Source organism: Drosophila nasuta, chromosome X (assembly GCF_023558535.2).
Source record: "Drosophila nasuta strain 15112-1781.00 chromosome X, ASM2355853v1, whole genome shotgun sequence".
Taxonomy (NCBI): Eukaryota; Metazoa; Arthropoda; class Insecta; order Diptera; family Drosophilidae; genus Drosophila; species Drosophila nasuta.
In genome coordinates, this window is record NC_083459.1 from 18,391,065 (window position 1) to 18,532,121 (window position 141,057).

Sequence of the window (141,057 nt, forward strand, 5' to 3'; positions counted from 1 at the left end):
GTTCCCAGGAGTCATGGTTGCTATACTCTTCCCTTCCCCCTTCCCCTACCCCTACCCATCTTCCCAACACATTGCCAGCATCATTTGCGTTACCTCCCTCGCTTGGGCAGGTTACGTATTTATTTGGCGCTTCGCTGCTTTTATTTTTTATTGAAATTTATGATTTCTGACACAAAATTTATGTTGTTTTGCATTCAACGTCTTGGTGTGTGTGTGTGTGTGTGTGCGTGGTTAAAAGCATAAAATAAACCTCAAATGCTCGTAAAATGCCATACGTACAAAACCCCAAAACGACCCCGGCACGGAACTCAAAAACTCCGTAATGCCATCGCCTTCATTCAGCCACGCTTCTTGAGCCCTTCCGGTAGTCTAGCCACGACACACACACACACAGAGCTTTCCCTTCCTTTCCCTTCTTCCTCTCTTGGGTTGTGTGTGTGTGTGGTTTTAAGCTGCCCGAATACGGGCGATATTTGCGGGCCTCCTCGACCAACGAGCGCGTGAATTATTTAATTCGAATAAATATTGAAAACTCAATTTTTTATGATGTTTTCTTGTTGGTTTATTGCGCTTTTGTGGTGTTTTAATATCGAATAACCTTCGCCGTCGACTGTCTCCATTTGTAGCTGTGTGCGCGTGTGTTTGTATTGGACAACCACACCGACACACACACACACACACACACACACACACACACACACACACATACACAGACAAGCATATAGAAGCAGGCGTGTGCGAGCGCATATATAGTATAAAGGCAAGCGTGTGCTCTTTATATTTATGTGTGCACACGAAAAACACCAACAAATTTGCCAGCATATATCTGCTTAAGATACCCTGTAAAATACTTGCAACCTGCAGCAGCCAACGTGCGGCCCTTAAAGCATCGATAAGCAGTTAAGCCCCAACAACTGAAGACAATGTGCAATTTGACAGACTTTAATATGGAATTGAACAGCTTGAACAACTAAATAAATCCTCGAGGCAAAGGCTAAGAGCAAATTAAGGACTATTAACAACCTTAGGAACTTTGAAATTTGACTCTAAAACCAAACAAAACATACAGATATAACCCAGTGTATCTGTATCGCAGCATGCTGTGTTTTAGGCCAACAACTGTAGCATTTTGCTTGGCATCTTGTCGGCAAATAACAGACAACAACAACAACAACAACAACAAGTACAACCCATAAGTTGACTGCATACACATTTGCCATGCGAAATAATCCCCAATAGAAGAAAATTGTGTAAAATTTGTGTTGTGTTGGTTTCACTGATTAAGGATGGCTTACTGGCCTGTTTGCCAGCAGAGGCAGCGGCAGCGAAGCTCAAGCCCAGGCGGAGGGCCCAAAGCACAGCCAACGGCAGAAGCAGAAGCAGGAGCAGGAGCAACAGCAGCGGCAGCGGCAGCAAATAGAGCACACACCCAACACCCTTTGGGGGATATCCTTTGAAAAGCGAAAGATGTATAGACCAGTCCGGCAGTCTAATATGTGCGAAATTTATCAACAACGATACTGTGTCTGGCACACAAAGGCGCACAAGGCAGGCAGGATGAAGCCAACCGACATGGAAAATCGCAATAATAATTTTCCAGTTCAGGCTTGAGAGTCCTCCTCCTCCTCAGATGACGACGACAACGACAGCGGGGGGTTAGAAGCAGCGGTGGATCTACATACTACATACGTTGAGAGGATGTGGAGTAATACGTTTGGACTTTGTCGGACCAGCAGCATATGCTGAAGCATGCCAAGTGGACAATTGCATATTGCATGCTTACTACAAAGAGACAGACTACAGAGTACGGAGCACAACAGCAAAGCTCGACTGGACTCGGACTGCAATTATTTGAGATTTCTGGCAACCGCAGGCGCTACAATCTGTGAATGGTTTGAGATAGAAATTGAGATGGGAGCTGGCTACAACTGAATAATAATAATAATACTCTCCGCACATATTTGCATATGCTCAACTAAGTATAACTTATATTTGTTGCATTTGTGTTTAGTAACAGAGTTTTGATTAAATTGTACATTTGCATTTACAGACACATCTCAGATCCACTCTCAGCGTTTAACTCGTTGCTCCAATTGCTATGTTATGTTATGTTATGTATATGTTTATATTTATATAAATGTATATATATATATAGTATGTTAAGTAAGTTGTACGATAATGTGGGCCCATGGTCCGAATTTGTTGTTTTTTTTTTTTTTTTGGGTTTTCCTTTTCTTTTTGTTGTTGCGGTTTCTTAGGTACTTATGCGCTTCAGTTTATCAGGTCCGTTGTTAGCAGCCTGGGTCAATTTCTAGCATTCGATGGGATGCAAAATGCCGTGCACATGACTGCCAACCACATGTCTGTGAATCAAATTGAGAGAGAGAGAGAAAGAGAGATTTTAGAGATAGATTGCAGGCAACATAATTGATGCTTCTATCACGTACCTCAGGTTAAATCCTTTCGTGCTGATTTTCGAGTAAAGTGCCAGCAGCATAAGCGCCTGTCCCATCATCAGCAGCCAATGCTTGCTGCAGACCTTGCTGACCCAACTGTTGGACTTGGTTGTTGCAAGCACATTGCTATTGCGATTATCACGCACAAAGTGCTGTGAGAAATCCCGCTCTCTCTGTTGTTCCTTCGTCTCCCTTGGAAGTTCTCTTCTCGTCTCATCGCGCTGCTCGCGTTCCTGTCTGCTGGTAAGATCAACGATCTCTTCTCGAGCCAATCGCCTATCCATGAGCTCGACACGCTCATGTCCTTCGCTTTGTTCTTGTCGTCGAACTTCCCTCTCCTCTCGGCGAGAAAGTTCCCTCTCCTCTCGATCCTCTCGTCGCTCACGATCTTCGCGAACCTGTCTGTCAGTGTGGTCACGGTGCCCGCGCCTCATTTCATTGCGAACCTCGCGATCCTGTCGTCGAGATACTTCACGCTCCTCCCGTCGAAGATCGCTTAATTCTTCTCGTCGCTCACGATTCTCTCGTTCGTGTCTGCGCGCATCATCACGTTCATCCCGTCGCAAGTCGTCACGCACTTCACGTTCTTGTCGTCGATCCTCACGCTCCTGTCTGTGTGTTAAGTCCCTTTCTTCTCGCCGGCTTTCGCGATCTTCTCGTCGAGATACTTCGCGTTCCTCTCGTGCAAGTTCGCTACGGTCCTCTCGCCGTTGATTATCTTCTCGCTCTTGCCTGCGCGTTAGATCGTTTTCTTCTCTTCGCATACCTTCCACATTCATGCGGCTGTCTGTTCGCTCAGCACGATCTTCTCGACGAGATGCTTCACGCTCTTCCCGACGCATATCGCTAACCCTTCGCGATGTTTCTCGATCTTCTCGTTCCTCTCGTCGCTCATGATTCTCTCGCTCTTCCCTGCGATCTTCCCGTCGCATATCTTCAATTCTTCGTGTTATTTCTCGATCTTCGCGTCGGAGGTCACTGCGTTCCTCTCGTCGGTCACGATGCTCTCGCTCTTCCCTGCGATTGAGGTCACGATCTTCTCGTCGCATATCTTCGCGTTCTTCTCCTCGAAGATTGCTACGTTCCTCTCGCGAACGTTCGTTATCTTCACGTCGCATATCTGCGCGCACTTCACGTTCCTGTCGTCGAGAAACCTCACGCTCATTTTGTTCTCGTCGCATGCCTTCTGTATTCATTCGCCTGTCAATTAACTCAACACGCTCCTCACGATCTTCTCGCCGAATTACTTCACGCTCTTCCCGTCGCATGTCTTCGACTCTTCGTGAGGTGTCTCGCTCCATTCGTTGGAAATCACTGCGCTCCTCACGTCGTTCACGAGCATCGTCGCGCTCTTCTCGAAGGGGATTGCTTCGTTCTGATCGTTCCTCACGTTCATGTCGCCGAGATACATCACGTTCTTCGCGTTCCTCTCGGCGTGCAAGATCATTTTCAACCCGACGCTCGTCTTCTGAAGTTTCCCGATCCACTCGACGTGAAACATCACGCTCCTCTCGTTCTTGCCTGTGTGAGCGTTCATTATCTTCTCGTCGCATATCGGCACGAACTTCACGTTCATCTCTTCGGGATAAGTCGCGCTCTTCTCGTTCCTGTCTGCGTGATTGATTCATTTCTTCATGTATACGTTCCTCTCTTCGGAGTTCATCGCGTTCTTCTCGTCGCTCACTATTTTCTCGTTGCTGCCTGCGAGAGTCATCCATTTCTTCCCGTCGCATGACTTCACGACTTTCAACTTCTTCTCGGCGCAGATTATTGTGTTCCTCACGTACTTCACGCTCCTGTCGTCGAGATGTGTCACGCTCTGCTCGTTCCTGTTGTCGTGAGCGGTCAGCGTCAACTCGTCGCATATCTTCACGTTCTTGGCGATCACTGCGCTCTTCTCGTCGCACTGCATCCTCACGTTCTTGTCTGCGTGTTAGCTCAGAGTCTTCTCGTCGCATATCCTCGCGGCTTTCACGCTCCTGACGACGAGTCACATCACGTTCCTCTCGTTGCTGGTTGTTAAAACGCTCTTCACGTCGCATATCAATGCGTTCTTCGCGTTCCTGTCGCCGAGAAATATCACGTTCTTCACGTTCCTGTCGACGTGAGAGGTCACGACGCATATCTTCATCTCGTTCCTGACGGGCCATCAGACGCTCATCTTGTCGACGATCAGTGTGCTCTACTCGTCGCTGCTCACGCTCTACACGTTCCTCTCGTCGCTCCCGATTCTCTTCGTCTTGCCGGCGAGTGAGGTCATTGTCTTCCCTTCGCATCTCTACCCGTTCACCACTTCGCTCATTGCGTTCTCCTGATTCGCGTTCCTGCCTGCGAGACACATCAACACGTTCCTCACGTCGCATTGCATCTGCTTGGCGAATGAGTTCACGATTTTCCTGGATGTCATTTCGTTCCGCACGCACACGAGTCTCTCGCTCTTGACCATGCCGTTGGTCACGTGCCTCATTTGGCATAGTCGTTGTTTGTCTATATACCAGATGCTCGTCGTAGTCATCCAATTGCCCGCGTCGATTCTCCATCATGCGATGCATGGACTCCGATGTGCATTGCAATCCAAGAGTGCCGCAATGCTGGTCATCGGAGCTACGCTGACTAAGGTCAGAGTGTGTCAGCTGTGGCCTGGCCAACTGCAGCAGTATGATGAGTACGTTGAGCCTCAACCATCGTGGATTTGCGGCCATCCTTGAGTGTCCTTTGCAAGTCAAAGTCAAAGTCGAAGTGGTTGTTGTTGATGGTTTGGATTGGTTTACTGCTCGCAGCAAGCCTTGGAACTTGAATGACTTTCGCAGCGACAACGCTGCATATTTATACGAAAAGTTGTGGCAAGTGTTCCTTGTGGCAACGACAACGACAACGCCCACGCATTGAGCAGCAATTTCCTGTTGATTGATTCAATTTCGCTTATCGCACATGTGCACCAATGCGCATTGTCTTGTGTTGCGTGTTGCGACGCAGAAGATTGTTCCTAAATCACAATTTTATGAATGAAATTGGAACTGGTTCCATTTGCGCCGTGACGTCATTGATGCCCATACTCTTCAATCCTGCAGCCTATTGTTAACCAGCTGCCATTGTGCTCAACCAGGAATATATGTGCCACATCATAAACATAAGAAACATAGTACAATACAAGTACCGACTAAGTATAGCACATAGACCCAAGTAAAGGACGACGCTTACGAAGAACGCGTAAGCAAGAAACTCGGATTGGTGGGTGCACAATTGCGATAAGCGTGTTTCAATCAAAATCGAATTAAAGTGCAATGAACAATATGTCGGACAACTGGTAAATAAATGAATCACAATTGATGCGCATCTAGGCGTAAAATTGTGTACAAGCCAGGCGCAAATGTGACCCCAGCCACCATGTAGTACTATAAAAGGCAATCCCTGCCAGCCACGTTATTGGCAGTATCATTTCAACCAGGACGTGTGCAACGTCCACTCCCGTGTCGTGTCGTGCCACACACGGCATGCCGCCACACGACCCGGTGGCAGGTTGGAAAGGACGAAAAGAGTATGGAGCGGAGTGACAACTCGATTGGCGGATCAGATCAAGACTACCCTACTAGCAAGGAAGATGTGAATCGAACGAACGCCTGACGGACAACTCATCAGCAGATGGGTTCACTTAATTAAGAAGATGCGTTGGGGAAATTTGGTACATTTACAGTTGTAAGACACACACAAAACTTATTTGGTAACCCGTTTAACTGCTCTAAAAAAAATGGGTGTATTATTCTTACTCTTATCACATACATACTAACTAACTATATACTACGAAATTATTTGAGTGTTATGTAATCAGTTTTGAATATCCTTATCGGTTCTATGCCGTAGTTAAATGTTGCTGTTGTTTGGGATCGTATTGTCAACAGAATGACGATGTCTTCTTATCCACAATTCGTAATTATATATCTACATACATATATACACAATATATACATATATATATATTTAGAAATGTACTTAACCATATTACACTTACAAGTTGTTATATGTATGCCATGCTATAAGACGATAATCAGAAGCACATATGATAATCTAATGCAAAATAACTAAAATCGGTGTCACTCTCTTTTCGGCACTTATGTATCTTATTATTGTAATAATATAATCACACTGCTAATCTCAGACAAGATCTATGTATACTCGTAAATCGCAAAATAAACTTACCTTATCCATGTGTTGAGCAAACGAACAAAACGAATTATTATTTTATTGTAGTTTTAATCAAAGGAAATATGTTATTATTGTGTGTGTTTCTCTGCAAAATGAAAAATAAACAATGTGACTGCATTCAATTTATGAAATCTGAAAAAAGTAACACAAATATTTATTGGTTTAAGATTTATTTCGTATGTAGATAATTACCATATATGGTTTTATGTATTTCTTGTTTTTGTTTTGGTTTCAGCTATTTATATTTTTTGTTTTGTTTGTTGTACAATTTTGCAATTTGACATTCGACTTGAAGTTTAATCGGCTAGGATTTTATTTTTGTTTCCTTTGTTTGAAAGTGTTCTTGTAGTACACTAATACACGCATAACTATGCATTTGTTTAAAACTAATAAGAACACTATAGTCGATTCTATTACGACTGCTTGGACATCCTTTGCTCAGTTCAGAGATGCTTTAAATCTTCGATATATCTTTTGATCTATATCAGTTTTATACATTTATGTTTTGTTGACTGTTTTAGAAGAGTTGTGTAGTTGTAAGTTAAAACAAGTTTCATCAGATTGGTACACATTAAACATTCAAGACAGTTTTGCATTAAGTAATTCAATTATAATTATAACTTTTTTTTTTAATTTAAAGTTGGGCCTCTTTTTTACTATTTATGCACTTTAAGCACATTCCCTATCTCTCTCTCAATATTTATTTTAGATAGCGTAGGCGGCTGGTCATTAAAAGAGGGAGAATACAATGTTATGCCATATTAGATACGTTAACTTTGAAATATTTGTTTTGCTTTTGGTTTTAATTTTTTCACACATCTTATGCCCCTTTTCCGAGTTATAATCGAACGCTGCTGCTTACACACATAATACTTTTTGGATGGACAAATGACTGAATGCTGCCTCTGCAAACATTCTGTAGAGAATCGCTTTGCAATTCGCAGCATTTCTGACGGAACAACTTTATTGGCAGAATTTCTGGAGACGCGATTGTTTTCTTTCCATATTGCTATCTCATCTCATCTTATCTCATTTCATTTCATTTTTATCAGAGGCAATTAATAGATGCTAGCTATGAGCAACTATAGTTGTCTCGCTCTATCGTAGTTTTTGGCATGTTTTGTTGTCTCTTTCGATATCGTGTATGCTTTGAACAATTCTACAATCAATTACAACGCTAGTCAATTGCTAGTTTTAAACACTTTTTGGTTTTTGTTATTAAAATATACATACATATCTAACTCATTTTAAAAACTATCATAACCTTCATTATTAGCATTACCATTACAAATATTATTATTATTATAGTTAAATATCATTATTATAATTTAGTATTATTTAAAAGTTGACCTTTTGCTGCAAACGAGGCAGTGAGCGGAGGGCTTTCACTTTCCAAAAATTGCCGTACAATATCTTAATTTGTACTTAACATATATTTCTATATTTTCATTTTGTTATTAATATTGTAATTGCATGCCCATTAAAAAAAAAAACACAACTACACACCCTACACAACGCTAGATCAATAAATATTTACAAATAATTATTGTGAGTGAGGAAAGTTCAACTCAACTTCTAATCGAAATTGACTGATGAACTACACGTATATCTAGTAATAAATACGACAAGTATCGATCTAGTTATTGGGCATGGCTCTAACAACTTTTCGCACATAATCTTAACTAAATAAATATCTTAAAACAAAAAGAAATAAATAAATCATAATACAATTTGGCTGCTCAACAACGAGTATTCTCGAATACGTTATACAAAAATATGAATTGCTTAGAACACAAGTGTTAATTAAAATATTCTTTCTTTCTTTTCTGGTAGCAATGTGAATAGCAAACGAATTGTGTGTGGTACTCGGTGAATTTTGATTTGCTTTGATTGGAATGCAACAATTCCAAATTCACATTGAATACTTCTCACATTTGTTGTTGTCACTTCTACTACTTGTTGTTGTTCTCCTGCAGCATATCCTCCAGTGCCCCATTCAGTCTGCCCTTGCTCAGCGCCTCGACAAGCATATGCAGGCGTTCCTCTCGCTCCGAATGACGTCGCTCCAGCAACGAAACCTGCAACAATTACACACAATTACATCAATCAAAATATTACGCATTTATATAATGGTCCCATACCTTGGCTTTGAGGGCGTAATAATCGACGGGCACCTTACGACGCTTCTGTGTGGCAAATGCCTCTTCGCGCTCGTTGAGACGCTGTTGCAGTATGCGCACCGCCTCGTTGCACGATGCCAGCTCACGCTCATGGGCACTCTGCAGTGTCTTCAACTAGAGTTGGGTTAAAAAAAAGACAGCAATTTAATTGTGATCACACATAGAGCATTATCATTAAAACACTTACGTCCTGCAGTCGCTTGTCGTGCAACGTTTTGTAATCAGCCTCCAGCAAATGGTATTTGTTTTGTGCCTCCTTCAAGGCCTGGGATTCCGTGGTAGGCGGCACATGGTCCTGGTAATGCCCCTGATCGTGACCACGACGTTGCACAGCTGCAAATGCGAAGCAGAAATACAATTGTTGAACTCATGAACAATCCAATAAAGTAATTGTATTACACATTAATAAAAAGACTTGGCGAATAACAAGTTGTTATTGTAAAGCTAGAGATTAAATAGAGTAAAGTTAAAGTGACTGAAATGCGAAAATAATTCAGAGTACTAAAAAGAAGAGTAGAGAAATTAAATAAAAAAAAAAAGACAGACAACTGGCAGACATAAAACTACGAACTACCCATAATAGCTCTGTTATAAGCATGATTTTAAATTATCTTTTGAAACAAAACTATTATAATTATTATTCAAAATTTCGAGTCGAAGTCTGCAGTAGTAACTATATGATTTAATATAATAAAATACAATAAATCAATCATTCCAAATTACTTATTTCTACAATTCGACCCACAGTAGCCGAATTTAATGGTTTAAAACCGAATTGTATAACTTTGTAATGAAATTACGACAAAATCAAGATCTCCATAAACAGCTACATAAACTTTTTAAAGGTCTCTCTGGTTCTCAAGTGCTACATAAACCTCTATAATGATTGTGGGATGTCACGTGCCAGTCGATCGCTTGATCGCTTTAGCTCAGGTTCAATGTACGCTGGCCCTAAATTTCGAATTGAAATTTTCACAAATAACAACAGCAAACAACGAACAATAACAAAAAATACAAAATATAAGAGCGAACAAAAAGTAAATATACAATAATTAAATAAGAGTCAAGACTGATTGCATAACTGGCGGCAAATGTATCTAAAAATTTGCATTTTTACACGCGCTTAAAATTAAAATAGTTATTTATGTTCAGTGTTGTTGCCGTTGCCGTTGTCGTTGCCGATGTCGTTGTTGTGCCGTTTGCCGTTGATGCTATTATTAACACGATATCTACATGTGTGTATATATGTTATAAGTTTGCCGCTTAAGGCATTTGTTTTTTTCTTTCTCGATGAAAATGATGAACAAAACAAATGTAACAACAGCAGCCAGCAACAACAACTCGATGAGCCGACTAACAAGACATGAAATTATAAAACTTGCGCGCATGCGCAAATGACAACCAAGCAGCAACAACAACAGCAACACCAGCAGCAGCAAACGACGCGACTCAACACGACTCGTTATGTTTTGTCCCCGCCATTCAGCCTGCCCTCTCTCTCTCTTTCACTCTCCCTTCGGTCTCTAGAAGCTGCTTTTTGACGTCCATTGGGGCCGGTCCGGCAGCGACGTCGCCGTCGCCGTCGCAGTCGCCGTCGTCTTTGACTTTGACTTTCGCTTTCGAATTTTCTTTTCTTTTTCTTCACTTTTTCGCTGTGTCTCTCGTAAGAAAACAAAATAAAAAACAACTAAAACTAAGCGCAAATTCAAATCGATCGAATGTAAATAAACGAGTCGCACACTCAGGTGACATAACCAAGTGCCCGAGATGCCATTTGCCCGAAGCAAACTTCACTAGGCGCTGCGCTGTGTGCGGGGGCGAATGGGCATTTAATCAAAAGGGAGAGGAGACGAGGCGAAAGAAGACAGCCATTAGGCATGCAAACGTGTTTTTTTTTTCTTTTCTGAGCATTTAAATACTCGGTATGTGGCTCTAACTCAAAACTGTTGCCCGTCGTTTGAAATGAGTGCAAAAAGTGTTCGGTCAAAAGGCCGCCCGAAGCTGGTCATACCGGCCTGAGGAAGCTATCTCTAGGCGGGGCGAGCCGGGGCGGAGGCTACAAGAGAGGGGAGAAGCACCAACAACAACAACAACATCGGTCGACAGCCATGTGCAATGATTTATTCCAGCAATTTATTTGCGTGTTGTTGCCTCGTCTTTGACTTTGTGTCTTGTACGTGCTGACGAGCAGAGAAAGTCCATAAATTACTCTACAACGACCACTGGCGACCGAGTGACACACACACACACTCACACACATGCAGAGTGACCATTATTTGTGTAGAGCTATTATTAAAGCTTGGTGCCTGCTCGCGATATCATTTCTTCCCACAATCGATACATTTGCGCAGTAATACTATCGAGATAAGCTACTTATAGGCAAGTACATCGTGATCACATTAGCATTACCTAGCAAAAATGTAGTAATGAAATGAAAAAAAAATTAATTAAAAATAAATATGTATATATAAAAATAAGTTCTTTAGTACTTAATTTCGATCACTGATTAATATAATTTAAGGCAATAATGAAGCAAAAGAATTAAAACAATCAAAAATAATATAAATATTAAGACCCTTAAATCTGGATAACTGATTTATGTTGCTTAATTATTTATTTTTATGATAAAATATATATAAACAAAAATAAATTCAATAATTTCAATAATTCAATTCGAAAAATTTTTCTTATAGAATTTTATTTTGATATATAAAACAAAATAAAATAATAAAACAAAAAAAATAAACACATAAAAATTAAAATAAATAAATACTAGGATAAAAAATTAAAAAAAAAAACAATTATTAAAAGATTTATATAAAAATCTACTATTTAAAACTATTCCAATAGAATTTTATTACGATCACTAATGTAAGGAGAATGGTGAAGCAAATAAAATTAATAAATAAAACAAAACGTATTAATAAATTAAAAAAAAAACTTGTAGACTTTGGTTCCACTTACTTTTCTACATACTTATTGAGTTTTTCACTTGATTAAAACGAAATTCTTAAAAATTTGATAACAAAATATAAAACTTTTGATGGCTTACACCAATGATCATTGTATGTATAATAATAACAATTTTAAAATAAGAAATAGCCTCTCTATATAGTATAGAAAAAAACAAAATTAATTAATTAGAGATGTGTGACATAAAAAAAAAAAACAAGTAACACATCGACAACTAGTAACTTGTGCTCCTTAAAATAAATCTAAAACAAATAAAATAAAACATACTATCGATAGACAAGTGCATACTATCGATAACTTTTAAATGCAACTACAATAAGCTATCGAGTTACAAATATTCATCAAATTAGTGGTGCACTTTACAGCTATTATTGTTTTATTCTTATTTTAATCGCAATTAGTAAGCAATCACTTCTTGATAGCAAAACAAAATTTACCTGCACTGGAGGCAACTGCTCCGCTGTCACGCTGCAGCTTGCGTATGGTCTTCTTGCACTCGTCCAGCTCACGGGTGAGACGCTGCATTGCCTTGTTTTTGATGGCCAAATCGACGCGCATGCAACGCACCGAGCTCAACAGCTGCGAATCCTCCTTGGCCGTGCTGTGTCCCTGACCCTGGCCATGGCTAAGCAGCGACAGCGTCGAATCGGACTGCGAGATGGGCAACTTGGAGCCAATGGCAATGCGACGCTGAGTGCCGCTTTGCTTTGAGTTCGGTCGCGATGTGTTTGGCGTGGAATTGGCTGTGCTGCTCGTGCTGCTGCTGCCAGCCGAGTGCAACTGTTGCTGCTGCTGTTGCAGATGTTGCTGACAAATTACACTAGGCGATGGGCAACCAATGGTGTTGGTGCTGTGATCACGCATCGCGCCATTCGATGGCGTTTGTGTTGCTGTGCTGGTTGCCGTCGCCTTTGCTTCAACTGTGGCCAACTGGCCAAGTGGCCAATTGACTGTCTCCTGCTCCTCGGTCTGAGTGCAATTGTTGTAATAGCGATCGGCACGCTTCTGCATGTAGCGATCGAGAGTGCGCACCTGTGACTCGATCTGTTCGTTCAGTTTCGTGTTGATCTCTTGCAGGCTATAAAAGACAAATTAATGTTGTGGATTAACAGATAATCACTTCCGTTTAGCTGCTACACTCACCTGAGCACTTGGGTCTCCAGGTCGGCAATGTGCGTCTCGTATTTGGCCTGCACCGAATTGAAACGCGCCTGCACATTGGCCAGTATCTGCTGAGCCTTGCGATCCTGCTCCTTGGCATCCGATTCCAGTTGCGCGATGCGCTGTTCCAGCAGCTTGCGACTGCTCATGTTCTCCTGATCGTTCATCGAGCAAATGCCCGGATTTTTGGATGCCACTGAAAAGTGTTTAACTTTTAATTAGTTATCTGCGAATTGTTATACTTTGCTTGCAACTTACCGATCAAAGCCGACACAGAGTCGGGATATTTGCGCATAAGGATGCGTTCCATTTCGCGACACTGTCGCTGCAAGTCCTGTATAATGCGCGCATCCTTATCCTTCACATCCGCCGCCTGTCGCCGCTCCTGTTGCGCCTCCTCCAGCTCCGTGCGCAACGAACGCTCCAGCTGTATGGCCTCATCGCGATCACGGCGCGCCGACAATAGCTCCGAACGCAAGACACCCGCACATTCGTGCAGATGCTGCACGTCCAACTTCAGCATCTCGGACTCATCCTGCAGCCGTCCGTTCTGTTCGCGCATTGCTCGCTGTGACTGCGACAGCGATTCGCTTTGCAGGCGCACCGAAGCGAGTCGCTCCTCGGTGTCCTTGAGCTTCTCCTGCAGCTGCTCGATCTCGTGCATTAGCGCATGCTCCCGACTCACGCTGCAGCCAATCTGTTCGATGGGCGAGCTCAGTGTGCTCACCAGATGCTTGGGCGAACTGCCCACCGCCTTCTCACAGTAGCTGGCCATGGGTGCGATGGGTTTGTAGCTACGTTTGCCTGACAACGACGAGTTGGCGGTGGTGACCGCCGCCTGGCCAGAGCTGCGACGCGACTGCCCGCCAAGGACGACACAATCCTCGGCTTCGGTAATCTCCTCCATCTGGGCGAAGAAAATTGGAAAATGCAAAAGAGCAAAACGGATTAGTTGGCATACGTGAAAGTGCGCCTGGCAAGTGCCGGCGCCTTTTTGGGTGTGTCAAGTGCTGTGTTGCCAGTGCTGTGTGCTGTGCCGGCAAAATAGCAACAGCAACAGCAACAACCACAACAATAACAACCAGCAACAGTCGCAATCGCCAGCAACACCGGCAAAAACAATGAGCATCAACGGCGTCGCTCCCACACGAACCTAAAGGCGAAGGCGAAGTCAAAGTCGAAGACCGAACCCGAAACTGAAACTGAACCGTAGCCAAAAAACCTCAACCCCCCAAGGCTCTGGAACCCCCTCATCTACCTTTCCCCTTCCTTTCTCCCTTTCTCACCATACACGCTTCCTTTTCAGTAGGCACAAACAACAAAACCAGTCGAAGCGAAATAACAACGGCAACAACTACGCAACCCGCTGCACAGTGGTCACAGAGCACACACAAATTGATAGATTAATAATTTAGAGCGCAAGGACTGCAAACTGCGATTATATTTACCATATTTAAAGTTGAATCGAAGTAATAAAGTTAAGATGACAACTTTTCGCCTATTGTCAAATCAAATTTGAGCCAGCTCAATTTCTAATAAATGTTTGTAGGCAATTGACATATAAAAAGAAAGCGTTGATTTTAGAGATGTGCTAGTATAAAAAAATAAAAGCTTATTTTTTGTTATTTTATATCGAAATACCAAAAAGAAAGCCGAATAGTATTGCCTAATCCAAAATAAAAGCATGACATTAACAACACTTAACAAATTAATAATACTTCACCAACACAAAATGATTGTTAAAACAAATGATAATAAAAAAAACCAACGGTAAAACAAAACATATAAAAAAAAATATAAATAATAGAAAAAACAAAAAACAAAACAAATAATTTTATTCTAAAATCAAAATGTGTATCAATTCTAAAAAATAAAAAACAATTATAATGTTTATTGTATAATAAATGTATTAGAACCAACTTTAAACATTGAACAAAATTTAAAAACAACTGAAATTATTATAAATTTCTTAAAGAAAATTAAGTTATACAATCTGGAATATAGAAAACTTTATCTGCAATAAGACACACATCAACCAAAAAAACTAATGATCGGTTAGAAAATAAAAGAAAAGTCGAAAAATTATTAATATAACACATAATTAACTATTAATTTAAAAATATATGAATGTACATACATTGTAGAATCTATTCATAATATAAAATCACACAAGTATCATCATCAAAATTATTTCAAATAACTATTTGCAATAATTTGCGTTTGCATGCATTGGAATCAGTGTGCGACCCTCTTCGTGCCCTCGCATACACACCCAACACATAGCATGCTTCACATATGCGGACATGTGTGTTTGCCAGTGTGTGTGCTTGTGTTTGTATGCGTGTAAGTAAGTATTTAACAAGGGTAAGCGATGACGATGAAGAGCGCGACAAAGATAATTACGATGATGTGGGTGTGCAGCAACAGCAAAAGCAATAACAATAATAGCAATAGCAATAGCAACAACTACAGCAACAACAACAACAACAATGCACTCATTGAAAGAGCGGAAACATTGAAGAAGAAAGTTCGTGGCTCTGTCCCCAACTTTGTTTCCACCCACGCCAACAACATCTCTCTTCACCATCTCCGGCATCGCCTTTTGTCCAAGCTCTATCCATGTGTGTGTGTATGTGTGTGCATTACTTTTCAAGTCTCATTACAAAAGCCGTTGTGTTTTTTTACGTTGTATTTCATCTTTTTGTGTGTAGTTCACTCGAAACACTCTCGCACAGCACTCTCGCTTTCATCGCTCAGCTCAATAATAGATTCTACCTGGAAGGCATCTGTCAAGCCCCTCGAATTGGGAACTCCCCCCCCACACACACACACACTACTTAACTACTAGCCCAGTTTTTATTTTTTTTGTTTCTGTTTCGGTTTCGGTTTTTATTGTCTACTCCCAACTGGTATTTATTTTGGCATTTACTGGTATTTACACGTATGTTAATGATCTTTATGTACGTGCTTAGTTTCTGTTTTGCCGCCAACACTAATCCCCACTTTCCATTTCATTTACCACTCGAAGAAACAAGAAAGCAACTAGCAACTAGCAATAGCTGGAGCAATGGAAAAAAAAACAAAACAAAACAACTAGAAAGATGTGTGTTGTTATTACCATAGTATGAAGAGCAATGCATAAATATTTAAAGTTATTCCCTTGCGATATTTCGTATTTTTGGGCCAAGAAGCAAACAGCAGCAAACACGCTCTGCTGCTGTAATCGATCATCCATGTCTTGTCTTTAAACTAGCATATTTAAAAGCTAAAGCCTGTCAGTCAACTGACTCGACATTAAATCTAAATGGTTACCACGAGATCGTTACAATGTTTTTTATCGTCTTTCTTTCTTTTTTATCGTAATTACTTAATTTGTGATCACTTCACTGCTCTGGCTCTGCGTTATTTGCATAGTCACTGGACAAGTTCTCGCCAGAGCGATGCCAGCGAATTCACAATGATTCGCTGAATTATGCGTAATTTGGAATGCACTTATGAGAAAGTTGATGGGACTACAAAATCACACACACAGAAAACTATATCGAAAAGAAAACATAATATGATGCTATGAAATTATATTTAAACAATTGAGAAAAATGTATTTTAAAAATAAATATGAAATATGAAAATATATGAATATAAGATATACAAATATAAATATATAAATATAAAATAAATAGATATAAAAACACTTCCCAAGTATTAATAATTATATAAACACATCCTCTATCTTTCAGTAATAGGAAATGTATTTTATAGATAATATCTATATCCCAATGGTTTTTTCGAAAATTCTCATTTATAAAGATTCCAAATTTCATCATAAAATCATCAAAGCACATACAAGATAATATATAGATTATATATCTGTTGTTCTTGATGATCTTTTCGAGCATTTATCGCTTTCTATTTGAAGGACAACTTTTGCATATTGAGAGTTGAAAAACAAAAGCAAATCTCTCGAGTATAAGAAATCTTTGAATCACATGGATTGTGTGCTCCATTTGCAATTACATACTTGATAATCGAGGTGCGATGGCTCTTAAATGGCTACTCATGGCTTATGAATAAATGTGAGTGTTGATGAATGAGTGTGTATGTAGTGCGATGAGTACTCGCGTATTAAGGACAATTTCACTACTTGACGGCTTTGCTGCTCCACTTTGGATCACTTGAGATATTCAGAGTAATGTTTAAGTCGATTGGCGCTTTGCAATTACTTGAACTCTCGCTTCTTCCTCAATTGTCATTTGATAAACACAGAAGTATGCGTGTGTATGAGTCTGTGTGTGTATGTGTGTGTGTGTGAATATATGTAAAGTGAAAGGAGCGGCAATTGATTAGAGAGCGAGAGCAGATCAGAGTGTGGGTAATGGCAGCTACAACAACAACAACAACAACAACAACAGCAGCAACAACAACCACAGCTCAGTTGCTTTTGCTCTCACTGTGTGTATTTCTTCAGTAATCATGTCAATGCGTACAAATTGGAAACTTTTCACAGTTGCCAAGCGTGGCGAGGGGGATCGCAGAGGTGAATGCGGGGGCCGCATTGATCATGGATCATCACACGTCAAGAACTCTGAAATGTGTCACTCGTGTGCCTTTTGGGTGCGTCCTCAGTGAGTGCAGCAGCAGCCGCAGCCGCAGCAGCAAGAGTCAAACAATAGCAAACAACAATGTGCCACATTTAACAGTTAAGCGTAAACAGTCAACAGTTAAATCTTGTTAGCATTTACAACAACTGGCACGCGGCAATTAACACTTTTCGATTCGACATCGATTCCATTTATCGATAACAAGATTCAACTAATTGATGCTGTGCACCAAAACGATCGCGATCGCGATCACAGGAGCTACAAATTGGGGGCAGGCTTTTGTGTTGCACATACATATGTGGTAGATAGAAAGTCGAGCAATATTATTAACTGCCTGTCATTTAATATTCATGTCAGATGGCAAATATTTACGTTATGCACAGCTCATTCATGCAAAGTTCTGACGTAAAATGCCGAGAAAGTTATTCGCAATTATGCATAATTATTTAACCAGCACTCAATTTCAACTTCTGTCTTTAATAATAAGTTGCTATAGTTGTTCATAATATGTGTTATATTAATCAACTTATTCAAAAAGAATAAATCAATATCAAGTATACGAATATTATTATTACTCATACGATCACCAAAAATATTTCCACAATTTTAAACGAAATTTTTTGTTATAATCAATTATATGAGGAATAAAAAGTAATCTATTTTTATATTTATTATTTATTTTCAATTATATGAGCAATAAGAATTAGTGGCCAAAATGAACCTTTGCAGCTATAGCAATAAATAATAATATAAACATTTTAATAAATCCATACTTCATAACAATATTGTTATTCTGAAACTTTTTAAACGTCTTTGGCGTTAGGTTTTTTTGGAATCTTACACTGAATACTAAATTTCTTTGATACAAATTTGAAGTCGTTAACGAATCTATTTTTAGTAAATCGTTGTTGAAATGGAAAACGTTTTTGGGCATAGAAATTCTTGGCATAATCAAAACAAAAAAAGAGGGGGGATTACGTATTGTGTTATCATTTAGAGACGCGGCGGCATAAAAAGTTATTGTAATACAATCCCTGAAAGAAAGCGAGAGCGGGCGGCGTTGGAGTTGCTGTTGTTTCGAGTAGTTGTTGTTGCTGTTGTTGTTGTTGCGATCAGATTTGAAAATTAACATAAAAGATTCGACAACAACAGCAGCTGCGGCAACAATGACAACAATTACAACAAAAACAACAACAACAAAAGCAATAGCAACAACGTCCGTCGCATTTATGAAGATTCATGCAACCGATAAGCTGGCAACGCTGTCCGCTCACAAGGAAGAGAGCGTCGCAGTCGCCGTCGGCGTCGCTGTCAACGTCACTGCCACAATCGTTGTCGCTGCCGTCGTCGCAACAACAGCAACAGCAGCAGCAGCAGCGATCGCAGTCAGCGACAGCGATGGACTTGTCGCTGTTTGTGTGACCATAAGAAATAAGCAACGGCATCGTCGCATTTACATACATAACACGATCGCCGCACACACACACACACACACACATCGAGAGACACACCCATACAATCACACACACACACACACACACACATACGAGTGTAAAAAGCTTTAGCTAGCCACTGGGGACAGCAACGTCGACAGCGCTGTCAACGGCAGCCACAGAGAAAAATATCGAAAATGAAATGGCAATACTTTCCCAGCGTTGGTATAAAAGCGCCACTCCACCAATGGGACATGTCTCATTACGGTTTAGTGTTAGATCTCGCCAAGATGTACGACGCGAGATCAAGAGCAAGGCAAACAGCCAACAACAGCAACAGCAGCAACAAATCATCATCAACAATCACAACAGCAACAACAACAGCAACAGGGATGCCACTGCTACTGTTGCTGCTCTTCATCAGCCAGACAGCGTCCATGTCGCTGGATCGCTTGGCGCTCGAACGCAACGAATTACCCGCAGCGGAACCGACAGCTGCCTCGCCCTCAGCTGTGGTTGTGGATGACATGAAGATAGCCGCAGTGCCGGCTAATGGCAACACGGATATGTATATGCTGGTGCCCGAGTCGGTGGCCAGTCAACTGGACGATACGGAGCATGTGCATCGCAATACCATCGATACCAACGACAGCGACAACGATGCCGATGAGAACGCCGATATGCTGATGCTGGAGAGCGATGATACGCCCGCCATGCAATTGGTGGAGCTGCCCAGTGACATTACCTTAGCCGAACTGGCACCCGAAGCGCAAACCGAATCGGAATTGATGTCGGAACCGGAGCCAGAGTCAGAGGCTGCGGTTGCCTCGCCGGAACTCATCGAGGAGCATGTGGTCGAGCATCCAGTCGAGGGTGTAGAACAACAGTCGGCGGAACAAATCCAGAATCAGGTTAGCAGCCAGGAGGCGCAGTTAGAGAATGCCGAGAATGTGGTGGAAACAGTCACCGAAGAGGCACCAATTGCACCCAACGTGGAGTCGGAGTCACAGCAGGAGTTGCAAGCCGATGAGGCTGAGGAACAACAGCAGGACTTTGCCGCGGCCACAGAAGAGGCTCTGAAGTTGGAAACCGAACAGGAGGAACAAAAGGAAACCGAGCAGGAGACAGCACCAGTCCAAGCGGCTGTTGAAGAAGAACCCAAGGTGGAAAATGAGCCGATTGCCGACAACGAAGTGGACACCACTGAAGCATCTGTGCTGGAGTCCATGGCCCATGGCATCGAGGAAGGTTTGAGCGCTGTCATAAGTGATCTGCCGCCCGAGGAGGAGTTGGGGGCGAGTGCCAATCAACAGCAAGAGGATGACGCTGCCGCTGAGCCTGAACAGCAGCCAAGTGAGTTTGTGCCACAGACAGCGCTGCCCGAGATCGATGTTGAGTCCGCCACCGAGCAGCAGCTGCTGCAGCAAGAGGACAACAACAATGAAGAAACCGTTCAGCCAGTGCAGCACGACGCTGCGGAAGAAACCGAACCAGAAGTTGCCCAAGCTGAGCCAATTGAAAGCGAAGCGGACAACCAAGTTGAACCTCAAGCCGAAGCGGAACCTGCAATCGAGAACAATGTCGAGGTGCAACCTGAAACTATTCCTGAAGTGCAACAAGATGCTGAGATTGCTCCCGAAGCTGAAGCACAACCCGAAGCTGTAGCTCAACCCGCAGCTGAAACCCAATCCGAAGCTGAAGTACCACAAGAAACCGATGCTCAACCTGAAGCTGTAGCTCAACCTGAAGCCGAGATTCAGCCCGAAGCTGAAATTCAACCAGAAGCTGTGATTCAACCAGAAGCTGAGATTCAACCAGAAGCTGAGGTGCAACCTGAAACTGAAATTCAACAAGATGCCGAGATTCAACCCGAAGCTGAGGTTCACCCAGAAGTTGTAGCTCAGCCTGAAACTGTAGCTCAACCTGAAGCTGACGTTCAACCCGAAATTCAACAGGACGCTGAGGTTCAAACTGAAGCCGAAGCTCAACCACAAATTGTAGCTCAACCCGAAGTTATCGCCCAGCCTGAAGCTGAATCCGAGCCTGAAATTGAGACTAAACCGGAAGCTGTAGCTCAACCTGAGCCAGCAGCTGAGATTCAACAAGATGCTCAGCCTGAAACTGAGGTCCAACCCGCAGCTGAGGTTCAACCTGAAGCTGAAGCACAACCAGAAGCCGAACCTCAACCTGAAGCCGAACCAGAAACACAACCTGAAGCTGAACCAGAAGCTCAACCCCAAGCTGAAGCTGAGCCTGCACCACAAACTCAACCCGAAACAGAGTCTGAGGCGCAACAAGAGCCTGAAGCTCAAGCAGAGATTGAAGCTCAACCAGCAACCGTCGAGAAGGAAACACAGAGCGATGCCGAGGAAGCTATTATTCCTGCCGCAATCAGTAACGAAGTGCCCAAAGAAACCGAAGTGTTTGAAAAGCAGCCCATTGCAGAGCTGCAATCCGAAGCGGAAAAGCAGCCTGAGATCCAAGCCGACGAAACACCTGAAGTGGCCGCCATTCAGCCCGAGGCACAATCCCAGCCAGAACCCGAGGCTGTGAAGCCAGCAGAACAATCCATATTGACGACAATTATTCCCGCGGTTGTGCCACACAAACCGGAGCCAATCCAGGTGCTCGACAGTGTGCTTAACTATGTGAATGCCTCGTTTATGCACAACCAGGAACAGGAGCTGCAAAAGATCGATGCTGAGGAATCTGCAGTGAACTCAAATCTGCGTCGTTATGATGGCGCTCAAGTGTGGCGTATTGTGGTGCAAACCGACAAGGATAAGAAGCTGGCCGATGAGTTGCAATCGAAATACGATGGTCAACTGTGGAAGGAAGTCAAACAGGAGGTGGACTATCTGCTGAAACCTCAGATGTTGGCTGCCGCAGAGCGTCACATTCGTGCCGCAAACTTGTCGCGCATTGTGCTGATCGATAACTTGCAGCAGGTGATCGAAGTGGAGAATCCGCCAGCGGAGAAAATCGCCGAGTTGCAGAACCGCAAGGGTGAGTAGTTGCAAGGGGAATAGATTTGGGACAGCAGCCGAAGAACAGGAACAATGAGAGGGTTATGAACAGCACAAGGGTTGGAAGCAATAAAAAAAATAAAAAGGGGCAAGAACAGGAGCGGCAACTTGTCGCAAAGGGTGTTGCCATAAACGAGCTTTTAATGCAGCTAATGGCGAGGGCGTGTGAAAAGTCATAAAGCAAAGTGACAGGACACACGACTGCAGATAATGAGAAAGAAAGGGCCACATAAGAAAAGAGACATCGAGACGGCAATTGAGTGACAGTTTTGACATTCTCTTGCCACCAGGCCAGGTTGCATGCTCGCTGCACAGCGCTGCACTCAACAAGCACACAAGCGCGGCACATGAACTTGAATGGCCACGCACCCAGACAAGACTGGAAAGTAAGGAAAAAGTGTGGCAGGGGCCGCGACTTGCAAGACACTTGTTTAATCAATAACAGACAGACAGCAAGACAGACACGCAATTTCCTTTGCCCGGAAGGGCAATTGAGCCGTTGCAGCGGCAACTTTGCAACGTGGCGCCGCGTGCAACATTTCTTCACCTACCACTTGACACGAGAATCGCTTTTATTCCTCCTGCTACTTTGGGGTTGAATGAACCGCTTGCATTCTTTTGGATTTGGGGTTGCCATAGTGTGTGTGTGTTTTTTTTGTTTTGCTAACGAAATGCTCGCTCCGCCTTCTCTGCCATCGACAGGTCATCGTCTCACATGGCAGGCCTATCATCGTCTCGAGGACATTTACGGCTTCATCGATTACCTGGCCAAAACCTATCCGGACATTTGCTCTACCGAAATCATTGGCTACTCCGTGGAGAAGCGACCCCTGAAGATACTCAAGTAAGTGCTGACAACTCTCGACTGTAAATTTTCTTTCATTGTCTCTCTCTTCCTTCTCCCCCAATAGAATATCGAATGGCAAACCAAACAACCCAAGCATCTGGATCGATGGTGGCATGCATGCACGTGAATGGATCAGTCCGGCAACTGTCAGTTACATTGCCAATCAGATAGCCGAAGGCAACGATGAGTTGCCACCGTACTTGCAGAATGTCAATTACTATTTCCACATTGTCGCCAATCCCGATGGCTATGAATACTCCCACACCACGGATCGTTTGTGGCGCAAGAATATGCGTGCCCACGGTCGTCAGTGTCCCGGTGTCGATCTGAATCGCAACTTTGGCTACAAGTGGGGCGGCAAGGGCACCTCGGCCAGTCCCTGCTCTCAGACGTACCGCGGCAGCAAAGCCTTCTCCGAGCCCGAGACATTCTACATTTCGAAATTCATCAGCGGATTCCCACGTAACACTTTCCAGGCGTACCTCTCGTTCCACAGCTATGGCCAATACATTCTCTACCCATGGGGCTATGACTATCATCTAACCAAGGATCGCGCCGATCTGGATCGTGTTGCACGCCAAGCTGGCTCGGTAAGCAATGTCAACTCTTTAACTAGTTATTTATCTTTACTCACTTCTTCATTTTTTCATTTACAGATCATCACCAAGTCGTCGGGCGTCAAGTATACGGTTGGCTCATCGGCCACAACACTTTATCCCGCCGCCGGTGGCTCCGATGATTGGGCCAAGGGCATTGCGGGCATCAAGTATGCCTACACCATTGAGATGGGAGACACGGGACGCTACGGCTTCGTGCTGCCCGCCCAGTTCATTGATTACAATGGCAAGGATGGCTTCACGTTCGTCGATACCGTTGCCCGTGCTATCCACCAGGAATTCCGCAATGGAACCGACACAAGCAGGAGCTTTGGCAGCCGCCGTCGCTTCCATTAGTTGTTGCGTTCCCCACACGCACACACAACTAGACTTTAGTTCAATACTTTTTTTTTTTATTACGCGTCCAAACTCACTCATTTTTTTTTAATGTTATTTATACGAAACTATTTATTTATTTATTTATTTGTAACTAGACAAATTGAACATTCAAAGAATAGACTGAGACATGTTTATTGACAAAAATCAAATACAAATGTGTTTTTTTTCTTTCTTTTAGTTGAGAAGGTAAACGGACAATTACATAAAAATGTAGAACAATTCTTCAATTAGGAGTTCAAATACTGTACTGATTGCCACTCTTAATTTATACATTTGGAATCCAGAAATGAAAAATTCTTAGCAGAGCCTATGAATATTATATCGAAATTCCATCACATATCAGTGGATAAAATCTTAAGAAAATAATAATGCATCTATTTCAGATCTTAATTATGGATTTGCCAAAATCTTGATATTTTGATATTCATTACCCATTTAAAAGCCTAACTTACAAAGTCAACCACCGCACTGAAGCATGGAGAAAGGGCAAAACAGCGAAAGAGATTCCACTTTGCAGGCCGTATAACAGAATCGTTTATGCCAATGCGATGCGTATAACAGTCGCGGCAAAGTAAAAGTTTTGCCAAAAAACAAACGCAAGAGCAGACAACACAAATATACAACAGAAAAAAAAAACAAAAGCAACAGCAACATGAGTGATATATTTAAGCTATGCTAATTTTGGCCCATTGTATGGCCCAGAAAAATTGGAGAATTGAGAACACGATGGTCAAGAAGAAATTTGGCCGTTATTTGCCGGTCTCTCAGCGCATCGCCAGCCAAACTGAATCCAACGGCCACACGAGCAACAGGTACTCGAAGACATCTCGACGAATCTCGAGTGTGGGGCCCATCAACTCGAGAGGATAAACAAACAGAGCAAACACAAGTGGAAGCAGCAGCAGCATGCATTACGCATACGTCACGTGGGCTGCAATATGCATTTGTTTGGCAATACTAGCAAATGCTACGCAGCCACGCACTCGCGATAATTTAGTGCGTTTGCCGTTCTTTGGCGGCGGTGTGACGCAGCTTTTGCGCTACCTGCGACCGATGGATCGACAGGCGGGCAAAGGTCGGCGATCGGCAGTGCGATCGGCGCTGGACGAGAACTACGTTAGCTATCGGGGCGATCAGTTGTGGAAGCTCAATTTCAATGGGACACGCAGGCGTGCCGACAGCTCACCGGATGCACAGTTCAATCAGTTTGTCGAAGAGTTCGGTAAGTCCCTGCGGCGATGTTCTTAATAGCCATTATAAAGCAATCAACAGCACGTAGAAAAGTTGTCAATCGGGTGTGATAAGCTATGAAATACCGGGTAGGCAATATACAAAACTAAAGTTTGCTCTATTTGCCTTGATGTTAGAAATTTAAGATGGTCAAAAGTGGGCGTGTCATAAACTAAATTCGTATGCAACAAAAAGCAAAGCTTTCTATCTAAAATAGTTTCTTTGTGTTTTAAACTATTTAAAAAGTGTGCAACCAAATTTATATTTCACATAATTACATTAAATATTAATTCAATGATTTATAATAATGATAATCAGAATTATTTAGTGTAACATTGAGAATAGCTACAATTAATGCCTAACACACCCAAACAATAGCAGATTTATTTGATATATTTTAAAGAATAAGCACCGCCAAAACTGACCTTTTAGAACTTTGGCTAATTTACATGTATGTTGAAAGCAATTCTCTTAACACTTAAAGTATAAAGCAATAATTATAATATCTACAATCGATTTGCAATTAAGTAAACACCTTTCTAGCTGTTCCGCTATCGCGTATAGGAAAGCAACAACTTTGCTCGGCGTTCTAACGACATTTGTATGCAAAAATGCCGGTCAGCAGTCGGTGAAGTGCGTGCTTTGGGCTGTTGACCTCTTGGCCGAGTGACTTGTTGGCCAGTGATTAGGCCAATAGGGAACAACAAGCTAAGTAGCACCACAAAATAGTGGAATATGTCAAGCATATTTAACGCCCAGCCACTGGCAGCGAGCCAACTCACACAGCGCACAGCGCCAGCCAGCCAGCCAGTCAGTCAGCTAGGCAACTTGAGAACCAGGTCTTTACGCATAAATTTGGCATTAATCAATAGAGCAACAACAACAACGTGTAGAACAACAGCAAGAACAGCGAGAGGCAACATCAACTTGGACAGCAGGCAAAAGAAATATTCAGTCAAAAATTATGTTGAGCTGCGTTTGACCTTCTGTCGAGAGCAACGAGTCAGTTCTGTTTGCGTAGCACGATCAGCATGATGTTCAGAATATGCTTAACTCTGCTATTAGGTCAACTACTCGGTGGCTCAGTGGAGTCACGTTTGTTGCTCTTGCGCAGCGTCCAAGTGCCAGGATGGGGTAATCTACCCGAAATCTGGATGCTCAACAGCACCGAACTGTATGAGGCAACATTTGAGCAGTTGCAGTGGCTTGTGCCCACGGACTTGCGGCGTTTCGATTTCATATCGCCGGGCTCAACGTATCAGATCAATCGACGTTATCGCAACGATGCCTCGGTGCGTCGCTACTACGGCTATCAGCTGTGGAAGCTGCACGAGACGCGTCTCGGTTCGCCTAAGTTACGCGCCTTCATACGACACTTTGGTAGCGAGTTCTTCATTATTATTCAAACTTGCCTCTCTCATAATCTTCTTTTAACATGCTTTGCAGGCAGCGAAGTGTGGAATGTCAATCAGGATGGCATCGATATACTGGTCGAACACAAGAATGTCGAGGCTGCCCAACAGTACATGGAGAAGACCGGCTTCAGCTACAACATCATGATCGATGACATCGAAACGGCCATCGATGATACCTACACCGATGTCGTTGATAGCGAAACGGATAATCCAAGCACAAGTGCCAACTATTCGCTGCCTTGGCTCACTCGCGAGGGATCACTGTTGACTTGGCGTCGTTATCACGATCAGGGCGATATTCAGCAGTTCATGCAGAACATTCTTGAAACGCACTCCGATCTCACTGAGATCATTCAAATCGGTCTGACGCGCAACAAGCGGCCATTGGAAGTGATAAGGTGCGTATGATTGATTTATTGATTGATAATTGAATAAATGATTGAGTGATTGATTGATTGATTAAGTGATTGATTGATTGATTAGTTAATGTATTAGTGTTGGAAGTGACAAGGTGCGTATGATTGATTGATTGATTGATAATTGAATAAATGATTAATTGAGTGATTGATTGATTAAGTGATTGATTAATTTATTGGTTAATCTGTTAGTGTTGGAAGTGATAAGGTGCGTATGATTGATTGATTGATTGATAATGGAATATACGATTGATTGATTGATTAAGTAATTGATTGAATGATTGATTGGTTAATGTGCTCGCAGTGCTCAGTGTGCATCGCAAATGAATCAAGTAAATCAAGTAAATTTGATTGATTTATTAGGTGATTGATGAAATGATTGATAATTAAGTGATTGATTGATTGATTAATTTTCGTAAACGTTTTAAGTACTATCCCTGTTAATACTTGTATGGCACTTATAATTTTTACTCCTATATCGAAAGCATTAAAATTATTAACAAAATTTCTGCTCTAAACACTCTAGTACCCAAAACCGCCTTTAAAAAGCCTTTTATAATATCTGATTTATTCGTTTCGCCTTTGTACATTAATCTTCTCATGTGTGAAACTAACGAAATTTTATTTATTGTGTTAGCAGCTTATTGGAATGTAAATAAAAGTTCAAGAAGGAACTTAGCATAAAATACCGTTCTTGAAAAATTGAAAAATATTTATATTAATCTAACTCCTGACCTAATAAAATAAATTCTTGGAGTGTTACTCGTGCTGTACATAATACATATGCACAAACATTTTATCGATATAAACATGAAATTATAATAGGCCGTTTAAAGACGATCTTGAACACTTTACAGTTAATTTTGCAATAATAACATAAAAGCGAGCAATCTAAATTATGTTGAAATCTAAATGGTATGTGAATGTCTACAAGTTAATTATATATTTCTGTAACCTAATACCATAATTTGTAATTTAATAACTCTTATTTCAAATGTTGTTATCTTTCACACTATATTACTGCTAATTTCATAGCCACATCAATAATTACAAAACTCTACGCTAATACTATTAACTAAACAGCGCAACAAATGAATAACATTTTTGTGCAACAACAGTTTAACAGTTAAGGAATGTCTTCAAATTTTGGAATTTATAATTTCATTACTTCATTATTATTTCGTCTGTAACTATTTGTTATCTATCTTACTATCCGATATTAACTCTCTTTGTTTCTATTAAAACTTTAACATTTCTAAACTCAATGCTTATACTGTTAACTGAACAGCGCATAAAATAATAACATTTTTATGCAACGGCAGTTCACAAATATTTTAAAATACTATTAATTGTAATCTCATTTTTTTTAATCCAACTATTCGTACTGTTAAATCTTTCTTCTTCTCACATCTATTCTAAACATTCTAAACTCAATGATAATACGAGTACTGTTAACTTAACAGCGCAGCAAATAATAACATTTTCATGTAATGCTGAAGTATTACAATACTTAAATCAATCATTATTATGCCAATTTTTACTGGCACTAATCATTTTCTCACTACTACAACAATTCTTTACCTTTTATGACTACTAATCACAATTTGCTTATACTTCCCAATGCTTCTACCCCGCAGAGTCTCCAATGGCAATCCCAAGAACTGGGCCGTCTTTGTCGACGCTGGCATGCAGGCTCGCGACTGGTTGAGTCCTGCGGCACTCACCTACGCCATCTCGAAGCTAACTTGGTTGTGGAGCCAGGGCAGAGCGGAGAAGACGATGCGTCACATCGATTGGTACTTTCTGCCGCTGGCCAATCCCGATGGCTATCAGTACTCACGGCTTACCGATCGACTGTGGACGAAGAATCGCAACTATGACAGCGACAGCGGTTGCTATGGCGTCAATTTGGATCGCAACTTTGAGTATGCTTGGGGTCAGGCAGGAGCCACCACAAATCCCTGCAAGAATCTGTATCAGGGCGTCAAAAGTTTCTCGGAAGCCGAGACGCGAGCAATGCGCAATTTCCTACTGGGCATGCGTGACTATCTCGGGGCATACGTTTCGTTTGGTGGATATGGCCAGACGATCACATATCCGTGGGGCGATGCAGACTATGTAACGCCCAATCAGCGGGGAATTGCGATATACCGCACGTCAGGCGATGCTCAATTTCCGTCGACTGAACCATGCCGAATACAGTTTGGGCAGCAGTTATCGCCAGAAGCTCGCCAGGCCGGGCAACTCGGCGGATTGGGTGCAGGATCGCATTGAGCCACATTTCGTGTACAATGTGTTCCTCAAGGATCAGGGTCGTTATGGCTATCTGATGCCACCGCAGTACATACTCGAATCGGGTGAGGAAGCATTCGAATTTCTACGCACAATAGCTCAACAGCTGCAGTAGCTAATTTAATTCATAACTCATTAATAATTAATTATTATTTATTTTGCCTTTTTTTTGCGTAACATAATAAAACGAGATGAGAGTGAAGTACTTGTTTCATATTCCACATTTTATATAATAAATTGTTTTCATTACATTTTAAAAAGCAAATTGTTTTGATTATTTTTTTAAATAGCTCAGCTTAAGCAACACACACTCGAGTGTGTTAAGCTTTACAATCACTGAATGAGTATAAAGCAAATTGCATTTGTGCGGTGCAGAATATTTGCAAATTTGCAATTTGATTGGCATTTCATTTGTCAGTTCATTAATTGAATTCATTTATGCAAATTTTGCAAATTAATGATGGCCATAAAAAGCGACATAAAACTGGAAATTTGTGAGACTTTTGTTGTCGTAACTGGGAAAGCAATATAGATAATGTATTGATATTATGCAAGCGTTTAACTTTCAGTCTATCGAACGTGTGCTAAATGTGTGACATAATAATAGGGCGAAAAAACCCTTTAGTCATTGCATTGAAGATAATGGTCATCGTCATCATCGTAATGAAGAAGTGCGCCTGCTTTGGTAATTCAGCAATTTGCACTGCTTGATGTATACAACAAAAAAGTGTTGCATGCTTTTAGGCGCCACATGCATAGTGGAAAGCTCAGCTTAGCAGACAGCAAACACTTTGTAGTTAGTAAGTAAAGTGCAGGAGTGAGCTATGCAATTTTCTCAATCAAAAATTTCGATTTCAATGTATCGATTTTGGCTAATAGTCGTAATGCGAAACTGTCAATCGAGTTATGTAAACCAGACCACAAATAGAAAGCAGTACACCACAAGGCAGACTTCAAGAGAATATCATCAATGTGAGAGCATGCGAGAGTGGGAGTTGTGAGTGTGAGTGCGAGCGAGATGGAGAGCAAGCAGTGAGCAGTGAGCAGCAAGCAGCTGGCAGCTAGTGAAACTTTCACTTTCAATCGCGTTTTGAAAACCAGTAAAAGACAAATGCCGCGACGGGCGAATAACAACAGTGTATGTTATATGTATGTATGTATAAATCGTATATGTATATTCATTTAGTTTTACATGCATATAGAAATTATGCGGGGCAGGCGAAAGGCGAAAGGCGTCGCAACTTGCTTGCAGCAAAAAGCTCAAAGCCCGCAAAGAAAGTGATTTAGACGCCGAACGCGTTACCCCAAAAACAGGTGAGAACTAGCCGCCCGCCAATCAACTAACCAATCGATGCTCGACTAACGCATACCCTACAATACACAAAACAAAACTATGCTTAACTTTTGTATATATTTTTGTAAAGAATAAAAATCGCATTGAAGTTTTCAAGATGCTGACCGATTGTTGTTAAATTGTTATTATATATTGTTTAGGCCGACAATGAACTGCGGCTGCAGCAGTTCGCAGTTTGCGGTTTCAAAAGGGTAACGCACAAAAGTGAAAATCTTTTAAATGAGCTCAACAACAAACAACAATACGCAAAATACAACAACAAGAAGCAGTAGAAGAGCAGAGAAGAAGCATAAGCAGAAGCCAAAGTCGAAGTCGAAGAGAAGAGATGAACAAAAAAAAATACAACAAAAAAATAAACCAAATTGAAGAGGGGCATGTTTATCATCATTAAAGGCAAAAGAAAGTAAAAATATGACAAGTGGGTCAAAAATTGCGCCGTCATATGACCGTACACAAATACATCGATACAAAAGCATATATTTACATATAATCTCATAATTGTATACCATGATCAACAGATTAACTGTTAACACTTAATAATAACATCCTGAGAGAACACAATGTTATTCATAAGTGAATTGAAGTGAAACGAATCAGAAGATTCGATGCGACAGGAGAAATGCTAAAACTTTCACGAGAGGACAAGTCGCAACGTGTCGCGACGTGTTGCGACGCGCAGTTCTCGCAGTGCTCAATGTGCATCGCAAATGAATCAAGTCAATTAAACAATTGTAAACAAAGCTCGTCTCTCTCTCTATCTCTATCTCGACTGAGCACGTTGTGTGTCTCATGTCTAAAGTTATCTGTTGGGTCAATTCCCAATCACCGGTTAGCAGATCATCTGGTAATTCCCACACCAACGGATTATGTTGAATTTTGCAATGAATAATACACATTTCATATGAACAATTGATTAAATTACTTCACTCTATAAGGAAAGAGTGTTTAAGAGATAATAATAATTTAAATACTACATGATACTAAATTCAAAGCAGGGTATTTTTAATTTCAATACTTATTATACTAAATACTAAAATAGGGTATTTTTAAGTCGACTCCAACAAGTGGACCAGCTTGATAGTTTTTTGTTTTATTTTTCTTTTTTATTCGAATTAAAAAAACATATAATAGAGTGCTATTGTTAATCACTCTAAATAGATTTCATATACTCACGTATTTTGAATAATACATGGAGGTTATTAGTCGCGTAATTAGAAGCGTTATCAGAACGAAACAATAAAAAAACAAAAACAAAAAAAAATAATATGTAAGAAGAGTAAAGGTCGCATTGAAACAAAGTGCAATTTTAGATTTAACCCGTATTACTATAAAAAAAAAGGCAAAACAATCACATTAAATTGATTGCATGGCAAAATGCAATTTCGTTGGAAACTTTTCATAAATCAATGGTGACAATGAAATTTCCATAATAGCTAGATTCATGCAGATGTGATAATCAATCTAGCAAATAATGATTGTGTTGACGCCAAAAATAAATGTGTTAATTTTATGTTAGGAAATTTTAAAGCGTGTTTGCTGTCATTGTGACTGCCAAACTGTGTGTGAATCCGAGATATGGGGAGTGCAAGGTGCAAAGTGCATGCAGCTGTGCTGCTCACGCTTCCAAGAAGCACAATGCAAAAGACGATAACAGAGAGTCAATGTCATTGTAGGCGAAGAAGCATCGCAGCTAGCATCCCACCCACCTCTCACTCACTCGCGCTCTCGCTCCGCTCTCTCACACACACAAACGGGGAGAGAGAGAGAGTAAGGCATGCATATGCACATGCACATGTGAACGTGGGACATGTGCAAGACAGAGCAACAGCAACAAATAATGTTAAAAAGTTTATTGTTGTCTATTTTTTTTTTGTGTAAGCTTTAATCTTACCAAGCGTGACTCTCTCGCAGTGCGACGTCGCAGCGCTGCTGCTGGCGACGCCGCTGCTACTGCCGCTGCGACTGCGACTACAGCGACGCAGCTGCGGTGCGCTTGTCATTTCATTCAGTACGCGCCGATCGCTCCAAGATCGGTCGTCAGCCAGTAGCGCAATTTTTTTATTCCAAAATTTGTTTTTTTTTTCACTTTCTGTTGTAATTCTGTATAACGCTTGATTCGGTCTCTATTTTTGTCTTTTTCTCTGATTTGTGAGCGTGTGTGATTTTTTTTTATTTATTTCCATTTTTTTTTTCTTGGTTTTGTTTGGTTTGGTATTTTGGTTTTTTTGTATTTTTTTTATCGGGAAACGGCCCTCGCATTGCTGCCTGGCTGGCTTTGGCTTCATATAAAAATTGAAGCGCACACAAAGGCAGCATTTAGTCTGGCACAGTCACTGGCCTGTCCAGTGTCACAGTCACAGTCACATCAACACCAACACAAACACAAACACACACACGCACGCAGAGAACAAGAGGTGTGTCAGCAACAACAGCAAGTGACCGGCAATTGCAGCAGCAGAACGCGCATCAACATCCACAACAACAATAAGAACAACAACAACAAGGAGGCAAAATGTAAGCGAACATAAAAGAAAACAAATGAAATGAAATGAATGGAAATGAAATGTGTGTTGGTGTGTGAGAAAGTTAATGCGGATGCGTCTGCGTCTGCATCTGTCTGCATTTAAAGTGAACTTGGTTTACCTTTCGACATCTCAGTCTCTGATTTCGCATTTACATTTCACTGTGGAACGAAACACGCACAAAATTCTCACTCATTCACTCTCAAAAAAAAACTGCAACAACGGGTTGCAACAAGTTTTCGAGTTTTACAACTCACCTCAAGGCAAACTATGCATTCGCTCCAGTTTCCAAAAAACGTAAAACCAAAAAAACGTAAATCAAAAATACATTAATATAGCGAGAGTTGCTGCTGGCAACAACGGGGACGACACGTGATTGGCACGAAGGTCGGGGGCAATTACGATACGATATCTACATCAATCTATCAATCACACGCATCGCACCGCATCGCATCATGCTGTATGTTTGTTTAGTCTTAGAACCAGTTCTCACTCCACTATTTCTTTGCACTCTGCACGAAAAAGTGAACCAAATAAACGACGACACAACAAAACTAACAAATCTAAACGGGTCGTTGGGGAAAATTAGCACAATTGCGTGCTAACCAAAAGCGACAACAGTTTCGAAATTGAACGTTTTCTATTTTCATAGCCACAACCAACCAACCAACCGACCAACTGACTGTCATGTTAGTCAGACAATAATAAAAATCCAGCTTAAAAAAAATGCGAGATTTAGACCACTCGTAATTCGGATTCTGTTGACGAAATAATTTCCAAAATAATAAAAATAAAAAATAATAATAAAAAAAAAGCCAAGGCATTATCATTTGCATCGGTATTACGCGATTGCCTGATGCATACAAATGTTGCAAATGAATTTATTATACACACGAGGGGAAGTAAAATATGTATATATGTACATAGTATAAAAAGCGGCTCAAGTCAACATTTTTTTGTATATCAGATGTTTTGCCTAAAAAAATAAAATTAAAGAAACGAAATCAATCGGCGCCAGACAACCAAACAAAGCACTCAAAGCACGCAAATGCTGCACTCGAGGCAATGGCAATTCACTCGCGAGATTTGCGACTTGATATTGTAACATTGAACTTGGCCGTTTTGCTGCCAGCTCTTGGCCAAGGCCAACAAATACTCGACTCACTCGACACACACACACACACAACTCGTGCAACACATGCGAGACTCTTAAATTGGCCAAATAGTAAATTTTGCATTCAATTGAAAAATCGAGAAAGTTCAATTACAACGCTGACATCATAAAAATGCATATGCGACGATCAAAACTAAATAACTAATTAAGACCTAATAGAAACAGCCAACTTGCAACCAAACCTAAAAAAAAAAAATAAAAGGCAACTTTTTCGAGCGAAGCTCTTAACTTAATTAACCGACACTCACACAATACATAACTGATAAGAAATTATTCCATAGCACAAAACATTGCTGCGATGTCAATGCGAATGGAACTTGGTCTGCTGATGGCGGCAACGTTGCTGTGTGCCACGGTCAGCGGCACAATGACAGCGCTGAATGGCAGCTCCTCGCTCCCCCTTGCTGGTATTGAGTATGGCAATGGCATACCGGAGCGTTTCGATGAGACGCAGCTGTGGCGCATCTACAACATTACGGAGGCCATGCAACAGAGCATTCCCGTTGGCCAGGTGATGGAGCAAAAGTTTGGCGGCAACATCTGGAAGGAGAATTCCAAATTTCTCGACATCTCCATTGGCAAGGAGCACGTGAAGGCGGCGCGCAGTTTTCTCGATGCCCATCGCCTTGAGTCCGAAGTGCTGTCGGGCAATGTGCAGGAGCTGATCGATGCCGAGCAGCTGGATGGCATCAATAGCACCCTTTCGATACCGGGCAGTCGCATAAGTAAGTTGCAAAGATGTTGCAAACAAAGCGAAAAGTAATTTTCTAATTCTCTATATATCATCATTCTTCTTTATAGAGAAGGCATCGCGCAGTGGCAGCAGCGGCATGCACTGGAAGGATTATCATGATCTGGAGACGATCTATGCTTTTATGCGCGAGGTGCGTGCCAAGTTTCCGGACATTGCCCGACTCTACACCATCGGACAGACGGCCGAAGGACGTGACATCAAAGTCTTGCGGTAGGTGTAAATGTATTGACTAATCCAGACTAAAACTATGCTACACTTTTTTTGCAATTCAAGCAAAGAGTTGACCTCTAAACTGCAGCTCGAAAGTATGCAGCAGTTATTTTAAACATATTTTGCTGTCGATCGCCTCCTAAAAGTATGCTACATTTGTCTTCAACAGCATCTCTGAGAACCCGCGCGAGTACAAAAAAGATTTGGATCGATGGTGGCATCCACGCTCGCGAATGGATCAGTCCCGCTACCGTCACCTACATCCTGTACCACCTGATGAGCAAATGGGAGACGCAACCAAAGTATTTGCGTGAAAAGACCTGGTACTTTTTGTGCGTCATGAATCCCGACGGTTATGTCTACAGTCGGACGGTGAATCGTCTGTGGCGCAAGAATCGTTCGCCATCGCGACGTGCCAACTGCTTTGGCGTCGATTTGAATCGCAACTTTGATATCGGCTGGAATGGATATGGCTCCTCGACGAATCCCTGCAGTGACACGTATCGCGGCACTTCACCCGCCTCCGAACAGGAGACGAAAGTGGTTGCCGAATTTCTGGCGAAACGCAAACACAATTTGGATGCATATCTGACATATCATAGCTACGGACAAATGGTTGTCTATCCCTGGGCCTACAAGGCGGTCAAGGTTAAGGATGCGAACGTGTTGCAACGTGTGGCCAACACAGCTGTCGATCGGATTGCCCAAAAGACCGGCACCTCGTATCGTGCCTCGGTGACGCACGAGGTGCTTGGCATTGCTGGCGGCGGCTCCGACGATTGGAGTCGTGCCGCTTTGGGTGTCCAGTATGTGTATACGATTGAGTTGCGTGATCGCGGCACTTATGGCTTTGTTCTGCCACCGAAGTACATCAAGGATACGGCGCTGGAGGGTTGGATTGTGGCCGATGCGGTGGCCCAGGCCATTGCCTAGGACATGAGATACATTCTATGATGTCCCTTATTATATACGTGTGTGTATGTCTGTCTCGGAGTGAATGTCTATTTATGTATGCGTGTACATTGTACATATGTAAAGTAAATAAATTATATAAATTAATTGTTTAATTTGAAAGTCTTTTTATTGCAAGTGAAATTACTAAACCAAAAGCTGCCCGATTATTTGTTTTTCGCTTAAAATAAAACTTGAAAGTAATTTTCGCTATGAACATCAAGTTGTGAATTGTTCAATAATAGAGAATTGTTACTTTTATTAAATTATTAGCACATGAGTTTTATTTTGAGCGCAAAAAAAAAATTAAAATATAAATACAATTAATTAAATTACTTAATAATTATCGTTGAAGGAACGTTTTAAAACAATTCGAACTGCAGTTTATTCGAAAATTTGAGACTAGGTTATTTAGAAATATCGAGACTACGTTATTTAGAAGTTTCAACCATAAATTGATATTTCAAACACCATATAATTCTAATGAGCTCATCGAAATGCCAATCAGAACTCTGTACAACATATAAAGATCTCTGTACTCTCTCTGCATAGCATAGAAAACGAGAATTTGATACGCATTACATCACTATATAATAGAATTTGCTGCACAATTTCTAATCCAAGGGCACAGCTTAGTGGGATCCATGAAAATTCTAACAAGAATCCTATTCAATCAAATTCCAAAAGGTAGAAATACAATAGGCCATTGGTGTAGGTCAGGTGTACAGTCGAAGCTAGCAAACAAAAGCTAACAGCTACAACACTAGTTTTGCTGCTTTTTCGAGGCTTGCCAACCAAATTTTAATCATTGATTTAATTTAGTTCAGAGGAATATAGAAAGAAAACCAAGAAAATTCCGCAAACTGAGCTTAGAGTGATAGAATTTTAAATGTATTGAATACAATGAATACGGTGTATAAAAGCATCTGCAGTCAAGGATGCAAAACTAACTGAATTGGAAATGAAACTTAAAAAAAAATCCACTCACCGTATCCTCGTCGTCGTCCGTATTGTCGAGCTGTTCCAACTGCAGCTGCTGGGCGAGTAGCTCGTTGCCATTGCCATTGTGTGTGTGATGCAGCATATCCTTGGGCGTCGACTCCTCGGAGATGACCGATTCCGAGGGCAGATTATCAACGAATGCCACAAAAGTGCCATCCGTTTGTGGTGTCTGTGCCCGGGCAACTCCAACTGCTGCAGCTGTTGCTGATGTTGGCGACTCCTCTTGCTCCACTTTGGCCTGCTTTGGAGAAGCGAATGTTGGCTTGGTCGTCACATGCTCAATGGAGCGTGTGTAGCGTGTGTTTAGCCTAATGCTATTTTGTGGCGATGACAACGATTGCGGCGATGAGGATGATGGTGAACATGGCTTTAGCTGCACAGCAGCAGCAGGTGCCACAGCTGTAGCTGGAGATGCAACCACAGTTGCATCGCCATCGCCGGCTCCGCCTAAACGCAGTTGCTGTTGGATGAGACGTTCGGCCTCCAGCAGCAGCTCGTCCACGGAGCGCATGTCTGTGTTGTCGGAGAGGCGACTGACCTCCTGGAAAATGCTATCCGGGTCGGCTGGTTCAATGTTGCAGTCCTGTTCCTTGGCGAGAAACTCAATGATCGAACTGCCGCTGGTGTAGTCAAGAGCGTCCAAATCCATGCTGGCCACTACCTCCATGCTGGTCACACTGACTGCACTGGTCACACTTGCTGCGCTGTTGTGCCGCGGTGGGCATGAACGTTGTGGGCGTTGACGCGACACAGTCTCCTGCTTGTGTGGGCTAAGCACCTTGGACATGGCGCCTTCGCTATTCGCCTCTTACCCTCACACACACACACACTTCCTCTATGTATTATTTACAATTGGATGTTATTGCTATGCTATTCACTCACAGTCTACGCTTTACACTCGCGTCTCGCTCGCAGCGTCTGTGTTTTTGTTTATGCTTTATTTGTTGTTGTCCCCTGCTTTTTATTTTATTCTTTCATACGTGCTTTTCGGTTTGCCGCTTTTTTTTATTAGTTTTCTTAAACTTATTTAGCTTGACAGAAATTTTGACACCCGACTGTCGTCACACTCGATTTAGTTTGTGCACAACAAAAAAAAACAAACAAAATAAACTTTTGTACTTTTATTCTCGCATTAGATAGCTAGTGGTGGAGCAACATCGATGACGTTCACTATCGATGACTCGATAATTTGAAACTTTAAAATCGATGTTTTTATAGCAAACATTGGTGTTATTGGCAGCCAAACAATATAATTAACATGCATTATTTATCATCGTACAAATTATTCTTTTAAACGAATTATGAGCATTCGATTGTCAACTTTGAAGCTGCAACTTTGTCCACCTGTGTTAAAGTGTGACCACAAGCTAAATTTCTTAAAGTATACCAAAATATAGAAAATAAATATTCACCTTTTATGCCACTTTTGGTATATTGGCAAAATATTTTGAAAAAGGCGCGTCATTTGAAAAAGCTTAAATTTATCTCAATTTCAGTCGCATTATTCCAATTGTCTTTTTTGCTATAGTAAGTTGAGAAAACGTTCTGAAATTATAATATTAAAGGCAAACAGCGATTTTTGTTGAATTTTTTGATTCACCGCAATTTAAATGTATACTTTATGAATTACTTAAAGCAAATGAATTCATTTCAGATCATTGTTGAAGTCATTATTAACTTTTTGTTACAAAGAGTATCCATTCCCAAACCGAAGTAAAAAGGCCTTTGAACCAATTCGAAATAGTCGTAATCGAAATTCATTTCACTTGAATTTTATTTAATATTTTCTGTTTTTTTTTTTCTGCAAGAACAATATTTATAATTATAGTGTGTAATAGTATCCTTATAATATTTTTTCACATTATCGACAATTTTAAAACAAAAAATAAATACATATATATTTTTGTTCCCGAAATTGTTTTTTTCTCTGTGTTTATATCTCAGTTGTAAGCCTAAATATGACATTTCTTTGTTAAACATACACAATACATACATATACATACATATTTGTTTATGGATAGATTTCTGTTTCGCTTAAAATGTAGTATTTGCAATAAAATAACTATATATTTTCCTTATTTTCTGCACTTCATTCATTGTTCACCCTCATATCTTTTTACATGTGTTGTGTGTGTGTGCTTATAAAGAGCATTCTATAATTATTAAAAAAAAAATATGGTTCAAGTGTAAATATACATATACATTCACATATATATATACTTTATATTATAATATAATAATTAGTTAATAATAAAGAAATAGAAACATTAAATAAAACCTAAGTTGCGCTTCATAAAATCGTTGAATAAACAATATGTACAATTGATTATTTTGTATATGTGTGTGTTTTGTTTGTTTGTTGTGTGTAAATAGAATAATAGTTGCTAATATTGCTTATGACTATATAACGTACACATATCAGTAGTAATTTGGATCATTGAGTGGTTGGTTGTTTTCTTTATAGTGTTGGCGGTATTTAGTATCAAACGCTGACCATGCTCATGAAATTTGCTATCACTTTTCTTGTTGTTGTTGTTGTTCTTCATTAGAATACAAAAACGCTAAGCTATATGTATAAACCAAAGCCAAACAGAGCAGAGCACTATATAATATTAATAACTATATCCAGTGTTTGTGTGTGTATGTGTGTGTGAGTGACTATATAGATTACGCATCGATATACAAAACACATTCATACATACATAGGAAAATTAACAAATATTACACATTATGCAATTGTCTCTCCTACATATTTGCAATTACAATTTTTACATAGTTTCATTTTGGTGGCAGGCTTTCTGTTTGTGAGTTTATTTTATTTGGCGACGGCAGCGCACGAGGAGCGTGAGTGACGTGGTGGCAGACAATCCTTACTACAGCATTGATTAACTGTGCTGCTGCTGTTGTTGCTGCTGCTCATGCAATTATCTGTGACTGCTGTATGTCTTAAAGACACGTGGCATACTGCTACCACTGCTGCTGCTGCTAGTGTTGTTGCCACTGCTGCGCATTCCCTCCGATTGCCCAGCATCGTTCTGATGGTGATGATGATGCGTTGTCGTCTCCAGATTCAAAGGCATGGGCATCGCATGGTCATCGGCATGCTCATAGATATAGTCGCGCTTCTTAAAGTTGTCAATGATCTTCTTTGTCGACTTCATGTGCGCCACAAACGCTGCCTCCAACTGTCGAAGAAGGAGTTGAGTTAGTTAAAATACTTTATTGCATTTGCAATTGAATATCGTGATACTCACGCTGGACGTTAGGTTCATGAAAGTGTGATATTTCTCCAGCACACCAACGATCTCCTTAAAGCTATTGCCGCGCAGCTGCCGTCGCACGATTGTCTCGAACTGCTCGTTATCGGTGATCAGGTTGCCAATCAATATGGCCGCATAGCTGCCCTTTAGCGTGTGCTCCATGTGGTGGCCAGCGCGTTGCACAACTGCAAAATAAACACATCACACAAATTAATCGTGAAATCGATGTATCGAGTTGCAAATATTTGCTTTTAATTTGTTTGTAAACAAGCTAGCTTAGCTTCTTGTTAGCATTCATTACTTAAATGGTAGAATGTTTATAAAGCAACTAGCTTAGCTTTTCGGTGCGTTTTCTTATTTAACTTACGATTATTGACAGTCTCCTCGACCTCCTCCTGCTTCTTTTTGCCCTTCTCGTTGTTCTCGAGGAACGCATCCGTATTCTTTTCCACAAGTCTGCAAAACAAGCATAGAAATTGGTTAAAGATGTGTCTCATTCTGGGGAGATGAGCTCAGTATGGGCTTACTTGGCTAGCTCCTCGCATTTGTAGAAGTACTCGAGCAGAGCCTGGACTGCAGTGACTGCCTGATCGCCGGCTGGTGGATTGTCGGCTACATATTCGCCCGGCGCATGCGCCTGCATCAGCGTGGCTCGATTCGGAGGCGTGTGCATGCACAGATTGATCAGCAGCGTCAGCACCTGAAAAGGAGAATTATAGAATGCAATTAATGTAAGTGGAATACAGAGAAAAGTACATTACAAAATACAATTAAAGCAGCATACATACATCAATGTAAAACCAATAAATTAAAACTTAAAAGAGTAAAAAGTATGTTAAATTAAATTTAAAATTTAAGTCAGTATAAATTGGTCAATCTAAAAAGTTGGCTCAAATAAAATTCGTTTCTAAAGTAGATTTCCAAATTAAACTAGAAAATACCAAGTGATCAAAGTGATTATGAACAGATTACTAGCAAGTACTTTTAAAATCTACTAAAGGATCTACGATCTTTCAAAAGAAATCAAAAAGAATAGAAGCTTATAATCCATCTGCTACTCACCAGTATGCTCAGCTCAAAGACGCAGCGATCGGGAATGTAGTTGGAGGCGAGCAGCAGCAGATGGAAGCTCGTCTCGATGACATCGCTGCGCTTGCCGAGCAGCTCGGCGCCAAGCGATGGCTGCGCCTCGTTGAACGTGTGCGTCAGATTGATGAGCACCTTCATCACAGGGATGAGCAGTTCACGCATCGCGACACCCGGATGCTCTTTGCTGTTGCTCGCCTCCGTTGTCGTCGGATGCAGCACCAACTGCCGATCACACAGGCGATACAGTAGACACAGCGTGTCCACCGCCCGACCCTTGGCAAAGGTGAGCATATAACGCTGATTCGCCTCGTTGTGTTGCGTCACATTCTCGAGCACGCGCAAGCAACGCGCCACTGTTTGCATGTTGTCCAACAACGCGGGCTGCCAATTAATCAGCTCCATGTCCCTCGCTGAGGACGACGTTGAGATGATGGGCTGGCAAAAGTCCGATATTGTCTTGATGATGTGCTCCAAGCCGCCGAGCTTACGCAGATCCTCCTTGAACCATTCGCCCGCACGCTTCGATGTCAGCGAGAGCAGCGTTTCCATCGCCAGTGTGCCGACCGTTATCGATTCCACATTCAGATGCGTGCCCTTGCCCTGGGCTTTGATCTCCTCGCACAGTTCACGCACTTTCACCTTGTTGCGTTCGTAGTTGGCGCGATCTGAGGGCGCTGCCACGCCTACGCCAACACCTTCAGCCTCCAGCAGATTGATCATCAGTTCGAGCGAATCGCGATCCAGATCCATGTTGAGACCCTCCTGCGACAGTATATACATAATGGCTGAGGTGCACAGACCCAAGCTCAGGTCCTTGTTGGCATCGGAGAGTGCCTAAAGAGAGAGAGCGTACAGATTATGAAAAGTTATATTGTACTAATTATATTTATTAAATCTTAGGCGATTATTACTCATTTTGAGCCAAAGAAACTAGAGCAGAAATTTTAAACCAGAGATGTTGTTTTATTACCTTTTTACGATGCCATGAAATAATATTGACGGGTGCATTGATTCATAAACTATACTTTTGTTTTCAAACGAATACAAAAGCAATGATTAAATTCCTTTAAAATAATAACAAACGTTCTTGAAAACGCAAAAAAACCGAAAGTTTATCAAATCAGTCACGGTTTGAATGCTAATAATGTCGATAACTGCTTCATTTCACTTAATTGCATTGCATATAAATGTTATTTACGGAGTCATTCAATTTTTTTTAAATTAAAACTTACACAACAACTGTCAAGGTGCAACATTTATCAGTTACTTAATTATATATCAAAAGATCACAAAATTAGGCATGATTTGAATGTTAATAATGTCGATGACTGCCTTCATTTAAGTTAACTGCATTGCACATAATTGTTATTTAGAGATTAATGCATCGTTTTAGAGACATTCCATTTTATAGAATAAAAAGTTAAACGGACATTTCTTTGGCAATGTAAATTAAATGAACCCAAAATGTTGTGTACTTTAATTGCATATTGCAGATAATTGCAGAAGTCTTTCAACACTTTACTCACCTTAAAGAATTTGGTGACCACTCCGTGAGCACGCACATGCATCCGGAATGCGGGTGTCATGCACTTAGTGGCCAGCTGCAGGGCGGAGAGACAACGTGTGGGCGGCGGATTGTGGGGCTGCAGTGCATCCAGTATGTACTCGACATCGTCGTACATCTCCTGGTACTCGCCAATCTCCTGAATCTGATGCGCCGTCTTCACATTGCGCACCACCGTATAGTACTCCTTTGTCTTGCGATCCACACGTAATCCAGTCGCGTTGCCACCAACTCCAGTGACACCGCCAGCTCCTCCTGCTCCACTTCCACCTCCAGTACCGCCACCGCCTCCTCCACTGCTGACCCCGCCTCCTCCGCCTTCATCCGCACTGGGCTCGAGGTCGAGATCAAAGGCATCCGCTGAGGCGGCGCCACCAAGCGAGGATTGAGCACTGTGCTGCGGCTTCGTTTGGCGCGCCATCAGTTTGCCCATCGCTGGACTTTCGCCACGCAATGCGGCACTGCTGCAGGTATTGTTATGATTGGAATTGCTATCACCGAAATCACTGTAGATGGCATCGATGGCATTGCCGCTCTTGCCGGCGGCCAAGCCATCGGCCTTGTTGACTCCACCGCCGCCGCTGCCCGCCGTCGTCGATGCGGACGCATTGCTGGCATCGCTGCCCGTCCCGCCGCCATTCGCCTCGAGCGCCGCATCCCAGCTGTGCTTGTACAGATGCCGCTTGGCCACCGTCGCCTGCTCGGCCTGATCGGATGGCACCAGCGCACGGCTCTTGAAGATGCTGCCCTTCTTCTTCGAGATCACCAGCTTGACGGCGCCACGTTGCGTGTCTTCATTGGCCGCAGATGTTGCTCCCGCTGCAGCTGTTGTTGCCGCTGCTGTCGCTGCACTTGCTGCTGCTGCGGCGGCTGCAGCGGCGGCGGCAGCTGCTCCACCCGCTGCCACTTGGGTGTCCAGCGTCAGCGTGCGCTTAAACTTATCCTTGAACTTGTAGTCACGCGGAGGCGGCGACGATGATGAGCCATCGTGTTGCATCGACGAACCGTTCGATGTGTTCGACAGCTCGTCCATCGCGTGATCCAAGACGTCCGACTCGAGCTCCGTGTGCGGCACTTTGGCGGGCGGCGGTTGCACCTCGTCGGCATCCAGCTGCGCATCCTCATCGTGCTGCTCCAGCTGACCGAGCAGCTTCAGCTTCAGCTGCTCATCCTCCGCATCCGGTTCTTTTGTCTGTTGCAACACTTGCGTCACTTGCTGATTCTTGCGCTTGCGGCCGTAGCTGCGTGTGGCAGCGCCGCCTGCCCCATTGTCTGCGGCACGACTCGCTTCCGCTTTGGCCGAGAGATTTGCGGCGATTTTGTTGATATTGTTATTGTTGCTGCTGTTGTTGTTGTTATTGCTGCTCGCCACATTGTTGTTGTTGGCCCGTGCTGCAGCGCGTCCGCGACGTGGCAACGTTTCGCTGGCCTCTGTTGTTGCTGTTGCAACTACTGCTGCAGCTGCAACAGTTGTTGTCGTTGTCGTTGTTGACTCTACGGCTGACTTCTCGGGTGATTCATCCACTTCCATGTCTTCGACGCCCGTTCGCTTGGCGCCGCGTCCACGTGTTGCACGCTTTGTTGTCCCGGTTGTTGCGGTTGTTGCTGCTGCCGTTGTCGTTGTTGTGGGCGATGTCTCTACTGCTGCTGGTTTGCCCCTTGTTCTTGTTGCACGTTGCTCCACAGGCGGCGCAGCAGCTTCGACATTATTATTGTTGTTGTTGTTATTGTTCGCTTTGCGTCCTCGGCCGCGTGTTGCACGCTTCGTCTGCTGCTTGGCGGCCGTCGTCTCCTCCGGCTCTTCTTCCGCCGCCGCCTCCTCAGTGGCTGTCACAGCTGTGGTGGCGCCATTGAGACGCGGCTCCACATCGCCGCGCAGCACCGCCAAGATGTCCTCCCGCAACGGTTCCTCCACCGCCGCCGCCAGCGACGATGTGGCCACCGTTGCACTGTTGCCATCCATGGTCATCAGCATCGATTCCAGACGGGATTCAATGTCGGAGGGCGGCGCCACAAGTGACGAGTGTTGACTGGTCTCCAGATCGCTGGTGATCACACTTGAGCCGCGACTGCGTATCACACAGCTGTCCTCCTGCACCGCCTGGGCGAGCAGCTGCGGTGTGCTGTTGCCCTTGGATGAGATGCTGCCCAGCACCGAGGACTGCGAGTCAAAGTCGTGATCCGAACGTGTTGTGGGCGAGATGACTGAGCCGCGTTGCAGTTGTGGCGGATGCTGTTGCTGTGGTTCACTTAGCGCCAAGTGCGGTGATGGCGTCTTGAACTCGGAGCCAGTTACGGCTCCCTCGGGTTGCACTGTTGTGGTGGTTGCAGCAGCTGCTACTGCTGCTGTTGCAGGTGTTGCTCCAGCTGTTGTTGCAGTTGCCGCTTGTTGTTGTTGCTCGACTAGTGAATGCTTTGTGTGCTTGTGCTTTTTGCTTTTGGATTTCTTTTCCGCTTTGGCGATGGCGTTGCGTATTACGTCCGTTTTAATGATCAGCTTCAGTCGCTCCTTTGGCGGTTTATCCGGTGAGATTTTCACCGTACAATAATTGATTTCCGGTGGTTCGTCCTCCTCCTCCTCTTCCTCCTCGCCTTCTTCCTCCTCCTGATCCTCCTCGTCGTTACTTAACGCACTGTTATTTTTGTTGTTGCTGTTGCTCTGTGACGTCACCTCGTTGCTTGCAGCTGCTGCTGTCGTCGTTATTGCTGCGGCTGCCTCAGCTTGTGGCAGGCTCGTTTCTGGTGGTCGCAGCGGTTTTACGGTTATTTTCGGCGTACTTGGCACCACTGTGGCATCCGCATCCTCGTCATCATCGTCTTCTGCTGCTGCTGTTGCTCCGCTTGTTGCTGTTGTCGCCTCTTGATACTGCTGTTGATGTTGCAGCTGGGCAGGCGAACTATTTGGCGGCTCCTCGCTGTCCGTGCTGACCAAGCGTGAGGTGCCCTGTGGAAATGGAATGGAAATGCACAGATAATGCCATTGTAGAATTTGTGTGATGTGGCGTGTGTGGAAAATGATCAGCCTATTTTCTCAGCCGTAATTAACACTTGGACAACAACTAAACAAACTCGCTGAGCTGTGCGACAAAACTGTCGTGGAACAGTAACAAACAGCAACTGTGCCGCACACAGCAAAGTGAAAATGAAGAAAAAAAAAATATCAGTATGAAAGAAAAAAACAGTCAACAACAACAACAACGCACTGAAGAAGCAGAACGAACGAAAGAAGAGAAGAAAAAAAAACTCCGTTTAATGTAAAAGCGCGCGTAATTTAACACTGCCATGTTGTTGTTATTGTTGTTGTCGCTTTCTCTTTCCCACACGCGAGACACGCAAAGAGCGCTACCAAAACAGACAGAGATAGCGCGCCAGCCACTGGAGAGAGCGTGCACCAGAGAGAGCGAGAGAGAGAGAGAGGCGCAAAGGGGTGATCGACACACTCTCTCAGTGAGCACGCGTTTCTAACTTCTGTCGCTGCCTACTACTGTTGAGCTGTGCGCTCAGTTCACCCAACGCACAGTGGGCAGAAGCAGTGAAACGGGAAGAACAAAATTTAACAATTGTTTTTGACTAATTATTTGCTTGATATTATGAAATTAATTGTTTTGAAGGTTATTTTGAAATCAGTAAATTTGCCAAAAGCTTGGCTGACTGGAAATGTTCAATGTTCATCCTAAATTTATTAAGACAGCGATAATAGTTTCCAAAGTTTAAACTATAACGTTTATAAAGTGCAAAATATGCAAATAATTAGGTTGATACTAATAATTTAATATTAAAATTAAGTTTCAATAACTTTAAAAATGATGTAACACAAAAAAATTCAAGTTGAATACAAATTTGAATTAAACAAAAATAATAATTTAAAAACAATTTTTTAAGTAATTTGACTACATAGCAAAACACTAATAAATTCGAAACATAAATCTTAATTGAAATAATAACTATAATTTTATATCACATTTAACAAATTTCATTAGAAATTTAATACAAATTTTGATCAGCAAAACAATCGCTTAAATCCGACTTGTGCCTTTATAAGGTAAAGAATATCACGATTAATTCTTGATTAAAAAGTTCAAAAGTCCAAATTTGTTTCATTAAAAAAAATCGACGATAATTTTAAGAACTCGAAGCTTTCCTTCATTTAGAAACTAACTCTTACAATGTGTTCAGTTCAACTTGAATTTAATATTGTATATTTTACATCTAACACTATCTGCTGACGATCTCAACTTTTAACGCACAATTCAAAAGATAAGAGCTAGAAATCTGTTCTCAAAAACGCACAAAATTTAGAAGGTAAAACAAATCCCAACACTTTGGCGAAAACACTCACTTTGGAAATACGAAGAACAATTGGCGGGTGCTCAGGTGTGCGCGAAGCACTCGACGAGGCGGACGCAGATGGCGGCACATTGCCACCGGCTGCTGCACCAATTGCCGCTGCCGTTGATGACGCCAATCCGGCTGCCGCAGTTGCAGATGCGGCGGCGGCACTTGGAGCCGTTGTTGGTGGTGGAAGCGCTGGACTGTTGGCATCGGTTGCTGCGGCTGCTGGAGAGGAGGGATCTGTGGCATCGGCGACACGCGCCGTCTTGGGAATGATCAGATCTTTGCTGGACGAGCGATAGCTCTCATCCTCGTCCACCTCGCAATAGTTGACCGCTTTGCGGGCACGTCCCAATATTCGTGATGGCGGCGCCTCCGGTTTCAGTTTCTTCTCCTCCTTTGCCTTCTTGGACTTTTTGCCCTTTGGCTCAGCGATGGGCGGCGACGCAGCATCACCTTCCAAATGTTGCTGATCTGCATCCAGACCGAGGAAACTATCCGCTGAACGATCCGCGGCGCCACTAAACGCACCTGGCGTTGTCGCTGCCGTTGCCGCTGCTGCTGCCGCCGATGCTGCTTTCTTCTTGGGCGATTTGCGTTTCCGCTCTGCGGAGTTGCTGCCCTTCGCCAGTTTGAGCTTGATAGGCTCCTGACGCGTCGGCGTCATCGGTGGCGCCTGCTCGCCACGCATTGGCGACGTGCCACCACCGCAATGGGGCAGCTGTTGGATGATCTGGGCAATCACTTCGGGTGGCGCCGCATTGCGTGATTTGAAGAATTTTTTGGGCTTTGGTGGCTCCGGCACCGACACCGACATATCATTAGGGTCATGATCGTGCGTTGACGCTGGACTCTGGGCGGGACTTGCGGCTGCTGCGGCGGCTGTGGCAGCCGCTATGGCGGCAGCAGACAATGTGTAGGTGCGCGTTGAGGTGAAACCCATTTTGCCCCATTTGCCCACGGTGCCAACGGAACGGGCGACAGTGGGGCGATTTGTGTTCTCCTTCTCCTTGCAGAGCGAGTCCAACGGGACAACGATGTTTTTGCCCCAGCGTGACATCTTGATTGATCTTCTTGTTGTTGTTCTCTTTTAGCGCGTCTTGTTTATTTTGCAATAATTACACTGCAAGGGAGAGAGACAGAGAATTAGAACACATGTTAATTACAGTTAGCAATTAAGAGTATTGTGCTTTACTCCTTTGACCAGCAAAGAAAAACAACTCAAAGAGGAGTCTCAGCAGCAGCACCAGCACTGAAATGTCAAAAACGCAACAACAACAAAGCACAACAAACGAACTCCCATAACGGCAGCGTGCGTGCGAGCGAGCACACAATATAGTCGCATTGCGTTCCACGCATAGAGCGCGAGCAATTTATTATTTCTGTTTTCGTTTGCTTCTATTTTTTGTGTGTGTAGTTTGAATTATTATTTCACTATCAATGCAACATCCATATTCATTTGTTGCATATTTGCCATTTATTTTAGTTTATTTAATATACACTGCTCACCTGTATCAAAACATTTGAGTTGAAGAGGACGATGTTGATTCTGGTTTGTTGTTGTTGTGCTCCGTTTATTGCGTGAATGCATGTGGATATATGTGTATGTGTGCACACATGCATACATATGTTTGTTTGTGTGTGTGTGTATGGTCAAATCTCTGTTGCTGCTCTGTATGTATGCGTGCGAGTAGGAATGCAATAAAACAGAAGACAGCAACGTCGTCGTCCGTTTGCTTATTGGCGCAATTTTGTGTTACACGCGCGAATTCTTTGCCTTTACCTTTTGGGCTATATGTTTTGTTGTTGTTGGTGTTTGGCGAACGAACGAACGAACACACACAGCACTGTAAATATTATAATTAACTAACGCACTATTGCCACTGGCGGTTGATGTTGCTTTTCTTGTTGCTGTTGTTGTTTTTGTTGTTGTTGCTGTTTCTGCTCGCTGTATGTGCATAGTATAGGTAGTAGCAACTGCATGTTTTTTTGTTGCACACATTTTCCACCACTTTTAACGAAGCAGAAGCAGAAAATCGCAAACGAGAATCAGGTACCAACAACAGCTACTAAATTATATACATACAAATAAATGATTGCGTGTGGGAAACGTGAAATTCATGTGCATAGCGAACACAAGTTCATAAATACGCTCATAATGCACATTTGCCGTATGCAAATCCAATTGAATCGGTTAAAAACACACACAAAAATATTAAATTTTTCTTCGCAACTACGATTTTAGAGTGACCGAATTTTGTTTGCGTTGTTCAGCCTGCCACTCAGTGTGACCGCCTATTTCAGATACAAGAATTTATTATTTATCACTGTTTCGTAAGAAAACATGAAAATATACTAGTTTTACGTAGCGCAATATTTTGAATTTCCTATTAAGTTTAATTTTTATTCTTTAAAGTAAAAGTGAACACATTTTTTGACATGTAATGTGTCGCCTTGAATTGCTCTTTTTTGGCAATGATGAATTACAAGTGCACAATAGTTAATTTTACTCTACTCCAAATTTCGGTATTTGTGTACCCAATATACTAAAAATAGTAACTTTGCAGCCGACCAGTGTTGCTTTTTCTTTTATAATTCTATTATTTCTGCGTTGCGCATCTTGCGTTACGTAGCTCTTTCTGCGGTACGTCACGCAAACGGAAAGCATACGTAACGTAGCGATAATTGAGAATACATTCAAATTGTATGTTGGCGCCTCAAAGTAAATTAAGCAAATGTATTGATTATTGAATTAATTATCTTCAAGTTTATTGATTACTTTAAAGGTATCTTGGGTTTGCTGCTGTTCGTTCACAATATAAGCTAGCGGATCATCTTTACTCGACTCCATCAGATGCTCGCAAGATGTTTGATTTATGGGAAACATGAATGATAAATCAATATCGTACCGCGGCAATTTCTCTCTATAAATATTTACGATTATTAGCGTACAACGAAAATCAGCCAAGCAATTGCAATAAATTACTTCAAAAAGGTTACCACATTGACGCCCAGCGTCGCTTCCCGTGAGAGCAACAATGCGGATAAATAACGCGGATGCTTCTTCTTCTCGGCACAGTGCATAATAAGACCCCAATTGTGATAATCCGTATCCAGCACATAGGTGTTGTAAATGCCCTCATCTGCAAATTAAACACAGTGCTATTAAAATGTCTTCTGTGCATTTGACAATTAAAATACATACATATATCTTCAGTATGCATCCAATGACCCGGTGTGCCAAAGTCCGGTATTAACCACGTAATATTGCCTTGCAGCTTTTCGCGTAGTGGATCCTCTGCGAAAATGTAACTAAAATTCATCGTAATCTGCAATCGATAGGCATGATAAATAGCTATTACTCTTCGATAGGTTTAGTAATGGAGGAGCACGGTACATGCAATGCTGCCAATTTATCGCGCTAAAAAATACGGGATAATGGCAGCACAAAAAAAAAAACGTATCCGTGTTTTAAATAGTTATTAAATATTACATGCTGATCTTCGCTCGAGAAGGCAAAATTGCTGCGCATGCAAGCGTATTCAGGCAGCTCCTCGGTAGATGCATAATATTCCACTACGTGCCAGTTGCCCATCATTAGCTCCACATCAAAGTTCCTTATGGCGCGCACCTATTTTTTGTTGTTTTTTTTTGTGTTTTTGGTGTAATGAGAATAATGCAATTGTATTAGAAAGTTGACATGAGCATACATATGTAAATAATAAGAGAGACACAAACAGACATAGACACGGATGCGTGCTAAACGAAATTAAAACACACACACATACACACTTGATGTAAAGCCTAGTTGCGTGTGTCAACTTTGTGCATTTGTTCAATTTGTTTTGTGGCTTTTGGCTGTGCGTTTTACAGTTTTACTTGACCGCTGTCAACGATGCGTCAACGGCGACGGCGACTGCGCGACGCTGGCAGCGACGTCAGCATTCTATGCGAGCAGACACTTAGAAAGTGTGATTGATTTTGGCATCAGTTCAGTGTGCGCACTGCGCACATTTCTTTGGCCCCAGACGTTCTGAATGTGCGCCTAAGTGTCTTGCATATTAATGAGATCACACACACACTCAAAAACATTTCCAAATCTGAAGCAAAGATGCGAAAAGGTTTTTTTTTTTGGTGAATTCCAGTTACAATTGAAACCGAAAATTTGAAATGGAATTGGTTCACGATCTATGTGAGAAGCTCTCGTTGAGCACGTGACGATCAAACAAAATAAAAGTGGATGAAAGCAAGGTGAGTTTGATGATCAAGGTTGCACTATTATTCACATTTGGACCCAATTTAAATCTTGGTACACGTGTTTGTACATGAACGTAGATCGAAATGGTACTTTTTGCAAGACGTACCATAATTTTAATTCTATACAATGTGTACAACTTAAAAGCTTACTTGGAAAGCAGTTCATTTTTGTCGTGTATTATAATGCAGCAAGTTAAATTTGTACCTACTTCATTTTTTAGTAGCAGTAAAGCTTGTACACTTTTATTAGAAGATGGTACATTTTTCTGCAAGGCGTACTATAAATTTATCTTGTCTTGCTAAAGCGGTACACTTTTGCTCGGTACTTTTTAAAGTGTGCCATAAGCATTAAATCATTGTACACAAAACAATCATTAGTCATATTTATAGCGAATTAAATCTTTTGGGCGAAAGGGAGATATCGGAAATGTACGATTTATAGAAATATAATCTTAAGTGCATTCTATGATATAAAATAATAGTTAAATTTGGGCAATTTGAAAGATGTTTCTGGAAGAAGAATCATCCAATTTGAAATGTTATTTATTTTATCTGTAATATCCGCTTTGGTGATGCATTCCATCGGTTATCAATGTGTGTCGCAACCCAATAAATTGTGTATTTCAAAAAGAATGTTCCCCTAGCAATACACTCTGCTTCTGTGGGTGGAATGTGAACTTACATTTGGACACTTCCGTCGAAGATCCGTGCGCTTTTTGCTCGTTGCCGTGTAGCTGTTGTACTTCATCCAGGCATTCGACAGTTGAAGCAACAGGATAAAGAGCAACATTGCCGCCCAATTCCACAGCGAATTCATCGTTACAGATAAAGCGGATACGGATATAGATGCGGATACGGATACGGATAAGGATAAGGAATGCTCTGTTTAGCCGTGAATCGAACGCGCACACTCGTCTCGTTGCTTGGCCTCTTACTGAGGCTGCCACATTCAGTTGCTCGAACGGATGCCGCAAGCAGCAGTTTGACTTTTAGCGGATAAGGCGCCTTATACTAAATACATTAATACGCACACACATACAGATATTGAAATACAAGTATGTATATTTATTACACAGAATATGCATAGATGTTGTGTATTTCATTAAAACGTTGTGCGTTGTTGTCGCTCTTTTCTGCTGCTGTCGCCGCTTATTCATTATCGTAGCTGAAAATAAAAACGCACACACAATCGCACACAGTATTGCAAGGCTAGTGTTGAGTAGTTGGCTGTTTTATAGTTAGATTAAATTATAGAGTTTCCTCAGCTTTCTATTCAGCCTTTTGCTGTTGTAGTTTCGCATTTTATTTAATTTATGATTAGAATAATTCAAATTGAAACGCACAAATTCTAAAAGCTTTATGGCTGCTTTCAAGCTAGATTTACATTCTAAAATTACTCTTACTTTCTGTTGATCTAGTAGAATCCCAGCCGATTTTTATTATAATTTTAAAAATATTTTTCCTCAAGCAATATTTTAATTCAAAACATTCAAATCCGAATTAGATATTTAAAAAAAAAGCAAAAAAAAAACAGATACATTTTAAAGTTGAGCTAGATTACAAAGTATCTCGGTTATACAATTTTGCGTTGAAATAATAATAATTAAAAATAATAATTGGAGATTTAATTTTTTATATATTTTAAGACAAAATGAAATGATTAAATATGAAATGCATAAATTCTACTAAAACACATTTTAGCTAATTTTAAGCTATATTTGCCTTAAAGAATATCTTAATTTTTGCGAATCAGTTGCGCACAGTGACCACTGTGCGTTGTTGTCTCTTTCAACATATGCGTCATATTGATACTGAAATGTGAGCGGACTGTCAATGAAAATAAGTGCAGAGTGCATAAAGTAATCAGTCTTATCAACCACCCACATAAACATGCCAACACATATGTGCGTGTGTGTGACATTTAGTGCAATGCTTGAACCACTGTGCGACAATACGTTGGATGCCGCGTAGAGACGGCGACAAGTTGTATTTTTGGATTCATTTGGAGTTGAGAGTTTTAGCAAGTTGCGTTTTTATTTTATTTTTATTTTGCAGCACTTTTCAATTTAGTCAGTTTTCACTTGACGCTGTCGCACAATGATCTCAGTCCGGTTCCATGCGTTTGCAAAGCGATCCCTTTATGGGTTCCCATGCCCCCAACCCCAAAAGTGGAACTCGGCAAGTGGATTCCAAGCCCTGCCTGTCTGCCTGCCTGCCTGCCAGGCAACCAGCAGCAGCAGCCTGAAAAGCAATAACAAAAGCGTAAGCGTAAGCGAGCGAACGTATATAACTTTCTCGCGGCATTTGCTGGGCCTTGATGTGTTGATAAAGATGAAATTTTTATCCAGACTTGTGCGAGAGTGAAAGAGCGAGAGAGATGGAGATGGAGAGGGAGAGGGAGAGAGAAGCAACATGAAAAAGAAAAGAAAAGAAAAAAGGTATGCAGCAAACAGGAAACACAAATTTATTCTTTACGATCGCGAGAACAGCCTGGCTTTGGACACTTTCTCTTTATTGCGAAACTTGTTGGGCGGCATTTTCACGCAGCCATCGCCGTTGCCATTCGGCATCCACATTCACAACGACAAACGACATCCACAGCGACAAGCATTGACATCCACAACGTAACGTAAGCGACAAGTCGATAACGCTAGCGCTAACGTTAACGTAAATGTCAATGCTAACGTAACGCGCAATGTGCTGTCTTCACTTTCCTTCTTCCGCCTTGCGTTGTGTGTTGCTGTTGTGTCTCCATCTCCGTCTCCGTCTGCGTCTGCGTTTGGCCAGCCAGTTAGCCAGTTAGTCAGTCAGTCAGTTGGCCAGCCCAAAAACGGCGCAAACTTTCGTCGTCGCTGTCGCTGCCGCTGCCACTGCGACAACATCACTACTTGGCCATGGCCATGGCTAGTTCCGGCTTTAGCGGTCATCTCCACCATAAAACTTTGCAGCCAGCAGAACCAGCAACAGCATCAGCAACAGCCAGCAGAGGCAGCGAGACCGAGACCGAGATGGACATCTCTCTCATCCAGGCGCGACGCACTTACGAGTAAACGAAAAGCCGCTTTTTATGTGCGCCTAAAAAAAAAAAAAATAAAACAGACAAGAAAAAAAAAGAAAGAAAGAAAAGAAATGAACGGCCAGTGCAAAAAAGGCGAGAAAACGACCAACGAGAAATGTCTCCTGATCTTGCACACTTACACACACACATACGCACACGTATACATGTGTGTGGGTTTATGACTTTGCCCAGCACACCAGCAAGCTGCGTTCAATAGACGATAGTTTGATTTCAAATATAATATCGATAATTGCACACACACGATGCAAAGTTATTTCATATCTTTAGATAATAAATGTAAAAAATAAACATTCGCTTTCAATATATAAAAACTTTGCAAATGATTCATCAAGCTTTCGTGTGTAAGCCACCGTAAAACGATTAATTTTCGTTTTCTTGGTTTGCTGGGTAGCTCTTTGTGTGTATTTGTGTATACTTAGTTGTCGGAGATGAATGAAAATGACGGGCAATTGAAGCATGCGCCAAGGGCGTAGACCAACCCAGCCGAGTCGCTTACTAACCCATATTCCACATTCAAGTCGCTCGTTGCAGATGGGCGCGTCTCGTGACACGAACACGAGCACGAGTCTACTTCAGACTTGAGCTTATTCCTCTTCGGAAAGACTATTTAACAACGACCTAACATAATACAAAAATGTCAGCTATTAACGACTGCTTGACTATGATTTGTGTGAGTGGGTTTTAGTGTTTATGTAGAGTGTTAGAAAATGGATGAATAATGTTATATGATCCATATTATAATAATAAAAATAATAGTAAGAACTGCAATGCTAGCTGATAATAAGAGTAGCTGATAATAGTTTTAGTTGAAGTGCAGAGATATTGACTTAAGTTAAAAGTAGGTGTACTTTACATTAAAATTGTTGAGGATTCAAAGACATGAGCTTATATATAATAGTAAGATCGGGAAAGGAAGCGAATTTGTTTTTATACAACAAATTCGAAATCAAACTAAACTTGTATTTTTAAATTTTAACAAACAATAAGACAATAATAAGATTAATCATTAAAGTAGAATAGTTTAAATAGCTAACAGTACAAAACACCAAAAAGAAAATTCAATATTTTATAGTTTTTAAGATTTCAGTTTTAATTTGAAGTCAATAAAATTATATAAGTAGAAATTTATTTTGCTATTTTATAAATCATCAATAAAAAAAAATAAGTATTGTTTATATAAAAATTAAATCAAAATCTTGCAAAGAAAATTTGAAATTAAAAAAAAAAGTTAAATCAAAATCTTGTGAAATATCAAACAAATTTGTCTGAATTGAATTAGTTGATTGCAATTAAAAAGAAGCACGGCATTAATTACGGAGCACAACAGCTGCAATTAAGTGCAGCTGATGACCACTGTGCATAGTGCAGTTAACAGTTGCATTGAGTAGATGATAACCACTGTGCAGAGTTGTGTGCACCGATTTCTCAATGAACATCATGGAGCCAAAAGAGTTTGTCATTAAAGTTTTGGACATGCCAAGACTGCAATGACAACAGCAATCACTTCGACAACAACAACAACAACAGCAGCAGCAACAACAACAACAAAGACAAGAGCTTGCAGACATAAAAGAGAAAAAGTCGTGCGTATTCGTAGAATAAGTAAATGATCATGATGCTGTAGATGTTGTGATGATCATTGGTGATTTTGAGATGCTACACTTGAATGCTTGAAATGCGCCACGCCCAGCAGCAACAACAACAACTACAACTACAACAACAACAGCAACAGGTGGCAGCGGCTCGCCCGGAATGTCAAACGTTTATTTGTCGGTAATTAAATTTGAAAATGATTTAAATTTCACCAAGAAATTTTTGGAATTGGACTTAACACTTTCTTCTCTCGATCCACAGCAGATCCCCAGATGTTGTCTCCCTCGCTCTCTCACTTTCTTCAACTTTTTCACTCTCGCTCTGACATTTTGCAGGTGGGGCCCACCCGCAAGCGCAATGTTGCATGCCCCACCAACAGCCGCTGGCCATTGAGCATAAGCATACCCAATAACCAATACTGAAGAGTGAATACCGAAAAAGTGAATACTGAATAGTGAATATTGAATACCCAATAGCCATACCCGGACTCGGACTCAGACTCAGACTCGAACTCGGGGGCCCCCAAGAGCAATCCGAAAGATCAATTCGTCTGATTGGAGATTTGTTTTCTATTTGCAATTGATTGATGTTTGGCTGGCAGGCGGCAAATGTAAAGCCAAAAGTCTCAGTCGCAGTCAAAGTCGCGGCTGGACATCGCTCACTGTGCAGCAACAGCAACAGCAGCACATTGATCATCATCATCGTCATCATCTTTGACCGCCATCGGCATTTGTACAAGTATTTGTTAACTGCCAACGTCTCTGTGTCTGTGTGTGTGAATAGACTCATGAGTTTGCCTGCAACTCTATTCAAATTGTTTCTTCAATAATCATAATTGTGCCTCTCATTCATTTCTTTTCAATTTCCATGTCTCGATGCTGCCAAATATTCCAAAAATTTTTTTTTGCACACTGTCTTCACAGACTGCCATTTGAAGGCCTTTCTAGCCAATTTTTGCTGTTGTTGTTTTTGTTGTTGTTGGGAAATTTTGACTTTAAATTGATGCCTCAATTGAAGGAGAGTCATAGCTATACAAATGAATAAATATCATTGAATTTATTATACTTTATTGTTGACATCGATCAAAAATATGTTCAATCCTGCAACAAATAAATATTCAGATTCGTGTAAAAAAAAATATTCATATTTATTATGAATTAAATATTCGGCCTATACTTATTCAGAGTCTTCTGTATTGTTTGTTTTTAGTATTTTTTAAACTTATAAAATATTTTCGTGTCTATAGCAAATATTTGTATCTATTGTATGGTACATCGATATACAGATTCTTTTAATAAGATTTATGTTCTTAAAAGTATACGATTCTTTCTTCTTATTTTTTGGAACTTGTTTCTTATATCAAATGTTTTTGAAGATGTATTTTCTAACATTGGAATTGTCATGTTCTTGACGCACTTTTGAGATCAAAATTTTCAGTACTTAAATCGGAAATATTGATTTTTTTATCTGGCTAGCATACATATCATAGCTATTAACTGAGTTCAACGATTTAAGTATTGAGGTTATATATTTAACTTAACTCTTCTGATTTTATAGATATTATTTTGGAATTTACATTTTTTATACTTACTTAAACATTCAATCATTCATTTTCAAAATTATACTCAAGCTTTTTCTTATTTTTATTTGTTTTAAAATGGGACTATATTTCTTATTTCTGATAATTTTTACTACATTATTATTATTATTTATTTTGTTATAGATTTGTTCTTCAATATAAAGTATCTGATAGATACGAAGTTTTCAATCTTTAGAGAGAGTGTTGATCCTATGTCTGAAGAGACAGCGGGTAATAGAAACTGCGTATATATCATCTTTGTGTGTCAGTTAGGTAAATATGATTGATTGACTGTTGAGTGTTTGTGCATATATAACATATGTTAGGTTAAGTTGTCTCTTGTATGTGTGTGTGTGTGTTGAATCTGTGTTTTCATGCAGTTGCACACGTTTTGTTAGTGCAGTGTTATTGTTTTGTTTTGTTGCCGAGTTGCCGAGTTGCAACTAAATTATGCGCAGACACACATTCATTGGTCTCGTGTGCGTGCCCTACCTGTTGCACCATTCATCTTTGTTGCTTGCCACAACAACATCGTGCAGCACGAGTCGATTTCATTTGTTTGCGCATGCGTGGCACATTTCAGCTTGAATATTTCACATTTATTGACGTCTCGTCTGACACTCTGTCTAAGCCAAAGTCGAAGACGGAGTCTGCGATTGGATATTGGATATTGGGCTCCGACTCCGACTGCGACTGCGACTGACATTGAGATTTGGGGTTGGGCCTGGAGTCTGGAACGCTTGCAGCGTTTCAAATATTTCACTTCGTGATGTTATTTGCTGATCTACGAGTTTTGTTTTCATTTCGAAAGTGCGTATTATTATTATTCTTGCCTTTTTTTTTTGGTTTTGTTTTGCAAACAATATATTATTTTTGTGTTCAAACTGAAGGAGAAATTTTTTGAAGCTAGGAAAGTTTTGCAAAGACGCTCTAGTCCAAGGTCTGGTTAAACGTAGAGAACGGATTTCATTTTCAATATAGTTCTTAAAAAAGGAAGGTAATTATCAATATCATAAGTTAATAATGTTATATAATTATCATTCTGAGAAACACTTGAAACACATCCAAATTATGATCAAATGTAGATCGATCATTAAGAAAAGATAATTTCCTAACGCGTTCCTCAACTGGTTAAATCAAAAACTCACTTTCGATCGCAGATGATCACAACATTCGCCTCGGGATCCGATTCCGGAACACCATCTAATGATGTTTGGAAGTGAAGTGGGAACTGCGATGCGTGTATGCAAAGTGGGTCAAAAGGGTAAGGAAACTTGCGTTGCAAGCATTGAACGCAACTCAAGTGGCGTTTATTTGTGGGATCAATGCAAAAGTGGCACTTGAGTGGTACAAATAAGAGAGAACGTGAGCTTGCATGTGCGGCACTTTAAGTGTGAGAATAAGTGTGAATATACCCATAGGTATAGTAGAAGTAGGAGTATAAGTATGTGTATAAGTGTGTATATTATTAAGAGTTTATGCGGGAGTAGAAGTGGGAGAAGAAGTGAGAGTAGAAATATGATTGAATGCCAAAGTGTAATTATAAGTATAAATGCGAGTGGAGTATAAGTGTTTGTGTAAGTTATGGATGTGAAAATAAGTTTGGGTGTATAAGTAAGAGCATAAGTGGGAGTATAAGTGGTATAGAAGCGTTGAAATCAGTTTATCCCTAGAAGTCAGGGATACGGTATAAGATATATATATCGATAAAGGGGGATATAAGCGAAAGTATAAGTGTATGTATGTATAAGTATGTGTATAATTGAGAGTCTATGCAGGGGTAGAAGTGAGAGTAAGTAGAAGAGTGTGATTGGATGTAAGAGTGTAAATATACATATGTATGTACATGTGTAAAACTTCGAAGATAGTATTTGTTTAAGTATAAGTAGGGGTTATGTGTGAAAATCAGCTTGGGTATATAAGTAACAGAGTAAGTAAGAGTATAAGTATAAGTATAAGTATAAGTATAAGTGAGAATAGTAGTCAGAATAGAAGTGTGGGAATCAGTTTGTGCTAGTGACAGGGGCAGAGAGAAAATATAAGATATGTTTAATTGTAGGCTGAGTATAAAAGTGAGTATAAGTGTCTGTATAAGTAGAGGTATAATTATAAATATCAGGTCAATTATCATTCAACATTCGCAAGCATTCATTTTCAGAATAATTTAAATATGAAAGAATTGCTTTAAAAACTTGGTAAATTTATTAAACAATATTTAACTTTTAAGAGTCTTAAAGTTGGGTTCTAGGAATATCAATTCGTCCAGCAATTTAAGAAAAACTAAATTCGGAAATAAAACTAAATTGAATGTTTCTTATTTTTACCTATGTAAGTGAGTGTATAAGTACGAGTATAAGTTCGTGTATAAGTGTGAAAACATACATGACAGTGTTTTTAATGAGTATGTGTGAATATAAGTCTAATTATGAGTGTGCGTAATTGGTGTGTGGATAAGTGTAACTATAAGTGCGAGCATCAGTGTATACAGAAAAATTAGGAAGTACATAAATTAAATTAGGAAATTAGACTATATTTACTGTTTTTTATTTTTACCTATATAAATGAGAATACAAGTGTGTTTATAAAACTGAGTATAAGCGTGTATAAGTGTGAGTATGAGAGTAGAAGTGTGAAAACATACATGACAGTGTTTGATGAGTATGTGCGAGTATAAGCGTTATTATAAGTATGTGTAATTGGTATGTGAGAGTTAAAGTGTAAATATAAGTGCGAGTATAAGTGTATGTGTGTATAGATAAATTAGGAGCTTAACAATAGCCATAATTGATGCCCCTCTAGCACGCTCTTTCCGAAGAATCTTTTGGACAGCTGCTAATTGACTTTCAGTGTTTGGGTTGTTGCTGCTGTTGCTGCTGAGAAAGTGAAATTGATCGCACGGCAAGTGGCATTTGGCTCATGCGCCGAGACAAGCATTTATTTTGTTTCGCTTTTGGTGATTTATGAGGCTGTGTGAGAGCCAGAGATTTGCACATTCCGCATACCAATCCACAGGGATTCTAAGGAGTTGCTGTCACTGCCGCAAAAGCTGTTGCAACAGCAACAGCAGCGGCAGCGGCAGCCGTGGCAGCAGCAACAACTAAAGTTGGGGTCGCTGCTGCCGCTTTCTAAGCCGCATCTTAGCGAGTGATGCGATGATGCTGGGATGAGTTGCATGAGTTTGCAGCTTCAGCTTTTACCACGCATGCCCCGGCGACAGTTAAAAGCGAAACGAAACGAAACGAAACGAAAAGAAACGAGCAAATATCAGCAGCAACAATAACAATGGTGGCATCTCTCTTGGCGGTTGTTGGCAACAGCAACAGCAACAGCTTTAACCCAATTCTTTGGCTGCATTTCCGCCGCATTGCCACTGAACTTCTCCAAAGGGCCCAAAAGAGCGACTCCCAAGCGACACAAGCGTCCAAAAACCTCTCGCTGTGGTACAAAACAAAAAAATACAAAAAAATGAAGAAAATAAGAAAAAAGTGTCTTCTCATTGCTTAATGGCAGACGTTGCTACTGTTTCATTGTTGTCTCTCTTGTTGTTGCTGTTGTTAGTTTGTTTCTTGTTTGTGGCGTTTTCACTTTGGTTGCACTTGGAGTTGGAGTTGAAGTTGGAGTTGCCAATGCCATTGCCACCTTGTAACCCAAACAATAATGGACACATGCGACCGATTGCAGCCAGCGCAAAGGTTATTGCAACAGCAACACCAACACCAACACCAACATCAACAACAACAACAGCAGCAACAACATTCACAGCAACAGCAAGAGCAACTGCAACTGCAACTTGGGCAACGTCAACGCTGAATGCGGCAGATGACAAACGACAAGCCACTCGATGATGGAGTGTCAATGCAATGAAAACTAAACTAATAAATTGTGAGAGCGACCCAAATAGCTGGCTAGAAACTGGCGTGCAAAGAGGATTTACTGGGCGATGGATGGATGGATGGATAGATGGATGATGACGACGACGATCGCGCTCTGTTCCGACTTCAACTACAACTACAACTCTTAACTCTTAACTCTACGTGTTTGTTTGTTTGTTGGGGGCGTGGTCGAGGGCGTTGCAAACTGTGGGAGCCGACAAAACAACATTGACATCTACTAACGCCGCATCTCAATCGGTCTTCCAAATTCTTCGACTTCAACGCGCTATGCAAATGAAGTCATCAAAACTGACCGAACGCATCAAAATGAAATGTTCAACTCCAACTGAAATGGGTTCGTCTTGTGAATCACAAATGAAGAGATGCCCTACACTCATATTTATTACTATTTATTTATTTATATTTGATTTGTTGTTGTTGTTGCTCTTTTGTGCTTTGCTACAGTCAGCACACGATCTAAACAACTTACTTTATTCAATTAATTAGTTTTTTGTAAAAGACGAAAAATTTACTATTCTTATTTATTTAGTTACTTACTTTGAGCTGGAGTGGATTATGAGTGAATGAAATTATTTGAGAACTTACTTTATTTAAATATTTACTCACTTTGAAATTAACTAGATTATGAGTGAATGAAATTATTGTAGAACTTACTTTATTTATAGCTTTGTGTAGGGAATGAATTTAACAGGCAGAAGGAGTCATCTTGGTCAGCGTCAACAGCAGAGACTATCTAGCCATGTCCGTCTGTCTGTCCGTCCGTCTGTACGAATACCTAGATCTCAAAGACTACACGGAATAGAGATATAATTTTTCTTTGACAGCATTTGTTATTTTTGTATGTAGATTAAGTGTATTTCAAATATTTGCCACGCCCACTTTCGCCTCTGTAAATCGTAAAAAATCGAATGATATGCGTAATTTTGAAGCTATAGTTGCGAATTTTGATACAGACAATAGCTATAGAATTTATGGTTCCTGAGAATTAGGTTCTAATCGGATAGAGAATTGTAGAAGTTATTGAAGAAGAACATTTGTATGGAAAAATACCCCAACTGCAATCGGATCTTAGTTGGCTTGACTGACAATCTGTGGTATATGGTACTCTATGGTATATTTTGAATGTAGCACTATATCGGTATATCAAATAAAGTTTTCTGTATATTTTAGTATTTATGCGATATATTATTTTGATATATTTTGAGAGTGTTTTGGTCTTTTTTTAAATGGGTAGCGGGTATCTTGCAGTCGAGCTCATTCGACTGGAATTTTCTCACATGCTCTACTTGCTTATCCAACATGAGAATCTTTGTCTCCAAAAATATTTGTGAATATCGAAATTTGTGTAATTCAAATGAAATGAATATTAATATTATTTGCAGCGAGCATACAATGTATATCATATACTTCCTGCTTGACGTGCCACAAAGAAACTGAGAAAAAATACTCATGTATAATTAACCCGACTTCTTTCAGCTCGCCGGCAGATGAAAGATGATGGAGTTGACGACAATCGGGAGAGACCTTCGCTTTGGGGCAGCGCAGCGCAGCACCAAATTTGGTGCGACTCAACTGACCAACCTCCCCATAGTCTCTCCTCTCCTCTCCCCTCTCTCTCTCTCTATGTGGCTGCTGTCTCTTTCTGGCCTGGGCAGCAGCCATGTGTGTGAAATTGAAGCGCAATTCGAGTCTGCGGCCGGTGAAAGTAACAAGATACTTTTAATAAGACATCTGAGCAGAGAGTCGCGTAAGGTGGAGCGCAGAGAGGGGTGGGGAGAGAAAAGGGGAAGGAGGGGAGGCAGCGTTTACTTAAGATGCGCGCGGCGTGCGCCCAGCTATTAAGCGGGGCAGCAACAACTTGGGAACTTGCCTCAGCAGCCCTTCTTTTGATATGCGAGATTGGGAAATGAAGTTGCGGCGGCGCTTAGGAAAAACTGTGACTAGCCAAGTCATTGGATCAATGAGCATGCAAAGCAGATCAGCAAATAATTGATCAACCAGACTGTGGCAGACTTTGTGGCGCGTCGCACATCGCGTCCGCGTGTTACTTAATGTGTGTTTGCAACGATAGACAAGCTGCAGCAACAACAGCAACCACAACAACAGCAATCACAGCAACAGCAACAACGTTGGCCAACTTCAGGCGGAACCAAGTCGATTGCCACAACCAGCTTTGCGATGCGATGCGATGCGATGAAATTACTCCAATTTCGAGACAAGTCATTTTGGTCATATTTAGCAAACAGGAATCTCAGGCACTGCTCCTAAATCTGCCAACTGGACTTGAAATGGCGATGAAATCGCTGCTCACCCAATGCACAGTGGTCAGTGGTCACTTTATTGCAATCATCTGCAAATTGGTAAGTAATTCCTCTTTTTTTTATATATTATATTAATGGTTAATGAATATGATGCTGAACTCTGCTAATAGATAATAGACAAAGCATAGTTGCTGCGTATACGTAATATTTGTATTCATTGCTCTTATAATCTATTGAATATGATATCAATTTGGATCGCGTGTCAATAATATAAATAATAAGAGTTTATAAATAACAAAAGAATATCAAATGACTAAAAGTAAAACCTAATAATGGCTGACATAAATAAATTAGTGAAGTAATTTACAAAAATAAAATCAAAATTATTTAAAGTATCATAATAATGCATATAAAATTGAACATACAAAGAAATTTGCAAATATAGAAATTATAGTATTAAATGGAAAACTGTGTATGCTGGAAAATAAACGTTGAAAACAATGAATTGAACAAATTAAATTTCAAATACATGTATTAAAGGAAAATAACAAATAGAACATTACATTTTAAATGCATTTAATAAAGAAGAATAGCATACGTTTTACATACATTCATTAAAGGAAAATAGCAAATAATAAATTATATTTTAAATATATTTATTAAAGGAAAATGAAATGAATTTTATAACTAAACAAATTTAGTTAATTACAAAATGTTTGTATTAAAAAGTGAACATAAATTATAAAAAAACTCGCATAATTATACATAATTAACAAAAGATGCGGAAAAAACTTGAGCGGGTTAAAAATCAAATAAATTACATGTAAAATAAAATACAAAAAACAATGGTTAATTATTTTTTAACAGTATCTTTCGTAATGAGATAATAAAAATATGACAAATTACACCAAATGACATAAAATATAAATGAATGAAATTCAAATAAAAATAATTAACATTCAGTTAGCCCTCAAATTTCTTGACTAAACCTTTGTAATAACAAGTTTAAAGTTAAATGGTGAATAATAAAAAAAATTAAATTTAATCCAATACAATTCAACGGAACACTTTTTGAGAAGCTGAAAGAAATGATAAAGAGCAAGCAAATAAATAAAATAAAAATAAAACAAGTCGTATTATCTTTAAGACTAAAAATGATTTTATAATCAATATCAAATGGAATTCAATTTAATACAGCTAAATGCGAAAGACATGATAAAGAGAATAAACACAATGGTCAACAATGATTAATATTAAAAATGGTTTTAGAATCAATATGATTAATTCAATTTAATACAGTTAAACGGAAAAGTCTTTCTTTCTTTGTGAGAAGATAAAAGAATCGATAAGAAAAAAAGAAAATAAAGCAAATATATGAAATGGTAAATATAAATAAAATAGATCGTATTAATTTCGAATGAATTTCGCAAATGTTTCGCAATACTATTTTGAAAAGAATATTGTCCGAGATGTGAGCACAGTTTGGTTTCCAGTGTGCAGTCAGCTAACGCAACCAGAGCAAGTGCAGCTCGAAGTCATCGAGGGAAATGAAGTGGCAATGGCAGTTGCATGTGGAAAGGCGAAAGGGGAGGGGCAGAGAGGAAGAGAGGGGGCAGCAACTACAGCGTCATCGCGCCATTGTCGCTGGCTGGCCAAAGCAAAACCAAATGCGACGCGGCACTTGGCGAAAAATATTTTATGGAAAAGTGGAACAATCGATTAAGCATTACGACGATGCCGTAAAAAAAAAAACAGAGCAATCGGAGCAGCAGCAGCAAAAGAAGAAGAATTGCAATTGGAATTGGAATTGGAATTGTGGCGGACATTAGGGCGCTGCATGTGGCAGCAGCAGCAGCAGCAGCAACAATTGGAGGCGGTTGCAAGGTATCAGTGGCGAACGCCAACGCAAAGATATTAACGCGGTCTGAACTTGATTGATCGCGAGTTAATAAAAAGTGTGTGCAACTGTGAGTGTGAGTGTGAGTGTGGCAAGTGGCAAGTGGCAAGAGGGTCAGTGTTGCATAGAAAGTGCAAACAGTTTGAGGACTTGTCGCGTCGTCTGCCTTGTTGACCATTGCAACTGAAAGTTTTGTGCCGTCTGTTGCCACAGTGTAAACAAACCGCTAGTCGAAGTGAAGATGGGGGCCAAACGCAGAAGAGGAAGAAGAAGAGAAGCAGAAGAAGAAGCCACCGATAGCGATACCATTGCGATACCGATACCGATAGCGATAGCGATAGCCAAGTTACCGATACCCGAACTTGGCAGTTTGCCGCCGTATTTGTATTCACTCACTTTTTACTGTTGTTGTTTTCTGCTTCTGCTTCTTCTTCTTCAGCTGCTGTTGCTGTTGTTGCTGCTGTGTTTTTGCTGCCTATCAATGAAAAGAAGAAATTTCGCCGTCGACGCGACAACAGCGACTGCGACGGCGACGTCGACGTCGACTGCGCTGCGCGCCTCGTGGTTGTCGGCGCCGTTGCGCATGCGAAGTGTTTCGCTACGAGAAAGCAGGTGGATGCAGCATTCGGCGCTTACCCACGGCGCGGACCAGACGCGTTTTCAACCACTTCGCTTGCCACTTGCCACTTGCTAGTTGCCAACTGCCAACTTCAGTTGCGCCTTCAACGTGTGCTGCAAATCGCCTTTTCGCCATAATAGAAACAAAAAAACAAAATACAAAAAAACAACAAAGAATTACCAAAAATAATACAAATCACAACAACAATTGAAGCAACAAAATAAGCCACATTTTCTCTGTATTTGTGTGTGTGTCTGTGTGTGTTGGCCAAGTGCAATTTTTGTTGCATGTGCGTGTGTGCGTGAGTGCCACAAACAACAAGTGTCCTTTTTGTCGCGACTGTGTTTTGTGTACTTGTTTTTTTTTTTGTTTTTTGATTGTTCGACATTTGTCTCTTTTTTTTTTGGTAACTTTTTTTTATTGTTGTGTGCCGCAAACTCGTTAATTGGCACCGCGTGTTGCATTGTCAACAAATCAACTATCAACGAACAACCAAACAACAAACGACAACAGCAACAACATCAACAACAACAACTGAAGTGAACAACTTTAACAGCAAGTGCTTTCGAAAGTCAAACACACTCACAAACACATCCTGTTTGTCAGCATTGCATCAAAATTGCGCTCGAATTGCGGAGCTTGCGGAATTGGTCCGAGGCGAAGGTAAGTGCCGCTACAAGAAAGAAGAAGCAGCAGCAGCTGAGTCAAAGCCAAGGCAAACAATTTGGGGCGAATGGGGATGACGAACGGACAGTCGAAAGGGAATGCAAAGCATCCTCATTGAGAGATCGACACAGAAGGAGAGAAAGGGATGAAGAGACACAGAGAGAGAGAGAGAGAAACTATAGAATTCTTTGCAAAGGATTATTATCCTAAACAGAAATTACTTTAATTCAAGTTTTTTTTGGACCCTATTCTTTACCCTACTTCAGCATTCTAACATCAACTCCGAAAGACACCTTTTAATACAATTGTTGTTGATTTCTTTCTAAATTATTCGAAATTAACCCCCATGGATCTAACTTATACACTATAATAACATGTTTAGACTACGACTTGCATTTAAGAATTAGGATTAAAATGATGGAAATTCAAAAAATTCTCTAAATTCTCGAGTCGCAAATATATTACTTCATAGCCTTAGACTTTTCGGCATACTTTCTATATATATATTTTTTTTTTCGTTTAACCAACTGTTCTTTTGTTTTAGAAAACTTTATAAAAACAGAAGCAACAAATATTTTTATAATATATTTTGAAAATATTCAGATTTTCAATTCCACTTAAGAGTTGAGTTTAAAAAGATTAAATGGAAAATACTTTGAAAAACTTTTATCTAGGAACCAAGAATACTTTTTTTAATCAAATAAAATTAATTTCTAACTATCCAAGCAACAAATAGCAATAACTATAAGATTTTTCAATTAGGTTCATTGTGAGTTAATTATTTTCTTGCTTAAAATTGCAAGTAAAATTCTATTTACAAAACAAAAAAAAAACATTAAATTTTCTTATCAAACATTTTTCTATGATTGTCACAGATAAAACTTAAGCAATTTATCGAAATAATTTAAACTAAAGCATTTAAAAATACATTATGTAAGAGAAAAAATGTTTTCTGATTAGATTTATTATTATTTATTATCAAATTTAAGCAATTTGTCGCAATATTTTTAATAATTCAACTTGCCTTTACTTCTTTTTGTTAATGTATTAAAAATATATAGAAAATACTCATCTTTTGAATTCCATATGAACTTAAATTTGATAATATTTTTTAATTAAAAAATGTATTATTTATATATTTTTATTAATTAAAAATATCAGTAACGAATTTTTACATTTTGTAGAACACTTAATTTGATATTATTTTCTTTGGAATTTTCTTGTATATTTTATATGATACAGCAAATTAGCAGAATTTTTTGTTTATTTTCTATGAAAGCTATATATTTTTATTTTTTAATAGTTTTAAAAGTTTTTATTTATCAATGAATTGAAAGTTTCCTTTGCTAAGCAAAATTGATTTAATCTTTTTTTTTTGTGAAGCTTATTTAAATTTTATTGAAAACTTTGTTTTATTTTGTTTTCTATTAAAATGCTCTGCTTTTTATAGTTTCATTTAATTTCTTGGAGCATAATTTAAAGCACCTCTTTGGCTTATCTTTTCCCTTGCTCAACAAGTGTTTTCTTCGATCTCTCTCTATCTCTCTTTCTCTTCAGATGTCTCTTTCTTTTCTCGCTGCTCTGTGTCATTTTTCTCGTGTCACTTTTTCTTGTCCTATTGCAAGTGATCAGTGTAGAGAAGAGCTGCAGAGTGTTGTCTTCTAATTGCTCGACTCGCTATTTGTCTTGGGCATGTTGACGTTGACCCACATTTGGCTTATGGAACCTATTAACACATTTCACCTGCCGGCAAAACAGGTGAATAAGTTGTCTGCTTCTCCTTCTTCTCCTTCTCCTTCTTCTGCTTCTGCTTTTGCTTCATCTGCAGACATTTCTTTTGTGGCCACTGTCACTTTTTTGCTGTCGTTGTCGTGAGGCGTGGCTGATGCGGGTGGATTGCTTGGAATGTGTGGGTGGGCGTGGCAAATCAATCAGTTGAATGGGTCAATCAGTCCATCAGACAGTCAGGCAGTCAGTCAAGCAGCAATTTAACTGCAGAAATGAGCAATAAATTATAATTAACTGACAGATACATAGAAACCGGACACACCTGAAAGCGAAAACGACAACGACAACAATAAATAATAATGCTAACAGCAACAGCAACAACAACAACAACAACAACATTAATAATAATCACATGTTGAGTGCATGTAAAAGCCACAAAGCAAACACTTTCTAGTGTTCCAACTTCTTCTCCGAACTCCATCTCCAGTTGTTGTTTGGCTGCTGCAGAGTCTAGCTTCTACTCTTGCCACAATTCATTTGCTTTTCCAATAACAATAACAATAACAACAACAACAACAACAATTCATTTGCAGGTTACAACAAAAGCGCGCACATGACAACAACAACAAAAGCAATAAATTAATTGCAATTTCTACATACTCGAGCAACAACAATAACAACAACAACAACAGCAGCAACATGCATCGGCAACAGCAACACAAACATCAACAGCCAAATATCAAAGAGCAGCAACAACAACCGTCACAACAACAACAACAAAGTTATCGCCATCGTCGTCATCGTCTTGGGATCAAACAGATTTGGCTGCCGCTTATCGTTGCCTTCCTTTCACTGCAGGTGAGCAACAAACAACAACACAACAAACAACACAACACACAACACAACACACAACACAACAAGCGAAACAATTTAACAACTTAACAACTTAGCAGCTTAAAGCTTTTCATCTTCACACAATCACAATCACACTTACACACTCACACTCCCCATGTAATTAAAATTCATTTAAGCTTCATTTCGAACGCATCTCTTCGATAATTATCGATATCGACGGCAAGTGAAAGAGCTTTCAAGACGAATTAACACGCATCCGCTAACAGATTATAAGTCGATTATTTTCGTTTTCGATTATCCATTGCATTATTATTATTATTGTTATTGCTATTGTTATGATCATTACGATATTAGCAGCTCAATTCACAAATACCGACAATTGAGTGCTAAATATTGCAATTTGGTTGCTCAGCCAGCAACTGTTATACGAAGCTGTATAACTGCAATTTCTTTTGCTGTCTTTATGCCAGTGTATATTGAGCCAAAAACTGTTATACGCAGCTGTATAACACGTATAACTGCAGTTTCTTTTACAGTCTTTTATATCTTGAACTTTTACGAACTTTCAAACAAAAGCGAATAAGTTTTCTTTATAGTATTTAGACAAAGAAATTATGTTTAGAGTTGAAATAATGAAAACTTAAATAATACTGTAGAAAAATTTTGGCTAGGAAAAAAAATAAACTTAAGTGCTTAACATTTTGAACTTTTGCGAACTTTGAAATCAAATAAGATTTTGTGGTATAACATATCAAGGCAAAGAATAGAGGGGAATAATGGGAATAAAAAAAATACTTCAAAAATGATCTTAAGTATTTATTTATATTTAATATTTTCAACATTTTCGAACTTAGAAGTCGAGTAAGATTTTTTTAGTATAGCATTTATAGCATGAGAAAGATATTAGATTAAAAATTCTCAGACATGTTGATTAGAAAAAGAGAATCTCTTCAATGAAAAAAAGTCTTTCCTTTCGGAAAGAATCTACTTTTATTAACAAATAGTCAGTATTCCATAATTGTAGTATAAATTTGATTCCAGAAATCAGAACTTTATACTAATAATTTTGAGATGAGCAAGTAAATAGTTAAAGGCCTTAGACTAGGGTCTAACTCGCTCTTTAAATGTATTAAAATTATGTATATTTATTATTATTAATTACAATATTTCATTTGATCCGATTAGATAAGATTAGATATGTTAGACAATTAATGTAATTTGGGGTTTTGAAACTTCAAATTTATTTTAAATGACAGCAACAAAATGATAATATTTAATACTTAATAGAATATGCTATCAAGAAATCAAATAGTTTATTAAATAGTTTCTTAAAAAGAATTACAATTTTTTAATTGAAAAAGTAAACTCTAAAATTGTATGTTGTAAAAAAACTACCTCAAAAGTTTTTAGATTCCTCTGCGAGCATTTAGTAAGCAATTGAATTGAATAGATAATAGATAATGGTCGCACTTCTATTACAATAGGCAACTACTATTTGAGGTCGCATCATAATTGTAATAATGATCTATGATGGATGCCACAAAAGAATGTCTTTGTCAGCGTTGTTTGTTAGAAAGTCGTCAATTAGCTGCTTGCTTTATGTTTTTCCTGCTAGCATGCTTGCTTTTTTTTTCTGTATTTTAGCATGTGGGCGTCTCACGTTCCTCAGCTATGACACAATTTTCCAATGTGCTCAAAGATGATTTCCCTTTCCTTGGCTGCACGACAACAGCAGCATCAGCAGCAGCAACAATAACAATGGCAGCAACAGCAACTGCTGCAAAACTCTTCCTTTTTTTCTCGCATCTTTTGGGTTCACCTTTGAACTCTCAAACAGATCTTGGCCAGCTTTTGTCTGCTTGCCAAAAAAAATAAAAGAAAAAATTGTTCGCATTCTCTGGTTGGAGAGAAGCTGTCGGCTGTGGTTGCTGTTGTTGGTGTTGTTGTTGCCGTTGTTGTTGCTATTGTCGACTCTTTATTTCGCGTTTACTTTCTCTCGATTTGGTGCGCTGCCAGACTCGAGACTCGCGCGACTCGAGACTGTGGCTGCAACAGCGAGGCAGACGCAGACTGCCGAGCCAGACAGCAACTCGACATTTCAGCATTGGTCGAGGTCAAGATGAAGCAGCAACCACAACGACAACAGCAACCACAGCAACAACAACAACAACAGCCGGCATCAGGTTGTGAGCTGTGTAGCTTTTGGTTCCGTCTCCAGCTCCGGCTGCCGCATCATTTGTTGTCGCATTAGCAGCTGGCGCTTGCAACAACAAAAAGCAACTCACGATTTGTTGCACGTCGAGTGCGAGGCAAGGAAAAGGAAAACTTGGCACACATTTCGAGCATTTAATGCGGCACACACAGCCAGCCAGAAGGAACTGGCTAGCTGGCTAGCTGGCTGGTCCACTCTGCCACCACGCCTTTGAGAGACTGTCCACCGCCCTCTCCCTCCTCCTTACCCCTCTCTTAAGTGCGTTCTATTCGAACATTGCGAAACCGGATCACGCGCACATCAAAAAAATCTAAAATCGAAATGAAACCAAAGTCTCGCGCGTCTCTCACTTTGCCCCATCTTTCATCTGCCTCTCTCACTCTCTCCTCCGCCACCACCTTTCTTTGCAGTCTCTTCTTCTTCGTCCCCAGTCTCGTTGGTATTCATGGCCTGTGGCAAGCATCGCCCGTTGTTGGACGCTCCAAATCACGTCTCCTGTCCCCAACTATGCATGCAAATTTGTTCCTCTTTTTCTCTTCTCTTCTCTTCTCTTTTATTTTTTATAGTATTTTTAGAATTTGTTTTCGGAACTCGTTTCCCAATTTAGCTTAGTATGTGTGTGTGTGTGCGTCTCGTCTGCCGCCTGGACACATCACTTTCTATCTAAATAGGATTGGCGCAGGATGCCACACAGGCAAACGCGACGTCGCGCGCTGATTATGTGACATCCCCAGCGCCAGTCGCTTGATGCCACAGCACGATGCATGCAGCATACAGTATGCAGCATGCAGCATGCGGCACGATGCTGCAGTTGCCTCGTTGTCTCGCTGCCTCGGAGAAAGTTGTTTTGGCTGCGGCACAGATTGGCCAAAAAATAAAATACTTTGCTTGGGATTGGGCCAGCTGGCCACTCAGTTAGCCGCTTCTTCCTCTCTTTCTCTATCTTTCTATATCTCCCTCCCTCTCTCTCTCCAAATCGACTTCCAAATGTACACTTGTCTTTCTTTCACCATAACTCCAATTTCCCAGACTTCTCAGAGTTTGGCTAATTGGAATATATTTTTTCAAAATCTTTGTTGCGAACTTTTGTTGGGTGTCTTTTTTAACACCAAATTTTCAAATTCAAACTAAAAATTGAAATAGAAAATAAGAGGATTGAAAATAAACTTTCTTATTAGAAACATAATACGAGTATATTCGATTTGATACTTGATTTTTTTGTTGTAAATACTTTAATATATCGATATACCGAATATAGACTTCGGCATATTTTAGTATATTTTTAATGTTGTACTATAACAATGTTGAAAAGCAGCTTTTTATTATTAAAATTAATAGAATATGTCTTAGGTCTATTTTTTTCCAATTTTGAGTGAAATTAAAAAAATGTCTGCTAATGTTCTATTAACTAAAATTCCATTATTTTTTAGATTGTTTGCTTAAATTCTCTTTAAACGTGCTCCAATAAATCTAGAATATGTGCTTCATTTTAAATTTTGAATTGAATTTATTGTAAATCAGAAACTCATGCTGCAATTAAATAAAAAATTAAGACAAATTATCATATTTCTTTCGCTATTAATAAAAAATCCATAAAATATCCCAACAGAAACTAATTCTGCAAATAAAAAAAAGTTTGAAGTTATTCTTCAGATAATCGACATTTACAAAATTTTAAAATTAAATGTAATATCTTTTGCTATTAATTAAAAACGTTAAAAATAACCAAATTAATCTACTAACAAATATTTAAAATAATTTGGAGAAAAATGTAATATTTTTAAATAGAACATTTACAAATATTTTGAATATCTTTAAGATAAATTCTATTTTTTTTATTTCGTGTTACACTTAAATAACTTTCTTCAGTTAACAAATATTTAGAATATGTTTTTTTTTGTTTGCAGAAAATTAACCAAAATTTTGAATGTCTTTAAGTTAAATTCCATCTTGAGAAAACTCAATTTATATTTGATTAACTTTCTTCAACTAACAAAGAATAAGTTTTTTTTAATTTTAATGTATTATGTGAATATATTATTTATATGTTTATAACAACTGTAAAAAGTTGTCGATATAGCTGGAGATATGTGAAATGTCGTCCTCCTTATTATTGTTCGATCGCTGTTGAGTCGCAATTATCGTTTTAATTGATCGATTAAATGCGCATAATTAGACATAATTACTGGCCAAAGAGATTGTCCATCGATGGCAACGGCGCGCTTCTCCGGTTCTAGCCTTGACATCGTTGGCGCAAAAGGCGGATCTCGGATGAGGCAATTGGGTCACTCCAAACTTGGCGGCGTCCGATGGCAAAAAAAGTGAAATTGTTACACTTTGCTTAGCTGTTTTTTTTTTCTTGCTTTTTGCTTTTTTTTCTTTCGCTGTGCTTCTTGTTTTGTTTGTTGTTGCCTTATGCAATTGAATCACAAGTCGCATCCGCCATTCAATTGGCATGCGACATGCTTCTTCTGCTGTTGGCTGCTGGCTGTTGGCGGCTGGCTTCTGGTTGCTCCCATTGTACTTAGTTTAGATGCTTGCCGCATGCCGCATGCTGTGTGCTGTGCAGCACCTTATTAATGCCACATTTTTTTTCTACTTGCGACCCATTTTGCAGCTCGTTTCAATCGGGGCGGATGAGATTGAGGTGGTAAAGTCAGTCAATGGCGGCGCCTCTGGAGCTGGCAACGATGAGCTTACCTTGGTTATCTCCGACCATGACAATGAGGTGGACCAGATGGCACTCGAATCGGAGCAGGAACAGCAACAACAACAGCAGCAGCAACAGCAACAACAGCAGCAGCAACAACAACAGCAGCAACAGCAGCCACCACAATCGATTGTCACCGTGCCCAAGGTTCAGGTGCACTATCCACACAATGGACCGCCAGCTCCTCCAATGGGTCTCAATCTGGGTCCAGCACGCAGTAAGTTGTCACATCTAAATCATCAACCAGTAACTCTTTAACATTTGAATCAACTCGCCAATCCCAAATTAGGCAACAATCATCAGAACATACCGATGAGCTTTGGCCAACCCTTCGGACCACCGCCGCCACCTGGAGCACAGTTCTATAAGGGACCACCGCCGCCGGCACAGCGTTTGCCACCGCCACCACCACCGCCGCAGGTGCAGCAACAGGTGCAGGTGCAATCGCTGCCCGATTTGAGTGTGGGCGCCTCCAGCAACAATGAGATTTGGGCCTCGCCCGTCCAGGATATGCCCAAGATCGTTTCGCTCGACGTCAAGTGCGAGAAGAATGGCATGAAGGTGTTTGTGCAATTCGATAAACCCTTCAATGGCATCGTCTTCTCCAAGGGTCACTACAGCAACATGAACTGTGTGCACTTGCCCTCGGGTCTGGGTCGCAGCTCGGCCAGCTTTGACATTGGATTGCATGAATGCGGCACCGTTGGCAACACCGACAACTACAATCAGGGCTACGGACATGAGTCGGGCAACGGCGGCGCCGGTGCTGGAGCTGGCACGTACTTTGAGAACATCATTGTCATCCAGTATGATCCGCAGGTGCAGGAGGTGTGGGATCAGGCACGCAAGTTGCGTTGCACGTGGCACGATCAGTACGAGAAGAGCGTGACATTCCGTCCGTTCCCCGTTGACATGTTGGATGTGGTGCGTGCCGATTTTGCTGGAGATAATGTCGGTTGCTGGATGCAAATCCAGGTGGGCAAGGGTCCTTGGGCCTCTGAGGTCTCTGGGCTGGTGAAGATCGGCCAAACAATGACAATGGTGTTGGCCATCAAGGATGATGACTCAAAGTTCGATATGCTGGTGCGCAATTGTGTTGCTCACGATGGCAAACGTGCGCCCATTCAGCTGGTGGATCAACGCGGATGCGTCACACGGCCGAAGCTGATGTCACGCTTCACCAAGATCAAGAACTTTGGCGCATCCGCTTCGGTGCTGTCGTATGCCCATTTCCAGGCCTTCAAGTTCCCCGACTCGATGGAGGTGCATTTCCAGTGCACCATACAAATCTGTCGCTATCATTGTCCCGATCAGTGCAGCGCCGAGACGAATCTGCAGGATGTCCATCACCTTCAAGTGGGTCCCGAATCGCAATACGGTCCGCCGCCGCAGCTGCATGTGGATGCCTATCATGTGGCCAGCGCAATTGGCAAGCGACGTGACGAACGTCGGGTGCAGCGACGGGCGCGTGCTGTGACGTCGGCCCCATCCACGGAGCAGGTGGGTCTCAATCGGATCATTAAGGTTGTGTCGTCGGGTGATCTGACCTTTGCCATTGACGAGCAATCGACGGGCAATAGCAGTGGCAATAGTGGAAGTGGCGTCGCAGCCAATGGAAATTCGCAGCCACAGACGATGGTGTTTCCGTTGCGGGAGGAGGGTTTGATTTGTATGACAACGCCCGGATTTGCCATCACGTTAATTGTGCTGTTGGGCATACTGGTGACATCGTGCCTCATTTCCGCTGTGCTCTATGTGCGACTGCGGCCATTCTCGACGTTTGCGGCCAAGGAGCGTGCGGTCGCCTTTACGAATCCCCAATTGGCCGCCGGCGGTTTGCCTGTCATCCATTTGCCGGCGCCCGTTGATGCGCTGGCGGGCACGTTGTCCAAGAAGCGAGCGCTCTCATGAGCAACAGCAGCAGTCGTAGCAGCAGCAGCCACACATCAGCAGCAGCAGCAGCAGCAGTTGGAGGAATGTGTTCCCCTCAATTAGTTTAATTTTTTGACAACACACAAATTATTTATTTTAATTACATTACATTTAGTTCATATTCGCCGTTCACTGGGTTCCCTACATCTCTCTCTCTCTCTCTCAAACTCTGTCTCTCTCTCTCTATCTTGTTCTTGCACTCGCACTCGCTGTAACTGTTACTTGAACTCTTACTTTCACTCTTTCACTTGGTGGTAGTCATAAAGAAATCATAGTTTAAGCCTAGATTCTACTTAAAATCGGTGCTCACACAATTTGTTGCACTCTTTCTCTATCTCTGTCACTCTCTTACTCTCTCTCTTTCTAGACTCTCTAATATATTTTTACATAGCACACACTTTAGTTGTTGTGTGTATTTCAATTAGTCACTAAATATTTTAAGTGCTTTAAAAAACTTAGTCTAAGCTCCGCTCTGTTTTTATGTTTTTTGTGTATTCTTTGAAACAAAACGAATTCCCCCATGGAGCGTATCTAATTTAAACTTATTTATTTATTTATTTTTACCAACTAGTATCTGCCCTGAATTCCTTCTAATATTTATTACGAGTATTTATTGATTTCCAATTATTTTTTTTGTTTTTGTTTTTTTTTTTGTGTAATAATGTACTGTAACTCCTGCAAATAGAGGAACAAATATTAAGGCAATCAAAACGGACGTGTTCAATAAAACATTAAATCGTATGATCATTATATTCGAAATTGAAAATCAAAAACTTAAGAGTAGTATAACAACTATTGGGTACTTGTTTGTGCTATGAGTATGTATGCCAGCTCACATATAACCTTACATTAAATTAAAATCCATACACACACACACACGTAACATTAGCTTCATTGTACTTATTGTATTGAGCGAATCAATAAACGAAGATTTAAAATGACTTTACTACTCTCAAATAATTAAATAGAGTTTAATTTCTTCCACAGCAGCACCAATTAAATAAGCAGCCTAAAACTATGCAATGGTTTTCTAAATTTAGCATGCAAATCGTTTGAAAGCTTAAACTAGCGACATCCTAAAAGTATGCTACAAAATTTTTATTAACGTTACTTATAAATCAGAAAATTGATCCTAGCTCCGCCATATCCTTACGGATTTTGACCGGCCGTGTTGCATTCGATTCGTAGGAGCGAAATCTATCGATTTGCATTAAAAAATTATGCTGTCTTCTAAGAATCTAACACTTGTAATTTTTTGCTCCGAGAGCCAAAGGAAACATGTGAAAATAGCAAATTGCAGGATATCTCGAGAACCATAATGGCGATTTGAATGTCCTTTGGCAGGATGATAGTCCTCGCTAATACATAGCGTTTGACGTAGGACTTGCAAGGATCGGACAGGATATGGCTGAGATATAAGCAATTTTTTGTAAACAAAAAAGTCCTTGTAACTTGGGTACTTGCAGGATATTCGTCCTTTTGAATATGGCAATCGATTTCATTTGACTTGCGCTATATTTGTGCCAAAGGACATCATGATCGTCCTTCAAATAGCGGAGATAGAGCGGAATTTTGAATTTTTGGCCATTTTTCCTATGCTCACCCTTGAAAAAATATTAATCAAATTTTTTGGGAAAATTCTTAAATTCTTTGAATGCCAATCGATAGTACTCGTTATACTTTTTACAAAAAGGCACGTCCTGACGAGGTCCTTCAGGATTCAACCGAGTTACGGCTAAAAAATGAATGTCCTTTTTCTTAATCAAGCTATTATCTCGACCAAATCCTGCCGCTTATTCAAAGGACACATATTACTAGGATCGCAAGGACCATCTCTATCGATGGGCATCAAAAAACTGTGTGGTCATCTAAGAATCCAACACTACTTGGGATATAGCTATCGCTGGCAATACGGTGCGTATTAGTAATTTTTATTACTACTTAATAAAAGAATAATTAAAACACAACTGTTTTTTTTATAATTTTCATATATTATAATTAGACTTAACTATACGTATTTCATTTGTTTTATGCATTTCTTTCATTACAATTTGCAGTATTTATTTTTTTATTATTATAATTTTATTTTCACTTTAGTTTTACGAGTATAAAAAAAAATTATATAAAATTGTATAAATTATTTGGCCTTGACAACCGATTTGCATTTCTTGTTGCTTTGTTTGCTTTTTGTTTTTTGTTGTTTTTTTGTTGTTTTTGTATGTTTTTTAGTTTTTCCATTCCATTCTAATGACAATTTACTAGATATATGTATATATAAATAAGTAAGTACGTAAATCTAAATTCACAAAGGTCAGAAATCTGGTAGAAAATGTTTTTTTGTTTTTGAGATATGATTGTGTACTGTATGAAATGAATTTGTTGCCAAATGTATAATGAGAGATTAATTAGAGATGCCCTAGATCTGACCTATCCGAATTTAGATGTAAATTTAACTACGAATTTCACTTAAAATTTGCTATTTAAAAAAAAATATGTCGCATTCGAATGACTTGACTTGGAGTTAAACCGAAAACAGAATAATAAATAAAATCGAAATTGTGCCTAAATATAAAACCAATTTGAATCAGAATTTTCCATGTGAGCCGTCGCTTAAGTGTAAGTTTTCCTATATAGAGTAAGTGTAAATAAGTTAAGTTAATAAGTTAAGTTATCCCTAACATTAGTCATGTGTTCTGTGTGTGTTTGTGTGTGTGTGCGCTGTACGAGTCTGATATGATTTGTAATTTGTGATTTGATTGAATTTAACGACTAAATGCACCCAGAAGCAAATTAAAACCAAAAAAAAAACAAACAAATAAAAATAAAATATAAATTGAACAACGTACGCGTATCATAATAATAAATAAATAAGTAATTCATTATTTCAGCACCAAAGTATTTGTGTGTGTATGTGTGTGTGTCTGTGTGTGTGTGGACCGGGACATCCAACGCTTCCAAGTATTGCCATGTTGCCCGCGTAGCTGACGAGTTGTGAGAGAGATAGCGTGAAATAACTAACGAGTTTACACAACAAACGAAAACAAAAGAAAAGAATGAATAACTAACGAATGCATGTTTTTTTTGCATGTTTCTTCTGGTCGAGGTGCAAACAGAACTTGTCAGTCAATTGGATATCAAATTAAAAACACAAAAAAAAAGCGCATGAAATGCTGCAGTTAGGGATGAGTAGGAGAAAAGGGGCGGTAGGAAGGCGGGAAGGGAGTGTAAACAGGAATACTGAAGTGATCTCTCTCACTGCACCGCCTCAGCACTGGGCACCGTCTGTTGCTGCTGTTGCTGTCGCTGTTGCTCCTGCTGCTGCTGCTGTTGCAGGTGTCGCATGCGGAACAGACGCAACGTCATCCATGAGGCCAAAGTGCCGGGCACTGGCATTGGCGTCTGCTTCTCGAGCGCCTCCTTCTGCAGCTGATAGCGATAGAGCAGCGAGCCGGCAATCAAGGCCGACACAATTGTCGCCGATATGACCACAATAAAGAGTATGCTAAAACCGGGCACCGGCATGCAAATGCCATAGACAACCTCCTCACTGATCTTGCCCTGGAAGACGGTGACCGCCTCCTGTTTGGCATCGGGCGAAAAGGCCAAATCCGCCTCCGAGATGACATCGTACAGTCCACTGACGCCCACATCGGCGCTGCGCACCTTGCGATCGGCAATCACTAGCGACCGACGACGACGACGGCGTCGCTGCTCCTGTGACGTTGGCGTCTCCGTTGAGCTCGTGTTTTGTGCCTCATCGACTGCATCATCCAAATCAATGTGATCCTCGCGTGGTTGTTTCAATGCCTCCGCCTGTGGCCGATAAACGGGACGTGGGACATCGTCCATCTCCGATTTGGGTTCGAGGGACCGTGGTCCTGCCATCGGCACTCCCATGCGCTTTTGAGCCTCCAGCTGACGCGGTCCATGAGGGAATTTGCCGCTCTTCTTCAAGCCCAAATAACGTTCGCCATCGGCGTCCATGTCGCTGAGATCATCGTCGCCAAACAGATCGGATAGATCGGCCTCCTCATCGGGTATTTCGTGCACCGGACGCGGCTGCAAATTAACGCTCTTCTCCTCATACAAATCGCCGACGCCACCGACACCGACATTGCCTCCACCACCTCCACCGCCCATAGTCTGCTTGTGATCGTGTATGATGTCCTCGTAGAAAATGTCATGATCCAAGCCCATGCCCAGGCCATGCGTCGCCGACTGTCCGCCATGGCCGCCCATCGATGCCGGTGGCAAGGCCAAGTCGCGGAACAAATCGTTGCTGCTGCTGCTGCCCACATTGTCCACCATATGGACATCCTTGCGCTCATTCGCACTGCCAATGGCCGGACCGAGGCCATCGCCACCGGCCGTGTTCTGGCAGTGATCGAGGCAGCCATGACGACAGATCTCCACCTTGCATTTGATGTGCACACTCAGCGCATCGGGGAACTTGAAGGCATGGAAGAAGGCGTACGTGATGACGGTGGCACGTTCGTCGGGGGCACGGGATTTGAGGAAGCGTGAGATCATCTTGGGTCTCAGCACACAACCGAATTCATCGGATAGATTGATCACGTGTCCCGAGCCATCGGAAGCCACACACGACTTGACGCGCATATCGAATTCACCTGTGCGGTAAACAAGAGTCAAGAGTGGCATTTAAAATGAGAATTATTTCGATCAGAGAGAACGAAAGAGAGAGGGAGACATTCACTTACCGCGATAGTCATTGATGGCCACAACCAGGGTGAGCGTTGATCCTAGCGGCACAATGCCGCTCACTGGCGGCGCCCAGGGTCCCTTGCCATGTTGTATCTCCATCCAGCAATCAACATTATCGCCTGCCCGGTAAAGAAAGCAACAGAAAACGTAAAACGTTTATTTCGACGGCGCTTCGGTTAATTGAAATGCGAGGAGAAATGCCAAGGGCTGCTTCTTTTTTTGTTTTTTTGCCCCCTTCTCCATTTGTTTGCCCTTTTCATTTTTGTGGTTTTTGTGGCAAAGCGCAAACTCACCGCGAAAGTCAAGCTGTATTACATCCAAATCGGCAATTACCATCGGCGGCTTGGAAGCAGTCTTCTCATAGTCATTGAACCATTCGCAGCGCAAGCGTTTCGCCTCGTCCCAGACCTCAAGCAGATCCTTGTCATACTGCACGACTACCTGTGGTTACAATGTATAGAAGAGAGAAGGTTTTTGTTGTTTTGTTTTAAGTAAATTGCTCTCCAGTGGAAAAGACCTCGCAGGCAGGTGAATGTGGGAACAAGCGATCAGTAATCGAAGTTGCAATCGATTTCGATGCAGCCCTCTGATCACTTTGATCCATTTGTGTGTTTTGTAAGTTTTAGCAAGAACACATCATTGCTATCTGCCACTCGTGCCACTTACCGTATTCTCGTAGAACTGGCCATTGAGATCCGGTTTGGTGCCGCAGCGGGAATACGAGATGCGGAATGAGAAGAACGTCTTGCCCGTCGATGGTGGCACATACACACAGCGTGGATCACTGTGTTGTCCTACAAATACACACAAAAGAAGCGTTGCCATTTTTACATTTACAAATCATCATCATTAGTTAAAGTTGTGGCACACGCACCTTTGGAGCTCACAATGCCTTCGAAGGGATGAGAGAAGGTCAAATGCACATCCATGTGATCCTTACCGCACATGACCTCGAGTGAAACTATGTTTGGCATTCCATCCGGCCGCTCCATGGGCCACAGTTCATTACCAGCTATGACTAAACTAAACTGTAAGCAAACAAAGAGAAAGAGAAAAGCATTTCAAGTTTAGATATTGGAAACAGCACGACCTTATGAGACCCTGTAGTTATATTTGTTAACTGGAAGTCAGAACAAACAATCTCTACATTCGAATAATGTAGCGAATTTACTCGACTTGCGAGACTTTAAGCAGGAGTCGAGTCGACTTTCTAAGAGAAAGAATACTTTCTATGAACAGTAAATGTAAATAAATAAATAAATTATTTTTGAGACTGAACAAGAAGAAAGAACAAGAAGATTGTAATCAATTTATTAACTTGTATGACCCTGTATTAATTTTTGATCTAGAGTCTACTCGACTATCAGAAGGACCCACTAATTTATGAACAATAAATGTTAGTAATCCTTAAAAGACTGTACGTATTTCAATCACTTAGCGAGTTTACTCGACTTGTCAGACCCTTTTTTTACTTTCAAGTAAGAGTCTAATCGACTTCCAAGCCAACTAACTATTTTCGTATTTATCATTTTATTCATTATTTAATAACATGAAAGTGTAATAAATTACTTGACTTGCGATACCCTTTATTTTTTTTAACTAGAATCTAGTTGTATTTTTATACGATTTATAAACAATTAGTGTTAGCAATCACGAAGAGACTGCACTAATTTGTATAACCAAAATTTGTAAAAGGTTTGACTCTTGACACTCGATTTTTAAAGACCGTCTACTTACATTTAGAATAAATTCTACTGAGAGGCCCAATAATTATTAACAAACTACTCAGTTCTTTTCTTTTAACTTTGTAAACTATTTATAATAAAATATTGTATATCTTACATTAATGGCTAAAAAAATCTTTAATTGTATTTCAATAAAGTCAAAGTCTGTGCAGAGATTTTGCCACTTGGAAGTGGTGCAACATATTTTATCTGCACTACCAAATTTTAATTAACTTGGACTTTTACTCATTAAGAAATATATTTATCTGTTGATTTTTTTGTTGGTCGTCGCTTTGGTCGTGATGCACAATTTTCACATGTAGATCGTCGAGTTTAGATGCTGCCAACGATGTGTAGAGCACCGTTATAATTTCTAATTAACGCAATTCCCACAGGCAAACTTGACACCTGCAGCTGCAACTTGCAACTTGCCAGTTGCCACTTGCCACCAACTCGAACACAACTGGTATAAATCGCAGACATCGCCATCAACGAATCTGGCTTGGAATTCGCGCACTAAATTAACGGGCAGCCACAGATACTAGTTGCCAGACTTGTTGCTTAGTTAACTGTGGCTGTAGCTCTGGCTGTGGCTGTGGTTGGCAGCATTTCTTCAACCCCACCGCACACGCTGCGGCACAAAAGGGTCGTCTGCTGATGGCCTTGAGGCTTGAGGCTGTGCCTCTGCCTCTGCCTCTCTCAATGCTAATCACTTTATTTATTTTAATTACACTTGCTGGCCAGCCAAACATGTTACCAATAAAAACGAAATGCCGCTTCAATTTGCCAGCCATCGGAGTGACCAGCGAGAAAGCAAATTCCAATGCACTTTGGCAAAAGTTAGTGTGAGGCAGCAGCAAAGCTGCAGACAACTCGTCTATCTGGAATCTGGATAGGTCTCCGGCTAGCTGAGTAGCTAGCTGACTGCGCCATTTGCATACTTGCCCCAAAGCTGCCTTGCCAATTGTGGCAAGACACGAGCCGGATTCCAAGAGGGGGCATCAACAAAATGCTGACCAGTTGCTCCCTCTCTGTGGTGCAGCCAAATTGCAAATGGAATTTCTCGTTGCACTTGCAACAGTAAAAGTTGCTCCACTTGCTTCACGCAAACAGCATTCAATGACCCAAAAGCAATTCAATCCAGTTGTCTTCCCATCATCTCCCATCTACTTCTCCTCGCTCGTTTCTTTTTGTTTTTTAATATCCAAATACACACAAAGAATACAACGCAATGCGGTGCCAAATTGTCTGCAACGTGTGGCAACAAACAGCTCATACAGCGAACCTGTCATAGGCAATAATTGATTATCAAGCACTCCAAATTGCTTTATCCTAAGCGTATTTCTATCAACACCCAGAATTTTAAGGTAGTGCCCATAAATCTTGAATATTCTCGAATGCTATTTCACCACCGCAATCCCTACGAAGTACATTCAAACCTAAAAATAAAACGTAAAACTGCAAACGCGATTAAGTTCCAACTTCATTCTAGAACAATTTTCTTAGTCACTCGAAGAATTTCTCTAGAAAAAATTTGACTCTTTCAATAATTTAGTTTGTAGCTATTAAAATGTCATTAGTTAAAAAAAGGCACGTCTTTAATTACTTTAATTTGTGTTAATTAAACTAACCTACGACAACGATGCTATATGTGTGAATGATTGTATGAAATTCCGAACTGGAATTTACAAAACAAGCAGCAAGCAATTAATTTTCCACTTTATTCTAGAACAATTTCGTTACTTAAGAATAATTCTGCTCGCTTCTGTAGCTATTAAAATGTAATCAGTTAAAGAATAACTTAATAATAACTTTGCTATTACAAAAATATACTACAAAAATATAATATTTTATTTATTGAAATTTCTAACCGAAATCAACAAAATACAAGTAAGAAAGCTACAGTCGAGTGTACTCGACAGTGAGATACCCGCTACCCATTTTGAATAAAAGAAATATATTTTGCAGTATTTTTCTCACAATATACCGAATATACTGCAGAAATACTAAAAATATTCCAAGTGGTATATTTGGTATATCGGTATAGTACCGATTTCAAAATATACTATAGACGGCACAATATACCAGATTGTCAGCCAAATCAACTAAGACCCCTAGTAAGTAGGCGTTTTTGCCCATACCAATGTATTTCTTTAATAACTTCGAGAATTTTTATCTGATCGCAACCAAATTCAGGAATCATAACTACTATAATAATTATTGTATATACCAAAATTCGCAATTCTAGCTTTACAATTACGCTTGTTATTCGATTTTTTTTATTTGCGGGGGCGGAAGTGGGCGTGGCAAAAATTTGAAACAAACTTGAACTGCGTGCAAACATAACAAATGCTGTCGAAAAAAAATTATAGATCTATCTCTTATAGTCTCTGAGATCCAGTGTTTCATACGGACAGACGGACAGACACATAGACGGACATGGCTATATCGTCTCGGCTGTTGACGCTGATCAAGAATATATATACTTTATAGGGTCGGAGATGCCTCGTTCTACCTGTTACATACATTTCCTACCGGCACAAAGTTATAATACCCTTCTACGCTATGGGTAGCGGGTATAAAAATATATTACTGATAAATTGAGTTGCTGCTCTTGCTTTTAAAATGTCGTCAGCTTGATAAAAGAAAGGCGTGCCTTTCATTAGTTTAATTTGTATAAAGCTACTCTGCTACCAAAAATGTTAAATTTGTATTAATTATATTACTTGAAATTTAAAACCGTAATCAGCAAATGTTTATTGTTTGCTTGCCAATATTAGCTCATTTCATTCATTTGTAAACATCAAATGTAAATTATTCTTTATTTATTCCTCAACGCTCTCAGCGCATGACAAGAGCAAAGCAATATCGTAGAGTGACGACGTTTTAATACCCTATAAATATATGTTTGATTTAAAAGTGACGTTAAGTATTTTGCGCTAGTGATAATTTCAAACACATAAACTGTAAACATATGCTTTTTTTGGTATATTACTGATAACCAAACTACAAAATACTATATTTTGTATAATTTTGAGGCACGTTCTAGAATTATTTAACGATGACAAGTTGAGCACACCCCTTTGAGCTGCGAGCTTTTTTGTTGTTTTGGTTTTGCCGAATGTGACGCGTAATGCTGATTCGCTCACTCTCTTACTAATTATGGCTGGAAGAGCTTTTTTGTCGGCCAGCTGATCGAGAGAGCGGGAGAGTGGGAGACAACACGAAACGAATGAAGAGAGCAGAGCACACGTATTGTCATTCAAGGTTGCTTCTAAGTGGACAAGTCTGGGTAATCAGCATGACTTGACGTATTTTTGGGGGGGCCGCACTCACAGAGCCAGAGAGCGAGAGAGAGAAAGAGTTAAGTGATAAAGGGTTGTGTGGGGAGGGAGACGTAGCGAAAATAGTTGGACGTTGGGCAAGCGAAAAATAAGCACTATAAAAGCTGCTCCCATTGGAGCTACGGCTTCAGTTTGTGCTTTGTCACATTGCAGCAAGCAAGAGAAATTTTGATTGAAAATAATGAATCGTTGGTTAAATCGCGTTGCCGTTGTGACCGGTGCCAGCTCTGGCATTGGTGCCGCATGCTGCAAAGATTTGGTGGCCAAGGGCATGATCGTTGTGGGTCTGGCCCGTCGCGAGAATCGACTCGATGAGATCAAGGCAGCGTTGCCAGCTGATCAGGCGGCGCGTTTCCATGGCCGCAAATGCGACGTGAGCGATGAGCAGCAGGTGATCGAAACATTCGCCTGGATCGATCAGACGCTGGGCGGTGCCGATGTCCTGGTGAATAACGCCGGCATCGCGCGTCACACCACGATCATTGGGGCGGGCAACAGTGCCGATTTGCGTGCCGTTCTCGACACCAATGTCCTGGGTGTCTCGTGGTGCACTCGCGAGGCATTCCAGTCTCTGGAACGTCGCAAGATCGATGACGGTCATGTGGTCATCATCAACAGCATTGCGGGTCACGCTGTGCCCAACATGCCGGGCATGAGTTTTAACATGTATGCGCCATCGAAGCATGCAATCACCGCTCTCACCGAGGTGCTGCGTCAGGAGTTTGCCGCCAAGGGCACGAAAACTAAGATCACCGTAAGTTTGATATGAAGAAGATGTTTTTGTTTGCTATATATTAATCTTTCTCCTACTCTCTCGCTCTCTCAGAGCATTAGTCCCGGCGCTGTGGATACCGAGATCATTGACAAGGAGGCCCTCAAGAACATCAATATCGAGATGGCCATGCTGCGCTCCGAGGATGTTGCAGATGCCGTCACCTACTGCATTCAGACGCCACCAAATGTCCAGATTCATGAGCTGACCATCAAGCCAATTGGCGAGAAATTCTAAACTTATTTATTAAGTGCTGTTTGTTCTAGACTCTTCCAGTTACAATATTTATTTATGTACCAACAACCTTTTTTTTATATATAAATAAACAATTAATCTACCATATTTATCGCTGTTCAACGATCATATTAATAGCTAGCTAATAAACACTGATTAAACACTTTTTTGTAATCAACTTCTAATCAGTTTGAAAGCGAAATTGCCAGAAATTATATAGAGCAGTTGTTGACCCATTGTCTATACTTCACTTTTATTGCTACAAAGTTTAGTTATGTTCAGTCATTAATCAATGCAATGCAATATCAAGATATAGATAATACATCGATTTAATGGTTTAGCTAATCGAAACTCAAAAAAGAGTGGCAAATTTCATAAATTTGAAGTTGAAATCTACCAAATTTACTCGAGTGAACTCAACCTTAGCTTTTCGATATCTTTTCTGATAGCCTTGAAAATGTTATCGTAACATTAAGTTCTTATACGAATATTTGTCAAGTTGTTCGCAGGTGTCGAAAGCTTAAACATGGACAAAATTTCGTGACAAACGAATTTGTAGAAAGTTTCGATTTGTGATTTATGATGAAATTTCTTAAGAGAGTTTGTTAATTACCACTTATAATACCATTAGTTGTAATTATCCAGTTGCAAAGTTAAAAATAGCACTAATTCTTATTTTTAACTTTTTCATCGATCATTTATAATTTTAAATTACATATAATTAAGAGGTATCTACTTAATGTAATATGAGTTAAATGTTCGAAAGTGTTGCTATTTTTAATTTCTCAGCTCTCTTACTATTATTATTAGTTGGGATAGTAAACTCACCATTAAATGTAAAATAAATATACAGCTACTCAGTCTAAGGTCCCACAGACGTGTAGGACCTTTTTTGTGGGCTCCACATGCTGGCGATTTCGCCGCTGCGTCTATATCTGGAAATGAAGAACAAGAGAGAGGGAGAAAGAGATTATTTGGTTTGTCATTACACTAAACATTATCATTAAATGAATCTTGTTAATCGTGTGGTTGTAGCTTCCAGCTTAACATGTGGTTTTTGTGGCTTGTGGCACGTGCGGCAGCTGTAATTTAATCGCTGCCACACTGTGGTTGCCACTCTGAACACTTTGAACAAAAAAACGAATCAGTTGTAGACACAGAACAAACGTGTTGATTATTAGGTGTTTCCTAAATAATTTTCTGTATAGATCTCTGTATTCTAGAAATTTAATTTGAAGTTATAAATAAAATATATAAAGAATAAATAGTTTTAAGAATATAAATCGAACCCAACAATTAATTCCCATAAAGTTATTTGCTTAATTCATTTCTCGCATTAAATTTCTAGTGTTTCGGAATTTGAATCTATAAATAACAAAATATATGTAATAAATAGATACATCATCAGTCTGCTCCATACAAAATTAATCATAATTAGTAATAAAAAGATCAAACATATTTCCAAACAGTTGCGTTTCCTTGTGTTTAAATAACGTTGGCAAACAAAGAATTCACATTCATAATTAATTTCTTATAACTTTACATACGAACTACATAAGTAGTTATATGAATCTGACAATAGGTTGTACTTGAGAAATATAATGTAAAAAAATCAAGTAAAAAACAATACAACATAATAAACAGCTCAAACAATCCAGCTTGTCTGTGCTTAAAACAATAACAAGTAAAATTTCTATATAGCTATAATAAGTTAAGAGATTTGCAATTGAGTTCCATATTACAAAATCATAAAAAGCTTTTAAATAGATATTTGCTTCAATCTATTCTATTCAGTTATATAGTATATGATATCCCTAGAAATATTATGTCGAATTACATATTAAAAATTGTGAATTTATTTTTTATATTGAACATTTATTTTGTATATGTAATTCGATTATCTATATAACTGAATAGAAAAGAAATAATAAAAAAGAGATATTTTCACATACATTGAAGTTCGCTTGAGTTGCAAACAATGTTCTGTTATCAGCATGCGTTATCAATACAATGATTATTTTTGGTCGTAATAACACTCAATTGATAGAAATTCGTTAGATAACAAATTGTAAGGTCATAGCTCACTGACCAGCCCCAAGACAAAGATTGGTGCAAATCGAATTATAAGTGCGATAATGCATGATATCTTTAAAGTGTTGTGGCACTTAAGTGCAACGATCAGTTGCAAGTTGCAAGCGATCGAAACCCTCGGGTCAATCAGCATCGATTACCGATTGGACACACTAATCGGAGTCTCTCGCCACGATAAACGATATTGCGTGTAATTTCAATGGCTTGGCAATTGCCTTTGGGGGTCGTCGATAGGGTCAAAGTTGAATGCCTCCACTTATCAATTGCCACAGAGTGTGGCAAGCCGCTAGCTGCAAGTTGCTGTGAGCTATCTCTTTCAGCGATTTATCTTCGGGTATCAAATTTATGATTAACAATTTTCCAAGAGCGAGCTAAAACTTTAACAATATCAAACAGAGAATTTACGAAAGAAAATACAGCTTTTTGAAGGGAATTTGTAAGAATGAATTAAATTGATTATTTTATATTGTTTGAGTATTAAAGACATACTTAGTATCTACAAAATTCGAATGAATCAATATCAATATCTTCAAAAAGTGCAAGTAAATATATTTATGGATCGTTAATATATCAGAAAACAAAACAGAATTTAAGCATTTCGGTATCAAAAAAACTCAAGTATTTTCACACTTGGGTTTGCTCCGTTTTTTATCTGTGCACAAACTGTGAGCCAACAAAGTTTTTATTACATTTTTAATACAACAATTCTGTTAAGTGTTAAGTTATTTAACTATAGCAATGTGTCCTTTCATTTGTATAGTACGATTTTATATTCTTTGAGTTGGGTCACTTCAAAATATTCCAATAAAAGTAAAATAATTTTGATTAAAATCATTATAATCATAAAAAATAAATAAAGATAAAGATACTTATAATAATTTTCAACATAATAATAGAATAAATTCTCTTTTTATGATTTATTTTTAATTTTATTTTGTTGTATTGTACTTTATTGTAAATTATTTTATTTATTTTTTTTAACTTTTATTGTATTTTCATTTCATTTTATTTCATTTTGTTTCATTTCATTTTATTTCTTTTATTTCTTATTTCATTTCATCTCATTTTATCTCATATCATTTCATGTCATTTCATTTCATTTCATCTCATTTCATTTTATTTGATCTTATTTCATTTCATTTCATCTCATTTCATCTCATTTCATCTCATTTCATCTCATTTCATCTCATCTCATCTCATCGCATTTCATTTCATTTCACTTTATGTTGTTAATTTCATTCCGTTCCGTTCCGTTCTATTCCATTTCATTTCATTTCAATTTAGTTTTTGTTATATTGTATTTTTTAAAAAATATGAATTACTTATAAGGTAATCAGTGAATAGAAGTATCTATAAAAGATTTCTAGTCACCCATTTGAAATATACCTCGAATAATTAATTGTTGACAAATTCGAAATAGTAAAATCCGGATCGCAATGCTGAGAAAAACAGCTGCGCGAAACTAACTGTAATCAGGTGGCTCAGTTCAATTTGTGAATACGCTGCGAGGCGTGTTGCACTTTCACTGCTGCTGATGCTGCTGCCGATGTTGGTGGAGCGGCAAGTGGCAGCAAGATTTGAAAGACGCCGACATTTGGACACTGGCATGAATCAATCAATCAATCAATCACTGCTCACTCCCAACCCACAAGCGTCGAGCAATCATAATAAAAAACAGCAAGAAACGAAAAAAAAACTGAGTGAACTTTAAATTCTTTTATGATTTGATTTGATTTGATTTGCTTCTCTCTTTTATGGATGGCGTAGTTATGCTTTATTTGATGTTTTCTTCTTTCCAACTTCTTGTTGTTTTCTTGTTCGTTTCTTCTGTTTGCACACTTTTACCGCAAAGCACAGGTGATCAACAGCAGCCAAGCAGCAGCAGGGCAGGTGAAAATGAAATCGAAATTATTGTTGCGAGCGCTGCTTTCAATGTTCGATTGTATACACAAAAAAGGCAAAATGACGGATCGAGTCAGCAGCTGCAGATACAGCTACAAGATACAGATACAACACACACACAGATACATTTACAGATACAGCAGCAATTTAAAAGAGTCAGCTATTGTTAAGCTGCATTGTTGTTGTTGTTGTTGTTGTTGTTGCTGTTGGTTGTTGGTTTTGAATTCAAGCGCAAAAATGCGGTCAGAATCTCTCGCTGTAGAACTGTAAATTGAATACGTCAGTCGGAAAGAGCAAACAGAAAACAGCAACAACAACAATCAATAGAAATGCGATTTAACAACGGTAAATTGTCTGTATAAATTTTGTTGTATTTGTCTTTAATTTGAGCCCAATTAATTTCTCTTTTCTGTTGTTTTGCTCTGCAGCTGTTTTCACTCTTCGTTCTTCTTTAGTTTTTTGTGTGTATGTGTGTTTGTTTTTTTTTTTCGACAGGCTAATTAGACAAAATTTGTAGACCACATTTGTCCGCTAAAACGGTAAAGAATCCGTCGTCAACTCTATTTATGTTGCTCTTGTTGTTGTTGTTGTTGGTCAGCTGTGTTGTGGCCAAGATCAAGATCAAGATTTCGAGCCAACAAAATCAAACTCGTGCCAAGCAAGCAACCAAGCAAAGAAGCAAGCAGCGAACGCGTCTAACTGTTTTGCATGTGGCTCGACAGCTGCTGCTGCTGCTGCTGTTGCTGCCACACCGTTGCAGCCACCCAGAGAGGCATAGAAAGAGTACGAGAGAGAGAGAGACTCTTGTGTTGCTGCCACGCCGTGGCGCCCAATTAAGTGGCCCGCCTGGCCGGGATCTACTTAAAAGCCAAGTCTGCAACTCCGCCGGCTCTGTCTGCCAGTCTCGAGGTCTAAATATGTAAGCCAAAGAAAGTGCGGCAACTGTTCGTTGCTGTTGCTGTAGTGCTGGTGTGGCATAGTGGCATGGTGGCATGGTGCGCATGTTGCACGCTCCGCTAACGCTTAATTAATGGTAATGGCAGGCAGCAACAGTTGCCGTCGCAGTTTGCAATTAACAGTATCGCATTTTGAATGAGGATTTGAAAATGATGGGAGGCGAGGTTTTTGGGGGCTTTCCACTTGCCACTCGCCACTTGCCACTGCAACTTGCTGTCTGCTATGCTATATTTGCCGCATCGATCAAATGAAATGGAAAAGAAAATTGTCGCACAATTTTTGCGCAGTTTTCACTTTTCATTTTCATGCAGCTGACCGCCGCTGCCCACATTTTCCCCCTCCCTCTCTCTCCCCACTCCACCATCCAAGTTAGCTTGCCACAAATTGAGGCAAATAGCATATGAAAAGCCATTTGGGCGGTTTGGCTTGGGAAAATTGGCTATACGGCGACCACTTTCGAATTATAGCGTTTTTCCACTCACACACACACACATACACACAAACACACACATAATCAGTTAAACGGTAAATCACCAAACAAAACGCAGTTACTTATTGAGCTTTGTTTTGTTTCTTTAGCTTTTCTGGTTTTTCTAACGAAGCGGCGCCTTCTTTGAGATGCACAAAAATGAAAACCAAACTCAACTCAAGCATATTCATGTTAATTATAATCATCATCATCATCATCATATAATAATACAATCCGCAAGCTGCAAGCTGCAACCTGCATGTGGAAAATTGTCTGTGCACCATAAATAGCAACAACACTACTAATAATAATAATAAGTAATCGCAATAGAAATAAAAAATGAAATACGTTCCCCCAAAAATGGTTCACTTTCTTTTGCACCCAATTTGAATTGAAACTGGTTTCGAAACTGCACCTGGAACTAGTTGAACTAAACTGAACTGAACTGAACTGAACTGGTGCTAACATTATATTGTTTATGGCGCCATTATCAGCCACACAATGAGCCACAAAACAACCAGCCAGTCAGTCAGCCACTTTTTTCTTTTTGGGCAATACTTAGTTAATCGTTAGTGGGTTTATTTACCCGTTTATTGTAACTGTTGTTCGAAATCGCCACAAAGAGTTGCTTCAAATCAATGCCGACCCCGCTAGTTTCACTATCACATCACATATTTCACATTTTGTCTACTTAAAGTTATTTAAGAAATATATATATAACATATATGCTAGATATGATTTAATATCCGCAAGTTTCCTAAATTCAATGCAAGCTGATTTAATTTTGTCTATTTAAAATAATTTAATTTAATTTAAAATAATTTAAAAAATATACCATTTACAAAAATATGGTATATATGATTTAATATCAGCCCAATTCCTAGATTCAATGCACACTAAGATAATTTCACTATCAAATCACATATTTTACATTTTGTCTATTTAGAATCATTAAAAAATATATTTATATGACTTAATATCAGAAAGATTATTAAAATGAAAAAATTTCCAAATTTCAATCGCATTGTTAACATTTGCTGTTAAAAGTTATTTAAAAAATACATTTATGATGATGATATGATATGATATTTGGTAAAAAATTCGAATTCATACATATATTACTCAAATTCAATATCAGAAGTATTCTTAAATTCGATTTATGTTTTTTTATATTTCGCCTATTTAAAGTTATTTTTAAAAGATTTATATAATAATTCCTCAAAGGGTATTCCTTTGGGATTACATTTTTTATCTGAGATGGTATTGCAAGCTTTTTTTCCATTGCTAATACATCTTTTTATTTAAAAATAAACATAAATTAGTATTAAATAAATAAAATACTCAAGAATAGAGAGATGTTAATAAATCAAGAGAAATCTAACAATATAAATATGACTTTTAAAACAAAAGAATTAAAAATTTTAAATAAATTATGAGTAGAATATTAAATACACAAAATACTGCTAGATAGCAAAGTGTTGGCTTGATTTTGTCTTAGTGATGTCTACATGTAAATAAGTAAATTTAAGCCGAAGGCCTCTGCAGTCTTTGAAATAAATTTGTGCTAATTTGAATGTTAGATATAATTCATCAAATATAATAAATAAAAAATAAGTATAGTAAATTTATGCCACATCAAGCAGACTAACAGAAACTGATCTCTTAATAATCTCTAATTAAGTGAATACTTCTTGACTAATTAGCAAATTTGTGAATGATTTCAGAAAACACTTCAAACTCACATAGTTGTAATTTTTGTAATAGGAAAAAGCTGTTTATGGTATATGAATTATCTTTGCAGGCCAGTAGAGTGAATATATAATTCGCATTTGACATATTAATCCAGCCTTATTTAGGGCAATGCAGTCTATGAAATTGGCCAGATGCCAAAGCACAACAATTTGCCACAGGCCGTTGGGATAAGGTGCAAATGGTTTGCTAATGGAAATATAAACACATACACATACACAGAGGGGGAGAGGGAGGGAACATCCGTGTTTCTAATATTCAAAATGGGCGTCTGTAAAGAGTCGAGAACGTGTCAAATTGCCCGACAACAGCAACAGCAGCAGCAACATCAGCAGCAACAGCTGCAACCACAAAAGTGTTTTGGGAATTTGCAACTGGGAGAACTGGGAGCAGCCTTTTGTTTTGTTGCATTTAGTTTCGTTTTGTCAGCGAAGTCAACTGGCAACTTGCAACATTGCAACAAATAACAAATATATACACATTTGTGAGCATTGAACGCACTCAGAATTAAATGTATCTTTAACATTTCTTCAAGAACTTTCTCTTCAAGTGCTTTAAATACTTTTATAGGAGAGTTGCACTTTTATATTATTTCGTTGAATTGAATTTTATTTAATTCCAATTTAAATATCTCTAAAAACTTTTCCTTAAACATTTTCAAGTGCTTTAAAGACTTTCCTAAAAGACTTGCGCTTTTGTATCTTAACTTTACTCTCCCTTTTTTTTTTTAAACGGAGTTCATCGAGATTTGGGCAAAGATTTCCATTTCATTATTGGAATGCAGCGGATTCGGATCGTGGAGGGAGAGGGAAGAAGAGGGGAGGGAAACAAAACAGTCCAAGAAGTGAGTTGGTAACAGTCTTTATTTTTCATCTTCAACTTTTTGTTTTGTATGCAGCATAGAAAGGCAAAAGAACAGTTAGACGCCGGTTGAGATTTCGAAAGAAAAAAAAAAATGAAGACAGAGAACAAGAAAAAATGTTCAAATTGTTAAAGCAGAAAAAAAAAAAAACTTGTTGAACGCAAATTAACATTTTTCGAAGAAAGGCATCGCATGTTGATGTTGTATCTGTAGCTATAGCTGTATTTGTATCTGCATCTTTAGCTGTATTTGTGTTTCCGTATTCTGACAACAAGCTGAAGAAACGATGCCAATAGGCAGTCAGATGATGGCCAACAAAAATCGAATTAACTTATAAATTATGCGTCATCCACAAACGGTGGGGAGGGAAGGGGAGAGAGAAGGGACTGAGGCGTTGATGTGAATGTGGATGTTGTTTATTGCCGGTAGTAGTTGGCGAACGAAAGTCGCACATAAAGAAAGATGTCAAACAATGAATGAAATTCAAATGAATCCGAATAGCAAAATCCATCAGCAGCAGCAGCAGCAGAAGATGCAAAACATCTTTACAAGTTCTACAAGAAGTGGAGAGAAGAGTGAGAAGACGGACGAAGAAGTTAAGAGAGAAGACTTGTTTTGCTCATAGATCAAATAGTAATAGAAGAATTCAACAGACAGAAGACGAGATGTCTTCTTAGGGTGTCCCATGCTGCAAAGCAAACGATTTGAGGCCAACACAGATAGACACCTAAAGAGGGAGACCGACAGACAGAGAAGAGAGGGAGAAGGAGATGGCGATGGAGATGGAGAGAAAGAGATAGAGTGAGCAAGACATTTGCAGTTGGAGACTGTCGTTTGCTGCTGATCTCCGTTTGCCAACTTGCAACAACAATGCGACAACAACAACAACAACAACAACAACAACTTGCAACTTGCAACTTGCAACTTGCGACTCGCAACTTGCAACTTGGCATTGCATTTATGGCCAAGTCGCGTGTTTGTTACCTGTCTCTCTTAATGTGTCCATGTCTGTGTGTTTGTTTTTTGTTGTTGTTGTCTCTTTTTTTTTAACTGGCGCGAGGAATTGAGTTTATTGTGCCACCGAGCGGCGTTCTTTGGTTTTTGTCGCAAGTCGCACATCAGCTTGATTAGAATTCGAAGTAGTTAACGGTGCACTTAATGCGCCCCAACACGGATCAAATGCATTTAACACCGCTCTCTTCTTGTCAGCGTGTGTGTCTCTGTGTCTGTGTGTGTGTTTCTTGCGGTATTGTTCGCTAAATGATTCGATTGCTGTTTGATTGATATGTGAACTCATTAGCTTCATTAAGACTTTGCTTGAAAAAAGAAAAAGAAACAAACAAATGCCGCACACTCATTACTCTTTAACGACTGGCAAAAATCGTTAAAGCTGCCTTCTGCAAAAATCGTTTATCGCTTATCGATTATTAGCTAACGTAAAAGCTATCTGGTAACATTGAAAATTTTGTTAGCTCACGATATGCACAAACATTCAGTTCCCAATTGCATACTTTAGTCTTTTCCCATGCACACACGCACACAAGCAATAAATACTCATGCACATAGCAACAAAAACAACAATGTATGTTCACTTACCGGTATAAAGCAAATGTCCTCCTCGTGTTTAACTCTTTCTCGTATACGTGCTCGCGTTATTTTCGCTCTCGTTCTTGCAGCTCCTTCAAAGCTCCCACTTAATGAGAATTTTTAACGTGCACTACGTTTTTGTATGCACGTGCGTGTGTGTGTGAGTGTGAGAGAGCTGTGCTGTGTTGTCAACAAGATTTATTTGCTCTCTGAACTAAGTCTAAAAGCTGTTCGCGCGTTCAGCAAGTGCATAAAACAAAAAAAAAAGTACAACAAAAAAAAAACAAAATTAAATAAATAAATAACGTCAAAAAATGAGATGTGAAGACGAAGACGGTGAAGCAGAAGAAGCAGACGACGACGACGACGACGACGGAAAACGTGTAAGTACGTTAAAGAAGATGAAGTGAAATCGGCAGAGCGCTGCATAACACGTAACGTAAATAAGAACCAGCCAAGCAACCAAAGCAAAGCGCTAAGAAGTAACCAGCCAAGCAACAACAACAACCACAGCAAGCCAAGCAAGCAACTCTTGAGAAATGCTGTGGAGTTGGAAATTGTAGTTGAGGTCGGGGTCGAGGGGATATCATAAAGTATTTTTCACATTGAAAAGTTGAAAAGTCCATGATGATGATGATGGTGATGATGATGGCAACTGATTAGTGATTAGTTGCCATTTGACACATACACACATACTGTGCATGCACTGTCTTTCTCTGTCGCTCTCTCGTTCTGTTGTATTTGGATCAATGGCAATGAAAGCCGGAGATAACTGACAGACGACAGTGCAGACGATATGTGTAAAAGAACAGACAGACAGACAGACACACAGGTGCACTACTATCCCTCTCTCTCTCTTTCTCTCATGGACAAACTTGCAGTCTGAGTGTGTGGGAATGTGAATGGCTTGCGTATAGTATTGTCAATAAGTAACCAGAGTAAGGAGTGACAGTGATGGAAAATGAGAGGGAGCGAGGTGGGGGGGCTCATGACAAGCCACTTTTTGTGTTCTTATTTTCTTTACACATTGTTTTGATTTGTGTATAATGATGCTTAATACCTTTTCACAGCTTTTGTGTTACGTTGCTGCAACACTAAAAGAAAATAAAATAAAGCTTTGCATCCGCAAATGAAACAAACAACAAAAAAAGAAAAACGATGATTTTGATTTCGATTCTCAATTGGCCAGAGAGAGCACAGCACAGCTTTTGTGCTAATTGGAAAAAATTAGAAAGCATGAAATGCCGAGTGCGCATCCCTTCTCCCCTCCCCTCCACCTCAGCCAACTGCTGCTGCTGCTACTGCTGCCTAGCTGGTTAATCGGCCTCGGTTCGACGCGGCTGCGCAGTTGCAGCACAGCGTTGTTTACAGCTGCAGCTGCTATTGCGATTGCAGCGATATTGATCTTCTTCTTCTGCTTCTTCAATTCTTCTTGTCGTTGCTTTAGCTGTTGTTGTTGTTGTTTGCTCGTGTCCTATTTGACTGTCTGGCGTCCAATTGAATTCACAATTGAACGCTGTAAGCGCACACTTTTAGTTCAATATTTTCGAAGCACAGAAAATGAAAAAACAAAAAAAGAGTTTCCTAATGTTCCTAATGGTCACTTAGCTTTTAACATTAGCCATAGTTACAGCAGCAACAACAACAACAACAAACGCAAGCAACAACAGTTATGATAATAACAACACTCACTTCACTAAAAGATCGCTTGCTGAGAACAACACAACAACAATAAAAAAAAAAATAACAACAGAACTTAAAGCACTTTATACACTGACACTGGGGCTAGGCAACAAGAGCACGAGACAAAAACGAGACTCGTTCACGATCCGAGCGAAATTCGAATGCGGGCGTTTATTCGGGATTCTGATTCGGATTCGGGACTCGGATTCGAAATCGAATTCTGTGCAAATGATGCGCCAAAGCGAGCCAAAGACGTGTGAACTCGTCGAGCGACGAACGCGAAATACACGCGAACCAACCAAGATACTTTCTTTGGCCTCGTAATGTAACTGTCGGGAACAGAAGAAGAAATTCAAGACAAGCTCAACACGCACACATGCAGAAAGAGAGAGAGACACCGCTACACACACAAACATACACATAAATAACTGTGGCTGAGACTGAAGCAGAAGCTTGAAGCTGTAGCAGAGACAGAAGCAGCCAGCCGCCTGTGACTGAGCTGGCTGCGCCGACGCTCTCAACGATATCGAGGCGAGTCGGCTCAACACGACGCGACGCGACGCTACGACGACGACGCCAACAACTCCACAAATGAGCACAACAGAGCGACAGAGCAGTCTAGAACTCGAACACTTGTGTTGGTAAGTCATAAGTATTGGCACACAGGCCACAATTAGCACTTGTTGCTTTTCAGTTGGACTGCTGCTGCTGATTAAATGGGCAATTGGGCGACAGAGATATTAGCACTACTTCCAATAATAGCGTCAAATGCTCCTGCAGGATCTCAGTACAGTTGACAGCGCTGTCGACGTCAACAAAACAAGAAAAAAAAGCTCGCACTTGAACTTGAATATTAAGCGCAGTAACTGCGCATCGGCTAATTTGTTGTTGCCTTTGGGAGCAGCAGAGTTGCCAATTTCGCATGCCAATTGTATGTACACTATTCAAGTATTTGTATTTTACATAAAATACACATTAGGTAAACAACAAACAACTTTCTTTTATACATAAATATTATCTTTAATTAGTTTAATTTAAATAAATAATTACATTAAATATTTAGACTTTTAAGCCGATGTGCAGCTGTTATAAATCAGTAGAAACGGCAACCCTGCTGTCAGCAGCTTGCTCTGTGCTTTTGTTGTTGCTCCGCTTGTGCTTTTCTCCAGTCAGTGCAGTGCAGTGCAAAGCTGCTGTTGTTGTTGTTGTTTCTACTACTGCTGCGACGTTAGCCTCTCCCGTTGTTCACAATTCTCTTCGTAGTCTCAGATGCTGTCTGTCTCACTTTGGCACACACACACTGGTAACTGGGCGCATTTCAACGGTAAACATCATGAATGCATTTGGAAAGTGGCTCGTGGTGTTTGCATTTTGCATTTCTTCGCATTCTTTTATGTTTATGTGTAGCTCTGTGGCTGCGGCTGCGGCTGTAGCTGTGGCTTTTGCTTTGCCTGCAACCATCGCACAATTGTGCCAGTAACAGCAACAGCAACAACAAGAACAACAACAACGACGACGATGCCGAAGACGGCGTTTTCATTTCTCAGAATTGATTGGCCGTCGTGGCGGCTGCTGCTGCGGCTGCTGCAGTCAAGTTCGCATACTCCACACGCCAGCTTTTATTTCTTGTTGCATTTTTCTTTCAGCGTCTGCCACGCTGCCGCTGCCTCTGTCGCCGTCGCCGTCGCTGCCAGGCACCTGTCGTTGTTGCTGTTTTGCCACAGACGCTGCTGAGACGCCTGTTCACCGCGTGTCTGTGTGGATGCGTGTGTGTGAGTGCGTATGTGTATGCATGCCTTTACCTTTACGATTCTGATTAAATAACGTTTGACTTGGCGGGCGACGTCGTCGTTTTCGTCGTCTCTCTCACACACACATACACAAAGCTTACATGCGTATTTCTCGCTTTATTCCCATATCCTTGTGAATGCGTGTTTGTATGTTAAGCTAGGTGGCAACACTTGTCACCCTGACACACAAACACACACACATTCATACATACATACATAGCTTAGTTTTGACATTCTTTAATTAACAGACATATTAATTTAATTGCTTTATAAGCATGATATATTTTTAATATACAGCATAAATTTGTTATCAGCATAATCTATACTCATGCCAAAGAGTTGCCACAGTGATTGATATAAACATCTGTACCATACATACATTTTATATCAAAGTCAAGAATATCCGTTCGCTTCATTAGCTGTAGATGGCGAGTTTAGATAAAACTGTGGCAGGCAACAACACAAGCTGGAAGAGGCAACAATGTTGCCACTGCCACATTGACCAGTCGTCATCATAATCTGTACATCTGACTACGAATGCGAGTGTTTCTGATTCTGATGTGCTGTTTGTTCTGTGCTCATTCTCATTCCCCATTCTACGCATGCGCAGTCCACTTTTTGAATTTGGCATCATCACAGCAGCAACAGTTGCTGATGTGCTTGCTGTTGTTGTTGTTGCTCTTTCATTGCTTTCTTGTTTAGTTGTTGTGTGTTTGTTTATTTTTTTTTCAGTTTTCAGTTGGCGTGTAAATCTATTAACGTCGCCTGCTTCTCTATGACTGGCATCGCAATGTCGACCGGCACACTTTGCTATTGGCTTCAACTTAAGTTGCCTTAGTTTGTTGCTGCTTCAGTTGTTGTGGCTGCAGCTCTATGTCGTTGTTGTCGTTGTTGTTGTTGTCATCATTGTAATTCCTCAACGCACTTTGTTGCTGCTCCTGGACGTGGCCATTGCCATTGCTGTGACTGTTGCTGTTGCTGTTGCCCATTGCCGATCGCCTCGTGCCAATTTGCCTAAGTCGACCATTTAACTATTTTAGCCAAGATGCTGCTGCTGCTCCATTTGGATGTGCGATATTCTACTATTTGTATATATAGATATATATATATATATGTATATATCTAATCTTTATTTCACGGCACGTTGCTGCTTCCCATCACCAGTTGGCAGTCCATCAACGTATTAGCAGACGCCACTTGTCTCTTCTTGCCCCACCTACATGCAGACAATACCTATGTACATTTATCTTTCCATTTTTATTTACCAATTTACCACACACACACACACACACACACGCACAGTCGCACATGCGCATTGCGCACCTAAATTTACCGCTAATTTGAGGCCATTTTGCGGGTCAACATACTCGAGACTCTCAAGACGAGAGCAACGCTGCCCAATGATTGATGAACGATAGTTGGCTGCCACTTAATTGCCACGACATTAGTTGCCCCCACACTGCCAACTGATGTCTGATGGCTGCCACACATCTGTGCCACGCCCGTGAAAGTAATCATGGCCCACATGCCGTCAAGGGGCTGCCAGATTAGATATTATCCTTTTTTTATTGTCCGCTAAATTGTAGATATATAGATATATATATATATATAGATATAGATATAGATATAGATATAGATATAGATATAGATATAGATATAGATATAGATATAGATATAGATATAGATATAGATATAGATATAGATATAGATATAGATATAGATATAGATATAGATATAGATATAGATATAGATATAGATATAGATATATAGATATAGATATAGATATAGATATAGATATAGATATAGATATAGATATAGATATAGATATAGATATAGATATAGATATAGATATAGATATAGATATAGATATAGATATAGATATAGATATAGATATAGATATAGATATAGATATAGATATAGATATAGATATAGATATAGATATAGATATAGATATAGATATAGATATAGATATAGATATAGATATAGATATAGATATAGATATAGATATAGATATAGATATAGATATAGATATAGATATAGATATAGATATAGATATAGATATAGATATAGATATAGATATAGATATAGATATAGATATAGATATAGATATAGATATAGATATAGATATAGATATAGATATAGATATAGATATAGATATAGATATAGATATAGATATAGATATAGATATAGATATAGATATAGATATAGATATAGATATAGATATAGATATAGATATAGATATAGATATAGATATATATAGATATAGATATAGATATAGATATAGATATAGATATAGATATAGATATAGATATAGATATAGATATAGATATAGATATAGATATAGATATAGATATAGATATAGATATAGATATAGATATAGATAAAACTAAATAGTAATACTAATTTTTCCTTCCTTGGCATAAGATTATTTGAATGAACAGTGCAGAGCTATAAAAAAAGAGACTGATGGAACAATATGGAATTGCAGCCATAAAGCGTGAGCCGGAAGAGAATTGAAGCTGAGCTGAATTCGCTCGATTCGATTCAATCCGATCGAACGGTGGGTGTGGGCTAATTTACTTAGTTTGGTAGTCGCGTTTAAAGAATCGAGAGACGAGACCAGAAAAAGCATTTTCAGGTTGCGGATGGGGAGGAGATGATGAGGGGGAGATGGCTAAAAACCGGGACTGTCTAATGGAACTGGCACCGCCACTAGACAGTGGACCATGGATAGTGGACAGTGGACAGTGGACAGTGGTGCTAGCAATGGGACTTGCAGTTGTTATGTGGTTATCTGTCGATGCCATATAAGTCGACAAATGCGCAGTTAGGCAAGTCAAAGAAGTCTGGCATGGCCATGGCCATGGCCATGGCCAATAGCTCATAGCTAGAGAATACTCGCAGCTGGTTAAGTCAGTGACAACGTGTGTGTTACGTACTCAGACTGAGACTGCGACTCAGACTTGTACTCGTATTTATGATTGGCAGCTCGCAACTTCAAACTCCAACTCCAACTCTGAAACTCTGACTCTCAGACTCTGCAGCAGTCTGCTGACTGCAGACTGTGGCTTCGTTGGCCAAGCAAACACCGTTCACTGAATAAATAAAAAGCGTACTTACGATTGCAAGATGCAGACGGCACTTGGAATGCGTTTAGTGGCGACTCAAGACCCTCCTCATCATCCTCTTGCTGCCCCCGCGAGGCAATAGCAAGAATGTTAATGCAGCTACACCAGCAGCAGCAGCAGCAGCAACAACGGCAATGGCAGCAAGAGCAAGAGCAACAACGACAACTGCAACTACGACATCAACAACATTGACAACAATAGCAACAACTGCAATAGAAATGAGCACAAACATTTACTTAATCCATTTCCAATGCAACTGCTCTTGTTCCCCAAGTCGTCTCCATTTCCAATCCCGTTTCCATTTCCATTCCCGGTCCCGTTCCCGTTCCCATTCACATTCCCGTTTTATGCAGAAATCATCTAATACTGTTTGTTTTGGTTTTTTTGCTCCACATTTGCGGATTTATGGGAAATTTGCGGAATTTACTGTACTGCAATGTTGTCAAAACTAGACCAAGGTCGCAGTTCTTTAACAACACAAAAAATTGAAATTGAATGCAAAGTGAGTTGAACAGCTCGCAATTTATAATAAAATATTTATTTACTTCTAACAAAGATAGTAACTCAATAGCTAGAATAACTTATATGCTATACTTGTTTTTTTCTGAAATATTTATAAAAACTATTTTTTAATCATATATAATCATAAATAAAATCGCCTTGTAAATTAGGTCAATTGTTTGTTTTATCTCGATTTAAATTAGTTTCTTTGCGGCTTAAGTTAAGATTGTATAAATCTAACAAAAAAAAATGCAATTTCTGGCACAACTTAGAATAGAATCTACAGAATACAATTTACTTTGAACTAATCCGAAACCGAATCTTCGATTGGGACTGATCGGGTAGAAAATATGACATACAGCTGAGCAGGAGCACCAAGCCAAGCAATGTCCAGAAGGTGATGTCACAGCTGCTGAACAACAGACGACCAATTACATTGCTGCCCACCACGGCGCCCAGGCGTCCAATCATCATGATGAAGCACATGCCCATCGCATTGATCTGTGTCGGATAGAATTCCATTGCGATGGTGCTGACCAAACCGCCGCAGTTGCCGATAGCCATGACGATCGTCAGGCCTATAATCACTAGGACAGACGTTGTGATAAAGTGCAACAATATCAAAAAGATCATGGTCAATATCATCCATATAACTGTAAAGTGGAAAAGAGCGAGAGAGAGAGAATAAGATTTATATAGATCGTTTAATAATGACACTAATTGCAATTTCTATCAATCGCTTTAAGATTCAATTTAAAACGCTGAGAAATTGAAAGCGCTGTAAAAATTAGCCAAGTGATTAGCCAAGCGAAGATAGACTTCGTCTAGATTCAAGTAGTGTACTAATGAAGGTATAAGGCATAGTTTAATATTGTGAAAATATCAAAAGAATTATAGAGTTAAAATTAAAATTTATATGATAGATCCCTATCACCATAAAAATAGCAGTCCTCAAATTTCAAAAAGTAAGAAAACTTTGCTCAAGATTTGACTGTAATAGACCCTTTACTTTTGATCGCTCATAACAATTTCCTATTAATAAACTTTAATATTGTATTATTTTGTGGCTTACTGATATTGTCCATCATTTTATATTCTAATATAGAGTCTTTTAAAGCAAACTAATGCAGATCGAAGGATAGAAGTGCTAAATAAATTTGATGGTGTTAAATTCGAGAGACTTAAGAGACCCGCTTTAAGTCTTCCAAATTGCAGAAGATTTTAAAAAATAGTTTGCATGTGATGAAAGAAATCGTAAAATGCTTTTTAAAACGTTCACGTGCAAAACGAAAACTAACATTAGCAATTAGTTGTTGATGATAAAATTCAACGTCAGGCGAAAGTAATCTTGAATCGCAATTAAACATTATTGCAATGTTGATCGCATACTCACTGATCAGATTGCGCTTGCCAATATAATCGATGGTGTAGGCAAATATGAGGTAAATCACTGTGAAAGCGGCGCCAATTGTGATCATCACTTGGTAGGTGCTAATATCGGGATTCACAATGCAGACACCATCAACTGGCGCATCGGGAGCTGTGCTAAAGCTCTGCAGAACGGTGCAGAGCAGCGATCCTTGTGACGTCTCCTTGCCCAGTTCATTGAGTATGGTTGGGAACCACATGAAGATGCCCTGCGCCACGCCATAGATCAAGAACTGCATCAGGCAGATGTTCAAAGTGTGCGCGATACGTGACTTATAGAAAAGTGGCACAGTCTGATGCCAAATGAGACGCACTGCATCCCAGAAACCATGCACACTCGACAGACTCGCTCCGCCGCTCTGTTGAGCCAAGCGTTCCACGGGAAAATCCGCTTCTGATTGCCCCGAGTTCTGTGCGTAAATGTAGCGCATCGTTTGCAATGCCTCCGCCAGGTGACCTTGCACCAGCTGATACTTTGGTGTCTCCGGCAGCAAGTGAAGGCCGCACAGGGCCAACAGCGTAATGGAGACATCGGCAATGAGAAAGACACGCCACGAACCGAATGCCATGCTAAAGAGCGAGAAGTCCAGCTGTAGCGGAAGGATGCCAATGGCCACAGCTGCAAAGAAAAAAGAATATGATTAACAGCTGATTTTTTTTAGCTTAATTATTAATTATTAGCTAAACAACTTGTGCGTAAATTATTGAGCATTTTATACTTGCTTCAGATCAAACTCTTAGTAGTTTTTTGAGAAATAATTTGATGTGATAGAAAATATCTGCCGCTATCGGGGCTTAATTGATTATTATGGTTGATTATCTGGTATATTTTGTATGTAAAAGTATATCGATATACCAAATATAGTATTCGGTATATTTTAGTATTCTTTTTAAATATATATTTTACGTTTTGTTTCGATTAAATATGGGTTGCGAGTATCTCACAGTCAAGCACACTCGACTTTCCTACTTAAAATTAAAGTTTTATGTGGTTGCTGCTCTCAGGACTTAATTAGTTAGTTTGATTGACGATCTGGTATATTTTGAATATAAAAGTATATAGATATGCCTAATATAGCATTCGGTATATTTTAGTATTTTTTGGTATATTTACTTGGTCTATTTTAAGAATAATACTGCACTAAATGGAAAACGGGTATTTCACAGTCGACTATAGCAGTTTTACTTTTTATACTATATGTTATTTATGATTTCATGCGTAATACAATTTCAATTAATTTGTAATAATCAGTTCAGAAATGCACTTGCAGAAAAGGAGCAAAATTTGTTTTCTTCTATTATCATACAAATTCACACACATATTTGAAAATATCTCAATTTATTTAGTTTCCATATTCATAAAAAATTCAAATTGTATTTCAGAAGGTGAATATAAACAGCATACAGAGTCAGATGCTATAATGTTGAAAGTCTTAAATGATTCACATACCTGGTGCAAACATCATGGCGATGCACATGAAGCAGGAAAGCAACGTAACGTGACGCACTCGCGATTTGCTGCCATGGAACTCGCCACACAGACTAAACACACACGCCTGGCCACCGGAGATGAAGAAGCCGGTGAGGAAGCGACAAACGATTAGCATCCAGATGTTAACCGAGAATGCGGAGACAATCGAACTGATGGCACTGAACATCATCGCATAGCGCAATGTGGCAACACGTCCCCACGTATCGGCTAGAAAACCCATGGCATGTGAGCTGAGCACAACGCCAAGGAAACCGGCTGAGGCGAGCAATCCCTGCTGTTCGAGCGTCGACTGTAGATCGCATTTGACCAGCGGCATTATGAGACTGACGCCCATAATCTCGACCATGACGGCCATGAAGCACAGGCCGCAGATGAGCAGCAGCTTAAGGTGAAACCTGCCGACACCTGTCAGTGTGATGGCCTCCTCAAAGCTGTATTCCTTCTGAGCGGGTTTCGTTTGGCATTTCTCTGCGTTGCCGTTGCCGTTGCCATTGCCTGCGAAAAGAATCAAAAAAAGTTTTTATTGTCAATCAAAGTCAATCAAGATGTCGGCTTGCATTAAATGGATTTTGTAATTTGCATAATTGGCAATCGTCATAAGAGCAGCAGCAACCAGATGCAGCAGCTTCACAACAGCAGTGATGGCCACATCGGCCAAGTCGACGGAACCGTTGTCGGACGATGTCCGTCTGCCCAAGGAGCAGCCACCGTCGGCGTTCTTTGAGTCGCAAACATTTCGTCTGCTCTCGCTCTTCATCTATGTGGGCGGCATCAGTGGCCTGGGCATGGTTTTGGCCTTCTACTATCTCATCTTTTTCGATTCACGCATGCCGGACATTCATCTCAAGTTCCCCGTCTCAATTGGCGGTCATCCGGTGCAAAAGGTGCACGAGTACCAATGAAGTGCAGCTGAATCAGTGAACCAGGTGAGTCAATTCATGTGCCTCCCCCAGCCACCTCTCACCTCTCAAATCCCCAGCACATAACACCCACAATCACGCCCCCAACGTGTAGCAAAACATCCGAGCTCATGTCTAATTGGATTTGCCAATGCCTCATTGGGGTAAACAACAGCAGAGGCAACTCGACTCGCGAGCACCCTGTCTTAGAACAAAACGAAAACAGACTCTCAAATAATATTATATCTAAATTATTTAACTAATCAGAAATATTCTCAAAAATGCTTAGATCAAGTATTTCTATGAACTTATTTGAAGAAAGTAATATCTGTGATTTTAGGGATAAAAGTTTCGCCTTATTGCAAAAGATATGAATATCAAAAACTTCAATAATATATGTTAATATTAAAAATACTTCCTTAACAAATAATTTAGAAAATACAAGTTTCTATATAATTACTAAAATTGCTTGGTAGTAAAGAAAATTGAAGTAGAAAAGTAGAAGCAGAAATAGAAATTGCTAAATAAGTTTTAGAATAATTCACTAGGAAGTAAACTATGCTATATAAGTATTAGAAAATTAGTTTTATGGCATCAACACAATAACTGGCCAATTTCTTAGACTTATTAAAAAGGAAAGGACGCGACTCTTAAAAGTATACTATAATTTATAGATGATTATTAAATTACTCAATGGTGATTTAAATAATAATATTAGAGCATTCTTTTGATTGTTTTTAATAATATCAAATTTGAAAGCTATGCTCAATAGTTTATAGCAGTTAAATATATTAAAAATGCTAATAAATTATCCTAATTGATTTTGAAAATATAAATTAATGAGAAGTAATTGTGCAATTTACATATTCAAACTTTAATTAGTGCATAAACATTTGAATTAAGACTTCGTTTTCGAATTTTAATTATAATTTTTGTAAAAATATTAAATGTTGGCATAGCACGAAGAGCAGATTAATCTCCTCGCTGCATAAGGCAATCAGGTGACTCTGAAAAGTATGCTACAATTTGTTAGATAAGGCAACCTTTAACTTCTGCTTGTTGGGTATACCTTGCTAGGGTGCAAGTGCAGCGTGCAACGAGTCACAACAAAAGAACACAATAACAAATGACGATGCGACGACGTTGACAACAAATCAAACCAGGTCAAGTGGCTAAAGAAGTGAGCACGTGATGAGGGCACGCCAAGGAATGGTTACAATGGGAGAAGGGAAGGTGGCTAATGAGACAGATAGCTAGTTGGGTTGAGAGATGGGATTTGGGAGGGGGTTTGGGAATCGTCGAATCTTATTAACGTCGCGGCCAAGACGCTGCCTGCTTTTCGAGCATGCCTCGCCACTCGGTGCTTTCGTTCGAGCAGAAACAACGGCGGCAACAACAACTGAAAGCAGCCATAAAGAACCCGCAAAATACAGAAATCAACACGCCGAGGAGAATGCAAAGACCAAAGACCATGCAACAAATGTGGCAAATACGGAAAATTGTGGCCAACGTGCACAACGGTCTATTGACAAAGTCCGGCGCCAATTCAGTACGCCTCCAGAGACACAGAGCCGTGGAAGACCGCTCATTCGAACGGTATTTGTTTTGTTTGTTTTCGTTTGGCATTTCGGTTTTTGGTTGTTCGGTGTTCGGTGTTGCAAGTGTGACAAGTGCTCGCTAGTTGCGAATATTACGTATACGCCACAGTTAGCAAATTCAAAATAATTGTAACAGCATTGCTATGTCGGCTCCATCGGGCATCACATTATCGAGTCTGGCCGCCGTGGTCAATGAGGCAAAGGACGAAGAAATTCAAGTTCCAAAATCACACGATTTCTTCGAATCAAAAACCTTTCGTCTACTCACCTTAATGCTCTACATGGGAGGCGTCAGTGGCATGGGTCTAACCCTGGCCGTTTACTATTTATTCATTTGGGACTCTCGCATGCCGCCACTTCCCGTGTTCAAGCATACGCATCCAATTGGTTAGACAGCACGTGAGAGAAAGAGAGAGAGAGAGAGAGAAAGAGAGCGAGAAACGGAGAGCGGACCCTATCATATGCCATCAGTAACGAAACCAATCGGGTGAGTGTTGTATTTTGTTGCCACAGGTCAGGGCCTTGTGCTATCTCACGCTTTCTGCTAACTATGCGGATTAATTTAGGCCTACTAGGCGTAATGCAATACCTGCTGTATGGTCGGAGAATGGGGTGTAAGATGCGGTTTTATGTAAAGGTCTCCCTAGTTTTGGAAACTAAGAACATGGGAGGTGAACTCGGCAAACGGCGGAATAGGCAGACTATGAGGATAGATGATAGAGCTAATAAAAAAGCAGACATGAGAATTGTGGAGCTAGAGGTACTGGAAAACCAAGTAGTCTAAGGAACGGGACTAAGAGGGGTTTAGACATACTGAAGAGAGGGACTGGGGAATCAGAGAGACAATATGGATTAACTGTCAGGGAGAGGAGAACAATCACAAAGGGAGACTACGGGTAGCCTAAGAAACAGGGGAACTAGATGGATTAAGGGAGCTGCAAGAGGACTGGGGAAGTAAAGTGAATTCAAGACTTAAACAGTCTAGGAAAACAATCGGAGAGGGAGACCTGATAGACTAAGGAACGAGACTAAGGATGACATGCTGAAGAACCAGAGCGACTGAGGAATTAGGGAGATTATATGAATTGACTGTCCGGGAGAACAATCGCAGAGGGAGATTAGGGGCATCCTAAGAAACTAGAAGGACGGTGGAAATAGATGACTAGAAGTAAGGAGAATTCAAGTATTAAACAGGGGGAAAACAATACGAGAAGGGAGACCAGATAGACTTAGGGGGGAATTAGGTAGCAAGTAAATAGACGAACTATGGAACTAGAGAGACTAAGGAATTAAGTGAACAGGGTGAATATACAGTCAGGGATTTCCACGGAGCACAGGTTCACAAAGCGACAAATCAGGCGGGGAATCTAGGCGGTTTGGGGAATAGGGAATCGAGGGAGAATACAATTGACAGTCCGGACACTCAAACAGGGGGGACCAGATAGACAAAGAGACTACAGACAAGGGAGCAAAGCAGAAAGTAAATAGAAGAACTATGCAACTAGAGGAGAACTCGGAAATTAGGCGGACGAGGCGCACATTCAGACACGGCAGACTTGCCGAACAACGTATGCTTGATGGACTGGAGAGCTAGGCAAACTGTGAAAATGAGCAGACTAGATAGCGAAGGGACAGACTGTGTGTATTGTGGGGAGGTTGTCTGCATCCGGGGCTAATATCAAAAGTTGACAGACACGCACAAAACTAATCCGCTTTTGCACGTTCCACTAAATCGCAGAGTTGGTTTGTCCACCTCATATCGGCACCTCCACAAGAGGCCGCCGCCTTCACCTCCTCCTCCTTCACATTCGTGACCCCGCCTCCGCATCGAAGTAATTTAGTCTGGCTTGCGTCATGCATTTGGCGTCGCGACGCCATCCGATTTTGATTTAATCGACGTCAGCGTCAATGCAATGAAATCAGTAATCGGTGCGCTGTAAAGCAAGGCAGGCCAGCTACTAGCTGCCAAGTGCCAAGTGCCAAGTGCCAGGTTTTTGATACTGAGATTAGAACCTAAACGCGTTCAGCATGTCCGCCGATGCTAGCTCGGCGGCAGCTGCTGCCAATTTGGCCAAAATCGTCAATCTCATTGGCTCCAATGTTAGGGAAGAAGAACAACCACCGCAACAACAACAACAACAGCAACAACAACAGCCACGTCAACAGTCTGCGAGAAGCGCACGAAGTGTGCGTTTGGCCAGCAGCGGAACACCGCGTCGATCCACATATTCCTATGTGCCAAAGTCGCCGCAACTCGAGGATATTGTGTTTGCGGAGCCAACTTGCTCGGAGCGCTTAGCCCGTTACTTTGTCATCGTCGTCTATCTGTGCGGTCTCTGTTGTCTGGGCTTCTTCTTGTCCATCTATCACATTTTCTTCTGGGATTCGCGTATGCCGCCCGTCTTCAAGGGACAAAAGAAATCCCCAGCATTTGGCTAGTACTTCACACTTAGCTAAAGATTCCCTGTGCAATATTCGACCATGTTTATGGTAAGCAATGAAAAATATTCCATTATGCAAACAAGAAACTTAAATGATTTTCTATAATCTATACTTGAAAGATATTAATTCTAGTACAATTCGAAAATATTTCTAGAGGAAAGAGCATAAAAGTATTTGGAAATAATTCTTCATGAAAAAATATGATTTAGATACCAACTAATTATCATTTTGCAAATTTCGTAATACAGAAAAGTATAAAAGAAACCAAATTTATAGGTAAGAAGAGAGGTATTTTGGTATTGTAATATAATTAAATTAATGCTTAGCAGTTTTCTTGACACAAAAATAAAAATATAAAAAAAGGTAATGATTATTTTAATATATTAATATTTCACTACTTCTTTGAAACTGGATTTTATAATTCAGCATATTTCTAGAAGAATGAGGAAAAAACAATTCTTGAATATGTGCATAAAGTAAAGAAAGAAATATGTATAGGAATAATAAAAGTTTTTGGTATTTTTGGTACTTAGTCTCCAGCAAATCGTATTGCATTATTAAACAGAAACGAACAAATAAATATTATATTTAAGGCCAACTTCAAAACATGTTTTAACTCACAGATAAGTAAGCTTATCGGTATAGCCAAAAATCTCACTATCTTCCCTACAACTACGAACATGATTTTGCAATCTACCGAGCAAAGTCATGTCATAAATTGCAAGTGATTTTGTGTTATTCAAATATGCAGTCGACTACTTTAAAAGTCACTTCATGTACTATTTTATGTACATGCTTTAAGATGTGTTTTCCCTTTTTAATATTTCTCTTTGGCAGCATTGTTTGTTATGCCAAAATTGTACGATGTGCAAATGTTTGGCAAGCGAAATTTCGATTTCAGCACAACTTTTATTGCACATGCTTCTTCTTGTTTTATTGTTGTTTACTGAATGTGCTTGTTGTTATTGCTGGTGTTGTTGTTGTTTTTTTGTCCAAGGAGGCGCCACCTGCGACGGCAGCGAAGACTCCTTGAGGGCCATTTTAAAACAATGTTGCAGTCGCTACTCGTCCAACTGCCCTTTGGGGTCGTGGTTGCGATTGGGAATGCGGGGATGGGGATGAAATGAGGGTGCAAGCACTGGAAATGGGCGTGTATGCGTGTTTGGCCTACATTCTAGTGAGCTAACATGATGAATGTGTGTGTCCGACCATGTGTGTGTGTAAGTGTGGGTAAAGCTTATACAACAAAATCAATGGCCAACGTTGCAAATCGCTCGTAGTCCAAGCCGTTGCCCGTACACTTTCTCTCTCGCTCTCGCTCTCATTGTCGTTGTCGTTGTCGTTGTCGTTGTGTCGCTCGCTCAGTTTTCAGCTGCACTCGCTTCGTTGTCCTAGTGACCTAGTTGCAGATTATTAACCTCCAGTCCAACAAGGAGCGAACGACCAGCGACGAACGATTTGCCGAATCGAAATAGAAAACAAGTAAGAGTTTTTGCCGAGCCTGGCGTGAAAATTGCCCAACAAGACGCTACTCTGTAAAGTTGGTTGCCTTTGAGGCTTACTTTTGCTTTAAAAATTATAATTTTCTGCTCAAAAATACAAATGTGTGCACTTCTTTCAATCAAATAAGTTAAGGAAGCTAAGCAAATTTATTATGTATAACTTTTTTAACTATTTTATACACATAAATACAGCAAAACATCTTTAAGCTAATTCCTTCAGAAACTAAAATTCTAAAATACTAATTAACATAGAAATAAAGCTTGTTGCTATAGTTGTATAGCAATGAGCTTGCGCTAACTGAAGCTGCTTGCTTCGCGTGTAAATTGCGATTGCAACGCGTATACGACTTGTTAGCATGAAAAGCAATAATCTTAGTTACAACCGAACACAAAGACTTTAAAAACTTGAATTTTCATGTCTGATAGATTTGAATTTCAAACAAATTTAATATATAAGCAAAGAATGTGATCAACAATTTTGTTGCCACACATCCGAATATCACTGAGCTTGCGTTTACTAACAAAAGCTGCTTGCTATGCGTGCAAATTGCATTCGCAATCGCGTATACGACCTGTTGGCTGGCAGTCTGGCAAACCCGATGCAAAAAAAAAAAATGTTTTGCATACAACGCAAAAAAGGGGAAAGGAAAAAGCAATAAAGCAGCGCAGGTGCAAAAGCAGAAACTGAAACAGAAACAGATGCAGGTGGAGGACTCGGCGAACAGCGAAAGTTGGCCAAGCAAAAGGCGCAACAACAACAACAACAACAACAGCAGCAGCAACAGCAACAAAAGTCACTTGCATTGCCCTCTGATGTCCTTCGCGACGCCTCTTGCGAAGGTTGCGCCTGGGCATGGTCACGCGATACGAACATTAGGAATGAAGATGCAACGGCATTTAGCAATGCAATTTTTGCGCCAACAACAACAAAAAACTGCATTTGCATGAATGTTTGGCCATGATTTTGTACGTCTTATGTGTGCAAGTGTGCAAGTGTGTGTGTGTGTGTGTGTGTGTGTTTGGCAAATTGATTGATGTTGTTTTCAATTTTATTGCTTGCATTATTGCATTTGCATTTGGATATGCGAATAACTTAACGTGGGCGTAGAGTGAATTGTTTGGAAATTGGGGAATTGGAAATGTTTCGGGCGCGCAGTTTTCAGCGATTTTCTGACTCACTGGATGACTAGTTGACTGGCTGTGTATGTGTGTGTGTGTGTGTGTGTGTGTGTGTGTGGGCGGGCAGCTCGCTCTTGACACATAAAAACGCAGTGTGACAGGCCGCAGCAAGACGTGCCGACGTGCCGTCGCCGTCTCCTTTGCTGTTGTTGCCTGTTTATTTGTGCAAAATGCCAGCGGCGCGTGCCAGCTGCGGTTGTATGCAACGCCGACACAGCATTGCTCACAGGCCAACGATGAAAATGTGTATGCAAATGAAACGGAACAACAACAGCCAGCAAACATCATCAGCAACAGCAGCCGTAACAGGCGGGTGTGGTGTAAACAGGCATTTTATGAATGAAATTATATGCGAAAATACCGAAAAGAGCAGCAAGCAGCAACGATTTAAGGCTGACGATCGTTCTGGGACAAAGGGAGGTCTGGAAGGCAGCCAGGCAGCAACACGAAGGCTGCAGCCGACGAAGCGAACAGCAGCCGAAGAGCGATGTTGATGCCGATGCCGATGCAGGAGCCAACGGCATCGCTGGCAGCAACAGCAGCAGCAACAGCAACAGCAACGACAGCAACGACGGCAGCAGCAGCAGAAAGGCTCTGGCTCTGCTTTTGGCTGAAGCTTTTTTGCGTTGGGGCGTCATTTGGCTTGCATTCGCTCGACGCGTCGGTTGGCAGCGTTTTGTATGCACAGCACAGTGACTCTGCAACTGTAAACAGTTTGAAGAGTGTGTGAAAGAGAGAGTGAGAGACACAGAGAAAGAAAGAGAGAGCCACGCGTCACAATAACAATAATATTGATAAGCATAACAATAACAATAATAATAATAATAATAGCAGCTACAAAACTACAAGAAATATTGCATTTATGTACCACATACTCGTATAATTACAATTAGACTAAAGTTGCAACACTGCCACAACAATAACAATACGAACAACAACAACAACAACAATAACAACAAAGTTGAACATATCAAAGAGGAAAGTGCTTAAACAAACACACAACTCAAGCAAATAAAAGGAGCACAATCAAACAAGCCCATTGAGTTGAAATTCAATTGAAACCAAATCAAAAGTTTTGAGAATCAAAAAAAAAGCAAATCGAAGAGAAGCGTAAGAATAACAAACAACGTTAAACAAGTTAATTGTAAATTACACAAAACATATTGTTATTAAGCGGAGGCGCACACAGCGAAAATGAATTCCAAAGTCAATTCGCTGGAGGAGAAAGTGAAACTGCCGCCCACGGAGACAATAAGCCGTTGCTATCAGCCGCAGCAGAGCAACCGTAAGGTCATCCGCATCCTCACCGTTGCCGTCTATGTGCTGTGCGTCTCATTGGCGGCCATCATGCTGTCGCTGTATTATATATTCATATGGGATCCGACCATACGACCCTTTGTTACCAAGGCCAATCAGTGCGGTAAGTTTTCATGGGGACAAACGACGAACGGCGTCTGTAAAGAATGTTCATACTTTTGCAACATTCTGGTTGCGGTGACCCTAACTAGCAACTCCCTTAAAACTATGTGAAGGGGTAGGGGAAGGAATCGGGGAGCGAGGGTGGCATGTGGTCAACTGCTGGCCATTAAGGCCGGACCGCTAAATCAAACTGGGACAAACACCAACAACAAAACACACACACACACACATAACATAGAACTAGGCTAAATTGCACACTCTTTCCTTTCCACTCTTTCCACTTGCAGCGCTCCCTTTTTGCGATGGGGGGCTAACAATATAACGGTAAACGACTCGGAACATGTCGGCTCGTTTTTGGGGTGTCGGTTTTTTTTTTAGGGGCGCACGCCGTCGGCTCTTCATACCGGAAGGGCGTCGAAGTTTCTGCTTGTAGTCGCTTTTCAGTTTCAGTAAATCAACTCGAAATTAGGTCAATGGGCTATCTCATACTACATGCACACACACATATATATAGTCATATATATATATATATACGCTTGTGTGTGTAATCTGCTTGGCTTGGCTTTTGCGGTTCAATAAACGCATTGTCACTAACCATGAAATTGGTTCAGCGACTGCAAATTTACCGAGCACTCGAAACCAGTTCAAGCGACACACACACTCACTCACACACACACACACACACACACACACACACACACACACACACACACACACACACACACACACATACACCCACACAATGAGCACTCATTGCATTCATATCCTGGCTCCTTTTCAACTGCCATTCAATCTATTGAAATGCCTTGCAGCATGCCATGATAATTAATTACCTTTTGATAAGTTTTCCACTCGCAAAACAATGGGTGTCAAATAAAACGAACTAAAACTTTTCTTTTCCTTTCGTTTCGTTTCGTTACGTTTCTTTTCCTTTTGGTTCTCAAAATGTCTTTTGTCGAACTTAAAGCTTTGCATGTAGAAGAATGTGTAATCCAATTACTACTGCCAGACGTCCGTCGCGCTGTCCGTCCGCTTGTTTGCACACCTTTATTTAAAAAACTTGAAGAGCTAGAGCAATGCAAGTTGCATATTATACATATGAATATAGCGTAGTCATGTGCTTAACAAGATTTATTATTCTACTTTTACGGTACTTTAAATGAAATTCAAACTTGGTTGAAAAGCCATGTACAAAATTCTCTCTTTGATTGGATTAAGTTTTAATGCGATCAGAAATTCATCAGAATCGTATTCAGCTAACTTTAGGTTGAACAAGTAAGAAAGCTACAGTCGAGTGTGCTCGACTGTGAGATACCCGCTACCCATTTTTAATAAAAGCAAAATATTGCGGTTTCATTTTCAAAATATACCGAATATACTGCAAAAATACTAAAAATATACCAAATGGTATATTTGGTATATCGATATAGTATATATATATACCATAGACGGCACAATGTACCAAATTGTCGGCCAAAGCAACTCAGACCCTAGTAAGTAGGCGCTTTTGCCCATACAAAAGTATTTCTTTAATAATTTTTAGGAATCATAACTACTATAGTTATTATTGTATATACCAAAATTCGTAACTCTAGCTTTAAAATTACGCTTGTTATTCGATTTTTTTGATTCGCGGGGGCGGAAGTGGGCGTGGCAAAAATTTGAAACAAACTTGATCTGCGTGCAAACATAACAAATGCTGTCGAAAAAAAATTATAGCTCTATCTCTTATAGTCTCTGAGATCTAGGTGTTCATACGGACAGACGGACGGACACACAGACGGACAGACACACAGACGGACAGACGGACAGACGGACATGGCTATATCGTCTCGGCTGTTGACGCTGATCAAGAATATATATACTTTACAGGGTCGGAGATGCCTCCTTCTACCTGTTACATACATTTCCTGCCGGCACAAAGTTATAATACCCTTCTACCCTATGGGTAGCGGGTATAAAAATATTTTAAATTGCATCAACAGCAAACCTGTTTTAAATTCAAATGAAAATAATAATTTACACGAAGTTATCAGTGAGAGTATCTCGCAGTCGAATAAATACTTGCAAATGAAGAAACTTTGAAAAGTGCGCAAAACTTTGTGAAAAGTTTCTTCTTGGCATATTTCTAGTAAATTAATTACAACAGATTATCAGCTTCAAGTCACATTCAAATTGCGGTTTGCTTTCTTTGAATGAGCTAATTTGATTTACACATTCTTTTCTTTTCTCGTTTAGTAGATAAGATTGTGATACCCGAAAAAATAGCCATACGCCTACTCAACTCATCGGAAGTCACCGCGGAGCAGTTCTACAGGCACATCCTCGATCAATATCGCATCCTCAACCATCTGCAGCAGCAGCGTCAGCAATTCCTGCAGAAGCAGCATCTGCAGCTGCAACAGCTGGAGGCAAGCAATCGCTTCCAGGAGGTGTTCGCCACAGCGACCATAATCCAAGCACATCCGCATCCCCATTCGCGTGATCCACTCAAGAAGCTGCTGTCACCCGGCGCATCGTCATTATCACAACAGAATCACAGCGATTCGTCAGCCTTTCGACTCGAGTCACCCGCTGTCAATATGGATGTGGCAGCTGCTGCGGTGCCACCGTCGCCACATCACATGCCCATTGTGTTGGACACATCGCCACCAGGAGATATGAATGCGATGAGCATGATGCATCTGAAGCGTAAGACACATCGTGGCCACTACAAGCATCATCGATCACGTGGCGGTGGCGGTGGCGGTGGCGGTGTCAGTGGCCAAAAGAAGCCCCTCATTGGCAGCTCATCATTAGCATCGACAACATCAGCAGCAGCGGGAGCAGCAGCGTTCGCTTTGGGCGGGGAGCAAGCGACGCCAGCAACGCCACATGGCTACATGGATACACCGCTGAATCCGGCAGCGGGCACGATAGTGCAACAGCCGCAGTTGCAGCTATACACCTCGATGCCCATCCCATTGATACTGAGTCCCAGCAACAGTGAGAAGCGTCCCATGCACCACAGTCACAGTCATGTGCATGGCGAGCGTCGGGGTAGCGGTGGCGGAGGCGGTGGCGGTGGCAACGGCGGTGGCGGTGGCGGTGGTGCGCAGGCGCGTCGTCGCACCACAACAGCAACCGTATCGGGTTACGATGCGCAGACATATCTCAATCCCTTTCTCACCGGCGAGCTCATCTTCGAGAAGTAAATGTGAAGTGAATTTACTTTCGGTTTTGTGTTTTTCGTATGTTTGTTTTTTTTGTACAACGTTGGCCAAAGATTTGTATGTAGTTTAGCAGGACTCGAACTCTGTCATATCACCACAAACACACACACACACATAAGCACGACAGTTGTAATCAGTTATCAGTCGATGAAGAGATCTGCTTTGATCTGCACCTAGTACAACACACACACACACAAGAAAGCATAAAACAAGACGGCTTCAATTGTTACCGACATATATCATAATATATAAAGAAAGATAGAGAGGAAGATAAAGAGAAAGATAGAGAAAGAGAGAGCGGAGCAAAATACAACTTTGTATACTCGACTACTACTTACTACAGAGCTAAAAAGAAAGAGAGAGAGCAAGAGCAAGAGCTAGAGAGCACGGCGAGAGCATTCACTGCATACACGATAGTTAAACGATAGCTAGGTACAGCGATAGATCGTACAACGATGTACCTATACGGGACCCACTCCACAAACAAATAACAATTATAATAATTATTATATAGAGCGTCACTCACACAGCAGCGGCAGCAAGCAACAACACCCCACCTAGGACACTGCTTTAAAGGCAGCTAGCGAATGCTACACCAACTACAATAAATACTACAAATATATACATATATACGATGAATAAATTAGTTAACTCTAGTCCCACAAACATAATTATCCAAATACTCTCACACGGCATCTGCATGAACACACACACACACACACACACACACTCACAATTGCGAGCGGGTTCAGCTTGAAAAGAAAAAAAAAAAAAAAGAAGAAATATGCATGATACATGAACACGACATATTATTAGATTGATCAGATATTGCGTATATATCAGTTATATGGTATTTGTACATACAACAACAACAGAAGTGCACGGCACTCGACAACTACATAGAAATTATATTGTATATCTACATCTATATATCGTATATATACATATTCGATATTAATGTTGTTGGTTGTTTTTTTTTGAATAAAATAAAAATGTGATTGACAACAATATTACAAAAAAAAATACGAAATACGAATCGAAATTCAGTTCAATTTATTAATAGATTTTTCGAATTGTTCAAAACATTTTTTATATAGACATTTTTGTGAATAGCACGGTAAACAAAACAAAAATATTAAATATTAACAAAAAACAAAGTGAATGAAATTGAATTTGAAATTATGTTAAGATTTGAATAGCATTCGATTTGGATCATTTTTAAAATATTTATATATATATATATATATAATCGTACTCCTATGTAGCAAATTTTTGTGAGTAGCACGATAATAATGCCACGTGACACGACACGTGCAAACAAAATAATGTTCAACATAATCTTAAGTGATCGAAAAGGAAGAAAAACCAAAAAAAAAAAAACAAATCGGAAATGTTTTCGAAATTTTAGTACAGTTTTGAAATAGATTTTTAAACATACAATAATTATTTCCAAATGGGATTTTTTATATACAATATGTAGCAGACATACATATGTTTAGTAGATACAAATCGGCGCGTCACACGACACCAAAAAAAAACACAAAAAATATTCACAAAAACGTTTTCAAACAACATAAAACTGTGACAGTTAACAAAACAAAATGTTGAGCGTGAGAGCATCTCGAAATGTATTTCAATCTTTAGTTGTTTTATTCTCTCTCTTGATTATTTCGTATTGCATGACGAATTGCAAATACACACACATACACACACATTCACATATAAACATTCTAGATACATACTATATCTATATATACATATATGAAGCATACTCGTATATACCCTATAAAATGAAAAACTATACAATGCATTCTGCTGTGGCACACTCCACTCATAAGGATAATGGATAAAGGATAAAGGAACTGCAAACCGCATGAGCATTTTTTTTCGAGAATTGAGAATTGAGAATTGAAATTGAACATACCAAGAAAATACTGAAACATACATACGTACATACTGACATACTACCTACATACATACTATATACTATATATGGATATCTCAGATACACAATACACACTCTCTCCTACTCAATTCAGTTAATGAAATATATATAGAACGAGATAATGTACCACATAACTAAAAGTATATGGCTTTATGACATACTAGAAATTGTATCCTGTATCTGAATCTGATGGACATATGCATATTACATATACATATACTACCGTGTACTTAGAAGATCAATAATAAAATTGCAGCGGCGCATCAAGCGACTGCTTGGAACAAAAAACCAACAAAAAAAAATAAGAAATCTATCGATTTATTCGCTACGAAATTTGTAATTGCCAACAACTAATTACTGAAGTTGGAAATGCGTCACTTTTAAGTTGATTAAACAACGAAAGTGCATTTGCGTTTTGTGCATTATCGATGTCCTTTGGCAACTCTGGCCATAAGTTGGACGGTTTTTCAGTGCGTTGGCTTTCTTATCCGAAAGTCAATATCAGAGACAACATCGATGCTTGTTAGTCAAATTTTATTTAGTGGTTTCGTTTAGTTAAATTGGGGTTTGGACTGTGCGTTAATGGTTCATTTTGTCATAATGAAGTTAGAAGTTATTTTCACTAATGTACATTTTTGAAGTATTCATCTTTTCGTAACGATTATTGATTGGCATTCAAGAATTTTAAAAATCCTTTAAAAACTACACTGAGCTTTTTTTAACAGGTAAGTATAGAAAAATGGTCAACATATAAAAAACAAGTAAGAAAGCTACAGTCGAGTGTACTCGACTGTGAGATACCCGCTACCCATTTTGAATAAAATAAATATAATTTGCGGTATTTTCTCAAAATATACCGAATATACTGCAAAAATACTAAAAATATGCCAAATGGTATATTTGGTATATCGACATAGTACCGCATTCAAAATATACCATAGACGGCACAATATACCAGATTGTCAGCCAAAGCAACTAAGACCCCTAGTAAGTAGGCGTTTTTGCCCATACAAAAATATTTCTTTTATAACTTCGACAATTTTTATCTGATCGCAACCAAATTTTCAGAAATCATAACTACTATAATAGCTATTATATATACCAAAACTCGGAACTCTAGCTTTAAAATTACGCTTGTTATTCGATTTTTTTGTTTTGCGGGGGCGGAAGTGGGCGTGGCAAAAATTTGAAACAAACTTGATCTGCGTGCAAACATAACAAATGTTGTCGAAAAAAAATTATAGCTCTATCTCTTATAGTCTCTGAGATCTAGGTGTTCATACGGACGGACGGACAGACACACAGACACACAGACGGACAGACGGACATGGCTATATCGTCTCGGCTGTTGACGCTGATCAAGAATATATATACTTTATAGGGTCGGAGATGCCTCCTTCTACCTGTTACATACATTTCCTGCCGGCACAAAGTTATAATACCCTTCTACCCAATGGGTAGCGGGTATAAAAAACTCCCAATTCTCTACCATTTAAAGAAGGCCGCTTACAATGAGTATACGACAAGTTGGAATGCAGAGCAATACACATAGTACTTTCTTACTATATAAAGCTAAACTTCTTCCTATTTTCACTAATATTGAAATTCAAGCAAATCTAATATACAAACTTCTAATTCAGTTAACAATAAAGCAAAGAATGTTATAACGTACAAAATGTTTTGCTAAAAATCCGAATATCACTGAGCGTGCGCTCGCTGACAAAAGCTGATTGCTATGCGTGCAAATAGCAATCGCAATCGCGTATACGACCTGTTGGCTTGCAGTCTGGCAAACTCAACGCAGAGCAGAGAAAAAAGTCGCTTGTATTGCCGTCGAATATCCTTCTAAATTCTTTAAAATCTTGCAACAACTTGCCATTTTGTAAACGGAATAGCCATTAATGAATTAACAAACTCGAATCAAACATGTGCAGCAAAAATTAAATTTGTAGCATACTTTGAGGATGCGCTCAGGTGAATGGGTATCGTGAATATAGCTGCAACTCGGCAGGATCTTGATGGATTTTAAAAGGTAATGCATTTTTGTGCTCACAAATGCCAGCACTACAGATTTGCATTTAAGGATTTACAGAATTCAACTAATAAAATTTTCGAAACATTTTTCAAGGGGGGTGGCATGTAAAAGTGGTCCGAAATTCAAATTATACTCTGTAACTTGGCCATTTTAAGGACTATTTGGATGTCCTTTACCACATCGATACATATTGATGGAAGGATATCAAGTATACAATAATATCCTTAAAAGTCCTTCAAACGGCTGAGAAAAAAGGATTTTTTTGTTTACAAAAAAGTAGCCATATCTCAGAAGTCCTTTGCAAGATCAGGATGAAATTAGTGGCAAACAATTTATATTTAATGAGGCTAACAACTAGCCAAATGACATTCAAATCGTCCGGTAACTTTTCGAGATATTGTGAATTTTTTGTTTATAACGATTTTTTGTGCGCCCCGAAGCCAAAATTTTACAAGGGTTGGATTCTTAGATAACCCTATAATTTTTTGATGTCAATCGATAGAATTCGATCCCATAAATCGAATGCAACAAGTCCGGCCAAAATACGTTAGAAAATGGCGGAGTCAGGATCAGTTTTCTAATCAGCAAAGTGTAGAAAACAACATTTTTGTAGCATACTTTCAGGCTGCGCAAAATGTGAATCACTTTGGTTAATATGAACTATTGGAACATTTACTAAGACCTTTATCGATTCTTCTTTATTTGTTTACAGCTGTCCTCAAGTTATACACGCTCCATTTAAATCAATTTTAAATTGCGAATATAATCTTCAGTTGACTTAAAGATGCCATCTGGACATTTAAGTGCGATCTTCTAGTGAAATGATAGATTGTATCCTTATCATACTTTGATCTACACGACTGTTTATGCTGATCAACATAAGCATAAACGTGTAATCACGTTTATTGCAGCGACTTTATGTATAAATCAAAGCCACTTTACGATACACTATTCTTAGATATTTTTTTACGGCACAAGAGCAAAATGGATATTAAAGATAAGTCTAAGTCAATTGCTGTCATATAACAAATTATGAGGCAATTAAACACGCCCCTTTGTAAAGCAAATGTTTACGCGTTGCTTTTGAAAATCTGTTATCAGTTTTCACTTTCAACTTTAAGACTCAATAATCGTTTTTGCTGTGTCACTTTAAGAAAGAGAACTCACCGAATTCATGCTCGCAGTCAATCACATAGCCGGAATTATCCATTTTTGTTAAACACGAAAAAAAAAATAAGTAAAATAATAATTCTAAAAAAAAAAAAAGAGAAAAGGCTCAGCGGTCGAATCAGATCGGATCTTGTATATAGGCAGCTAACACTGGAGGAGATGCGACTGATGCGACTGCTGGCACTGCCAAAATTCAACTGGCATGCTGGGAACGTCACTTCTCCTCTTTTACCAAATTTTATCTTGAAGTAATGCTTTACACTCGGCTATCATTAGAAAGACCGATTACAATTGGGTTTTGTAAAACAAAATGTGTGCTTGTGTGCTTATAGCCATGATAATACTTCTTTGATGCTGAAACTCGTAAAACACTGGATAAGGCGTGAAAATAACGGCTCAAATATACCCATTAATAAGTTAGAAAATGCTTCCAAAAGTTAATAATAAATAATAAGCAACTTGTGAAGAAACCTATTTGATCATTTTTTTAAATATATAGTTATCATTTTATAAAAGAAACTTACTAAATAACTATAATATAATATTGTAGTGCAATAAAATGTAATATAAACAATAAAGATTGAATCGAAAGGCAACAAAATGATGCAAGAAGCCGCTCCCATAAATATGCAATGATATCACAACCGGAAATAAAAGACCCTACGTTGTTCATTTACAGGGTATTAAAACGCGATATCACACAACTAACAACATGGGTTAACTGAGCTGTAAAATATTAATACCCGCCTCGCTAAACTTTATAATCGCCACTCTATAAATTTATGCAAGTCAGCGCACGCTGAGACACTTGCTCTTATTCTTCCTCATCGTCTAGCAGAGCACCACAACAATAGCATAGTTGGGTATATGGTCTGGGCAACAGTTGCCAACGGGGAACCGTCTCGAAATGTTGACAAAATAAATAAATAATACAAGAGAAAACAAAAATTGCGTTTTTTATATGACGGTTTAGGTTCTTAAGTTTCGTAGTCCATAGTTCAGTTAATGCTCTGAAATTTCATCAAATGGTGAAGGTGTTTTCAAGGGTAGAAGATCTGCATTCATATCATTTTTGGGAATTACGAGAATCGATTTATTTCTTTTTTTTGCCGATCTGAGATAAGAAGTTCGATATACAGTTTTTTTTTTGTATTTTGTTATAATAATACAGAAGTTCTTAGCATAGACTGAAAACTACGAATTAGAAAAAAAAACACAGTATTCAATTAATGATACACAAAATTTTGAAATCGATGGGGGAAAACACGAGAATGAATTGCAGGAAACCTTCTTCAGGCATATTCATTTGTGTATGTATGTATGTATGTAACAATAATGTACGATTTTCATAATATAGTATGTATTGTATAAATATATGTATCTCTGTAAATTGCAGCGTACTTGCAGATGCATTTGTATCTATGTACATTTCATCTCACTCTATCTCTCTCTTTTTCTCTCGTTCACTCGCTCTTTGCTTTATCCATTGTGTATTTGCCATACTCTTCGGATGCATGGACAATTACTTGCACTTTCGAAACACAGCAATCGTATTTATCTATTACGGAGAAGCTTACGGTTTATGATGATTTAGGTGTACTCTTATGGTATAACAAAAAGCCATGTAGTGAGATAGTTAAGACCGACATGCTGATAATATTTACACGAAAACAAGAACACGTAAAAGAGTTAAGCTAAACGCAATGATTTGACTTAAGAATATCATCTTATATACACATATACAGATACAAAGATACTCATACTTGAATACAGCAGAGATACGGATACGGATGCGGATACGTTAGATAGCGTTTTTAATTGGCAAAACGTTTTTACGTTTACGTCAACACATCGAAGTTGAACAACAAAAGTCTAACACCAATTACTTTATAGGTAAGTGTAACTTATTTTTAAAAGAGTACAAAGATATATATTTCTTTCTTTTTTTTGCATTGCTGATAAACCGACAATACCAGACGTCAACAATCTTAATCGCATTTTGACTATATACTATATATCAATCAACGTTCATCATCGAAACATTTGCATTTCCAAATTCGTTATGCCCGCCATAAACGTTATTAAGTTAAATTCCAAAATACATGTATCAATTAAATAGCTCTCTATATTCTTTCATAACTTCAAGTCCATGTGAGAACACAAAAAAAAAAGAAAACAAAAACATAATTGAATTATAATTATTTAGAAATAAGAATTAAACACTCTACAAACGTATTGCAATCGTATGTTCATGTCATTTATACAAAGTTATGGAAGAAATAAATGGTTAAGAGCTATATCGCTATGCAAAAAACATACACACAGAATAAATACATTTGCAAATCATGTAAATTCCGATTCAATTTGCAATTCAAAACGATCTTCCATCGAAATTCTACACACTTTGTTTTTGTTTTATGTATATACATAAATATATATATACACATATATATATAGCATATATAGATCTGAATTCGCACATATTCTGGATATTGTGGATTGTGTCTTTTTGTTGTTCAAAATTGAAATGGCGGCGTATCGCGACAGGTGTGCGCATCCATTGGTGTGATGACCACATGCAGGGAGAGCGTATTGCGCTGATTCCCAGTCAGATGGGGACTCAAATAGGGCGATGTATGCTCCAGCTCCTCGTATGGCAATAGATTATCCAAATTGATGACACGCGCCTCATCCGAAAAATACTCTGTTCGCTCCACAACGGTTCGTATGTGCGGAATTTGATTTTGCACTCCAACAATGAGCACAGCAATCTATAAATTTCAATTTCACATTAATTGTTATTTAAGTGTAATGCAGTGAACGCACCTTGAAGCGCTCCTCCTCGATGTTGTTGTGCTTGCAGGTGACTCGCAATCGCACCGTGTTTAGTGAGCAGCCGGGCACATCCTCGCCACACACCATTTTGGCCTTATTGTACTTGACTCCGCGCGGAAAGAATTCGATTTCCCAAGTCATGCAGGGATCTAAAAGTGTACAAAACATCAAGATGAAAATAACTGCTTTTCACGAAATTCATATATGTTAGAAAATAACAAATTTTACAATATATCAGATATATCATCAGATATTTCAGATCCTTTACTAGAAATATTTCATTCTGTGGTGAAATGTATTGGAATAATAACGGGAAATATAAGCACACATAGCAATAAACTTTATAATATCTAATAAGCGTAACGAATTTTTGGATGACTTACAGAATTCATTTCAGCTTGTCAACAAGTATTAAAATAGACTTTCTAACAACTTCGTAGAAATTGTGTGCAAATTATTGTGGAATATTATACATAGAATTGTGTTCAAATAATTATCCGAATTGTGCCGAATTAAGCAAATTACTAAACAAGTAAGTCACTTTACAATATATAAAAATGGCACGTATAATAATTGAATGCAAATTGGAAAATGTCAACACTCACCATCCTCAGTCTCGGCGATATGACGTTGCGAAAAGAAGCAGGTTACATAATTCTTATAGTCCTCAATCTCATCAAAGTTGGGCACATCGATGCCCACACTCCACGTATCGTTCCAATAGAGACGTGGCGTAAATTGCAGCTCCCCGCACTCCGAATAGCGCACCTCACGCACCCGATCCTCCTGCCCAGATTGATAGCTCATACCGATGGCAATGCGCTCAACGAGGAACTTATTGTGATACTTAATCAACGGCACACACATCAATTTTGATAGCTCGGTGGGTGTCATCATCCCGAAACGTATATGCATCACCGTCTGTTCGATGAGCTCCACAAAGCTGCTGGCCTTCTTTTCGGCGCTCAGATTGCTGGTGGCCTCGATGAGATCGTGACGATGCAGTAGCCACGTCTGCAATATGTTAAACAATTTGTACTCGCTGGCGACAACAATGTCATTCTGCTGCAACAGCAATTGCAATATGGCCGGATCCATATCAACGAAATCCTTCGATTCAGCGACCATGCCCAGATTCCATTTGAGAAAACGCTTCAACGTTTCGGTGAGATCATTATGCGTGGGCGTAAATGACAATGTATATTGTAACCATGAGACCAAATAGCCACTGGTAGCCGCCTTCGCCACATGCTTCATCATATAGCCAACGCACAGTTCGATGAGGTCGCGTACATTGTATTTATCGGATAATGCCAGCATTGGCATCACCGTCTGCAGCGCCACCTCAATGTGGCCCACATACAGATACTTGATGAACTGTGGAAAAACCGCCGAACAGCAGGCTTCCTCGTGCAGCTCAATGACACGCTTGCTGCACTCATTCCACTCCGGGTTCATGAGCATCACCTGAAAGACATCGCTGCTGGCGCAGAGAATGACACGATGAGCCGGATACTCGTTGCCATCGACCAGCAGCACAATGTCCGACATCAGTTTGTCCGCATACAGATGCGCAATCTTGTTCAGCACGCTATTCGCATCGATCATCTGTTTATCATAAACAAGGATTAGTTACATGTAAAGTACCATATACAATGTATATCTATGTAGTTGGTTGTCTTGTTCTTGAGGAATATGCATACTCACTGTGCTAGCGCCATCCTGTGCCTCGTCTGTTTCCAGGCATTTGCGTCGCTTGGCATCCTGATCCTCGTTGAGGGGCGTTGTGGTGCCTTCGCTGCCACCATTTGTGGTCGCCACTGGATTTGCATTGTTATTGCCACTGGCACAATTTGCAGCATCGCCAGCTGCCACAACACCAACAGCAGGTGCCGCAGCTCCAGCTCCAGCGGCTCCAGCTGATGCGCCAGCAGCTACAGCACCGCCACCAGCAACAGCAGCTGCTGCGGCTCCTGCAACGCCACCTCCAGCTGCAGCAGCACCTCCTCCACCTGCTCCACTTCCGCCTCCACCTCCACCTCCACCAACAGCTCCAGCTCCAGAGGCAGCCGCGCCTCCGTTAATATTTGCGTTCATAAAAAAACTTTACACGCGTTCCGTTTGGAATTCTCAGTGTGGCCGAAAATAAATGGAATCCCACTGCTCCTCCCACACACACACTCGCACACACACACACAAAGCTTTAAATCGAATGCCGAGTTGAGTTTGCCTGGAACAGCAGCCTTGCAGCACATTGGGGCCCAATTGGGTTCACATCAATTTACCAGCTATGATGATAGAAAACAACAAATTGCGTTTGTGTGACTGTGTGACCGTGCACATGCTAAGCCAAAAATGCCAAAAACATCACAAAGTAATTGCTATCGTTAATCAAACGATAAATTTCTCAGTAAATCGAATTCAAATGGTTATCAAATGAAAAAATAAATTATTGTTGTTAATTATAGTTAATGATAAACAAAAAGTGCATATTATATGAAATTCTACTACTATTTATACGTTAATACTGAAGGCTAATCTAATATAATATAATGCATATTTTAAACTATTACTAAAAATAAAGTATTTTTTAATAATAGGAAAAAATAAACACAATTTTTTTTTTTAAATATAATAATTTATAATTGTATTATCAAGCTAAGTCTCCGCAGCATTAAAAATAAAATAATGAATTCTCTCAAAATCCAGACTAAAACCATATTTACAACTTTAAATATTTTTCTTAGCCCGATCTTGTGTGCTTTTTATAATTGAAAAGTGAATTTTAATAAATAATAGGCCTTTAAATACATTTTGATTGTTTTTATTCATAAAAGTTCTAAACAATTATGGAGTTTAATAATTATTTAATGAATCATAATATAATGATTAACTTTATTAACAAAACGTTCAGCGAATAAATTGCGCAGAAAATGTAATACTCATATATATGGTCACAAGTAAAAATGACCCGTAATATTTGGTAAATAATTGTCAACACATTCCATATTCCATTCCCAAATTGGTTTTATTTTATTTATTTCGTTTGAGCTATATATTATTAGACATTTTTTTTTAAACTAAACTCAATATTTAATGTGAGTCTCGAAAGTTGAGATCAAACATGCCAGATATCTATTTAAATGTTCGTATCCTTGCCTTCTAGTACATATCATGTAAATAATAGCAGCAATTTTATAAATTGTTCTACCTCAAGTCTATTAAAGTTTCAACTGTGATTGTTTATTTATAGATATTTGGCACATGTGAACAAAACTCGCAAATTACATCACAAAAGAAAAAAAATATAGTAGTAAAAAAATAAACACTCGGAATAAAAAATAACTATAGCGAAACAGATGAAATTAAAATAGTATCAAACATTTGCTGTTGTTTTGTTTCAAATGGATGACAACGCGTTCCAAGATGGCACGACTTGGCTGTCTTGATGAACATACAGAAATTATGTTACTTTGGCGATGGCGATGATGGTGATGCTGATGTTGATAATGATGCTGATGATGTTGATCTTGATCTTGACATTCGTATGCGTGTGTGCTGTGAATTTGTTCAGTGTTTGATAATTGCAGCAAGCTCAAAGTTCATCGTGTCCAATGAATTTCTTGATGTACGCCTGCAATTCTGGCAATGAACGGCTTCCATTGTATTCATTCTGTCGCTTGCCATTCTTGTAGAGGAACAGCGTCGGATAACCCTCCACCTGCTGATCAATGCAGATCTGTTTGTTCTCCGGCGTTGTGCAATCCACCTTGGCAATCACAATATTCGATTCCGTGGACACGGTATCCGTGGCCAATTGCTCCCAAGTGGGCTGCAGTTTCTGGCAATGTCCACACCATGGTGCATAGAATTTGATGAACGTGATGCCATCGGCAGTTGCCTTCTCGAACTCCGAATCGCCGCTCAGCTGCAGCACAGTATTCTTTTTAGCCTCATCCTTGGCGTCATCTTTCTTCGCTGCATCGCCACTTTTGCTAGGTGTCCCAATCATTTTCTCCACATAGGCGGTGAGCGTCTCCAGATCGCGTGCGCCAGCATACTTCTCAATTTTCTTGCCATCCTCAATCCAGAGCATGGTGGGATAACCTTTTACCTCAAAGTCCTGGCAAACGGAACGATACTGCGTGCAATCAACTTTGGAAATTGTCACATCACTCTCCTTGATCAACGCCTGGGCCAATTTCTCCCAAGTGGGTGCCAAACGCTAAAATAAATGAAAATCTCCCATTAGTTTTTATTGCAAAATTAAAGAATAGTTATGACAATTTTACCTGACAATGACCGCACCAGGGTGCAAAGAACTTGACGAAATGATTGCCATTGGACACGTGCTTGGCAAAGGTCTCCTCGGTGAGTTCAACCACCTTGCCAGCATTTGGATTTGCCTCCAAAGCCTTCTCTTCACTCAAATCCTCCTCGCCCACTGTGTTAAGCTCCTGATTGATAAAATCGGTAATTGCGGGCAAATCGCGGGTGCCCTTGAACTTGATGGACTCCGTTTCGCCCAATTTGAAGAGACGCAATGTGGGATAACCGGTGACTTGGTGATCGGCACAAAGCGATTGATGTTTGGTGCAATCCACGCGAGCAATGGTCACCTTGGGTTCATCGACATTCATGATTTCGGCCAACTGTTCCCACAGTGGATGCAATCTTGTGCAGTGTCCACACCTGCAAGACGCAAAAAGAATTCGTACATACAAATATAGAAGTAAAACAACAAAAGACAATCTATAATATTTATGTATGTTCTATATTGAAAGATCTCGATAAGCGTACGCTAGCTTATCAGTCAATAAAAACAAAGACTGATTTGGAAAAAAGAATAATGGCTTGGCAATAATTACTCAACTTGGGCTCGTTTTCTCAACGCACACAGTTAAGAAAAAGAGGAAATGGATTTTCTTAAGATTTCATCAGTAAATTAATTCCTAATTATCGGACAGACTCGACTTAAAAGTTTAACGGCTCAATAGCGAGCTATTTAGAAACAGAATTTCAAATTAAAGCATTATCCTACTTTATTAAGTTACGGACTTGCATAAAGACAGTCGCATTGTTGTTATCTGAACAATAGCAAATTATCGCTTTAACTCGAGTTCGAGAAACGGACGCTAAGTGGCATAACTTAAGAGACTATCGTTCAAGTTAGGGGGGAAGTTTAAAAATAGAGAGGAAAACATAAAGTATGACGACGATTCGAGCCTAATCATATTCCGAGTTGAAATATTCAGTTTGTCAAATTTGGACACGTATTCCGCTCCACGTAAAGTGAAACTTTTGTTTTTGTTGTTGCTTGGATAAGACACAAAGCAAATCATCATTAACTGACGTGTTCTTAAATATAAGTTGTCCAATATTAGTCATAGCCCGTGTGACATTTTTAAATCAATAACTAATTATCTTAAGCACTTGCATAGAAATAAGCAATTAATCTATATTTGTTTATTAAGTTCGTAATCTTAAATGATCAAATAATGTCTATTATCAAAGTCTATCATAAAGTTAACTTTTAGCAATCAATGAAAAAGTGAATAATACAAATCAAAAAATAGATATTTTATAATCGAAAATAAAAATAATAAGAAAGTATGAAATAATATCATCATCAAAATCATACTTTACTTGAATAAACTTATAATGTCAATCTATTTGAATATAACATATGCAAATATATACCATAAAAATAAAAAACAGATCATTAAATAAATTAATAAATAATTAAAAGTAATAATAATTATACTTGAACAATCTAATAATCTATTTGAAAAAGCTGCAATATAAAGAACTGTATTATCGCTAAGTAACTTAAGCAGAGTTAAGTTTCTTGTAAATAAATAAAACATACGTGTTGAAATGCATGACAAGTCGACAATTGAAATATTTGAAAAGAGACTTCAACTACATAATATTAGTGTTGCTTTACTCCAATAATAAATGCTATTTAATATTGTAAGCTGATAACAACTACGAGACGCTTTTTGCCGGTCAACGAACGCCACATACATTATTAGTACATGTATTAGTTTCGTCCATAGTGTCTGTCTGTGTGTGTGAGTGTGTGGGGGGCTGACTAAGTATGCATGTGTATGTGCATGTCTTTGTGTGCGTGTGTAATCTTGTAGTATTTGTCAATCAGAGACGCGGGTTCTTCACTTTTCTCAAAACAAAGCCCCCGTTTGACCATTTGAAGCGTCCTTATCATAAATACGTTATAGTACGTGTACAATTCCCGAATAATGACAAATATGAAAGTATATCAAATGACTGCGTCAATATGACACCAAAAACTTAGAACAAAAGCAAAAGCAGCTGTTGCTGCCCAAACCAATGTATGCAAAGCTTGCTTAATTATTTAGTTGATTTGTGTCAGTCAACAGGGAAATGCGCGTGTGTGTGTGTTTGTTTGTACACTTGCTTAGAAGTGCTCACAAATTTATATACACACGCATGTATGCGTGCTCATGTGTATGTACGTTTGTGTAGAGTTATGTATATTGTGTATACAGATGTTTTAAAGTCTGCGTGGCCGCAACAACAACAACAACAACAGCGTCATTTATTTGCCGGCCATGGCCGAAAAAAACTCAAAAATTCTGCCAAGTTGCCAAATTAAGGCAGAATATACATATGCATTTTTTTTCTTTTTTTGGATGTTCTTGCGATTTTGTATTTTATAGCTTACCATGGCGCAAAAAATTTGACAAATACATTGCCGGTTGCGATAACCTCGTCAAATGTTTCCGGGTCCAATTCGATGGCGAAATGTTTTTCATCGGCCGCTTGTTTTTTGCTCCTCCTCTTTGGCATTTGCCACAAATGGTGACAGGCTTAAAGCACAAATGCCAGCTAGCAGTGGTATGTATGATTTGAATAACATTTTCGACTGTTTCCAAATTGTTAATTGTATTTGCACTTAAATACTACACACAACACCACCACACTATTCTTCTAAATGGATGAATTCAGACTTTTTGTTTCTCAAAAAAAAAAAAGCTTTCTGGTGTGACCACAAGCAAGTTTTGAAAATATACGTTTAAACGCCGATAGAACATACCAAATGAAGTAAATAAATGTGACCATTGAGCTGAAGAGTATTTTATGACCATTCATATTTTTGCGCCCAAAACAGAATTCAAGATTATACATTTTTATTATTGAAAAACTTAAAAATATTTGAAAAGGTATTTATTTTTAAGAAGCTATATTAAACACCTGTGTCAGTCTTTACGACACGGTCTTTTTGAACGCATACATAATACTATGAACGATTACAATTTCAAAAATTATCGATACTTGTTTCAAAAGTACTCGATGACAGTTCATGATGTTAAATTTGAAACTTCTAACGAAATTATTTTTAAATTTTCAAAGTAATTAAGAAGATTCAATTTGTTGTGGTACAAATACACGTGGACCATATAGTTTATTCAATTTATATTAATGCATGCAGTCCATGCTCAACCCACCCACTATGAAAAAACGGAATTATAATAAAAAAAAACAGTTTAAAACCGTTTCTAATTGATATACAGGTATTTCGAAATGAAATTGTATGTAACAATTTGTAGGATAGAAACCAGAATTATATCAGTTAACTCATTTTTTTGTTGTTTTGCTTTTTTATGTTTATGATAAAAACAATAACGTACATATTACCGAACAACCAAACAACTTTATCGAGCATATAGTATTCTTTCTCAGTCTACGATCCCTCGTCTTTTTTTTAAGTTTTCTACAAGTTAACTAGCTGCAGCTGCTGCTTTTGTTGTTTGTTCCACACTTTCTTGTGAGTATTGAAAGTCCTTTTGTTGTCCTGGGGACCTGAGCAAGAAGAAGCTAGATTCAAGAGAATATATGAAGGGATGGGTAGGGGACCTTTGTTGTTTGTGCTACGATGGAAACAGTCTTGGGATGGGGATATTTTGTACCATAACAATAATAGCACTTTTGTTTACTTTGTTGCCGGACAAAGTAGTGTGTAGAATTAACATTACTATTTTTCTTTGCTCTCTCTTTTGTTTGTTTCGCTCTCTCTCTTTCTCTTTCTCTTGTTGTCACTCTCTTATTAACATGTACATATATCGATTGCAATTTGTTTTGATTTTCGTGTCTGTCTTCTCGATTTGAATTGTGAACTTAACAAAAAAAAACAAACACACTCTGAGCTCAATAACTGGATGCGCCAATCATTTTGCGTATCTGCTCGAATGACAACCAAAAGGTTAAGGACCACGGTGCCATGCGTATCCAGCAGGGCAGGAAACCTTTGTAGAGCGCAACAAATCCTTCCTTGGCCACCGTTTGACGCAAACAATCCACCGAACCGCGATACAGCAAACCCCTAGACAATGTTGTTAGAGAATTCATCGATTAAAATGAGATAAACTATGAGATTATCTATCTACCTTAGCCTACTTACCGTCCCAGCTCGTCTGTCGGTTGATTCATGATCCGTGTCTTGACCACATCCGCGGGTGTGCCCATTATGGCCGCCACAAAACCGGCACAAATCGAGGCAAGGACATGCACCGTATGGCAATCGGGCATTTGCAGGCGATGCATAATCAGATGCTTGATCGTATCGTATGTGGTCAGATCACCGAGATTAACAAGCGCCGCCCGTTGCACATTCGGTATGCTGCCCTTCCACAGACCCTTAACACCGCCGCGTTGGATAATCTGACGGAAGGCATGCGCGGCGCCATGAACGCGCGGCGCATCGCCCATCAGACGACGACGGCCCTCCATTTGTATTTGGACCTTGACCAGATCGGCGGGCGAGGCGAGCCATTGAGCCACAGCGCCGGCGGTGACGCCGCACAGCGCTGATTTCCACACGGGCAGCGCCTGGGTGCCGTTCTGGGTGAACTCCTTGCGCATCAGATCATAGCTGCAGATGCGCACGCCACTGTCGAGGAGGAGACGAGATTAGTTCATCGCGTTCTTGCCAAAATATTGTTTCGATTGCTAATTGCAGGCCTTCGCAGTCGCCAGGATGCGAATTCTCGTGGTTAAATGTTTTCTTGAATTGTTTTTTTTTTTTTTGTTTTTGTGCCCACCTATAGACGACGTGTCTGTAGAGCGCCGGCGTCACGCCCTGCCACAATTTGAGAGCGCCCTCCTCGCGTACAATGCCAAAGGCGGTGGCGACCATGCCGCGATATTGCATCTGGTGGTTATATTGGGGGTGTGGGTTTTGTTGTGGTTACATAATATCTTGTAGTTCATTCATCGAACATAGTAAATGCCCAAAATATATAGGTTTCACATTTAAAACACACAAACACACACACACACAGTACAAACATACATACAGAGACAGAGATAATGGGGAATAATGGGTGGACGGGGGTTGGTGGGGAATTATGAATGGCCTTGAGCAGTCAGCTGAACTGAAAAATCTACTATGCCTCTCTATCTCTTGACACACCCCACAAAATCAATTTGCCAAAAAACACCTCCAAATTAAATTAGATTTAAGCGCTGTGCAAGCTTATCAAAGTTGTTGTTGTTTGTTTAGGCTGATAATGGAACACTGTGAGGTCCAAAAATAATATGTGTAGATATGTTAATCTTCGAATTGCAACAAATTTGCACTTATCTAAGGCACACCGAAGCGTGCAATACCCTTGCAGCAAATTAAGAAAGCGCCGATTGTAAATTTGAATTGTTATCGTAATCGAAGCTCAAACGCTATCAAGAACTGCACTAAACGTTGATTTTACTAGTTTGAGTGTCGGACAGACGGATGAACGGATGAAAGTTAAGAAGAAGAGTACAGATGATGGGGCAGGGGGGCGGTGGGAATGGGGCCACTGCAAGGGTATAAGTAATTAGAGAAGCCGGGATTAAAGCCAAGGCATGCATAAGAGACCGTTATAACAACGACAAAGGGTTAACACTTTTACATTTAATGAGACATTTAAAAAACATTGAAAGTAATAAACTTACATTTGCTTTGGCACCGCCAGCAACACTGGCCACACTGGCCGCCTCGCCTTGGATCTGCAGACGGGTCTTGGTGAGATCAAGCGGGTAGGTGGCCAATTCGGCTATGGATGCGGCCACCACAGATACCACATAGGTGCAGGCAAATGAATCTGCATAATCATATTTCACAGGTCGCAGCTGATGGCGTCCACTCGAAGTGGTACTGTTACTGCTGCTGCTGTTGTTGTTGGCTGTCATTGCCGCTGCTCCTTGGACTGTGCTCGCATCTGAGCTGGGCACACTGCCGGATGTGGTGATGGCAGCAGCGGCAGCGGCTGCTGTTGTAATTGTTGCTGGCATTTCTGGCTGCAAAAGTTGAAAGCTTTGTTAATATTTGAATGCATAATAGCAAAACACACAAAACATAGCACGTTTCTTTGATTTTTGGGGGCTGGCCAAAATAATAAAGTTTGCTAATTTATAGAACACAGATATATGTAGATACATATGTATGTAGATCGAGAGGTCGCGTGACTTGCTCTATAACCAAATGAGAAAGTTGGTGTTTGGCGAACAAATCCAGTTGGGTTGGTTGGCAATGTGTTGCCAAATGCTGCTGCTGCTGTTCAAGGATGCTGTGCGCATCATTTTTTTTCGTTTTGCTCAATTTACATAACTCGAAACAAACAACAACAACATAAGCCAAAAACGGCAACGGTTGCCAACGACGTCAATGTGAGACCAAACAAAAACAACAAAAAACAAAAAGAAACAAGCAGTACCAAAATTAGTTTAGTTTTTTAGCTTGCCTTTATTTTGTTTTTTTTGTTTGTTTTTTTTTTTAGTCCGTGGGCTCAACGCCGTATTTCGGCGCTTTATATTCACTTAAACGCCAGCGTTAATCGTCTGCTCATTGCAAAATTGATTTCAGTGTGTATATTTGTTTATCAGTAAATGTGTGTGTGTACTTTATGGACTCTTATCAATTGTGCATCAATAAAACAAAAAAAATTATAAATATGTGTGTCACAGAAAAACAAAAACAAACCCAAAACTGGCGACAGTGTTGCACAGCTGTTCAAAGGCGGCCAACAGCAGCAATGTGCCCGCAGTGTTGAATGCTTCAAAAATATACCAAACAGCTCAAAGAAGCTGCATAAATTGTGGCGCTGTACACAAAAATATAACACCCAAGTGTATCGATGTAAACAAACATGTCAAACAGTCAAAATACGTTAAAGTGTACAAATATAATTTACACAAAACAAGACAAACTGAAATTTGATTGTTTACTGTCTGCAATGTGACCAGCATCGTGCCGCATACCGCGTCTATCGATAGACAAACTAACCATTATTAACTAGCGATGACAGATGGGTGGGCATAGAAAACAGCTGTTTTATGACTAAATCATCGGCCTTACTTTTCAAAAACTGGCTCTGCGTCCGCTGCCTGCGTTTTATTTACTATGCACTAAGCGTTCGCTCGCTGTTGATTACTTCATAGACAGAGCGATACTTGAGCAGCTACCAGCCCCTTAAAAAATTCGCGAAAGAAACTACGATTGCAACAATAAAGCGTAATAGACCAAGTTACGAAATCAATAAAAAAAACAAGTGATAAAAGTACGTAAGTAGTTTTCTGACATACGGTGATGTTTATTGTAACATGTTTATTTCGTATGTGTGCTTGTGTTTGTGTGGGTGTGTGTTTGTGTGTAGGACAGCAACGCAATGAGCAAAACAGAGACAGCAGCAACTGCGGCGAAGGCGACAACGTCGACGTCAACGACGACGCCCAAAGCAGCAGAGACGAATGCGCGCCAACAGCTGGAAACGTATCGCGTCTATGTGGTCACCTGGAATGTGGGAAGTCGCTTTCCCGACAACATTTCGCTACGCCAGCTGCTGGGATTGCACGACGATGCCAGCGGCGATGCTGCTGATTATTTGCCCGATATTTATGCCATCGGATTGCAGGAGGTGAACGCCCAGCCACAGCAGCAGGTGCTGGGACTCTTCAAGGAAGACCCATGGACGCATAAGGCAAAGAAATTGTTGCGTTTCTACAATTATGTCGCTGTGAAGACGGAACAAATGCAGGGATTACTATTAACCATGTTTGTGCGTCGGCCACATGTGGAGCACATCAAGGACATGGAGGCGGAATTTACACGTACCGGTTTTGGTGGCATTTGGGGCAACAAGGGAGCGGTGAGTGTACGTTTCACACTCTACGGTTGCGGCTTGTCGTTCGTTGTTGCCCATTTGGCGGCTCACGATCATCAGCTGGACGAACGGATTGAGGACTATAAGCAAATACTCGAGAACCATCATTATCATGTGAAGCGTTATCGCGAGATCTACGATCATGATTATGTCTTTTGGTTTGGTGATCTCAACTTTCGGCTGCAGGGCACCGATACCTCCGCCGAGGTGCGCGAAGCGTTGCGCGACGATCGCTTACATGACGCGCTCATCAAGCGCGATCAGTTGTTCGAGGTGCGCGAGAAGACGCAACAAGCATTCCAGGTGATGCACGAAAGGCTACCCGCCTTTCCGCCCACCTTCAAGTTCAAGGAGGGCACCTCCGAGTACGATCTGAAGCGTCGTCCGGCGTGGACGGATCGCATTATGTATGCGGTGCAACCGTCGAATCGCCAGCCAGGCATGCAGCTGGCCATTGAGCAGTGCTCGTATAAATCGCATCCCGCCTACAGTATAAGTGATCACAAGCCGGTCACAAGTGACTTCACCATCAAACTGTATCCGAATTATCGGGAACCAGGTGTGCAATTCACTCCGCCATCCGTTTGGCGCATGGGCAACGAGAATACCGTGGAGTATCGCAAGCAACCGGAGTTTGAGGAGGGACCCAACGATTGGATCGCCATCTATGCCACCGACTATGCCAGTCTGGCCGATTATGTGGCCTACGAGTATGTGAATCAGGCCGAATCGCCCACATCATCCGATTCCAATCCGGATCGGGATCACTTCGAAACTCCGGGGCCGACACCGCGTCGCACTAGACGGCATCAGCATCGCAATCAGCAGCGTTTGCGTCGCCAGCAGGAGGCCAACGAGGAGCTGGTGCGTCTGGATTTCGCCGATGACATCGATTTGCGTCACGGCGAACAATATTTGCTGGTCTATTTCCGCAGCACAGGATTGCGCGGTGTCACCAGCATCGCCGGCATCTCGAGCACATTTGTGGCCGAGAAGCGAAGCGGTTCTCCTCATCGCACCGAATACCATGTAGACTAGCTGGCAGAGGCATTGGACATTTATATACTTTAGTCGGGAGAGAGTGCTATTATGATGCCTTATGTCTTTTTTATACCAATGTGTAATACGATCAAATTGTAGCCGCATTTCTTAGTTTTTAACAGACTATGTCAAGTGCTTGTTTTTTTTTTTATTATAAACATATATGCATATATGTTTGAACTATATATATACATGTTAAATATTTTGTAAAGTAACAACTGGTGTGCAAAATTTATTTTAAATGTTATACACTGATTTCTTCGACATTTAATAAGGATTAAAGACCCAATACCTCAAGACGAACAACTAACCAAAGTAAATAACGAAGAAATTACAAAATACTACAAAGTATAACATTTTGAATGAATTTTCATGGCCACGTTACTCTTTATACATTTAGCAGCTACGTTTTAATATTGTTTTCAGTGCACATTTCAGCACATCA

General features: G+C 40.0%; 19 protein-coding genes across 26 annotated transcripts in view; 10 read left to right on the plus strand and 9 right to left on the minus strand.

Annotated features, from left to right (window-relative positions):
- Positions 1 to 2,188: 2,188 nt before the first annotated feature.
- Positions 2,189 to 5,236, minus strand: LOC132796495 (trichohyalin). Its single transcript, XM_060807687.1, has 2 exons — positions 2,448 to 5,236; positions 2,189 to 2,363 (listed from the first exon to the last, which is right to left on the minus strand). The coding sequence occupies exons 1-2, from the start codon at positions 5,156 to 5,158 to the stop codon at positions 2,312 to 2,314; spliced, it is 2,763 nt and encodes a 920-aa protein (XP_060663670.1). The 5' UTR covers positions 5,159 to 5,236; the 3' UTR covers positions 2,189 to 2,311.
- A 1,585-nt stretch (positions 5,237 to 6,821) lies between these two features.
- Positions 6,822 to 38,346, minus strand: LOC132795410 (centrosomal protein of 162 kDa). The gene is made up of 7 exons (XM_060806105.1): positions 37,179 to 38,346; positions 13,232 to 13,880; positions 12,956 to 13,169; positions 12,250 to 12,890; positions 9,027 to 9,172; positions 8,801 to 8,953; positions 6,822 to 8,737 (listed from the first exon to the last, which is right to left on the minus strand). The coding sequence occupies exons 1-7, from the start codon at positions 37,977 to 37,979 to the stop codon at positions 8,612 to 8,614; spliced, it is 2,730 nt and encodes a 909-aa protein (XP_060662088.1). The 5' UTR covers positions 37,980 to 38,346; the 3' UTR covers positions 6,822 to 8,611.
- On the plus strand, positions 19,278 to 24,009 carry LOC132796702 (protein P200). The gene is made up of 4 exons (XM_060807959.1): positions 19,278 to 22,010; positions 22,733 to 22,874; positions 22,942 to 23,467; positions 23,534 to 24,009. Exons 1-4 carry the CDS (start codon positions 19,295 to 19,297, stop codon positions 23,828 to 23,830), a joined length of 3,681 nt encoding a protein of 1,226 aa, XP_060663942.1. The 5' UTR covers positions 19,278 to 19,294; the 3' UTR covers positions 23,831 to 24,009.
- LOC132795323 (carboxypeptidase B) lies at positions 24,599 to 29,432 on the plus strand. Its single transcript, XM_060805975.1, is given in 5 exon segments — positions 24,599 to 24,713; positions 24,834 to 25,094; positions 26,549 to 26,915; positions 28,571 to 29,069; positions 29,071 to 29,432. Coding segments are annotated over 5 exon segments (1,512 nt in total). The 3' UTR covers positions 29,341 to 29,432.
- LOC132795411 (carboxypeptidase B) lies at positions 32,776 to 36,306 on the plus strand. Its single transcript, XM_060806106.1, is given in 5 exon segments — positions 32,776 to 33,093; positions 34,557 to 35,000; positions 35,077 to 35,239; positions 35,409 to 35,430; positions 35,432 to 36,306. Coding segments are annotated over 4 exon segments (1,353 nt in total). The 5' UTR covers positions 32,776 to 33,093; positions 34,557 to 34,573; the 3' UTR covers positions 36,173 to 36,306.
- Positions 38,347 to 39,839: 1,493 nt separating the features above from the next.
- On the minus strand, positions 39,840 to 49,715 carry LOC132795184 (protein wings apart-like). Of its 2 annotated transcripts, none has more exons than XM_060805743.1 (8): positions 49,524 to 49,715; positions 47,445 to 48,560; positions 43,068 to 46,049; positions 41,515 to 42,375; positions 40,980 to 41,152; positions 40,820 to 40,908; positions 40,447 to 40,637; positions 39,840 to 40,377 (listed from the first exon to the last, which is right to left on the minus strand). In XM_060805743.1, exons 2-8 carry the CDS (start codon positions 48,495 to 48,497, stop codon positions 40,117 to 40,119), a joined length of 5,610 nt encoding a protein of 1,869 aa, XP_060661726.1. In that variant the 5' UTR covers positions 48,498 to 48,560; positions 49,524 to 49,715; the 3' UTR covers positions 39,840 to 40,116. The 2 variants fall into 2 exon arrangements, with proteins under 2 accessions (XP_060661726.1, XP_060661725.1); XM_060805742.1 differs by having other exon boundaries at positions 48,947 to 49,715.
- A 466-nt stretch (positions 49,716 to 50,181) lies between these two features.
- Positions 50,182 to 52,646, minus strand: LOC132796374 (apolipoprotein D). Its single transcript, XM_060807527.1, has 5 exons — positions 52,377 to 52,646; positions 50,931 to 51,068; positions 50,643 to 50,766; positions 50,424 to 50,580; positions 50,182 to 50,361 (listed from the first exon to the last, which is right to left on the minus strand). The coding sequence occupies exons 1-5, from the start codon at positions 52,509 to 52,511 to the stop codon at positions 50,190 to 50,192; spliced, it is 726 nt and encodes a 241-aa protein (XP_060663510.1). The 5' UTR covers positions 52,512 to 52,646; the 3' UTR covers positions 50,182 to 50,189.
- A 14,364-nt stretch (positions 52,647 to 67,010) lies between these two features.
- LOC132796373 (uncharacterized) lies at positions 67,011 to 77,669 on the plus strand. The gene is made up of 4 exons (XM_060807526.1): positions 67,011 to 67,278; positions 69,603 to 69,867; positions 74,694 to 75,003; positions 75,076 to 77,669. The coding sequence occupies exons 2-4, from the start codon at positions 69,709 to 69,711 to the stop codon at positions 76,695 to 76,697; spliced, it is 2,091 nt and encodes a 696-aa protein (XP_060663509.1). The 5' UTR covers positions 67,011 to 67,278; positions 69,603 to 69,708; the 3' UTR covers positions 76,698 to 77,669.
- Positions 77,670 to 78,893: 1,224 nt separating this feature from the next.
- On the minus strand, positions 78,894 to 88,421 carry LOC132796785 (uncharacterized). The gene is given in 7 exon segments (XM_060808067.1): positions 78,894 to 81,346; positions 81,437 to 81,559; positions 81,734 to 81,881; positions 82,107 to 82,234; positions 82,315 to 82,468; positions 88,343 to 88,405; positions 88,407 to 88,421. Coding segments are annotated over 7 exon segments (2,007 nt in total). The 3' UTR covers positions 78,894 to 79,970.
- Positions 86,635 to 87,622, plus strand: LOC132796808 (farnesol dehydrogenase). The gene is made up of 2 exons (XM_060808118.1): positions 86,635 to 87,262; positions 87,335 to 87,622. Exons 1-2 carry the CDS (start codon positions 86,690 to 86,692, stop codon positions 87,515 to 87,517), a joined length of 756 nt encoding a protein of 251 aa, XP_060664101.1. The 5' UTR covers positions 86,635 to 86,689; the 3' UTR covers positions 87,518 to 87,622.
- Positions 88,422 to 104,312: 15,891 nt separating the features above from the next.
- LOC132796188 (3-hydroxybenzoate transporter MhbT) lies at positions 104,313 to 124,658 on the minus strand. The gene is made up of 4 exons (XM_060807265.1): positions 124,552 to 124,658; positions 107,112 to 107,648; positions 105,627 to 106,280; positions 104,313 to 104,886 (listed from the first exon to the last, which is right to left on the minus strand). The coding sequence occupies exons 1-4, from the start codon at positions 124,592 to 124,594 to the stop codon at positions 104,528 to 104,530; spliced, it is 1,593 nt and encodes a 530-aa protein (XP_060663248.1). The 5' UTR covers positions 124,595 to 124,658; the 3' UTR covers positions 104,313 to 104,527.
- LOC132795324 (uncharacterized) lies at positions 107,795 to 118,522 on the plus strand. The gene is made up of 2 exons (XM_060805976.1): positions 107,795 to 108,079; positions 118,434 to 118,522. The coding sequence occupies exon 1, from the start codon at positions 107,795 to 107,797 to the stop codon at positions 108,053 to 108,055; it is 261 nt and encodes an 86-aa protein (XP_060661959.1). The 3' UTR covers positions 108,056 to 108,079; positions 118,434 to 118,522.
- On the plus strand, positions 109,548 to 118,523 carry LOC132796192 (uncharacterized). 2 transcript variants are annotated; one of them, XM_060807270.1, is made up of 2 exons: positions 109,548 to 110,137; positions 118,431 to 118,520. In XM_060807270.1, exon 1 carries the CDS (start codon positions 109,794 to 109,796, stop codon positions 110,040 to 110,042), a length of 249 nt encoding a protein of 82 aa, XP_060663253.1. In that variant the 5' UTR covers positions 109,548 to 109,793; the 3' UTR covers positions 110,043 to 110,137; positions 118,431 to 118,520. The 2 variants fall into 2 exon arrangements, with proteins under 2 accessions (XP_060663253.1, XP_060663252.1); XM_060807269.1 differs by having other exon boundaries at positions 109,549 to 110,137; positions 118,434 to 118,523.
- Positions 111,576 to 118,511, plus strand: LOC132796191 (uncharacterized). 2 transcript variants are annotated; one of them, XM_060807268.1, is made up of 2 exons: positions 111,576 to 112,140; positions 112,212 to 112,450. In XM_060807268.1, the coding sequence occupies exon 1, from the start codon at positions 111,679 to 111,681 to the stop codon at positions 112,087 to 112,089; it is 411 nt and encodes a 136-aa protein (XP_060663251.1). In that variant the 5' UTR covers positions 111,576 to 111,678; the 3' UTR covers positions 112,090 to 112,140; positions 112,212 to 112,450. The 2 variants fall into 2 exon arrangements, with proteins under 2 accessions (XP_060663251.1, XP_060663250.1); XM_060807267.1 differs by lacking the exon at positions 112,212 to 112,450 and adding an exon at positions 118,431 to 118,511 and having other exon boundaries at positions 111,577 to 112,140.
- LOC132796189 (protein prickle) lies at positions 115,892 to 120,187 on the plus strand. The gene is made up of 2 exons (XM_060807266.1): positions 115,892 to 116,193; positions 118,434 to 120,187. The coding sequence occupies exons 1-2, from the start codon at positions 115,968 to 115,970 to the stop codon at positions 119,384 to 119,386; spliced, it is 1,179 nt and encodes a 392-aa protein (XP_060663249.1). The 5' UTR covers positions 115,892 to 115,967; the 3' UTR covers positions 119,387 to 120,187.
- Positions 124,659 to 125,688: 1,030 nt separating the features above from the next.
- LOC132796227 (BTB/POZ domain-containing protein 17) lies at positions 125,689 to 129,717 on the minus strand. Its single transcript, XM_060807309.1, has 4 exons — positions 129,097 to 129,717; positions 127,995 to 128,997; positions 127,381 to 127,538; positions 125,689 to 127,325 (listed from the first exon to the last, which is right to left on the minus strand). Exons 1-4 carry the CDS (start codon positions 129,484 to 129,486, stop codon positions 127,071 to 127,073), a joined length of 1,806 nt encoding a protein of 601 aa, XP_060663292.1. The 5' UTR covers positions 129,487 to 129,717; the 3' UTR covers positions 125,689 to 127,070.
- Positions 129,718 to 130,398: 681 nt separating this feature from the next.
- On the minus strand, positions 130,399 to 134,374 carry LOC132797182 (thioredoxin domain-containing protein 5 homolog). Its single transcript, XM_060808728.1, has 3 exons — positions 134,096 to 134,374; positions 131,682 to 132,081; positions 130,399 to 131,614 (listed from the first exon to the last, which is right to left on the minus strand). Exons 1-3 carry the CDS (start codon positions 134,218 to 134,220, stop codon positions 130,985 to 130,987), a joined length of 1,155 nt encoding a protein of 384 aa, XP_060664711.1. The 5' UTR covers positions 134,221 to 134,374; the 3' UTR covers positions 130,399 to 130,984.
- A 428-nt stretch (positions 134,375 to 134,802) lies between these two features.
- Positions 134,803 to 138,486, minus strand: LOC132797183 (mitochondrial uncoupling protein 4). 5 transcript variants are annotated; one of them, XM_060808730.1, is made up of 5 exons: positions 138,392 to 138,486; positions 137,365 to 137,709; positions 136,473 to 136,582; positions 135,833 to 136,321; positions 134,806 to 135,754 (listed from the first exon to the last, which is right to left on the minus strand). In XM_060808730.1, the coding sequence occupies exons 2-5, from the start codon at positions 137,701 to 137,703 to the stop codon at positions 135,580 to 135,582; spliced, it is 1,113 nt and encodes a 370-aa protein (XP_060664713.1). In that variant the 5' UTR covers positions 137,704 to 137,709; positions 138,392 to 138,486; the 3' UTR covers positions 134,806 to 135,579. The 5 variants fall into 5 exon arrangements, with proteins under 5 accessions (XP_060664716.1, XP_060664713.1, XP_060664712.1 ...); XM_060808729.1 differs by lacking the exon at positions 138,392 to 138,486 and adding an exon at positions 138,153 to 138,385; XM_060808732.1 differs by lacking the exon at positions 138,392 to 138,486 and adding an exon at positions 138,312 to 138,332.
- A 106-nt stretch (positions 138,487 to 138,592) lies between these two features.
- The window catches only part of LOC132797181 (inositol polyphosphate 5-phosphatase K), a 3,462-nt gene continuing 997 nt past the window's right edge, over positions 138,593 to 141,057 (plus strand). Inside the window, exons 1-2 of the mRNA XM_060808727.1 lie at positions 138,593 to 138,968; positions 139,065 to 141,057. The exon at positions 139,065 to 141,057 is cut by the window's right edge and continues 997 nt beyond it. Of these exons, the coding sequence (XP_060664710.1) occupies positions 139,077 to 140,609 (1,533 nt within the window). The 5' untranslated portion in view covers positions 138,593 to 138,968; positions 139,065 to 139,076 and the 3' untranslated portion in view covers positions 140,610 to 141,057. The remainder of the gene's footprint in view (positions 138,969 to 139,064) is intronic.

Bases quoted from the DNA above. Each gene is read 5' to 3' on its own strand.
- LOC132796495 (XM_060807687.1), bottom strand. From the start codon at position 5,158: ATGGCCGCAAATCCACGATGGTTGAGGCTCAACGTACTCATCATACTG. The intron at 2,364-2,447 runs GTACGTGATAGA...TTTGATTCACAG, and splicing joins ACGAAAGGATTTAACCTGAG to ACATGTGGTTGGCAGTCATG.
- LOC132796702 (XM_060807959.1), top strand. From the start codon at position 19,295: ATGTACGACGCGAGATCAAGAGCAAGGCAAACAGCCAACAACAGCAAC. The intron at 22,011-22,732 runs GTGAGTAGTTGC...TGCCATCGACAG, and splicing joins CGAGTTGCAGAACCGCAAGG to GTCATCGTCTCACATGGCAG. The intron at 23,468-23,533 runs GTAAGCAATGTC...TTTCATTTACAG, and splicing joins TTGCACGCCAAGCTGGCTCG to ATCATCACCAAGTCGTCGGG.
- LOC132795410 (XM_060806105.1), bottom strand. From the start codon at position 37,979: ATGTCCAAGGTGCTTAGCCCACACAAGCAGGAGACTGTGTCGCGTCAA. The intron at 13,881-37,178 runs GTGAGTGGATTT...TTCTTCGCCCAG, and splicing joins CGGACGACGACGAGGATACG to ATGGAGGAGATTACCGAAGC. The intron at 13,170-13,231 runs GTAAGTTGCAAG...AACACTTTTCAG, and splicing joins CTCTGTGTCGGCTTTGATCG to TGGCATCCAAAAATCCGGGC.
- LOC132795184 (XM_060805743.1), bottom strand. From the start codon at position 48,497: ATGTCACGCTGGGGCAAAAACATCGTTGTCCCGTTGGACTCGCTCTGC. The intron at 46,050-47,444 runs GTGAGTGTTTTC...CCATTTCCACAG, and splicing joins TTGTTCTTCGTATTTCCAAA to GGCACCTCACGCTTGGTCAG. The intron at 40,378-40,446 runs GTGAGTATCACG...CTTCTTCGACAG, and splicing joins TCATGAACCTAACGTCCAGC to TTGGAGGCAGCGTTTGTGGC.
- LOC132796374 (XM_060807527.1), bottom strand. From the start codon at position 52,511: ATGAATTCGCTGTGGAATTGGGCGGCAATGTTGCTCTTTATCCTGTTG. The intron at 51,069-52,376 runs GTAAGTTCACAT...AACAAAAAATAG, and splicing joins TTCGACGGAAGTGTCCAAAT to GTGCGCGCCATAAGGAACTT. The intron at 50,581-50,642 runs GTATGTATTTTA...TTTAATTTGCAG, and splicing joins GATGCATACTGAAGATATAT to ATGAGGGCATTTACAACACC.
- LOC132796373 (XM_060807526.1), top strand. From the start codon at position 69,709: ATGCATCGGCAACAGCAACACAAACATCAACAGCCAAATATCAAAGAG. The intron at 69,868-74,693 runs GTGAGCAACAAA...CCCATTTTGCAG, and splicing joins TTGCCTTCCTTTCACTGCAG to CTCGTTTCAATCGGGGCGGA. The intron at 75,004-75,075 runs GTAAGTTGTCAC...ATCCCAAATTAG, and splicing joins CAATCTGGGTCCAGCACGCA to GCAACAATCATCAGAACATA.
- LOC132796808 (XM_060808118.1), top strand. From the start codon at position 86,690: ATGAATCGTTGGTTAAATCGCGTTGCCGTTGTGACCGGTGCCAGCTCT. The intron at 87,263-87,334 runs GTAAGTTTGATA...TCGCTCTCTCAG, and splicing joins GCACGAAAACTAAGATCACC to AGCATTAGTCCCGGCGCTGT.
- LOC132795324 (XM_060805976.1), top strand. From the start codon at position 107,795: ATGGCCACATCGGCCAAGTCGACGGAACCGTTGTCGGACGATGTCCGT.
- LOC132796192 (XM_060807270.1), top strand. From the start codon at position 109,794: ATGTCGGCTCCATCGGGCATCACATTATCGAGTCTGGCCGCCGTGGTC.
- LOC132796191 (XM_060807268.1), top strand. From the start codon at position 111,679: ATGTCCGCCGATGCTAGCTCGGCGGCAGCTGCTGCCAATTTGGCCAAA.
- LOC132796189 (XM_060807266.1), top strand. From the start codon at position 115,968: ATGAATTCCAAAGTCAATTCGCTGGAGGAGAAAGTGAAACTGCCGCCC. The intron at 116,194-118,433 runs GTAAGTTTTCAT...CTCGTTTAGTAG, and splicing joins TACCAAGGCCAATCAGTGCG to ATAAGATTGTGATACCCGAA.
- LOC132796188 (XM_060807265.1), bottom strand. From the start codon at position 124,594: ATGGATAATTCCGGCTATGTGATTGACTGCGAGCATGAATTCG. The intron at 107,649-124,551 runs GTGAGTTCTCTT...TTCTTTTCGCAG, and splicing joins TGACTGCGAGCATGAATTCG to GCAATGGCAACGGCAACGGC. The intron at 104,887-105,626 runs GTGAGTATGCGA...TCCACTTTACAG, and splicing joins TGGCAAGCGCAATCTGATCA to TTATATGGATGATATTGACC.
- LOC132796227 (XM_060807309.1), bottom strand. From the start codon at position 129,486: ATGAACGCAAATATTAACGGAGGCGCGGCTGCCTCTGGAGCTGGAGCT. The intron at 128,998-129,096 runs GTGAGTATGCAT...TATGATAAACAG, and splicing joins CACAGGATGGCGCTAGCACA to ATGATCGATGCGAATAGCGT. The intron at 127,326-127,380 runs GTGCGTTCACTG...TGAAATTTATAG, and splicing joins TCGAGGAGGAGCGCTTCAAG to ATTGCTGTGCTCATTGTTGG.
- LOC132797182 (XM_060808728.1), bottom strand. From the start codon at position 134,220: ATGCCAAAGAGGAGGAGCAAAAAACAAGCGGCCGATGAAAAACATTTC. The intron at 132,082-134,095 runs GTAAGCTATAAA...TGCGTCTTGCAG, and splicing joins GTCAAATTTTTTGCGCCATG to GTGTGGACACTGCACAAGAT. The intron at 131,615-131,681 runs GTAAAATTGTCA...CATTTATTTTAG, and splicing joins CCTGGTGCGGTCATTGTCAG to CGTTTGGCACCCACTTGGGA.
- LOC132797183 (XM_060808730.1), bottom strand. From the start codon at position 137,703: ATGCCAGCAACAATTACAACAGCAGCCGCTGCCGCTGCTGCCATCACC. The intron at 136,583-137,364 runs GTAAGTTTATTA...TATAACCACCAG, and splicing joins CTGGCGGTGCCAAAGCAAAT to ATGCAATATCGCGGCATGGT. The intron at 136,322-136,472 runs GTGGGCACAAAA...CCTCCTCGACAG, and splicing joins TACAGACACGTCGTCTATAG to TGGCGTGCGCATCTGCAGCT.